The sequence below is a fragment of the Molossus molossus genome, unplaced genomic scaffold (assembly GCF_014108415.1).
Source record: "Molossus molossus isolate mMolMol1 unplaced genomic scaffold, mMolMol1.p scaffold_m16_p_22, whole genome shotgun sequence".
Classification (NCBI taxonomy): domain Eukaryota; kingdom Metazoa; phylum Chordata; class Mammalia; order Chiroptera; family Molossidae; genus Molossus; species Molossus molossus.
In genome coordinates this window covers 32,867,615-33,011,793 of record NW_023425358.1, presented here as the reverse complement: position 1 = coordinate 33,011,793, position 144,179 = coordinate 32,867,615, and the positions used below count along the sequence as shown (strand labels likewise).

The 144,179-nt window shown below is 40.8% G+C and overlaps 3 protein-coding genes, 1 non-coding gene and 2 pseudogenes across 5 annotated transcripts; 4 read left to right on the top strand and 2 right to left on the bottom strand.

Moving 5' to 3' along the window:
• Positions 1-9,780: 9,780 nt before the first annotated feature.
• LOC118640395 (disintegrin and metalloproteinase domain-containing protein 1a-like) lies at positions 9,781-12,229 on the top strand. The gene is given in 2 exon segments (XM_036277297.1): positions 9,781-10,308; positions 10,310-12,229. Coding segments are annotated over 2 exon segments (2,448 nt in total).
• Positions 12,230-46,678: 34,449 nt separating this feature from the next.
• LOC118640434 lies at positions 46,679-46,885 on the top strand (annotated as a pseudogene).
• Positions 46,751-135,557, bottom strand: TMEM116 (transmembrane protein 116). Of its 2 annotated transcripts, XM_036277070.1 has the most exons (11): positions 135,466-135,537; positions 125,351-125,397; positions 124,571-124,634; positions 111,294-111,425; positions 68,260-68,364; positions 52,590-52,639; positions 51,616-51,699; positions 51,139-51,277; positions 48,584-48,728; positions 47,938-48,011; positions 46,751-47,150 (listed from the first exon to the last, which is right to left on the bottom strand). In XM_036277070.1, exons 2-11 carry the CDS (start codon positions 125,362-125,364, stop codon positions 46,944-46,946), a joined length of 1,014 nt encoding a protein of 337 aa, XP_036132963.1. In that variant the 5' UTR covers positions 125,365-125,397; positions 135,466-135,537; the 3' UTR covers positions 46,751-46,943. The 2 variants fall into 2 exon arrangements, with proteins under 2 accessions (XP_036132963.1, XP_036132964.1); XM_036277071.1 differs by lacking the exon at positions 124,571-124,634 and having other exon boundaries at positions 135,466-135,557.
• On the top strand, positions 74,182-74,336 carry LOC118640473 (annotated as a pseudogene).
• On the bottom strand, positions 124,741-124,844 carry LOC118640456. Its single transcript, XR_004961376.1, has one exon. It is a non-coding gene; the product is annotated as a U6 spliceosomal RNA (small nuclear RNA).
• Positions 135,558-135,896: 339 nt separating the features above from the next.
• Positions 135,897-143,918, top strand: ERP29 (endoplasmic reticulum protein 29). The gene is made up of 3 exons (XM_036277072.1): positions 135,897-136,085; positions 140,665-140,803; positions 142,617-143,918. Exons 1-3 carry the CDS (start codon positions 135,942-135,944, stop codon positions 143,117-143,119), a joined length of 786 nt encoding a protein of 261 aa, XP_036132965.1. The 5' UTR covers positions 135,897-135,941; the 3' UTR covers positions 143,120-143,918.
• The last annotated feature ends 261 nt before the right edge of the window (positions 143,919-144,179 follow it).

Genomic DNA, 144,179 nt, shown 5'->3' with positions numbered 1-144,179 from the left:
TTTCATCCCAAAGCGGATGAATACACATCCTTCTCAAGTGCACGTGCATCATTCTCAAAGAGAGACCACATATTAGGACACAAAATAAGTCTTAACAAATTCAAGCAGACTGAAATCATATCAAGCATCTTCTCAGATCACAATGGCATGAAAGTAGGTATCAACTACAATTGAAAAACTAAAAAACATTCAAATACATGGGCACTAAATATCATTAATTTCTTCTTCTTATTATTATTATAGTTATTAAACAATAAATGAATTGCCAACGAGATTAAGGCAGAAATCCAATCCTCCTGGAAACAAACAAAAATGGTCACACTACAACCCAAAATCTACGGGACCCAGCGAAAGCAGTCCGGAGATGGAGGGCAAAATGGACCGATTCCTAGAAACATACAATCTGCCAAAACTCAATTTGGAAGAATCAGAAAACCTGAGCAGACCGATAACAACTAATGAAATTAAGTAGTAATTTATTTATTCCTCACCTGAGGATATTTTTCACTTATTATCAGATAGAGTGGGAGGGAGGGAGAGAGAGAGACAGAGAGAAACATTGATGCGATAGAGCCACATCAACTCGTTGCCTTCCGTACAACCTGATCAGGGCCGGGGACGAACTGCAACTGAGGTACATGCCCTTGACTGGAATCGAACCTGCGACTCACTGGTCCGCGGGCCGACGCTCTAACCACTGAGCCAAACTGGCCAGGGCTAAAGCAGTCATTTAAACACTCCCAGCCAACAAAAGCCCTGGACCAGATGGCTTCACAGGTGAGTTTTACCAAACATTCAAAGACGAATTTACACCTATCTTCCTCAAACTATTCCAAAAAATTCAAGAGGAGGGAAGACTGCCAAGCTCTTTTTACGAGGCCAGCATTATCCTAATTCCAAAACCAGATAAAGGCACTACAAAGAAGGAAACTACAGGCCAATATCTCTGATGAACATAGATGTTAAAATCCTCAACAAAATATCAGCAAAGCGGATCCAGCAATACATTAAAATGACCATACACCAAGACCAAGTGGGATGTATTATGAGGACAATAGGATGGTACAATATTTGCACGTCAATAAATGTGATACAGCACATAAACAAAATGAAGGATAAAAATCATATGATCATATCAATAGATGCAGAAAAAGCATTCAACAAAACCCAGCACCCATTTATGATAAAAACTCTCAGCAGTGTGGGAATAGAGGAATCCACACCTCAACATAACAAAGGCTGACACACCTACAGCAAACATCATACTCAATGGGCAACAACTAAAAGCATTTCCCTTAATGCATCAGGAACAAGATGGGGATGTCTGCTTTAACCACTTTTATTCGACGCAGTACTGAAAGTCCTGGCCACAGCAATCACACAACAAGAAAAAATAAAAGACATCCAAATTGGACGAAAGGAAGTAAAACTGTCATTATTTGCAGATGACATGATATTGTACATAGAACACCCTAAAGACTCCACCAAAACACTGCCAGATTGAATAAATAAATTTGGGAAAGTAGCAGGATACAAAAGTAACATCTGGAAATCACTTGCATTTTTATACAGCAATAATGAACTCTCAGAAATAGAAACTAAAAAAATCCCAGTTACCATAGCAACAAAAAAATGAAATGCCTGGAAATAAACATAACCAAGGAGGTAAAAGACCTGTACTTAGAAAACTGTGGGACATTGAAAAATGAAATGAAGGAAGATAGAAACATGTGGAAGCATATATCGTGTTCATGGATTGGAAGAATTAACATCATTAAAATGTCCACACTACCCAAAGTTATCTATAGAGTCAACACAATCCCTATTAAAATACCAATGGCATATTTCACAGATCTAGAACAGAAATACCAGAAATTGATATGGAACCAAAAATGACTCTGAACAGCTACAGCAAACTTGAGAAAGAAGACCAAGATTGGAGGGAATCACAAAATCGAATATCAAACTACACTACAAAGCCACTGTAATCAAAACAGCCTGGTACTGGCATAAGAACAGGCAAGTAAGACCAATGAAACAGAACAGATACCCCAGAAATCGACCCAGGCCAATATGGTCAATCAATATTTGACAAAGGAGGTAAGAGCATACAATGGAGTAAAAATAATTTCTTCAGTAGATGGAGTTGGGAAAATTGGACAGGTACATGCAAAACAATGAAACTAGACCATCGACTTACATCATACACAAGAATAAACTCAAAATGGATAAAACATTTAAACGTAAGTTGTGAAACCATAAAAGTTGTATAAGAAAATATAGGCAGGCCCTGGCCAGTTTGGCTCAGCGGGTAGAGCATTGGCCTGCGGTCCAGAGTGATCCGGGTTCGGTTCCCACTAAGGGCATGTACCTTGGTTGCAGTTTGTCCCCGGCCTTGGTTGGGTTCTGCGGGTGGCAGCCACTCGATGTGTACCTTCCACGTCAATGTTTCTTTCTCTGTCTCTCTCTTCCTCTCTCCCCCTCCTGCTCTATCTGAACAAAAAATGAAAAAATGTCCTTGGGTGAGGATAAAAAAAAAAAAAGAAAGAAAAACAAAATGTAGGCAGACCTGGCTGGTGTGGATCATTGACTCATGCATCAAGAGGTCATCGGTTCATTTCCCAATCAGGGCACATGCCCAATCCCCAGGGGGTGAGGGGCCTGCAGGCGGTGGCCAATCGATGCTCTCTCTCATTGATGTTTCTATGTCACTCTCCCTCTCCCTTCTTCTCTCTCTAAAAATCAATCAAAGGAAGGAAGGAAGGAAGGAAGGAAGGAAGGAAGGAAGGAAGGAAGGAAGGAAGGAAGGAAGGAAAGCAAGCATAGGCAGTAAAATCTGTGTCATCTCATGTAGCAGTATTTTCACAGATACATCGCCTATCCATTATCTTTTCAATGTTGCTGCTAGGTCCACAAGGGGAGGACTGAGTATTGATCATTTGATTTCACAGTAGAGAGTTTTCCATTGGTTATCTGGAGTGGTGCAGGTTAGATGGATGGGGGGGGATGAGAGCTCATTCTAGCAGAGTCAAAATATAAAAGATGAGTCAAAACACATTTCTGAAGGCGTTCAACCACATGAGTAATCAGAGAAATGAAGATTACATAGCCACAAAGAGCTATCACTGCACACCCACAAGATGGGCTATAGAAGACTGAAACGTCCAAGTATTACTGTGGATCAGTGGGCACTCTCATAATGCAAACTGGTATGCCACTCTGAAATAGCACTTTTTATTTCCTAGTTAAACTGAAGTTTCAAGAACCTTATCACTTAGCTATTTTACTCTTAGGCAACCCCACTGGAAATCTCTGCTCACTGGCATCATGTTACTGGAAGGTAATGATCACAGAAGCCTTCTTCAGAGTATCGCAAAAGAATACAGCCCTGTGTTCACGATAAAGGGTGAGAAATCGGATAAATCCACACAAAGAAATACAAGTGTAGAGCAATGGGAAGAAATGAACTACAGCAGCACACAAAAACCGTAAGTACATTTCAATACTGTGTGGAATAAAGAGGCTATATAAACACTGTGTTCATATGGATTCAGATAAAGTTAAGACAGAAGATGAAAAGCACTTCCAAATGTTAAAATACGCTCCTCCAAAAATTGCCTGCTCCATAAAAGCTGTTATAACACTGGCAAATATAGTCAATATCAACTTTTTCGGAAGTATGGAAAGTAATCACATCACAGAACCATCAAGATTGTTCATTTAAAAGCCTAACAAAAACAATAAAACAGCTGACTCTTGGTAAGAGCAGCAGAAAAGTTTGGAGCTCCCTCAAAAGCCCTATGGCCATAGGGTTGCTACTAATTCACATGTTTGGCAGGTCCCAGGAAAATCCTCATTCACAGGACTTGTCTTGCTATAAAACAACAGGCCCAAGTTTCACGGCACTGGATGTGGCAAAGGTTTCTCACATATGACACTAAAGGCACAGGCAACAAAAGACAAAATAGACAAAATGGAGTTCATGAAAATAAAAACAGTTTGTTCATCAAGACCCACTACGAACAGAGTAAAAAGGCAACAAACAGAATGAGAGGAGATATTTGCAAATCACGTATGTGAAAAGAGATTAATGACCAGAATATACAGAGAACTCCTCAGCCTGAACAACAGAAAAACCAACAAACAGCCTGATCCAAAAAATGGACAAAGGACTCAAATCAATGTCTCTTCCAAAAAAGATATACAGCCCCGGCCAGTGTGGCTCAGCGGTTAGGGAATCAGCCTGCGGTCAGGGCATCGGCCTGCGGTCCAGAGAGACCTGGGTTCGGTTCCCGCTAAGGGCATGTTCCTCGGTTGCAGTTTGTCCCCGGCCCTGGTTGGTCGTGGGGGTGGCAGCCACTCGATGTGTCCCTTTCACATCGATGTTTCTCTCGCTCTCCCTTCCTCTCTCTCCTTCCCACACTACCTGAACAAAAAATGGAAAAATGTCCTCAGTTGAGGATAAAACGAAACAAAACAAAACAAAAAGATATACAAATGGCCGATAAGCATACAGAAAGATACTGAACATCACTAAATGTTGGAGAAATGCAAATCAAATCTACAATAAGATACCATCTCACATACACTGAGGTGGCAACTACATATATAAAAAACAAACAAACAGAAAATAACAAATGTTGGAGAGGATACGAAGAATATCAAAACCCATGAACACTGTTGGTGGAAACATAAAATGGTACCCCTGCTGTGAAATACGCAATATGATGGTTCCTCAAAAAATTACAACTAGAATTACCACATGGTCCAGCTATACCACTTCTGGGTATACACTCCAAAAAATCTAAAGCTGGGTTTTGAAGTGATATTTACTGTTTGTTTGCTTGTTTACCGTGAGTTTTAGGCCCAACTGGTGTGGCTCAGTAGATTGAGCATCGTCCCATGGACTGAGACATCTGGGTTAAATTCCCTGTCAGGGCACATGCTCAGGTTATGGCTCGATCACCAGTAGGGGGCGTGCAGAAGCCAGCCGATGGACGTTTCTCTCTCACATAGATGGTTCTATCTCACTCTCCCTTCCTCTCTCTCTAAAAATATCAATGAAAACATATTTTAGAAAACTTAATTTTGAGAGAGAGAGAAAGGGAGAGAGAGATGGAAACATTGATGAGAGAGGAATATCAATCAGCTGCCTCCTACACCCCTCATACTGGGGATCAAGCCCTCAACCCAGGCATGTGCCTGGGAATTAAACAGGAAACCTCTTGGTGCATGAGTGGACACTCAACCACTGAGCCTCATAAGCCGGGCTTAAAGTGGTATTTGTATGTCCATGTTGATAGCAGCATTATTTACAACAGTTAAAACATAAAGCAGGCCTGGCTGGTTCGACCCAGCGGTTAGAGCGTCGGCCCACGGACCAATGACTCGATGGTTCCATTCTGGTCAAGGGCACATATCTCTGTTGCGGTTTGTCCCTGGCCCTCGTCAGGTCGTGCGGGAGGCTACCAGTCGATGTGGCTCTATCACATTGATGTTTCTCTCTCCCTCCCTCCTACTCTATCTGATAATAAGTAGAAAAATATCCTCAGGTGAGGAATAAAACAAAACAAAACAAAACATAAAGCAACTTAAGTATCCACTGACAAAAGAATGGATGAGCAAAGTATAGTATGCAGATACAATGGAATATATTCACCATTGCAAAGAAAGGACATTCTGCAATACACAACAACATGGATGAACCTTGAGGACATTATGCTAAGTGAGATGAACCAGTCACAAACACACGAATACTGTGTGATTCCACCATATGAGGTACTCAAGGTAGGTACAATCATAGAGACAGAAAGTTGAATGGTGGCTGCTAGGGCAGGGGGAAGGAGGTAATGTGGATTCACAGATGAATGAGTACATTGTTTTTACAAGATGAAGAGTCTGAGGATGGATAGCAGTGATGGTAGAACAACATTATGACTGTATTTATTACCACTGAGTGTACTTAAAAATGGATATGAACTTTTTTTTTTATCCTCACCCGAGGACATTCTTCTATTTTTTGTTCAGATAGAGCAGGAGGGAGAGAGAGGAAGAGAGAGAGAGAGAGAGAGAGAGAGAGAGAGAGAGAGAGCAAGATCAATGTGAAAGGAACACATTGAGTGGCTGCCACCTGCATGACCCAACCAGGGCCGGGGACAAACTGCATCCGAGGTACATGCCCTTAACAGGAACCGAACCCGGGTATCTCTGGACCCCAGGCCGACGCTCTAACCACTGAGCCAAACCGGCCAGGGCAGGACATATTTCTTTGTCTCCTCATTTTGGCTGCTTCCCTGTGATTGTTTTATGTATTAGTAGAGTTGCTATGTCTCCTAGGCATTGTAGGGTGGCCTATTGTGGTAGGTGTCCTGTAAGATCCAGTGGCACAGCCTCCCTAGTCATGCCAGCTGGGACCTCATGGTGCATGCCTAGTGTGGACACACACCCCTTCTGTTGTAATTGAGTCTTGATTGCTGTGTACACGTGAATGGGACAGATTTACTCAGGCTGATCAGCTGCAAGGACTGGCTGTGCCCACTGCCCACTGTCCTCTGACTACCTTGGAAGATCAGCTGTGTAGGGACCAACCACACACAGCAAGACTTACTTCATCAGGGCTCTGATACCCACTGAGTCCGCTCTTTGAGTGTGTCGCTTGTGGAGGTGGTTGGGTGGTGGTGTCTGGATGTGGTCTGAAGCCCTCCACTGGGTGTGCTGGCTCTGGGGCAAGGTCGGCCACTGCCTGTGTTCTATCCGGGGCCACCCAGCATAAGCTACAAAGTGATCTGCAGATGGCTCTTTCTTGTGCTGGGCTTGGAATTGCTCAGGAAAAGCCTAGTTGTGAACCAAGGCTGGTTGCTTCTAGTGCCAGGCCTGTGGCCACTTAATGAGAGTTATGGGGCTCACTGAGATCAGATGCTCCTTGTATGAGAGATCATAGGAAACTCTGAAGCAGGATCCAAGAGGGGCCAATCCTATGTAAAGCCTTTGGAAACAGCTTGGGTGGGGGCAGGGCCTCAGGGAATCACCGGGGTGGGGCAAACAGTGTGAGCCCCTGCCAGCTTGTCTGTACAGGAGAAAGCCCCCTCTCTAACCCTTGTCCCAGTGCCAAACTGCTCAGTTCTTCCCTGTATGTCTCTGGAGCCCCTCAAGCTGCCTTCTCTCCGAGCTTAGAGGGAGCAAGTCTCAGTAACGCCATGCGGGCCCTTTAAGAGGAACTGGTTGGGGCTCTTGCAGCGGCAGCCTCCCTCAGCCTCAGTTCAGGCTGGTTTTTCCAGCCAGAAATTATGGGGACTTCTCCTCCTGGCACTGGATCCCTGAGCTGGGCACCTGGTGTGGGACGGGGACCGCTCACTCCTCAGAGAGGACCTTCCCAGCCAAGGTTTCCCTCCTGAATTTTATCTGCCACACTTGAGTGTGGGACCAGCCCATCTGTGCCTCTGCCCCTCCTACCAGTCTCGGTGTGGTGGCTGCTTTAATTTCATAGTTGTAGGACTTCCATTCAGCTCGATTTCAGGTGGTTCTGAATGATGGTTTTGTTGTAGTTTAGTTGTAACTTTGATGTGGTTGTGGGAGGAGGTGATACCATGTTTACCTATGCTGCCACTTGACCGGAAGTCACATATACATGTACTCTTGATTGCTTTTCTTTTTCCCAGTGAAATATGAACTAAGAGACATTAGAAAAGTAAACTGACCAGCAAAATGTAGGAAGAAGGAGGTACATTAAAAAACAAAACAAGCCCTGGCCATTTTGGCCCCGTGGTAGAGCATAGACCCATGGACAGATGAGTTGCGGGTTCAGTTCCGGCCAAGGGCGCGTACCTCTGTTGCCATTCCTCCCCAGACCTAGTCTGAGTCATGCGAGAGGTAACCAGTCGATGTGTCCCTCTCGCAGTGATGTTCTTCTCTCTCCCTTTCTCTCCCTCTCCCCCCCTTCCACTTTGTCTGAAGATAGATGGAAAAAAATATGCTCAGATGAGAATTGAAACAAAAGTAAACACTTTTAATTTTTTACGATTGTTTATTTGGATGTGTGTGTGTGTATGATGTTTTTATGATTTTAGGGAGAGAAAAGGAGAAGGAGAGAAAATGATAAATACCGATGTGAGAGAGAAACATTGATCAGATGCCTCCTGCACTCACCCCGACGTGGGAATTGAACCCTCAACCTGGATATCTGCCCTGACCTGGAATCGAACCAGCAACCTGTTGGTGCACAAGATGACACTCAACCAACTGAGCCATGCCAGCCAGAACCATTTTTATTGATTTTTAGAGAGAGATTAAGGGTGAGGGAGAGAGAAAGTGAAACATCGATGTGAGAGTGGGACACAGATTGGGTGCCTCCTTCCAGAGTGGGGTGGAGTGGGGATCAAACCCGTAACCTGGGCATGTGCCCTGACCAGGAACAAACCAGGAACCTTTTGGTTCATGGGACAACCCCTACCCAAATGAGCCCCACTAGCCAGAGTGAGGGAGGCTCATTTTGAGATCATGAAAGTGCCACCTGTCAGCATAGCTGTGGGTTTTTCTAGACACTTTCAGCCTTTCAGGGCAGGAATGAAGCAAGCACAAACAAGTAACATACAACAGATGAGACATCCCAGCACCCTTACCTGGGAGTATTTATTCATTCGATAAGTATTTCTAGTCCATCTACTCTTGAACCTGGATGTATAAGGATGAACATACAGAAGTGGGCACTGGACACAGAAGGCCATTTTCTAACACAGGGGAGACTTTGAGGATACCCAGTCTTCAACTGGCATACTTTAGGATACCGATATGGTAGGGCCATCCAGAGAAGGGTGTGGGCCTGGAGTTACCAGCCAATGTGTCCATGAAAATCATACATAAGAGAAGTCAGCTCTGCTGGTACCTCCCATACACATTTTTGGAAAGTGTTATAAACAGAACTTGGGAGACTGAATTTTGATAATGTTAAAACACAGGAGTATTGTCTCTTGTCCCATGCTCACAAGCCCATCTGGGTCTCTCTCGGAGCACAAGGCAATCACCTCCTTGCCTTATCTAACAATCTGGCCTGTAAAGTGTGCATATCACTATAAAGCAGTGGTTCTCACCATGTGGGTCGCAACCCCTTTGGGCGTCGAAGGACACTTTTGCAGGTGTCGCTTCAGACATAACAGTAGCAAAATTACAGTTATGAAGTAGCAACAAAAATAATTTTACGGTTGGGGGGTCACTACACTACACTAGAAAGCCTCACTGAGGCATCAAGAATACCCTGAATTGTGATGCCCACGTATTACAAAGCAAGAGTTTTAGAAGAGGGGATGGTCACTGGAGTGTGCCCACTAATTATCTCTAAGCCCCCTGGTCAGGAACACTAGGAGTTAGCCGAGCAACCGACACAGGATGGGTGGGGGTCGGGGTGTTCCGTGTGGCACAGTTGAGGAAGGTATGGAGGTTTTGTTTCCTCTCTCAAGGTACAATCTTGCATTTTAGAGTCCGAAGTCCTTCTTCGTGATTACATCACCGTAATACCCAGATGACTTTAGCCAGGAATCAATAAAGCTAATGCTACGGAAGGAAGCCACAGAAAAAACTATCTGAAGGATAACAGAGAGATCAGACAGACTAGAAAGGACAAAGCCATAGGTAGGCAGTTGCTCTTGGAAGTACGCAGTAGGTACCTTTATGCACCCAGCATACATCTGGAGCTAATACCTGTGACTAAGGGTCTGGGTGTCAAGGATCACTGCTGCTGATGGACATAGGTCATAGGCCCTGCATCAGCCACTGATCAACTAGGGGATGTCAGTGGCCACCTCTGTGAGGGACTCTGCCTCCTCCTTGTCTTCTCTACAGAAGAACCACATGGGTATGTATAAGACTAGTGGAGTGCTTCAGACTTGGGCTCCCCAGATGAAGGGCTTGAGGCTGGCACTGGTGCCAGGATCTTCATGTGTCAGGTTGGGGATCACACTGATGCTGGTACTGAGTTTACTGCCAAGCTTGTACTGTGACCTGGGTTCAGCACATTACTCTTCCTTTGAAATAGTCATCCCCAAGGCTCTGACAGTTGAGGGAAGGGAAGAGCCAGTGGAAAAGGCATCTTACGTGATATTTATGCAGGGCCAGAAACAGCTGATCCACCTGAAGGTGAAGAGAGACTATTTTATCAATAACTTTCCAGTCTTCAGCTACCACGATGGCATCCTGGGACAAGAAATACCCTTAATCTCACATGACTGTCACTATGAAGGCTACATAGAAGGAGTCCCGGGTTCTTTTGTTTCTGTCAACACCTGTTCAGGCCTCAGGGGCATCCTGATCAAGGACTGGAATCTCCTACGGCATCAAACCCATAGACTCTTCAGAACGGTTTGAACATGTGTTGTACACCATGGCACATCAAGCTCAAGTCTCCTGCAATGTCACTTCCAAAGACAGCCAAGTGGTGTCCACCAGTCGGCTACAAGGGAGCAGGAAGCCTCGCGGTCTACAGGTGCTGTCCTACTTGCAGTCACACACCAAGTACGTGGAGATGTTTGTCGTGGTCAACAAGCAGCGGTTCCAAATGTGGGGCAGTAACGTCAATGAGACGGTCCACGGAGTAATGGACATCATTGCCCTGGCCAACAGCTTCACTAGGGAAATCAACACAGAGGTGGTGCTGGCTGGAATGGAGATTTGGACCGAGGGGGACCTCATAGAAGTCCCAGGGGACCTGCAAGTTACACTCAGGAATTTCAATAGCTGGAGACAAGAGAAGCTCCTCCATCGTGTGAAGCATGATGTTGCCCACATGATTGTTGGACAGCATCCTGAACGGGGTATGGGGCAGGCATTTCTCAATGGTGCCTGTTCAAGTGGTTTTGCAGCAGCTGTCGAATCCTTCCATCATGAAGATGTCCTCCTGTTTGCAGCGCTCATGGTCCACGAGCTTGGCCACAACTTGGGTATTCCGCACGACCACTCGGCCTGTATTTGTAAAGGTAAACACCTCTGCCTCATGTATGAAAACATCACTAAAGAAAGTGGCTTCAGCAACTGCAGTTCTGACTACTACTATCAGTTCCTCCAGGAGCACAGAGGGGCCTGCCTGTTTAACAACCCTCAGCTCATCGGCCGCTTGCGTAGGGCTGACAAATGTGGTGATGGTGTTGTTGATGATAATGAGCAGTGTGACTGTGGTGCTATTTGTGATAGTACCCCATGCTGTAATGAAAACTGTACTTTCAAGGATAATGCAAAGTGTAGTCACGGACTTTGTTGTACCGATACCTGCCAATTTGAACCAGGTGGTATCAAATGTCGTCAGGCTAAGGGAGAATGTGACCTCCCAGAGTATTGTACTGGTACCTCTGCAGAATGTCCCCAAAATAGACACAAGCAAGATGGTACGCCATGTAACTTATTTTACTGTACAAACGGTGTGTGCAGGAATCCTAATGATCAGTGCAGTGAAACTTTTGGGGAACTTTCACAGTCTGCTCCAAATGTTTGTTACGAGCTGATTAACAGCAAAGGAAACCCGTTTGGAAACTGTGGCCATTCCAATAAAGGTGGCTCACAATATACTAAGTGTGATTCTGAGAATGTGATGTGTGGAAAAATTATATGTACAAATATTAAATTAGTACCAAAGCTCAAAAGCAATTATTCAGTGATCCAGATTCCTTATCAAGATGGGTTCTGCTGGAGCATGAATTCCCTAAACACTGGTGCTACCTCTTCTTCTGAAGATGTGCAGTATGGCACAGCTTGTGCCCCAAACAAAGTCTGTAAGGAGAACTCCTGCACTGATTATGCAGTTTTGAATTATGATTGCAATCCACAGAATATGTGTAATTCGAAAGGAATTTGTAATGATTTAAAGCACTGCCATTGTGAGGCTGGCTATGCACCCCCAGACTGCAAAACCGATGGTCTGGGTGGTAGCGTGGACAGTGGTACCCCTGGTGAGCCAGATGAAGGCACAAGTGGAAGTTCCGCCAGTGGCAAGCCTAACAAAAAAGAAAGTTTTGACAGAATAATCTTAGCATCCTTACTGCTTTTATTCATAATATTAGCAGTTATCACTATTATGTACCTCGTTTTTAAAAGTGTAGAAGAGGTTGAAAAACCATCAGCGAAAAAAGAGGAAGAAGAAGAGGAAGAAGAAGAGGAAGAGGAAGAAGAGGAAGAGGAAGAAGAGGAAGAGGAAGAAGAGGAAGAGGAAGAAGAGGAAGAAGAAGAAGAAGAAGAACCAGAGGAATAAAAGAAGTAGTGGGAGAAAGTCAAATATATGAAACACCTCACGCACTGAACAGAAAGTAGAGGTTCAGTGACACAAAGGTGAAGTGGGAATCGATAGCTCCATGGCTCTGACTAGGATTATCCAGTCTACAAAAATACACTAACTGGGGAAGAGGGATACTCTCACTTTCATTATTCATTTTAGTAATTAAGGTTTTATTTATTTAAAATAGTAAATATTTTACTACCCTTGTTTTTACACATTTCATTTGAATTCTTCACATGCATCTTCTAACATCAATGTCTTCTTGTCTCAGGCCAGTTTTTGCAATCACCACACACTTTTTCAAGACAGGCCATCTTTCATCCAAGCTGTTTGATATATACTATTTTATGTGCCTGCATTTATTACTGTCACCTGGGTTTTTATTTCAAGTAGCAACTACCTATTACGTGAGGGCAGTTGTTTATGTGACCGATTGTTCTAATTTGCCCTATAAATGTATGTTAAGAAATGAGTTTTTAAATACAAAAATAAAACCCTATTGTGATTAAACATCTCTTCAGATTCCATGTGGTGTAGTTACTGAGTCCGTTTTGTTCTGGACTCTGTGGGAGGGATTATAACTGATAAAGTGGAAGACCCTGACTGCCCCAGGGTCGAGAGGCCAGTGTTGAAGTCATTCACTTTTCAAAGCTGGCAGACGTGTAACGTGATTTATGCATATTCAAGTTATTACTTCCAGTATTTCTAGGCCCCTCCTATAGCCATACTCCCTTTTTACCTAAAAGATTTTTATTTTAGAGAAGCTTTCATAGTCCTTCCTCTTTACTAGTCTTCCTGGGATGAATTCCAGTCATCCAGCTATCTCATGTTTCATTAGTATCAGCCAAGGTTAGAAAACTAAATTTATACTAATTTTATAACAGTACAGAGGCCCTATCACAGTGCTTAGTACATATATGAAACTAAAATTTTGTCTTTTCTATTTTTCTTTTATTTATTTATTGAAATTACGAACTTGTTGACTGATATCAGAAGGAACCTCTCCAGATATAGGTAGCAGAGCTTTGGAGGCTGTAGATACTTCTCTGTTAAGAGAGCACAAAGCAGGTATAATAGTAACATTATTCATTATGTGCCAGGAACTTTGTTTAAACACTTTACATTCATTCTCTTAATTTAATCCTCCCAACTGATTTATGAAACCTCCATTGTGTACACGAGGAAACAGACCAAAGAAAATTCTAGTAAGTTGTAGAACCTACACATCTCCAGAGGCATGACTCAATCTACAGTCTCCTCTACCTTATGAGTCTTTTCCTTTAGTAAAAAGTGATGAGGAAGACAATGTGCCCTTAATTGACCACCATTACGAATCTTCAACTTGTGTAGTTATTACTGTTAAGAATGTCTTTTCTCCTATTACATGCTGATAGCATGGAGTGGCTGGTTGCTATCTAATTCAGTATAGTGGGCCCAACACATTGTAGATGTTTAATAAATGTTTACCAAGTGAAGGATTTAACTAGAGCTAGCCTTAAAATACAGTGCCAGATCATTTCCCTGGGCTGGATGCTTCTCGCCACTCTCTAGCACAATCAAAATCTTGCTCAGATGCAATAATGCTAAATATTTATAAAAAGTCAAGTAAGTAATAAAAAGGTTATAAGACCTCAAACTCTAGCAATTGAAGGGTGAACCTCGTTAACATAGACTGTGGTAAGGGAGGGGCCAGTTTTAATGTGGGCAGGAGTGACCAGATGTAACTCACTCTGTTAAATCTCCCTGTTCAATGGTCAGCACTTCCCTAAAAAGCTCAAGTGACAATAGTTCATTCTGCCTTGTGTATGACTATCTCTAGGAAGTATATCATTTCACCTGATTCCTCCATTATATTTGGGGAATTCTTAAAAATGCTGACACATTCTAATAATCTGTTGGTAGTCATTTGTGACCAGTCAGCTGCACCCCCTAAAACTCTGATGGTGATTTATTGTTACCCTTTACCTGTCTTCCCTGGGTTTTAGTTACTGAAAACCCAGATCACATTATCATAACCTCACCTGGATGTAATCATGCCCACAATGAAGATGAAGCATTATATTAATTTGATAAAAATTTATGTTTGGTATGTCCAAAGTTCATTTTTTTAAGCTTGCTGTTTGTTTTATTTTTATTGAGATAAAATGGACATATAACATATTAGTTTTAGGTATATAACATAATGATTCATATTTGTATATACTGTGAATGATCACAATATGTCTAGTTAACACCCATCACCGCACAGTTACAAATTTCTTTTTTTTACAATTTTTTTCTTATGAGAACTTTTAAGATCTATTCTCTTAGCAACTTACAAACACATAATATAACTAACTACGGTTGCTATAATGTACATTATATCGCAGGATTTATTTATTTTATAACTGAAGGTTGGTACCTTCTGACTACATTCACCCATTTCCCCCACCTCTAGCAACCACTAATTTGTTGTCTGAGTTCATTCTTTTGTTTGTTTTAGATTCTACATACGAGTGAGATTATATGGTATTTGTCTTTCTCCATGTAACTTATTTTACTTAGTACAATGCCCTCAAGGTCCATTCACATTGTGGCAAATGGCAAGACGTCCTTCTTTTCTATGCCTAAATATAGTCCATTGTATATATAGATGTATAGACATGTGTGTGTGTATATATAATCCATTGAGTGTGTGTATCATTTTCTTTATCTATTTATGTATTGATGAACACCTACGTTACTTCCATGTCTTGGCTATTATAAATAACGCTGCAATGAACATCGAGTGCAGGTATCTTTTTTTTTTTTATCCTCATCTGAGGACATTTTTGCATTTATCTTCACATAGAGTGGGAGGGAGGGAGAGAGAAACATTGATGTGAGAGACACACATTGAGTGGATGCCACCCACACGACCCCAACCGGGGCCAGGGAAAAACTGTAACTGAGGTACGTGCCCTTAGGGGAACCAAACCCAGGACTCTCTGGTCCGCGGGCTGACATTCTAACCACTGAGCCAAAATGGCCAGGGCAGGTGCAGGTATCTTTTTGAGTTACTGTTTTTTTTAAATAAGTTCATTTATTTATTATTTTTTTAAGCCTCACCCGAGGATATTTTTCTACATATCTTTAGGTAGTGAGAGAGGGAGAGTAAGGGAGAGAGAGAAACATCATTGTGAGGAGGGACACATCCACTGGTTGCCTCCCGCATGACCCCGACCAGGGCTGGGGACAAACTGCAATCAAGGTACGTGTGCCCTTGGCCAAAATTGAACCCGGAACACACTGGTCCACAGGCCGATGCTCTACCGCTGTGCCAAACTGGCCAGGGCTTGAGTTACTGTTCTTGTTTCCTTTGGATAAATACCCAGGAGTAGAAATGCTGGATCATTTGGTAGTTCTATTTTTAATTTTTTGAGAAACCTCCATACTGTTTTCCCATAACGCCTATACCAATTTACATTCCTAACAACAGTGCATAAGGGTTTCCTTTTCTCCACATCCTCACCAACACTTATTTTTGGTCCTTCTGATAACAGCCATTGTAACAGGTGTGAGGTTTTGATTTGCACTTCCCTGATGATTAGTGACGTTGAGCACCTTTTCATGTACCTCTTGGCCATCTATATATCTTCTCTGGGATATATCTATTCAGGTCCTCTGCTCATTTTTTAATTTGACTTTTTCTTGTTTTCGAGTTGTATGAGGTTTTTTGTTGTTGTTAATCCTCACATGAGGATATTTTCCCGTCGATTTTTAGAGAGTTGAAGACAAGGAGAGAGTGAGGGAGGGAGGTGAGAAGAGGAGGGGGGAGGGGAGAGAGGGAGAGGGAGAGAGGAAGAGGAAAAGGGAGAAACATCAATATGATAAAGACGCATTGATTGGTTGCTTCCCATATGACCCTGACCAGGGCCAGGGATCTAACCCACAACCCAGGTACATGCTCTTGACCAGAATTGAACCTGCAACTTTTTGGTCTATGAGACAACACTCTAATTGCTGAGCCAAACTAGGCAGGTTTGTATGAGTCCTTTACACATTCTGGATATTAATCTCTTATCAGATATATAATTGACAAATATTTTTTCCTATTCAGTAGGGTGTCTTTTCATTTTGTTGATGGTTTCCTTTGCTGTACAGAAGATTTCTAGTTTGACATAGTTCCATATATTTATTTTTTATTTTGTTGACTTTGGTGTCAAATCCAAAGAACTGCCAAGACTTATGTCAAGGAGCTTACCACCTACATTTTCCTCTAAAAGTTTTATGGTTTCTGGTTGTATGTTCAAGTCTTTAATTCATTTTGAGTTAATTTTTGTGTATTGTGTAAGACAGTGGTCCAGATTTTTTTCCATGAGGCTGTCCAGTTTTCTCTTCCCCATTGTATATTCTTGGCTCTTTTGTTGTAAATTAATTGTCTGTATATGTGTGGGTTTATTTCTGGACTTTCTATTCTGTTTCATTGAGCTATGTATCTGCTTACATGCCAATACCACATTATTTTTAAAAATTATTTATTTATTTGATTGATTGTGAGAGGAAGGGAGAGAGAGAAAAACATCGACTTGTTATTCCACTTATTTATGCATTTACTGGTTCATTCTTCTATGTACCAATAAAGGATCAAATCTACACCCTTAGAGTATCAGGATCATACTCTAACAATTGAGCTACCAGGCCAGGGCCCATACTGTTTTGATTATATAGCTCTGGAAATCAGGAAGTGTGATGCTTCCAGCTTTGCTTTCTCAAGATTGCTTTGACTACTTGGTGTCTTTTGTGGTTCCACACATATTTCAGGATTGTTTGTAGTTTTCTGTGAAAATATCATTAGAATTTTTATAGGGTTCATTTTGAATCTGTAGATTTCTTAGGGTAGCATGAACATTTTAACAGTATTAATTCTTCCAACCCATGAGCATGAAATATGTTTTAATTTACTTGTGTCTTCTTCAGTTTATTTCTATAATATTAGTCTTACAGTTTTCAGTGTACAAGTCTTTCACCTCCTTGGTTAAATTTATTCCTAGGTATTTTATTCTTTCTGATGAAATTATAAATGGGATTGTTTTCTTAATTTCTCTTTCTGATAGTTTGTTATTAGTGTATTGAAATGCAACACTTTTTTTTTTATCCTCACCCGAGGACATTCTTCCACTTTTGTTCAGAATAGAGTGGGAGGAAGAGAGAGAGAGGAAGAAACATCAACGTGAAAGGGACACATCGAGTAGTTGCCTCCCACATGATCCCAGCCAGGGCCGGGGATGAACTGCAACCAAGGTACATGCCCTTGACTGGAATCGAACCTGTGATTCATTGATCCATGGGCCGACACTAACTGCTAAGCCAAAATAGCCAGGGCAACATTTTTTTTTTTAATCCTCACTGGAGGATATTTTTTCAAATATCTTCAGACAGAGTGGGAGGGGGAGAGAAAGAGAAACATCGATGTGAGAGACACATTGACTGGTTGCCTCCCTCACGGCCCCAACCACGGCTAGGGACGAACCACAACTGGGGTATGTGCCCCTGACCGGAATCGAACCCACAACTCTTTGGTCTGCAGGCCGATGCTCTAATCACTGAGCAAAACCATCCAGGGCTGAAGCACAACATTTTTATATTAAATTTGTATCTTGCAAATTAACTGAATTTGTTTATTAGTTTTAGTTTATTCATTTTCAACAGTTTTTTTCTGGAGTCTTTAGGATTTTCTATATATGATATCACATCATCTGAAGTAGTGACAGTTTTACTTCTTCCTTTCCAATTTGAATGCCTTTTATTTATTTTTCTTGCCTAACTGCTCTGGCTAGGACTTCCAAAACTATGTTGAATAAAAGTGGTGACAGTAAGCATCCTTGTCTTGTTCCTGATCTTACAGAAAAAAACCCTCAGTTTTTCAGCAATGAATATGATGTTAGTTGTGAGCTCAAACTTCATTCTTGAGTAGAATTTTGTCATTTTGGGTGGGGTGTGGATGAAAAGTCTCACTGAAGTATTGTTTTTTTTCCTTAATTTTCACCTGCAATTATGTTTTTACTGATTTTAGAAAGAGGGGGGAGGGAGAAGGAGAAGAAAAAGGAAAGAGAGAGCAGGAGTATAGCTAATAAACATTAAAACTTTTGTTCTTTGAGGGAAGTTGCAAAGCAAGGATACTCCTAAAGAAAGAACACAACAGGAATAAGAAGAAACACAGCCAAAAGGCAGGTGTCATCATAAAATACTCAGGGATGGGAGCAACTGTTCTTCTGGCATGCAGCATAACTTTAAGCTTTGGGCAAATGACCGTGTCACAGACAAATATTTGAGTCCCAGGAAGGCAAATGAGAGACAGAGGTCTGGGATCACTAGCTATTTCACTTGGGTCATGACAGGACAATCCCAATTAGTTACTTTACCCTACCCCCAACTCTTTCTTCTATGAAATGGTTCATAAATAAAATATGAAGTGATTTTTATTCCAGAAATCCCCAGATGGGATGCTTGAGAATGGCCCTTTCCATATTAAGTTATATGTCATCTTATTGCTGGTATTAACTATACTTCACAGGATACACCTTTATTAGGAGATAGTCATCCCTAGGAACCTAGTGGTATTCAGAGAACGAAAAGAAATAGCAGAGACTTCCAGTCAAGATGGCGGGTAGGTAAACGCGGTATCGCGACCTTCCACAACCACATCACAGTTACAACTAAACTACAGAACAACCGTCATTCAAAACCACCTGAAATCAAGCTGAATGGAAGGCCTACAACTACGGAATTAAAGCAGCAGCCACATCCAGACTGGTAGGAGGGGCGGAGGCGGATGGGCTGGTCCCACACCCACGTGTGGCGGATAAAAAGCAGGAGGATACCTCGGCTGGGAAGGTCCTTCCTGAGGACTGAGGGGGACCCCGTCCCATACCAGGTGCCCCGCTCAGGGTTCCAGTGCCAGGAAGAGAATCCCCATTACTTCTGGCTGGAAAAACTAGCAGGAACTGAGGCTCAGGGAGGCTGAAGCGGCTGGAGCCACAGGCAGCTCCTTAAAGGGCCCGCGCATGGACTTATCGGACTCTCTCCCTCTAAGCTTGGAGGGGAGGCAGCTCGAGGGGCACCAGAGACATACAGGGAAGAACTGATCTGTTTGGCACTGGAGCGAGGGCTGGAGAGGGGGCTTTCTCCGGGACAAATGTGCTGTCAGAGGCCTTTGTTCCTTTGGTGAGCATTTCCCTGGGGCGGCAGACAGCCCCCATATCTGAAACTCCAGCACCTGGCTCACACAGGTAGCCCCACCCTGGTGACTCCCTGAGGCCCCGCCCCACCCCGCCCCACCCAACTTTCAGGCCCACCCAAGCTGTTGCCACTTGCTTAAGCATAGGATTGGCCTGTCCTGGATCCTGCTTCAGGTTTTTCCTAAACTCTTTCAAACGAGCAGCACCTGGTCTCAGCTAGCCCCATACTGCTCCTTAAGTAATACACAGAAACAAACACAGGGAGGCAGCCAAAATGAGGAGACAAATAAACAGGTCCCAAATGAAAGAACAGAACAAAACCCCAAGAAAAGAACTAAGCGAAATGGAGATAAGCAACCTAACAGATGCTGAGTTCAAAATACTGCTTATAAGGATACTCAATGAACTCAGTGAGAACCTCAGTGAACTTAGTGAGAACTTCAAGAGCATAAAAAAGGACCAGTCAGAAATTATGGATGCACAGTCAGAATTGAAGAAGGCATTAACTGAAATAAAGAATAATTTACACAGGACCGAAAAATGGCGGCGGAGTGAACGGAGCTACACAGACCGTCTCCCAGAACCAAACTGGAATTACAACTATAACACAGACAAATCGACAGGAAAAAGCAACAGAAAAGCAGCTTGCGAGGACCATACAACGAGGGACACTGACTCCATCCCGGTAGGCTTGCGAAGGCGCGAGACGGGGCTGGGAGTGCACGGTCGGCAGCTTGGCAGCTCCGGCAGCTCGGCAGCGGCCTTAGCTGTAAGCGGCGCCCGCAGGTTACACTCCCAGGTGGCCCCGCAGCGCAGAGTCGGGACAGAGGCTGAAACAGCCACAGCCACCCACCTTGGACTCCGGCGGAGGGAGGGCGGACTAGACTGGAACTGTGTCGGGACACTCGGGGTTTGGAGGGCGCTCAGAGCTTTGGCTGAGTGCAGCCACACAGGACGGTGGCCACATTGCTCCTTCCCAGGGCTCTGGGGAGAGGCAGCAGCCCCTCCCTCAGAGATCCAACCCCACCCTGTGGGCCATTGAAGTGCTAATTGAGGCTCACTAACAACCAGCATCTGCCCCACCCTCCTGAAAGCCCCTTGGCTGAGCACCAGAGGGAGTTTTTCAATCAACTGACAACCCAAAACTGATCAATTAACCTAGACTGCTAGCCTCCAGGCAAAAGCTAGAGGATAACAGTACGTTTCCTGGGCTGGCAACTTTAACCAGGAAAGTAAGACTTGACAGTGGTGTTCAACGCGGGTCCTCCCTCACTCATCTAAACACAGGAGAGGGAGCCACAAACAGCAGAACACCAACACCCACAGGGAGAACTTGACAGGCTCCAAAGCCCACAGTGATAGCTAAAATGGTGAAACACAGAAACAGAAGCCAAATGAAAGAGCAAGACACCTCCACCGAAGATGAGATCAATGTGGAGCAATTAGGCATGTTAACAGAGCTAGAATTCAGAGCCATGATCTTGAGGAAGCTGAACAGCATGAGTAAGGACATAGAGACACTGAAAATAAGCCAAATGGAAATTAAAAACCAACAAGAAGAGATAAAAAATGACATATCCGAAATGAAAAACACATTGGAAGGTTTAAAAAGCAGAGTAGGGGAAGCTGAGGACCGGATCAGTGAATTAGAAGACAGGGTAGAAAAAATCAACCAATCAGAAAAACAAAAGGAAAAAAACTATTAAAAAACAGGTAGACAGCTTAAGAGAACTATGGGACAACTGGAAACGTAATAATATTCGCATCATAGGAGTCCCCGAAGAAGAAGAAAAGGAGCAAGGGATAGAGAATATATTCAGAAAAATAGTGAGAGAAAACTTCCCTAATTTGGTGAAGGAAGAAGGCATTCAAGTTCAAGAAGCACAGAGAGTCCCAAGTAAGAAGAACCCAAACAGGCCCACACCAAGACACATAGTAATTAAAATGCCACAAATTAAAGACAAAGAGAGAATCCTAAAAGCAGCAAGAGATAAGCAACAGGTTACCTACAAAGGGAACCCCATAAGGCTCTCAGCTGACTTCTCACAAGAAACACTACAGGCCAGAAGAGAATGGCATGAAGTAATCAAAGTCATGAAAAACAAGAATCTGAATCCAAGACTACTCTACCCAGCAAGGCTATCATTCAAAATAGAAGATCAAATAAAGAGCTTCCCAGACAAAAAAAAGCTAAGGGAATACATTAGCACCAAACCAGCACTGCAAGAAATGTTAAAAGGACTGCTGTAATTAGCAGTAGAAATGGGAAGAAAAATAGAACCAAAAAAAATGGCAATGAATAAGTACATATCAATAATCACCTTAAACGTAAATGGATTGAATGCTCCCATAAAGAGACACAGAGTAGCTGATTGGATAAGAAAGCATGACTCATCTATATGTTGTTTACAAGAGACCCACCTCTCAACAAAAGACTCACATCGGTTGAAAGTGAAGGGATGGAAAAAAATTTTCCAAGCAAATGGAAAGCAAAAAAAAGCTGGGGTAGCAATTCTCATATCTGATAAAATAGATTTCAAAATGAAGACCATAACTAGAGACAAAGACGGCCACTACATAATATTGAAAGGATATATCCAACAGGAAGATATGACCTTGATAAACATATATGCACCCAATATAGGAGCACCAAAATATATTAAAAATCTTCTGGAGGACTTCCAAGGAGAAATCGACAACAATACAATCATAGCAGGGGACTTCAACACCCCGTTGACAGCACTGGATAGATCCTCTAGGCAAAAAATTAGCAAGGAAACAGAGAATCTAAATGAAGCACTAGACCAAATGGATTTAATAGATATCTACAGAGAATTACACCCCAAAACTACAGAATACACATTCTTCTCAAGTGCACATGGAACATTCTCAAAGATAGACCACATGATAGGACACAAACTAAATCTCTACAAGTTCAAGAAGATTGAAATCATATCAAGCATCTTCTCAGATCACAATGGCATGAAACTAGAAATCAATTGCAACAAGAACATGCAAAGACATTTCAACACATGGAGGCTAAATAGCATGTTATTAAACAATGAATGGGTCACCGAGGAGATCAAGGAAGAAATTAAAAACTTCCTGGAAACCAATGAAAATGAACACACAACAACACAAAATCTATGGGATGCAGCGAAAGCAGTTCTGAGAGGGAAGTTCATAGCACTACAGGCCTACCTCAAAAAACAAGAAAAATTTCTAATTGACTGTCTAACCTCACAGCTTAAAGAATTAGAAAGCAAACAAAAAGAAAACCCCAGAGCAAGTAGAAGGAAGGAAATAGTAAAGATCAGAGCAGAAATAAATGACATAGAGACCAAAAAAACAATTCAAAGGATCAATGAAACAAAGAGCTGGTTTTTCGAAAAGATAAACAAGATAGATGGACCCTTAGCTAGACTCACCAAGAAACAAAGAGAGAGAACCCAAATACACAAAATCAGAAATGAAAGAGGAGAAGTAACAACCAACACCACGGAAATACAAAAGATCGTTAACAACTACTATGAACAACTATATGGCAACAAATTCGACAATCTCAGCGAAATGGACAAATTTCTAGAAACACACAGTCTCCCAAAACTATTCCCGGAAGAGATAGAAAACTTGAACAGACCAATAACAACTAAGGAAATTGAAGAGGTAATCAAGACTCTCCCAGCAAACAAAAGCCCAGGCCCAGATGGTTTCACAGGGGAGTTTTACCGAACATTCAAAAAAGAACTAACACCCATTCTCCTCAAACTATTTCAAAAAATTCAAGAAGAAGGAAGACTTCCAACCACATTCTATGAGGCCAGCATAATTCTAATTCCAAAACCAGAAAAAGACACTACGAAGAAAGAAAACTACAGGCCAATATCCCTGATGAACATAGACGCCAAAATCCTGAACAAAATACTAGCAAATCGGATCCAGAAATACATCAAAAAAATTATTCACCACGACCAAGTGGGATTCATTCCAGGGATGCAAGGCTGGTACAATATTTGCAAATCAATAAACGTGATACACCACATAAACAAAATGAAGAATAAAAACCACATGATCATATCAATAGATGCTGAAAAAGCATTCGACAAAATCCAGCATCCATTTCTGATAAAAACGCTCAGCAATGTAGGAATAGAGGGATCATATCTCAACATAATAAAGGCCATATATGAAAGACCTACAGCCAACATCATACTCAATGGACAGAAACTAAAAACATTTCCATTAAGAACAGGAACAAGACAGGGATGTCCACTTTCGCCACTCTTATTTAACATTGTACTGGAAGTCTTAGCCACAGCAATCAGACATGAAGAAAAAATAAAAGGGATCCAAATTGGAAAGGAGGAAGTGAAACTGTCATTATTTGCAGATGACATGATATTGTACATAGAAAACCCTAAAGACTCCATCAAAAATCTATTAGACTTAATAAATGAATTTGGCAAAGTAGCAGGATACAAAATTAACGTCAAGAAATCGACAGCATTCTTGTACATCAATGATGAACTCACAGAAAGAGAAACTGAAAAAACAATCCCATTTACCATCGCTCCAAAAAAATTACGATACCTAGGAATAAACTTAACCAATGAAGTAAAGGACCTATTTGCAGAAAACTACAGGTCATTGAAAAAAGAAATAGAGGAAGATATAAAGAAGTGGAAGCACATACCCTGTTCATGGATTGGAAGAATTAACATAATTAAAATGTCCATACTACCCAAAGCAATCTATAGATTCAATGCAATCCCCATCAAAATACCAACGACATATTTCATAGAACTAGAACAAATACTTCAAAAGTTCATATGGAACCAAAAAAGACCCCGAATAGCCACAGCAATCTTGAAAAAGAAGAACAAAGTTGGAGGGATCACAATACCAGATATCAGGTTATACTACAAAGCGACTGTAACCAAAACAGCCTGGTACTGGCACAAGAACAGGCATATAGACCAGTGGAACAGAACTGAAAACCCAGAAATAGACCCAAGGCAATACGCTCAATTAATATTTGACAAAGGTGGCAAGAGCATACAGTGGAGTAAAGACAGCCTCTTTAATAAATGGTGTTGGGAAAATTGGACAGCTACATGCAAAAAAATGAAACTAGACCATCAACTTACACCATACACAAAAATAAACTCAAAATGGATAAAAGACTTAAATGTGACCCGTGAATCCATAAAATTCTAGAAGAAAATGTAGGCAACAAAATTTCGGACATCATACGGAGCAGAATTTTCACTGATACATCACCTAAGGCAACAGAAATAAAGGAGAAAATGAACACATGGGACTACATCAAACTAAAAAGCTTCTGCACAGCAAAAGAAACAATCATCAAAATGGAAAGGCAACCCACTGTATGGGAGAACATCATTGCCAATGATGTATCAGATAAGGGGTTAATTTCCAATATATACAGAGTGCTCATACAACTCCACAAAAGGAAGACAAAGAACCCAATTAAAAAATGGGCAGAGGAGCTGAATAGACACCTCTCCAAACAGGACATACAAATGGCCAAGAGACATATGAAGAAATGCTCAACATCACTAATCATCAGAGAGATGCAAATTAAAACAACAATGAGGTATCACCTCACACCTGTCAGAATGGCCGCCATCAACAAATCATCAAACGACAAGTGTTGGCGAGGGTGTGGAGAAAAGGGGACTCTAATACACTGCTGGTGGGAATGCAGACTGGTGCAGCCGCTATGGAAAACAATATGGTGCTACCTCAAAAAATTAAAAATTGAACTTCCATTTGACCCAGTGATCCCACTGCTGGGAATATACCCTAAGAAGCCTGAAACACCAATCAGGAAGAATATATGTACCCCCATGTTCATAGCAGCACTATTTACAATAGCTAAGATCTGGAAACAGCCCAAGTGTCCACCAGTAGACGAATGGATCAAAAAGCTGTGGTACATATACACAATGGAATACTATGCAGCGGTAAGAAAGAAAGATCTCTTATCCTTTGAGACGACATGGAGGGACCTGGAAAGTATTATCCTAAGTGAAAGAAGCCAAGCAGAGAAGGACAAATACCACATGATCTCACTTATATATGGAATATAATGAACATAACAGTCTGAGGAATACAGTAGACCCAGACACATGGAAGTGGGGTACAGACTGACATCCCTCAGAAGAGGGGATGGGGGGTGGGGGGGGTGGGAAGAGATAAACCACAGAACTTATATGCATGTATGCATGACCAATGGACATGGACAACTAAGCCGGGGACAGGGTTGAGGGGGTGGGGGTGGGGGGTGCCAATGGGGTAAAAAGGTAAAATATCTGTAACAAAAAAATAAATAAATAAATAAAATTTCAAAAAAAAAAAAAAGAATAATTTACACAGATTCAATAGTAGAGTAGGTAAAGCCAAGAAGCAAACCATCGATTTGGAATATAAGGAAGTAAAAAACACCCAATCAAAACAGCAAAAAGAAAAAAGAATCCAAAAAAATGAGGATAGTGTAAGGAGCCTCTGGGACAACTTCAAGCGTGCCAACATTTGCATCTTGGGGGTGCCAGAAGGAGAAGAGAAAGAACAAGAAATCGAAAACCTGTTTGAAACAATAATGGCAGAAAACTTTCCTAAATTGGTGAAGGAAACAGACATACAAGTCCAGGAAGCACAAAGAGTCCCAAACAAGATGAACCCCAAGTGGCCCAAACCAAGACACATCATCATCAAAATGCAAAAGGTTCAAGACAAAGAGAGAATCTTTAAAGCAGCAAGAGAAAGGCAGCTAGTCACCTACAAGGGAGTTCCCATAAGGCTGTCAGCTGATTTCTCAAAATAAATTTTGCAGGCCAGAAGGGAGTGGCAAGAAATATTCAGAGTGATGTAAAGCAAGAACCTACAACCAAGATTACTCTATCCTGCAAAGCTGTCATTTAGAATCGATGGCCATACAGAGTTTCCCAGACAAGGAAAAGTTAAAGGAGTTCATCACCACCAAACCGTTATTATATGAAATGATGAAGGGTCTTTTTGAAGAAAAAGATAAAATATATGAACAAACAAAATGGCAATGAATACATATCTATCAACAATGGAATCTACAAACAAAATGAACAGGTAGAACAGAAACATTCTCATAGATACAGAGAACATTTTGTTGGTTGCCAGATGGGAGGGGGTTGGGCGAATGGGTGAAAAAGGTGAAGGGATTAAGAAGGACAAATTCATTGCTAGACTGACTAACCTCAAAGGGACACAGACAATAGTGTGGGAAAAGGCGGGAGGGGGGTGGGAGTGGGGAGGAGGGGGTCAATGGGGGAAAAATGTGGAACATCTGTAATACATTCTACATTCAACAATAAAGATTAAAAAAATAAGCAGAGCCCTAGCCAGTTGCTCAGTGGTTAGAGCATCGGCCTGCAGTCCGGAGAGACCTGGGTTCGGTTCCCGCTAAGGGCATGTATCTCGGTTGCAGTTTGTCCCCGGCCCTGGTTGGGCTGTGTGGGTGGCAACCACTTGATGTGTCCCTTTCACGTGAATGTTTCTCTTTCTCTCTCCCTCCCGCTCTATCTGAACAAAGAATGGAAAAATGTCCTTTGGTGAGGAAAAGAAAGAAAGAAAGAAAGAAAGAAGGAAGGAAGGAAGGAAGGAAGGAAGGAAGGAAGGAAGGAAGGAAGGAAGGAAGGAAGGAAGGAAGGAAGGAAGGGAGGAAGGAAGGAAGGAAATGTGGCCTATGACATGCTCATACAAGGAAAATGGTATATTATTAATTTGAAGCAAAAGAAAGGATTATTTGAACTTCTGGTCAAGATGGTGGCATAGGTAAACAGGGCACTCACCTCCTCCCACAACCACATAAAAAATTACAACTAGAAAAAAGATGGCGGTGGGCAGGACCAGAGCAAGGGTGAGTGTGTAAGACTGTGAGTGAGTGTGAGAGAGAGTGTGAGTGGACATGAGTATGGATGAGCAACCTTGAGCAGTGCAGAAACATGGGGCAGAGGGTTCCTGTGCTGTGGAAGGGGAGCAGCTGGCTGTTGCAGTAAGCATCTTGTCAGGATACTTCTCCTTGCGCAGCCAGGAGGCACCACCATTTTGGAAGATCCCTGGTCTTATCTGGGAGGAGGCAGCAGGAGCAGCTAGGGCTAAGTGACCTGAGTCCACCAGTGCGCCTTGCACCATTGGACCAGTGGATCCCACTGTATCAATGCAGACCAGCGCAGAGTAGTAGCACTGTCAAGGTGCCAGCTGCAGAAGCCACAACCAGCCGGGAGCCGAGCACCATCACCCATGACAGCAGCCTCATCAGAACCAAGCACCACCCCCAGCAGCAGTAGCACCAGCTTGGGAGTCCAGTACGTTCCCCCACAGCAACAGAGACTGGGCAGGAGTGGATCACCACCCTCAACAGCAGCTGACACTCAGGAGCCGAGACACACCTGCAGCAGCATCAGCAGAGGCTGATCAGGAGCAGTGTCCCAGCCCAAGCAGCAGCAAGGCTTGGGCAGCCGAGACCCACTCCCAACAACTGCAGCAGCAGATTTGGAGTGGAGTCCTTCCCTCATCAGCAGCAAAGTCCTGGGAGCTGAGCATCCTCAGCTCCAACAGCAGCAGTGGATTGGGAGCTGAGAGCACCCCCTGGCAAAAGCAGCAGCAGCAGCAGTGCAAACTGGAAGCTGACACTCACCTCCAGCAGTATCAGCAGTAGCTGATCAGGAGCTGAGCCCCACCAGGCAGTAGGGTGCCCCAGCACTGCACGAGTAGGACTTACGCATCCCAGGAGTGCACTGGCTGGACCCACATGCCCCAGCAAAGCACTGGCTGGACGTGTGTACCCCAGCAGTGCCTACCATAAAGACCCATACCAGCCACCAGTTGTCAATCTGCCAGGACCCACTGCAGCCAAGAGGTGCCATACCCTAAAATAGTCTGGGAGGCACAGCAGCCTTATTTGATACACACTGACCTGTCCACACATCCCAATATCCCTCAGCAGGCCTAGGACTACCAGATTGCTAAAATGGGTAGACAAAGAAACAACACCCAAATAAAAGTAAAGGAGGAATCACCAGAAAAGGAAGTACATGAAATGGAAGAAAGAAATTTGACAGATAAAGAATTCAAAGCAGCCCTGGCCAATTTGGCTCAGCGGTTTGAGCGTCAGTCTGTGGACAAGAGAGTCCCGGGTTCAGTTCCCACTAAGGGCACGTACCTTGGTTGCAGTTTGTCCCTGGCCCAGGTTGGTGTGAATAGCAACCACTCAATGTGTCTCTCCCACATCAATTTCTCTCTCTCTCTCTCTCTCTCTTCCTCCCTCTCTCCCTCCCACTCTGTCTGAAGATAAATGTAAAAATGTCCTTGGGTGAGGATAAAAAATAAATAAATAAAAAATAAATAAATAAAATGTCTATACTACCCAAAGCAATCTATAGATTCAATGCAATCCCCCATCAAAATACCAACGCCATATTTCACAGAACTAGAACAAATACTCCAAAACTTTATATGGAACCAAAAAGGACACCGAATAGCCACAGCAGTCTTGAAAAAGAAGAACAAAGTAGGAGGGATCACAATACCAGATATGTTATACTATAAAGCCATCATAATCAAAACAGCCTGGTACTGGCACAAGAACAAGTATATGGATCAATGGATCAGAACAGAGAACCCAGAAATTGACCCAAGTCATTATGCTCAATCAATATTTGACAAAGGTGGCAAGAGCATACAGTGGAGTAAAGACAGCTTCTTCAATAGATGGTGCTGGGAAAATTGGATAACTGCATGTAAAAAAATGAAGCTAGACCACCAACTTACACCATACATAAGAATAAACTCAAAATGGATAAAAGACTTAAATGTGACTTGTGAATCCATAAAAATTCTAGAAGAAAATGCAGGCAACAAAATTTCAGACATCACAAGCAGCAGAATTTTTACTGATACAACGCCTAAGGCAAAAATGGAAAAAAATGAACATGTGGGACTACATCAAACTCAAAAGCTTCTCCACAGCAAAAGAAACAACCATCAGAATGGAAATGGAACCCACTATATGGGAGAGCATAATTGCCAATGATACATCAGATAAGAGGTTAATTTCCAAAATATATAGAGTGCTCATACAACTCAAGAAAAGGAAAACAAATAACTCAAGTAAATAATGGGCATAGGACCTAAACAGACACTTCTCCAAAAAGGACTTACAAATGGCCAAGAGACATATGAAAAAAGTCCAACATCACAATTCATCAGAGAGATGTAAATCAAAATGACAATCACCTCACACCTGCCAGAATGGCTGCCATCAACAAATCATCAAACAACAAGTGTTGGCGAGGGTGTGGAGAAAAGGGGACTCTAGAACACTGCTGGTGGGAATGCAGACTGGTGCAGCCACTATGGAAAACCATATGGTGTTACCTCAAAAAATTAAAAATTGAACTGCCATTTGACCCAGTGATCCCACTTCTAGGAATATACCCTAAGAAGTCTGAAACACCAATCAGAAAGAATATAGGTACCCCCATGTTCATAACAGCAGTATTTACAATAGCTAAGATCTAGAAACAGCCCAAATGTCCATCAGTAGATGAGTGGATACAAAAACTGTGGTGCATATACACAATGGAATACTATGCAGCTGTAAGAAAGATCTCTTATCCTTTGAGATGACATTAAGGGACCTGGAGAGTATTATCCTAAGCGAAACAAGCCAATCAGAGAAAGAAATTATGATCTTACTTATTTGTGGAATATAATGAACTAAACAAGCTGATAAACAAAATACACCCAGAGACATAGAAGTAGGGTACAGACTGACAACCCTCAGAAAAGGGGGATGGGGCAAGGAGGGAAGAGGTAAACCACAGAACTTATATGTATGCATGCATGCATAACCATGGACACAGACAACAATGCTTGGGGATGGGGAGGTTCAGAGGAGGGTGTCAATGGGGGAAAAAGGTGAATCATCTGTAACAAAAATAATAAATATGTGAAATACAACTGAACTACAGAAAAAACATCCTTCAGAACCTCCTAAAATTGAGCTGAATAAAAGTCCTACACCTACAAAATTAAAGAAGCCACATCAAAACTAGCAGGAGGACCCTGGCCAGTTTGGCTCAGCGGTTAGAGCGTCAGCCTGTGGTCCAGAGACCCAGGTTCGGTTCCCGCTAAGGGCACGTACCTTGGCTGCAGTTTGTCCCGGCCCTAGTTGGGTCGCGCGGGTGGCGGCCACTTGATGTGTCCCTTTCACGTCGATGTTTCTCTCTTTCTCTTCTCCTCTCCCCCTCCCTCTCTATCTGAATAAAAAATGGAAAAATGTCCCTCGGGTAAAGATAAAAAAAAAAAAAAGACTGGCAGGAAGGGCAGAGGAACGAACAGGCTGGAACGAACAGGCTTGTCCCACACCCAACTGTGGCGGATAAAAATCAGAAGAGATATCTCAACTGTGAAGGTCTTCCCTGTGGAGTAAGGCATCCCTGTTCCACATCAGTCTCCCAGCTCAGGGTTCCAGTGCCAGGAAGAGAAGTACCCATAACTGGCTGTAAAAATCAGTGGGAACTAAGGCAGAGGAAGGCAGAGGGTGCTGGAGTCCCAGGCAGTTTTTCTTAGAGGGCCTGTGCATAGTCTTACTATGACTCGCACCAGTATTAGGAAGGCAGCTTGAAAGGCACCAAAGAACTGAGTTGTTTGACATTGGGGTGAGGGCAGGAGAGGCAGCTATCTTCCAGACAGATGTGCTGACAGAGGCTCTTGTTCCTTTGCTGAGCCCTTCTCCCATGGAGCCAGCAGACAGGTGCCATATCCGGGACTCCAGCAACCTGGCTCACAGTGTTGGCCCCACCCTGGTGATTCCCTGAAGCCCTGCCCCACCCAACTTTTGGGCCCACCCAAGCTGTTTCCAGTGGCTTTACCATAGGATTGACTTGTTTAGGCTCTTGCTTCAGATTTTTCTAAATTCTTTCAAACAAGCAGCATCTGGCCATAGCGAGCCCCATACCTCTTGCTAAGTAGCCCTGGGCCTGGCACTAGAAGCAGCCAGCTTTGGTTCACAGGTTGGCTTTGCCTGGGCACCTGCAAGCCAAGCACAAGAAGCAGCCATCAGCAGATCACTTTGTAGCGTATGCTGGGTGGCCCTGGATAGAACACAGGCAGTGGCTGACCTTGCCCCAGAGCCAGCACACGCAGTGGACAGCTTCAGACCACATCAAAGTACCACCACCCAACCACCTCCACAAGCAACACACTCAAGGGATGGACTCAGGGAGTACCAGAGCCCTGCTGAAGTAAGTCTTGTTCTGTGTAGTGGGCCCTTGCACAGCTGATCATCCAAGGTAGTCAGAGGTTGGTGGTTAGTGGGCATAGCCAGTCTTTGCAGCTGATCAGCCTGAGTAAAACCCTCCCATTGATGTGCCAACAGCAATGAAGATTCAATTACAACAGAAGGGTGTAAAGTCCACATGAGAGGTGCACCTCAAAGGCCCAGCTAGGTGACTAGGGAGGCTGTGCCACTGGACTCTACAGGACACCTACTACAATTGGCCACCCAGGAAGCCTAGGAGACATAGAAATTCTACCTAATACATAGAAACAAACATAGGGAAGCAGCCAAACTGAGGAGTCAAAGAAACATGTCCCAAATGAAAGAACAGAAGAAAACTCCAGAAAAAGAACTAAACAATATTGAGATAAGCAACCTAACAGATGCAGAGTTCAAAACACTGTTATTATAAGGATGCTCAATGAACTCTGTGAGAATATCAAGGAACTTCATGAGAATGTCAAGGAACTTAGTGAGGACCTCAAGAGCATAATAAAGAACCAGTCAGAAATGAAGGATGTACTAACTGAAATAAAGAATAATTTACAGGGAATCAATAATAGAGTAGGTGAAGCCAAGAAGTAAACTATTGATTTGGAATATAAAAGAGTAAAAAACACCCAATCAGAACAGCAAAAAGAAAAAATAATAATAAAAAAAAAATGAGGATAGTATAAAAAGTCTCTGGTACAACTTCAAGTGTACCAACATTTACATCATGAGAGTACCAGAGGGAGAAGAGAGAGGGCAAGAAATCGAAAACCTATTTGGAAAAATAATAACAGAAAACTTCCCTAACTTGGTGAAGGAAACAGACATACAAGTCCAGGAAGCACAGAAGGTCCCAAAAAAGATGAACCCAAAAAGGTCCACACCAAGACACATAATCAAAATGCAAAAGATTAAAGACAAGAAGGGAGTGGCAAGAAATATTTAAAGTGATGAAAAGAAAGGACCTACAGCCAAGATTTCTCTATCCTGCAAAGATATCATTTAGAATTGATGGCCAAGAAAGAGGTTCCCAAATTTAAAAAGTTAAAGGAGTTCATCACCACAAAACCATTATTATATGAAATATTGATGGGTCTTCTTGAAGAAGAAGAAGATTAAAAGATATGAACAATAAAATGGTAATAAATATATATATCTATCAACAATTGAATCTACAGAGAAAATGAGAAAGCAGATCAGAAACAAACTCATAGATACACAAAACGTTTTATTGGTTGCCAGATGCGAGGGGAGTTGGATGAAAAAGGTGAAGGGATTAAGAAGAACAAATTAGGGAAAACTAGAAAAATGGTAGCGGAGTGAATGGAAGCTACACAGATAATCTCCCAGGACCAAATGGGAATTACAATTAAAATAAAGACAAATCGTCAGGTAAAAGCAACAGATAAGCAGCAGGAAAGGACCATATAACCAAGGACAATGGTAGGATTGCAGAGGCACGAGGGAGTGGCAGGTGGGGAGCCCAAGGACAGCAGTGGTCTTAGCTGTGATCAGTGCCCTCAAGTTTAAATTCCCAAGTTGGCTCCACGGCAGAGGGCTGGAACAGAGCACTTAATTGGCTACAGCCACTCACCTTGAGCTCTGGCAGAGAAGGGCAGACTGGACTGGGACTCTGTGGGGACACCCAGGATTTGGAGGGTGTTCAGAGTTTTTGCTGAGTCATGACCACAAAGGACAGTGGCCAGCTTGCTCCTTCCTGGAGCTATGGGGAAAACCAGCAGCCCCTCAGAAATTCAGCCCCTTCCAGGTGAGCCAAACAAATGCAAATTGAGGCTTATTAACAACCAGCATCTGTCCCACCCTCTGCAAATCCTCTTATGCAGAATACCAGAGGGCTATATTCTAAGGCCCTGAGTAACTAAGACTAATAGTTTCCAGGCAAAAAGCTAGAGGATAACTGAACCTTTCCTGGGCTTGCAAATCTACCCAGGAAAGTAAGACTTGACAGTGGTGTTTAATGTAGGCCCTCCCAGCTCATCCAAACCCAGTAGAGGGAACCACAAGCAGCAGAACACCAACACCCATAGGAAAAAGTTGGCAGGCTCCAAAACCCACTGAGATAGCCAAAATGGTGAAACAAAGAAACAAATCCCAAATGAAAGAAGAGAAAACTCTATTGAAGATGAGATAAATGAAATGCAGTTAAGTAAATTCTCGGAGGTAGAGTTCAAAGCCATGATCTTAAGGAAGCTTAACAACATGAGAAAGGACATCAACACCATGAGTAAAGATACAGAAACATTGAAAATCAACCAATTGGAAATGAAAATCCACCAAGAAGAAATGAAGAATGACATAGCAGAAAAAAGAACACACTGGAAGGAATAACCAGCAGAGAAGAGAAAGCTAGATACAGAAACATTGAAAATCAACCAATTGGAAATGAAAAACCACCAAGAAGAAATGAAGAATGACGTAGCAGAAAAAAGAACACATTGGAAGGAATAACCAGCAGAGAAGAGAAAGCTGAGGACCAGATCAGTGAATTAGAAGACAGGTTAGAAAAATCAACCAATCAGAAAACCAAAAAGAAAAAACAATTAAAAAACAGGAAGACAGCTTAAGAGAACTGTGGGACAACTGGAAATGTAATAACATTTGCATCATAGGAGTCCCAGAAGAAAATGAGCATGGGTTAGAGAATATATGTGAAGAAATAGTGACAGAAAACTTTCCTAACTTAGTGAAGAAAGAAGGCATTCAAGTTCAAGAATCACAGAGAGCTCCAAGTAAGAAGAACCCAAACAGGCCCACAACAAAACACATAGTAATTAAAATGCCAAAAATTAAAGACAAAGAGAATCCTAAAGGCAGCCAGAAATAAGCAACAGGTTACCTACAAAGAACCCCCATAAGGCTATTATCTGACTTCTCAACAGAAAACATTACAGGCCAGAAGGGAATGAAGTAATCAAGGTCATGAAAAACAAGGGTCTGGATCCAAGACTACTCTATCCAGCAAGGCTATCATTCAAAATAGAAAGTCAAATAAAGAACTTTACAGACCAAAAAAAAAGGGGGGGGCGGGGCTAAGGGAATATATTAGCACCAAACTAGCAATGCAAGAAATGTGAAAAGGACTGCTGTACCCTTGATGGTTTGGCTCAGCGGTTGGAACACTGGCCTGTGGACCAGAGAGTCCCAGGTTTGGTTCCTGCTAAGGGCATGTACCAAAAAAAACCCCCAAAACAAACAAACAAACAAACAAACAAAAAAAACCAAACAAACAAAAAACAGAGAGCTGCTGCAATTAGTAAAAGAAATAAGAAGAAAAATATAACTACACTAAATAAAAATTCAATAAATAAGTTCATATTAATAATCACCTTAAATGTAAATGGTTTGAATGCTCTGATAAAAAGACACAGAGTAGCTGATTGGATAAGAATGCATGACTCATATATATGTTGTTTACAAGAGACCCATCTCGCAACAAAAGACTCACATAGGTTGAAAGTGAAGGGATGGAAAAAAATCTTCCAAGCAAACAGAAAGAGAGAAAAGCTGGGGTAGGAATACTCATATCTGATAAATTAGATTTCAAAATGAAGGCCATAACTAGAGACAAAGAAGGCCACTACATAATATTGAAAGGATATATCCAACAGGAAGATATGACCTTGATAAACATATATGCACCCAATATAGGAGCACCAAAATATATTAAAAATCTTCTGGAGGACTTCAAAGGAGAAATCGACAGCAATACAATCATAGCAGGGGACTTCACCACCCCGCTGACATCACTGGATAGATCCTCTAGACAAAAAATTAGCAAGAAAACAGAGACTCTAAATTAAGCACTACACCAAATGGATTTAATAGATATCTACAGAGAATTAGACCACAAAACTGCAGAATTCACATTCTTCTCAAGTGCATGTGGGACATTCTCAAAGACAGACCACATGATAGGGCACAAACTAAGTCTCTACAAGTTCAAGAAGACTGAAATCATATCAAGCATCTTCTCAGATCACAATGGCATGAAACTAGAAATCAACTGCAACAAGAACATACAAAGCCATTTGAAAACATGGAGGCTAAATAGCATGTTATTGAACAATGAATGGGTTACCAAAGAAATCAAGGAAGAAATTAAAAACTGGAGGTTTGAAAAATGGTGGCGGAGTGAATGGAAGCTACACAGACCATCGCCCAGGACCAAACTGAAATTACAACAAAAATAAAGACAAATCGTCAGGAGCCCTGGCCAGTTTGGCTCAGCGGTTAGAGCGTTGGCCTTCAGTCTGGAGAGACCTGGGTTTGGTTCCCGCTAGAGGCACATACCTCAGCTGCAGTTTGTCCCCGACCCTGGTTGGGTCGTGTGGGTGGCAACCACTTGATGTGTTTCTTTCACATTGATGTTTCTCTCTCCCACTCTATCTGAACAAAATATCAAAAAATGTCCTTGGGTGAGGATTAAAAAAAAAAAGACAAATAGCAAAAAGCAACAGAAAAGCAGCTTGGAGAATCATATAACCAGGGAAACTGACTCAATCCTGGTAGGATTGTGGAGGCACGAGAGGGGGGCTGGGAGCCCATGGACAGCAGTGGCCATTGCTGTGAGCAGTGCCCTCCGGGTTACACTCCCAAGTGGCTCCATAGTTCAGAGCCGGGACAACACTAAAATAGCCACAGCCACTCACCTTGGGCTCCAGCAGAAGGAGGGCAGACTGGACTGGAACTGTGTGGGGACACTCGAGATTTGGAGAGCACTCAGAGCTTTTGCTGAGTTTCGGCCATGCAGGACAGTGGTCATCTTACTCTTTCCCAGGGTTCTGGGGAGAGGTGGTGGCCCCTCCCTTGGAGATTCAACCCCACCTGGTGGCCATTGAAATGCAAATTGAGGCTCACTAACAACCAGCATCTGCCCCACCCTCGGGAAATCCCCTTATTTGGAGCACCTGAGGGAGTTTTTCATTCAACTGAGAAGCCAAGGCTCTTCAAGTTACTTCGACTTATAGCCTCCAGGCAAAAAGCTAGAGAATAACTGAACTATTCCTGGGCTTGTAACTCTGCCCAGGAAGGTAAGACTTGACAGTGGTGTTTAACGTGGGTCCTCCCATGCTCATCCAAACCCAGTAGAGGGTGCCACAAACAGCAGAACGCCAATACCCACAGGGAAAATCTGGCAGGCTCAAAAGACCACTGAGATAGACAAAATGGTGAAACAAATAAACAAATGCCAAATGAAAGAACAAGAGACCTTGACCGAAGATGAGTTAAATGAGGTGCAGTTAAGCAAGTTAACAGAACTAGAATTCAGAGCCATGATCTTGAGGAAGCTCAACAGCATGTGTAAGGACATGAGCACCATGAGTAAAGACATAGAAATGTTGAAAATCAACCAGTTGGAAATGAAAAACCACCAAGAAGAAATGAAGAATGACATAGCAGACATAAAGAACACATTGTAAGGTCTAAAAAGCAGAGCAGAGAAAGTGGAGGACCGGATCAATGAATTAAAGGACAGGGTAGAAAAAAATCAATCAATCAGAAAACGAAAAGAAAAAAACAATTAAAAAACAGGAAGACTGCTTAAGAGAACTGTGGGACAACTGGAAATGTAATAATATTCGCATCATAGGAGTCCCTGAAGAAGAAAATAAGCAAGGGTTAGAGATATATTCGAAGAAATAGTGACAGAAAACTTCCCTAATTTGGTGAAGGAAGAAGGCCTTCAAGTTCAAGAAGCACCGAGAGCTCCAAGTAAGAAGAACTCAAACAGGCCCACACCAAGACACATAGTAATCAAAATGCCAAAAATTAAAGACAAAGAGAGAATCCTAAGGGCAGGAAGAGATAAGCAACAGGTTACCTACAAAGGAACCCCCATAAGGCTCTCAGCTGACTTCTCAACAGAAACACTGCAGGCCAGAAGGGAATGGCATCAGGTAATAAAGGTCATGAAAAACAAGGATCTGAATCAAAGACTACTCTACCCAGCAAGGCTATCATTCAAAATAGAAGGTCAAATAAAGAGCTTCCCAGACAAAAAAAAAAAAAAAAGGCTAAGGGAATATATTAGCACCAAATCAGCACTGCAAGAAATGTTAAAAGGATTGCTGTGATTAGCAGGAGAAATAGGAAGAAAAATGGAACCACATTAAACAAAAATGGCAAAAAACAAGTACATATCAATAATCACCTTAAATGTAAATGGATTGAATGCTCCAATAAAAAGACACAGAGTAGCCCTGGCTGGTTTGGCTCAGTGGTTAGAGCATCGGCCTGTGGTCCAGAGAGACTCAGGTTCGGTTCCCACTAAGGGCATATACCTCGATTGCAGTTTGTCCTGGCTCTGGTTGGTCATGTGGGTGGTAGCCACTCGATGTGTCCCTTTCACATAGATGTTTCTCTTTCTCTGTGTTCCTCTCTCTCCCTCCCACTCTACCTGAACAAATAATGGAAAAATGTCCTCGAGTGAGGATAAAAAAAAAAAAACACAGAGTAGCTGACTGGATAATAAAGCATGACTCATATATATGTTGTTTAAAAGAGACCCACCTCACAACAAAAGACTCACATAGGTTGAAAGTGAAGGGGTGGAAAAAAATCTTCCAAGCAAAAGGAAAGAAAAAAAAAAAGCTGGGGAAGCAATACTCATATCTGATAGACTAGATTTCAAAATTAAGGCCATAACTAGAGACAAAGAAGGCCACGACATAATATTGAAAGGATATATCCAACAGGAAGATATAACCTTGATAAACATATATGTACCCAATATAGGACCACCAAAATATATTAAAAATCTTCTGAAAGACTTCAAAGGGGAAATTGATAGAAATACAATTATAGCAAGCAACTTCAACACCCTGCTGACATCACTGGATAGATCCTCTAGACAAAAAATTAGCAAGGAAACAGAGACTCTAAATTAAGCACTAGACCAAATGGATTTAATAGATATCTACAGAGAATTACACCCCAAAACTGCAGAATTCACATTCTTCTCAAGTGCACATGGGACATTCTCAAAGATAGACCACATGTTAGGACACAAACTAAGTCTACAAGTTCAAGAAGACTGAAATCATATCAAGCATCTTCTCAGATCACAATGGCATGAAACTAGAAATCAACTGCAACAAGAACATGCAAAGATATTTGAACACATGGAGGCTAAATAGCATGTTATTAAACAATGAATGGGTTACCAAGGAGATCAAGGAAGAAATTAAAAATTTCCTGGAAACCAATGAATATGAACACACAACAACACAAATTCTATCGGATGCAGCAAAAGCAGTTCTGAGAGGGAAGTTCATAGCACTACAGGCCTATCTCAAGAAACAAGAAAAGTCTCTATTAGACTATCTAACGCACAACTTAAATAACTAGAAAGCAAACAAAAAGAAAACCCCAGAGCAAGTAGAAGAAAGGAAATAGTAAAGATCAGAGCAGAAAGAAATGACATAGAGACCAAAAAAACAATTCAAAGGATCAATGAAACAAAGAGCTGGTTTTTCGAAAAGATAAATAAGATTGATGGACCCTTAGCTAGACTCACCAAGAAACAAAGAGAGAGAACCCAAAAACACAAAATCAGAAATGAAAGAGAAGTAAAAACTGACACCACAGAAATACAAAGGGTTGTTAACAAATATTATGAACAATTATATGGCAACAAATTTGACAATCTAAGCAAAATGGACAAATTTCTGAAACACAGAGTCTCCCAAAACTGAACTGGGAAGAGATAGAAAACTTGAACAGACCAATAACAATGAATAAAATTGAAGATGTAAACAAGATTCTTCCAGCAACAAAAGCCCAGGCCCTGACGGCTTCACAGGGGAGTTTCACCAAGCATTCAAAAAAGAACTAACACCCATTCTCCTCAAACTATTCCTAAAAATTCAAGAAGAAGGAAGACTTCCAAACTTGTTTTATGAGGCCAGCAAAATTCTAATTCCAAAACCCAAAAAAGACACTACGAAGAAAGAAAACTACAGGCCAATATCCCTGATGAACATAGATGCCAAAATCCTGAACGAAATACTAGCAAATCAGATGCAGCATGGTGAAAAATATTATTCACCATAACCAAGTGGGATTCATCCCAGGGATGCAAAGCTGGTACAATATTTGCAAATCAATAAATGTGATACATCACATAAATAAAATGAAGAATAAAAACCACATGATCAGCCCTGGCTGGTTTGGCTCAGCGGTTAGAGCGTCGGCCTGCGGTACAGAGAGACCCAGGTTCGGTTCCTGCTAAGGGCGCATACCTCAGTTGCGGTTTGTCCCCGGCCCTGGTTGGTCGTGCGGGTGGCAGCCACTCGATGTGTCCCTTTCACATCGATGTTTCTCTCTCTCTCTCTCTTCTCTTCTCTCTCCCCCTCCCACTCTATCTGAACAAAAAGTGGAAAAATGTCCTCGGGTGAGGATAAAAAAAAACAAAAAAACCACATGATCATATCAATAGATGCCGAAAAAACCTTCGACAAAATCCAGCATCCATTTCTGATAAAAACGCTCAGCAATGTGGGAATAAAGGTATCATATCTAAACATAATAAAGGCCATGTATGGAAGACCTACAGCCAACATCATACTCAATGGGCAAAAATGAAAAGCATTTCCCTTAAGAACAGGAATAAGACAAGGATGCCCACTTTCGCCACTCTTTTTTTTTTTATTAGTTTTTTTCTTTCTTTCTTTCTTTTTATCCTCACCCGAGGATATTTTTCCACTTTTTGTACAGATAGAGTGGGAGGGAGAGAGAGGAAGGGAGAGAGAGAGAGAAACATCGACGTGAAGGGACTCATCGAGTGGCTGCCACCCACACGACCAACCAGGGCCGGGGACAAACTGCAACCGAAGTACGTGCCCTTAGCGGGAACCGAACCCGGGTCTCTCCAGACCGCAGGCCAACGCTCTAACCGCTGAGCCAAACTGGCCAGGACTCGTCACTCTTATTTAACATAGTACTAGAAGTCTTAGCCACAGCAATCAGACAGGAAGAAAAAATAAAAAAGATTCAAATTGGAAAGGAGGAAGTGAAACTGTCACTATTCGCAGATGATATGATATTATACATAGAAAACCCTAAAGGCTTTGGTAAAAAATCAACTAGACTTAATAAATGAATTTGGTAAAGTAGCAGGATACAAAATTAACGTCAAGAAATCGACAGCATTCTTATACACCAATGATGAACTCACAGAAAGATAAACTAAAAAAACAATCCCATTTACCATAGCAGCAGAAAAATTAAGATACCTAGGAATAAACTTAACCAAAGAAATGAAGGACCTATTCACTGAAAACTACAGGACATTGAACAAAGAAACAAAGGAAGATATAAACAAGTGGAAGCACGTATCTTGTTCATGAATTGGAAGAATTAACATCATTAAAATGTCCATATTACCCAAAGCAATCTATAGATTCAATGCAATCCCCATCAAAATACCAATAACATACTTCACAGTACTAGAACAAATACTTCAAAAGTTCATATGGAACCAAAAAAGACCTCGAATAGCCACAGCAATCTTGAGAAAGAAGAACAAAGTAGGAGGGATCACATTACCAGATTTCAGTTTATACTACAAACCCACTGTAATCAAAACAGCCTGGTACTGGGACAAGAAGAGGCATATAGACCAGTGGAACAGAACAGAGAACCCAGATATCAACCCAAGGCAATATGCTCAATTAATATTTGACAAAGGTGGCAAGAGCATACAGTGGAGTAAAGACAGCCAGCCTCTTTAATAAATGGTATTGGGAAAATTGGACAGCTACAGGCAAAAAATAAAACTAGACCATCAACTTACACTATACACAAAAATGAACTCAAAATGAGTAAAAGACTTAAATGTGACTCATGAATCCATAAAAATCCTAGAAGAAAATGTAGGCAACAAAATTTCAGACATCATATGCAGCAGAATTTTCACTGATACATCCCCTAAGGCAACAGAAACAAAGGAAAAAATGAACACATGGGACTACATCAAACTCAAAAGCTTCTGCACAGCAAAAGAAACAACCATCAAAATGGAAAGGCAACCCACTATTTGGGAGAGCATAACTACCAATGATATATCAGATTAGGGGTTAATTTCCAATATATATAGAGTGCTCATACAACTCAACAAAAGGAAGACAAAGAACCCAATTAAAAAATGGGCAGAGGAACTAAACAGACACCTCTCCAAACAGGACATACAAATGGCTAAAACACATATGAAGAAATGCTCAACATCACTAATCATCAGAGAGATGCAAATTAAAACAACTATGAGGTATCACCTCACAACTGTCAGAATGGCCACCATCAACAAATCATCAAACAACAAGTGTTGGCGAGGGTGTGGAGAAAAGGGGACTCTAGTGCACTGCTGGTGGGAAAGCAGACTGGTGCAGCCACTATGGAAAACCATACAGTGTTACCTCAACAAATTAAAAATTGAACTGCCATTTGACCCAGTGATCCCACTTCTAGGAATATACCCTAAGAAGCCTGAAACACCAATCAGAAAGTATATATGTACCCCCATGTTCATAGCAGCACTATTTATAATAGCTAAGATATGAAAACAGCCCAAATGTCCATCAGTAGACAAATGGATAAAAAAGCTGTGGACATATACACAATGGAGTACTATGCAGCTGTAAGAAAGAAAGATCTCTTATGCTTTGAGATGACAAGGAGAAATCTGGAAAGTATTATCCTAAGCAAAACAAGCCAAGCAAAGAAAGACAAATACCATATGATCTCACTTATTTGTGGAAATAATGAACATAACAGTCTGAAGAACAGGGTAGTCCCAGAGATGTGGAAGTAGAGTACAGACTGTCAACCCCCAGAAGAGTGTGTGTGGGGGAGATAAACCACAGAACTTATATGCATGTACGCATAACCAATGGACATGGACAACAAAGCTGGGAACAGGGCAGGGAGAGAGGGGGAGGCGTGTGTCAATAGGGAAAAAAGGAGAAACATCTGTAACAGGAAGGAAGGAAGGAAGGAAGGAAGGAAGGAAGGAAGGAAGGAAGGAAGGAAGGAAGGAAGGAAGGAAGGAAGGAAGGAAGGAAGGAAGGAGTACAAATTGGGTGTCAGACTGATGAACCTCAATGGGAAGCAGGCAGAGGGACGGGAAGAGAGAAAGCAAAAAACTTATATGCATAACCAACAGACACAGACAATAGTGTGGGAAAAGCAGGAGGGGAGTGAGATTTGGGGGGAGGGGATTAAAGGGGGAAAAAAGGAGGGGCATCTGTAATACATTCAACAATAAAGATAATTTTAAAAAGAAAAAAAATGGATAATTTGTCAAGAATTTCTCTGTTTATACACTTCAAAATAGGAAACTGGGATTGGACATGCCTTTTATTCAAGATAACTGAGGATTCAGAGGGTAATCTGGATTCTCTTGTGACTATCAGCACTTTCCCAGGGCTAAAGAGAGTCCTGACCTTACATGGCACTCTTCCACATCAAGCCTATAGTTGAAAGAATTTTGAGCATATGATTTCTAGCCTATACTTAAAATCAAGTGAGGCTTGTGCAGTCAGTGGAGATAAAAAGAATGAGTTCTTAACACTTCACAATTTCAGAACAGAAGAGAACCCTCCTCAGTTACTATGCTCTATATGTGGACACTTTCCAAGTATGTAAAAATCTTTATTATTGCTGACAATAAGTGATTCCAAATAATAGTGTTACCAAGACAATACAGATTATAATGGATGCTCATGCCATGGTCAATAGGTACATGAAGAAGCTAAATGTGAAAGCAGTATTTACTGAATTAGACATATGGACATAGAGAAACCTAGTGAAAATCTGACTGTGCAGGAAATACCTCAAAATTTTGACTGCTGGAGAGACTGGCATATTTTGAGAAAGGTGAAGCATGATAATGCTCATATGATTATTGGCTAAAGTCTTTAGTACCAGGGTTATGCATTTCTCAGTGATACCTGCACTGCTAAGAATGAAACCAGTTTTGAATATTTCTCTCATGAAGATATGCCACATTATGCAGTTCTCATGGCTCATGAGTTTGGCCACAATGTGAGAATGATGTATGACCATGTGGTATGCAAATGCCATGGCCAGACCTCTGTACTATATATGAACTTAATACTGTAAATATTAATGTATAATATGTAATACCTCCATTACAGACAAATACCTACAAGCAAGATGGCACCCCTTGCAAGTAACAAGTTTACTGTTACCAGGGCTGGTGGCAAAGCCTAGACAATCAGTGTTTTAAAATCTTTGGAAAAGGGCACAGAGGTTGCTTGGGAAAGTTGTTGTTACACGAATACCAAGAGGGACAGAACAGGTCTGGAAACTGTGGCAGTGAATCCAAAGGGATTTTTAAGGTCTTCAGCAAGTGTAAGGCCAAAGATGTAAAATGTGGGAGGCTGCTATGTGAAAACATCCAAAGGTTCTTACACATTGAAAAACATCAAACATCCAGTAGTTCTCCAATAATTTTAAGAACTGCCACTGTCTATGTCTATGCTCTCTGACATATGAATTCAGGGGTTATGAGGTGCAGTTTAAATAGTCCAGCTTCATGCGTCCCCTCTGATTCTCAGTATGACAAAACACTGATCATTCTAATCTGGGTCTTTATAAGCTTTTTATTATTTCTCATTCCTACTATCTTTTCATTTGCCTACATCCATAGAAGATCCAAGACCAGTGTCATTGCAAAAGATTCATCAGAAAAGCAAGATGAACAAACTTGACAAATATTTGGTAATTACCTTCTTTCTGGTAATGAAACCAAATGTGAAGTAATACTAAAAGCACGTTTTAAGAATTGGACTCCTTAGTTCTGGTGTTCCTCAAGGTCTATGGAGACCAGAATTCTTTCTCGCTTCCATCTGTCTTTCTATATGCCAAATGCTTGTTAGTTTTTTTTTTTTATCCTCACCCGAGGACATTTTTTCATTTTTTTTGTTCAGATAGAGTGGGAGGGAGAGAGAGGAAGAGAGGGAGAGAGAGAAACATCGACGTGAAAGGGACACATCGAGTAGCTGCCACCCGCACAACCCAACCAGGGCCGGGGACAAACTGCAACTGAGGTACATGCCCTTAGCGGGAACCGAACCTGGGTCTCTCTGGACCACAGGCCAACGCTCTAACTGTTGAGCCAAACCAGCCAGGGCTTTTTTTTTTTTGGTACATGCCCCTAGCAGGAACCGAACCTGGGAGTCTCTGGTCCACAGGCTGATGCTCTAACCGCTGAGCCAAACCAGCCAGGGCTTGCTTGTTAGTTTTTAAATTTAAAAAAGTTGAAGCAGGCCTGGCCAGTTTGGCTCAGCAGTTAGAGCACTGGCCCTCAGACGAAAGAGTTGTGGGTTTAATTTTCGCCAAGAGCATGTACCTCGGTTGCAGTTCATCCCTGGCCCTGGTTGGGACCGTGTGGGAGGCAACCAATCGATGTGTCTCTCTCATGTCCATGTTTCTCTCTCTCTCTCCCTCCCTCCCTCCCTCCCTTCCTCTCCATCTTTTCCACTCTATCTGAAGGTAAATGGAAAAATATCCTCAGGAGAGGATTTAAAAAAAAAAAAGGTTAAAGCAGCTCCCTAAGTGAGGCAATCATTCTTGTTTTCTGCTACCTCGAAATCAGGTTTCCAGAGCTTTGGGGCAATAAGAGGACTCAAGATGTGATGTTGACAGAACAAGGCCATGATACCATCCATAGTAAGACTGAAGCTCATGGCCTAAAATCCAAAGAGTTATTATCAAACTCCCTAAAACTCCTATGGAGAGCTCCTTTGAAAAACTCTGGAACTTACTTTTCAGAGTATCCTATCAAATCTCCCATTGTAATCTAATCTGTGGATTTTCTTTAATCTTAAGGATTTTGCACTGGACAGACCAAGGGAATTTATCAGGTGAGAAGCATTTGATTATGAGTTTTGTTAATAATCATTCCAGTCACTTTGTCCATCTGACTTTCCCTTTGTTTTGGCATCATGGTATCTGATGTCCTGGCCTCAAATTGGACTTGTTCATAACTTAACTGGAGAGACCAAACATTACTTGTAATGTGATTAAAGAGGAAGAAACAGATTACATTCCAACCCATAAATGAGGCTCTAGTCTATGAACCTGTTCTTTCCCAAAAGGTTCAAATTGTACTTATCATTCATTCATTCGTTCATTCATTTATCCTGTAAATAATATTTAGCACTGTTAGGTTGAAGCATATAAAAATGATATTAGACCATTTTCACCTACAAAAATGGCAAGTTCATATGGTTCAACCTAATTCAATGTTTGACACTTAAACCTACTTAATACTTCTGCTTGTAAATGACAGCTCAGAGTTTTTGATTCCTAGATTTTCCTTTAGTCACGAAGTCTCCTGACTCTCATTATCCCCTGTAATTTCAAAAGACTGGCTTTAATTTTCTAGAGTGTGTGTGTGTGTGGGGGGGGGGGGTCCCTATTGTCAAGATCTAGAATGGCACTGATCAAATGAGACTAGAATGTGCTGTATCTGAGGATCCCACTGTCACTTTTTTGATAGTTGTTGTTCTTGCTTATTCTGAGTTTCCAAACCTCTTCAAAGAACAGAAACTCAGAACTTTCTTTGTCTAACCTCAGGATCAGATTGAATAATGTTTATGAAAGAGGTTGGTAAACTCTAAAATGCTAAAAAGTGTATCTTTTAGATGAGAGCTGAGCAAACTGTTGCATGCCACCCTACTTCACCTGCAACCATGGAGTAGAGAGCCTGGAAGTGGCATGTATAAATAATAAACTGGAATTAACTATTTTCTAGAAAAGACTTAGATCTAATATTCATTGGAGTAATGAGTCCATCTCTTAGGTGAAAAGTGGCTATATCTTCTTGAACAAAGACTTTAAGAATCACTACTGAGCTTTGTGTAGTGGCAATATTGTGGCCAATGAGGTTTATCCGAGGTGCAATTATTGCTAATGGGGGGGGGGGGATCACTACTGAATCTGAGTATAATGAAAAGATGTTGCCCAATTTACCTAGAATGGCTACTAACAATGGCACTATATTCCCTTTCACTTTCATAATTTAAGGTATGGTTAGAAAAGACTTAATGTTCCCCAACACTCTTCCCAATCTGTTAGTGTGGAATAACTCCAATTCCTGTATTCCAGTATTCCAGTTTCAAAGAGTGGTAGAGGTGCTGGTAGCAAAAGCAAGGGTAGATTCCAATGGATCTGGGCCTCTGCTATAGAATCTTTTCTGTGAACATAATAATGGTGTCTGGGTGTCTGCATCACGTCGAGTCTCTTGCTTTAGTTGAAAAAACTTGTGCTGTGTCCATCCATATACTCCACAGTTGAACAGACCCTGGGATGATGCTGTTAGAGCCTGGAGGAGATGAAGAGGTGATGGAGCCCATCCTTTAGGTTTTCAGAGATCCAGGGAATAGTTCCCATGCCCCTTATTTATAAAGCATTATTATATTTCCTCTATCTCATACATTAAGATCTGGCATCAGTTTTTAATATTTTTCTAGCTCTTCTGAACTCACTCTTCATACTGTACCTTGTCGTGGATGATTGAGAGAGAGTTGGTCATATTTCCTAGTGTTTACATAAGGACAATGAAGTAGTTTCAATTCCCCTCCTTATTGCCCCATTTCTCAGGTCAGGTTTGAGAAAATTGCCCTATCAGCATAGTCAGCCCCAAAAGCCTTCCTGAATCTGATAAAGAAGGAAAACAGAGAATCATTCTATTTATTTACTACTTCTTCCCTATTCACCTAGAATGGGTTATTTACCCCATTCAATTCACTCTGGATGTGATAGAATCATGTTGCTATTATCAGGTGAGATATTAGTGATTCATAAGAATTAGTGACTCATAAGAGTATTTGCTGGTAGATCTTGTTTTTGTTACTTATCCCTTAAAAACACATTAATAAATTAAAGTTGACCAGACATACATATGCTCTGAAATCCATGGAAGCACTTTCACAAAAGCATCTACCACATCTGTGAAGAAAATTTCACATTCTTCATAACTAAATATAAAATTTTCTCTTTTTCATTGTAGAAATAAATACCTGAAGGAAAAAAATTGTGCTTACAGAATGATGGCAGTATAAGAGGAAAAGGGGTGTGAGAACAGAGATGCTGGATGTTGAAGGTATTACCTGAAGAACATAGAGGGCTATGTGAAGCTTGGTGTCCTGTGGCTTTATCAGCTTTATGATCATCAAAATGACAGCTATGAAAACATAAAGTATAAATCTGGTTGTCAACCCTGGCTTCCTGAGCATAGAATTCTTTAGTATACATGCCTAAGCATTGTTAGAATGAAAGTTATAGGCATAATGAAGATCAGCAATGAGATCAAGCAGTTATATAAACCACTGGGCCTTGGATCTCCAACTTTTACTCCTCACTGATTAAACTTTGCAGATTATTAGTGTAGTAATGGTGGCAAGACGTACTACAGGAAGATAGTAAGTTACACTTTCTAGCATTTTAGAGTTTACTAACCTCTTTCATAAACTTTATCCAATCTGATCCTCATTACAATTTTATGTAGCAGGAAGGACAGGTATTAATATTTCTGAGTTCTGTCAGGGCATTTTTTCTCATATTAGGTTGCACCTCATGTCTAATTAACTTAACTTCTAAAACATAAGAAGAAGTTAAGAAGATTGGGAAAAACCTGGAAATACCAGTGGGAACAACTTAAATTTTACAAGATGGACAGGAATTTGCAATTATCTTTCTTGGTGAGACCCAATAGTGCCCTCTTCATTGCCCAGCTCTTTCCATTAAGATACCCACCTGGGCCCCAGCAGCAAAAGAAGGCCACTGGGTAGAAGCGCACTCGCTGCTCCATGATGTGAATCATTGCCCACTGTTCACTTCCCAGAAAACCAGTCGATTTCACAAACTTCTTATACACTGTCTGGGCTTGGATGAGTAAGGCCTAGACAAGAGTAGAGCAGTGAGTAGTTTGCCTAAGGTTTGGCAACTTCCCAGGTCTATCCTCCAATAATTTTAGAGGATCATTCTCTTAGGATCTGACAGCAGGAAAGGTCCATTCTTCCCTCTGTCTATACTATGTGAGACCAGGCTTTTTCTGAAAGAAAATTATCTTAAGAATGAACTTTTACTTGGTAGGAAAATGGACAGATATTAGCCAACTTGCGGTTACCATGTTCAAAACATGAACCTTACATCAACCCTCAGGAATTCTCACTGAGGTTGATCACACTATGCACGAGAGGTTAAAATTAAGATCTATCCAGATCCTCTTTTAAAACACTTTATTAGAGCCTGGCCCTGTGTGGCTCGGTGGTTGAGTGTCAACCCATACATCAAAGGTCACCAGTTCGCCCTGGCCGGTTTGGCTCAGCGGTTAGAGCGTCCGCCTGCGGTCCAGAGAGACCCGGGTTCGGTTCCCACTAAGGGCATGTACCTCGGTTGCAGTTTGTCCCCGGCCGTGGTTGGTCGTGCGGGTGGCAGCCACTCGATGTGTCCCTTTCGCATCGATGTTTCTCTCTCTCTCCCTCCCTCGCTCTCCCTTCCACTCTATCTGTGCAAAAAATGGAAAAATGTCCTCGGGTGAGGATAAAAAATAAAAAAAAAGGTCACCAGTTCGATTCCTCATCAAGATACATGCCCAGGTTGTGAGCCCGATCCCCAGTGGGGGGCATGCAGGAGGTGGCCAATCAATGTTCTCTCTCATTGATGTTTCTATTTCTCTCTCCCTCTCCCTTCCTCTCTCTCTAAACATCGATAAAAAAATAAAATAAAACACTTTATTAGAGATTGTGTTAAAAAGTGTCCTATGCTTGCTCTGACTGGTTTGGCTCAGTGGTTAGAGCATCGACCCTCAGATCAAAGAGTCTTGGGTTCGATTCCGGTCAAGGGCACATACCTCAGTTGCAGTTTGGTCCCTGGCCCTTGTCAGGATCGTGTGGGAGGCAATCAATTGATGTGTTTCTCTGACATCCGTGTTTCTCTCCCTCTCTTTCTCTATCTCTACCTCTCCCTCCCACTCTATCTGAAAATAAATAGAAAAATATCCTCTGGTGAGGATTGAAAAAAGAAAGAACCAGGCCCAGCCGGTGTGGCTCAGTGGATTGAGCATTGTCCCATGGACTAAAAGGTCCTAGTTTGATTCCGGTCAGGGCTCATTCCTGGGTTGCAGCTTCATCCCCAGTGTGAAGCATGCAGGTGGTAGCTGATCAATGTTTCTCTCTCACATTGATGTTTCTCTCTCTCTAAAAAAAAATATCAATAAAAACATTTTAAGAAAAAGAATCAGAATGGCCCTGGCAGGTGCGGCTCAGTTGGTCCAGTGTCATCTTGTGCACCAGGAAGTTGTTGGTTCAATTCCTGGTCAAGGGCACATGCTGGGGTTATAGGCTCGATTTCCAGTAGAGGGAGAGCAGGAGGCAGCCATTTGATGTTGCGCTCTCACACTGATATTTCTCTCTCTCCCTCTCCTTTCCTCTCTCTCTCTAAAAATCAATAAACTATATATTTTTTTTTATCAGAATGATAATTCTGAATGCCCATTAAAGCCTGGGTATTCCAAAGAAGCAGACAGGAATCCCCAGGGTGCGAGGCTACTGTCTTTCTTGTCAATCAGTTCTAAATATAAATTGTCAAAGGAAATTCTCCACAATTATTGGTTCGTGTGTACTAGCTGTACTAGGAAACAACTACATTTGGTCTACAGGTAGATAGTTTGTAATCCCTGAACTAACATGAAGAGAGGAGAAAATGATACTGAAAAATAGATATGGCAAATTAGAAGGCATATTGCTTGCTTACTGATTTTGTACTAGGCAGTTATATATAAATATGTATTGTCCTATAGCTGATTATTTTAATTATACATCATTCTTATGATGTCAGATGAGTATTTAATAACTGCCCGCGCCACTTAGCACCTCAATCCCAGTTAGATATAATATAAACGCAAATTTATAGCTAGTAAGAAATTGAGAAAACTCTTTCATTATTTGGAAAATTAAACCACAGCTCATATCCTAAGTTCCAGAATATCATTCTATATAAAGAATATACTTGATACATATTAGTTTTCTGCTCTGATTCTCCAGGAGGATCCACAAGAACATATCTTAGTTCTAGAATGAGGAAAATTCTCACAGAATGAATGCAGGCTTTTCCCACTCATTATTTGATCTTGGAAAGTCCAAAAGACTGAGATAGTAATTAAATTGTCCATATCTTCTAGTCACTTTATTAATTCTAGGACTATAGAAAGTGACTCTCCACCTCATTTTTCCCAGGCCTTGGGAGTATTACCCCATTCCTCCCTATCCCTGCTTTTTCCCATAAAGGCAGATAAGGTGACACCATACCACAATGGTGAAGAGGCTGAGTAGAAAGCTGGCCAGGAAAATGGTGAGCTCATAAAAATAAAGTGCGCTACAGACTGATGTGTTGGCAGAAGGCAGGAGTTCAGCCATGGCTGATGGTGGTGAGTGCATCAGGATACACCTAAGAAGAGAATCAATGGACAAGACTACTGCTATAGATACAAAACTAGAGAGATACCTATCAGTGCAACAAAAGTTCATGAGCATACAATTTTACTTATTATTTTGCGAATCCTTGTCCATAACACTTTGTTTCATCTCACAGACACATTATCTTCTAGTCACTTTGTGTTATATTTCTACTTACATATTTTCAGCCTTGACTACACATTATTCCATAGTCTGTTCGAATACAAGCACCTTGGCCAGAACATATGTAGAAAGTCTTCTTCTGTCTCCATTTATAGAAGAGAATAAGTGCAGACTACCATGAAAATGAAAGATTTGGTCTTCACTCACCTATGGCTCTGGCTAAAGTTGCGGAAACATTCACTGGCATTGCCCAGACAGAATACAGGTATCATCAATAGTAGAGGTATTAGACTGGGAGGAAAAAAAAATCACCCTAATATTCAGACTGTTTCATGCCCTTTTCCATTTGCAAAATAGTCTCCTATTCTTCTCCCATTTCCATCATCCCACCACTCTCCCCTAATATATACACATTTAATTTCTCTAAGAAAACTCCCTCAAAAACCTTAAGTATACCTTCTTTTTAATTCCTGGGGAATTAAAGTGAGGAATGCTTTTTATATTTAGGATAATAAACCCTAAAAGAGTTTCATAGAGAGTCTCTGGGAGTTGTGTGGTCAGATAACAATCCAAGTGGGTCAAAATGGAAGGAAAAATTTACCAAAGAGCTCTGTTCTTGCTCAGTCTGTTTCACTTTCCATGGTGACCAGAAATACTTTATTCTCATAAGCTCCTTCCTGGGAGCTTTTCCAAAGTATACCTTTAAATAACCAATTGTTATCTATAGAAAAAGAACCAGGGGTAAAAATTACAAAAATCTAAAACCAACTCTGTAGTAAACACTTAAATGAGACCCAGACCCTTTTTGGGCTTAATAATTTTAAGAGTCTCATCTAATGTTATGAAGGTAGATGAGATCTTAAAAGCCAACTATCACAACTTTTTATAATATGGAATTAGGAGTCCAAAGACTTAAAGGAAAATATTTGAAGGTCACATGGAGATGATGGCAGAATTGAGGCTAAAACCCAAATCTGTACTTCAAACTGTTTGCTTCTCCTATCTGAGAAAATGGAATCAAAGGTCACATATTTGTTGCTTCCTATTCAGTAAGGTTTCATGAGGACCGAGGCATGACAGACTCAGTAGAAATAAAGGACATTGTTCTCCTATTTGTTCCCACCCAGATCCCAGAATAATGAGAGTCCACACCTTGCTAGTAAAGAAAGGAAAAATCTTACCTTGACAAGATGATGGCTATCTGACCAACTCTACAAGTATTATCTATAACCTATGAAAAGAATAAATGTGAGCAATGTCTTAGGATACTGCCAATCACATTATAATAACTACCAAGTCATCATTTACCACTTGACAGAACAAAAATTCCCAAGAGCCAGCTTGCTTCATTCAGTTAAGCAATATTTGCTATAAAATTCAATGAAATTGTTCCTTAGCATTAGAGATAAGATAATTTTATCTGTATTACTATATTAAAAAATGTACAAGTCACAAATAGAGCCTGCAGGAAGTATCTTAACATAAGATTTGCATACGAGAATAAATTCTCTTAAAAAGAAAGGCAAATGTAAAATCACACAATGTTCCATCTTCTAATAACAGTTCAATCCTCTTCTCTTTTATATCCAGGGAGCTGTGGGTTTTTCGCTCCTTATGGGTGGAGTAAAAGTTTGTATATAAGATGACCAGCAGAAAGCATAATGGGCTAGGGTTAGTATAATAAGGGCAAGGTCAAATAAACCCTTTGGATTATAAGCTCTTCAAGACCTATTAGATTCTAAAAGAGAACATTTCAAAAATCTCCAGTTATGTTAGATACTGTAAAACAAACTACAAAAGAATGGTCCCTACCCACTAGGAATTTGTGGTGAAAGATTTTGAACCAAGACTTAAAGAGATAACAGAATAGAAAACAAGTTTTTGTTTGTTTGTTTGTTTTCTATTTTAAGGTAGAGACCATATAGAATGGCATTGTTAGGGATCAATAAACTTTAAGTGAGCAATTAATCAATAATCAGAGATGGTAACTGACTTGCCTTAAGAACTCTGAATCAAGAATAAGCCCAGCTATCCTGGCTGGTTTGGCTCAGCGGTTAGAGTGTTGGCCCGTGGACCAAAGAATACAGGGTTCAATTCCGGCCAAGGGCATATACCTCAGTTGCAATTCATCCTCAGCCCCAGTTGGGGTCATGTGGGAGGCAACCAGATGATATGTCTCTCTCACATCAATGTTTCTCTCTCTCTCTTTGTCTACCTCCATCTTTCCCTCCTGCTCTATCTGAAGATAAACAGAAAAATATCCTCTGGTGAGAATTAAAAGAAAAGAAAAAAAAAGAATAAGCCCAGGTGGTGTGGCTCAGTGAATTGAGCATCCTCCTATGAACTGAGAGGTCCTGGTTCGATTCCCAGTCAGGGCGCATGCCTGGGTTTCAGGTTTAATTCCCAATAAGGGGCATGCAGGAGGCAGCCAATTGATGTTTCTCCTTCACATTGATGTTTCTCTCTCTCTCTAAAAAACCAATAAAAATATATTTTTTAGAAAAAGAATGGCAAATGATTTCAAGTTGGATAGACAGTGTTGACTTTAGGTAAAATGAGAAATAAGTAAAATTAGTCTGGTGACCTCTTCTATCCATGCCCTTTCTTCTCTTTTTATTCTGTCCTCTATCAGGTGGCTATCCTGTGTTTAATTCTTGTTCTTACTTGAATGTCAAAGAATCTCTGATAAAAAGCTTACGGATAAAAGTTTAGGGCAGAAGTCTTGCTAGGGTATTTAAAAGAGAACTCCAAATTGGAAAACAAACAAACAAAAAAAACCCCCAAAACAATAAAACTTCAAGGCTCCTGGAAAAAAGCTATAATGACAGAATAATGGGCAGTGGGGTTAAACTTGTTGGCTAGTTTATCTTGGTATTAGTGTTGTAGCATGTGTTACAGCATGTGCATTTGTATGACTATAAAGCAGTAGAATACCATATATGAGTTAATCTATGTCTCTCCTTCCTTCTTCCCTTCCTCCCTTCCTTCCCTTCCCTTCCCTTCCCTTCCTTCCCTTCCCTTCCTTCCCTTCCCTTCCCTTCCTTCCCTTCCCTTCCTTCCCTTCCCTTCCCTTCCTTCCCTTCCCTTCCCTTCCCTTCCCTTCCCTTCCTTCCCTCCCTTCCCTTCCCTTCCCTTCCCTTCCTTCCCTTCCCTTCCCTTCCCTTCCCTTCCCTTCCCTCTCTCTCTTTCTCTTAAATCCTCATTGGAGAATATTTTTCTACTGACTTTTAGAGAAAGTGGAAGGGAGGGAAAGGAGGGTGGTAAAGAGAGAGAGAGAGAGAGAGCGAGCGAGAGAGAGAGAAACATCCATGTGAGAGAGACACATCAATTGGTTGCCTCCTGCATGTGCCCTGACTGGGGCTGGGGATCGAACCTGCAACCCAGGCATGTGCCCTTGACCAGAATCAAACCCATGACCCTTCAGTGCACAGGTTGATGCTCTAACCACTAAGAAGCACCAACCAGGGCTCTCCCTCCCTTTCCTTCAAAAATTAATTTGTTCTACCCTATGTTGTCCTCATCCTTGGCTTCTGCCCTCATGGTAGCAGCTTCTTTAGGGAATGGCTCTGTGGAAGAATAACCTATCCCAAATTTCAGTCAGTCTCTTAGCCTGTGAGTAAGTGAAGGAATAAAAACTTGAAATACTACCCCTATAAGACTATTGAACTGTTTAGACATTCATCTGCCTGAAGGGAGGGAAATGAGTTTCGTTGTAGCACCTTCCAGGTCTAGGATCCTAGAATTAAGTAGACAAACATGTAAAAAGAATACATAGCCATAGGCATGGGTCATTTCTAAATCACAGGAAGCTGAGAAATTATACAAATTTAAAATACAGAAGGGTGCTCTGATGGGTTTGGCTCAGCAGTTAGAGCATTGGCCTGCAGACCAGAGAGTCCCAGGTTCAGTTCCCTTGGTTGCAATTTGTCCCCTGGTTGAGGTCGTGTGGGTGGCAACCACTCGATGGGTCTCTCTCATGTCGATGTTTCTCTCTCTCCCTCCCACTCTGTCTGAAGATAAATGCAAAAAAAAGTCCTTGGGTGAGGATAAAATATATATATATATATACACACACACACACACACACACACACACACACACACACACAAATATATATATATATATATATATAGAGAGAGAGAGAGAGAGAGAAGTATAATTATAAATGTTGAATCCCCAGAGGTAAACAAGAGAAAAGGGTGCCAGAATATAGTCCTGTGCTACCGAATACAATGTAGAATTAAGAGTAAATAAAATTTAAAATTCAGTTCCACAATCACATCAGCCTTATTTATTTATTTATTTATATTTATTACAGATGTTTCTCCTTTTCCCCCTCTAGATTCCGGATTCCCTCCTCCCCATCCCACCCCCCTAGCATTGGTGTCTATGTCCATTGGTTATGCATACATGCATATAAGTTCTTTGGTTCATCTCATCCATCCTCCACACCACCCTACTCTGAGGTTTGTCAGTCTGAACCGTACTCTGTCTCTGGCTCCATTTCATTCATCTTGTTCATTATATTCCACAAAAAAGTGAGATCATGTGGTATTTATCTTTCTCTAATTGGCTTATTTCACTTAGCATAATACTTTCGAGGTCCTTCCATGTTGTCTTGAAGGATAAGAGATCGTTCTTTCTTACAGCTGCATAGTACTCCATTGTATATATATATGGACACAGCTTTATAATCCACTAATCTATTGATGGACACTTGGACTGTTTCCAGATCTTAGCTATTGTAAATAGTGCTGCTATGAACATAGGGGTACATATATTCTTTCTGATTGGTGTTCCAGGCTTCTTAGGGTATATTCCTAGAAGTGAAATCACTGGGTCAAATGGCAACTCAATTTTTAATTTTAAATCCTCAATTTTTTTTTAATCCTCACCTGAGGACATTTTTCCATTTTTTTATTCAGATAGAGCAGGAGGGAGAGAGGAAGAGAGAGAGAGAAACATCGACGTGAAAGAAACATATCGAGTGGCTGCCACCCGCACAATCAACCAGGGCCAGGGACAAACTGCAGCCAAGGTACATGCCCTTAGCAGGAACCGAACCCGGGTCTCTTTGGACCGCAGGCTGATGCTCTAACCGCTGAGCCAAACCAGCCAGGGCTCAATTTATAATTTTTTGAGGAAAGACCATAGTGTTTTCCATAGTGGCTGCACCAGTCTGCACTCCCACCAGCAGTGTACTAGAGTCCCCTTTTCTCCACACCCTTGCCAGCGCTTGTTGTTTGATGATTTGTTGATGGCAGCCATTCTGGCAGGTGTGAGGTGATACCTCATAATTGTTTAATTTGCATCTCTCTATCAGTAATGTTGAGCATTTCTTTACATGTCTCTTGGCCATTTCTATGTCCTGTTTGGAGGTGTCACTTTAGTTCCTCTGCCCATTTTTTAATTGGGTTCTTTGTCTTCCTTTTGTTGAGTTGTATGAGCACTCTATATATTTTGGAAATTAACCCCTTATCTGATGTATCATTGGCAATTATGCTCCCCCAAATAGTGGGTTGTCTTTCCATTTTGCTGTGCAGCTTTTTAGTTTGATGTAGTCCCACGGGTTTATTTTTTCCTTTGTTTCTCTTGCCTTAGGTGTTGTATCAGTGAAAATTCTGCTGCTTGTGATGTCTCAAATTTTGTTGCCTACATATTCTTCTAGGATTTTTATGGATTCACGAGTCACATTTAAGTCTTTTATCCATTTTGAGTTTATTCTTATGTACGGTGTAAGTTGATGGTCTAGTTTCATTTTTTTTTTTTTTTCATTTAGCTGTCCAATTTTCCCAACAGCATTTATTAAAGAGGCTGTCTTTAATCCATTGTATGCTCTTGCCACCTTTATCAAATATTAATTGAGCATAATGACTTGGGTCAATTTCTGGGTTCTCTGTTCTATTCCATTGATCTATATGCCTGTTCTTGTGCCAGTACCAGGCTGTTTTTTGTTTGTTTTTGGGTACGTGTCCCTAGTGGAACCAAACCTGAGACTGTCTGGCCTGCAGGCCGATGCTCCAACTGCTGAGCCAAACCGGCCAGGGCCAGGCTGTTTTGGTAACAGTAGCTTGGTACTATAACATGATATCCCGTACTGTGATCCCACGTACTTTGTCCTTCTTTTTCAAGATTGCGGTGGCTATTTGGGGTCTTTTTTGGTTGCATATAAAGTTTTGGAATATTCGTTCTAGTTCTGAGAAATATAGCATTGGTATTTTGATGGGGATTGCATTAAACCTATAGATTGCTTTGGGTAGTATGAACATTTTAATGATGCTAATTCTTCCAATCTATGAACAAAGTATGTGCTTCCATTTTTTTATATCTTCCTCTATTCCTTTTTTCAATGTCCTTTAGTTTTCTTCCAATAGGTCCTTTACTTGTTTGGTTAAGTTTATTCCTAGGTATCTTATTTTTGCCACAATGGTAAATGGGATTGGTTTATTAGTCTCTATTTCTGTGAGTTCATCATCAGTGTATAAGAATGCTGTAGATTTCTTGATGTTAATTTTGTATCCTGCTACTTTGCCAAATTCATTTATTAAGTCTAGTTGATTTTTTACAAAGTCTTTAGGGTTTTCTATGTATAATATCATATCATCTGCGAATAGTGACAGTTTCACTTCCTCCTTTCCAATCTGGATCTCTTTCATTTTTTTCTTCATGTCTGAGTGCTGTGGCTAAGACTTTCAGTACTATGTTAAATAAGAGTGGTGAAAGTGGGCATCACTGTCTTGTTCCTGTTCTTAAGAGAAATGCTTTTAGTTTTTGCCCATTGAGTATGATGTTGCCCTGGCCGGTTTGGCTCAGCGGTTAGAGCGTTGGCCTGCGGTACAGAGAGACCCGGGTTCGGTTCCCGCTAAGGGCATGTACCTCGGTTGCAGTTTGTCCCCGGCCCTGGTTGGTTGTGCGGGTGGCAGCCACTCGATGTGTCCCTTCACATCGATGTTTCTCTCTCTCTCTCTCTCTCTTCCTCTCTCTCCCTCCCGCTCTATCTGAACAAAAAAAAAAAAAATGAGTATGATGTTGGCTGTAGGTCTTTCATATATGTCCTTTATTATGTCAAGATATGATCCCTCTATTTCCAAATTGCTGAGCGTTTTTTATTAGAAATGGGTGCTGGATTTTGTCAAATGCTTTTTCAGCATCTATGATCATATGGTTTTTATCTTTCATTTTGTTTATGTAAGATATCATATTTATTGATATATATCCCTGGGATGAATCCCACTTGGTCACAGTGAATAATTTTTTTAATGTATTGTTGATCCAATTTGCTAGTATTTTGTTCAGGATTTTGGCATCTATGCTCATCAGGGATATTGGCCTGTAGTTTTCTTTCTTTGTAGTGTCTTTTTCTAGTTTTGGAATTCAAATTATGCTGGCCTCATAAAATGAGCTTGGAAGTCTTCCTTCTTCTTGAATTTTTAGGAATAGTTTGAGGAGTACGGGTGTTAGTTCTTCTTTGAATGTTTGGTAAAACCCCATGAAGCTGTCCGGACCTGGGCTTTTATTTGCTGGAAGAGTCTTAATTACATCTTCAATTTCCTTAGTTGTCATGGGTCTGTTCAAGTTTTCTATCTCTTCCTGGACCATTTATGGGAGAGTATGCATTTCTAGAAATTTGTTCATTTTGCTTAGATTGTCTTATTTGATGCCATATAATTGTTCATAGTATTTATTAATGATCCTTTGTATTTCTGTGGTGTCAGTTTTTACTTCTCCTCTTTCATTTCTGATTTTGTGTATTTGGGTTCTCTCTCTTTGTTTCTTGGTGAGTCTAGCTAAGGGTCCTTCAATCTTATTTATCTTTTCAAAAAACAAGGTCTTTATTTCATTGATCCTTTAAATTGTTTTTTTTTTGTGTGTGTGTTTGTTTTTTTTTTGTCTCTATGTCGTTTATTTCTGCTCTGATCTTTACTATTTCCTTCCTTCTACTTGCTCTGGGGTTTTCTTTTTGTTTGCTTTCTAGTTCTTTAAGTTGTGAGGTTACATAGTCAATTAGAAATTTTTCTTGTTTCTTGAGGTAGGCCTGTAGTGTTATGAACTTCCCTCTCAGAACTGCTTTTGCTGCATCCCATAGATTGTTGTATGTTCATTTTCATTGGTTTCCAGGAAATTTTTAATTTCTTCCTTGATCTCCTTGGTAACCCATTCATTGTTTAATAACATGCTATTTAGCCTCTATGTGTTCAAATGTCTTTGCATGTTCTTGTTGCAATTTCTAGTTTCAAGCCATTGTGATCTGAGAAGATGCTTGATATGATTTCAATCTTCTTGAACTTGTAGAGACTTAGTTTGCGTCCTAACATGTGGTCTATCTTTGAGAATGTCCCATGTGCACTTGAGAAGAATGTGAATTCTGCAGTTTTGGGGTGTAATTCTCTGTAGATATCTATTACATCCATTTGGTCTACTGCTTAATTTAGAGTCTCTGTTTCCTTGCTAATTTTTTGTCTAGAGGATCTATCCAGTGATGTCAGCAGGGTGTTGAAGTCGCTTGCTATAATTGTATTGCTATCGATTTCCCCTTTGAAGTCTTTCAGAAGATTTTTAATATATTTTGGTGCTCCTATATTGGGTACATATATGTTTATCAAGGTTATATCTTCCTGTTGGATAGATCCTTTCAATATTATGTAGTGGCTTTCTTTGTTTCTAGTGATGGCCTTCATTTTGAAATCTAATTTATCAGATATGAGTATTGCTACCCCAACTTTTTTTCCTTCTGTTTGCTTGGAAGATTTTTTTCCACCCCTTTACTTTCAACCTATGTGAGTCTTTTGTTGTGAGGTGGGTCTCTTTTAAACAACATGTATATGAGTCATGCTTTCTTATCCAATCAGCTACTCTGTGTGTTTTGATCTGAGTGTTCAGTTCATGTACATTTAAGATGATTATTGATATGTACTTATTTATTGCCATTTTTGTCTAGTGTGGTTATATTTATCTTCCTATTTCTTCTACCAATTACCGCTGTCCTTTGAACATTTCCTGCAGTGCTGGTTTGGTACTTATATATTCTCTTAGCCCATTTTTTTTGGTCTAGGAAGCTATTTATTTCACCTTCTATGTTGAATGATAGCCTTGCTGGATAGAGCAGTCTTGGATTCAGATCCTTGTTTTTCATGACCTTGATTATTTCATGCCATTCCCTTCTAGCCTGTAGTGTTTCTGTTGAGAAGTCAGCTGAGAGCCTTATGGGTGTTCCTTTGTAGGTAACCTGTTGCTTATCTCTTGTTGCCTTAAGGATTCTCTTGTTGCCTTTAGGATTCCTTGTCTTTAATTTTTGGCATTTTGATTACTATGTGTCTTGGTGTGGGCCTGTTTGGGTTCTTCTTACTTGGGGCTCTCTGTGCTTCTTGAACTTGAATGCCTTCTTCCTTCATCAAATTAGGGAAGTTTTCTGTCACTGTTTCTTCAAATATATTCTCCAACCCTTGCTCATTTTCTTCTTCTTCTGGAACCCCTATGATGCAGATGTTATTATGCTTCCAGTTGTCCCACAGTCTCTTAAACTGTCTTCCCGCTTTTTTATTGTTGTTGTTATTGTTGTTGTTCTGTATCTCCTTTTTTATATTTATTAATTTGTTTTTGTTACAGATGTTTCTCATTTTCCCCTCACTGACACCCTCCTCCCCTTCCCCTCTACCCCATCCCCAGTTTTTTTGTCTATGTTCATTGATCATGCATACATGCACGTTAAGTTCTGTGGTTTATCTCTTTCCCTCCAATCCCCCTTCCTCTGAGGCTTGTCAGTCTGTAGTCTGTACCCCATCTCTATGTCTCTGGGTTAATTTTGTTCATCAGCTTGTTTAGTTCATTATATTCCACAAATAAGTGAAATCATGTGATATTTGTCTTTCTCTTGGCTTGTTTTGGTTAGAATAATACTCTCCAGGTCTATCCATGTTGTTTCAAAGGATAAGAGATCTTTCTTTCTTACAGCTGCACAGTATTCCATTGTGTACATGTACCACAGCTTTTTTATCCACTCAATTTACTAATGGACACTTGGGTTGTTTCCAGATGTTAGCTATTGTAAATAGTGCTGCTATGAACACAGAGGTACATATATTCTTTCTGATTAGTGTTTCAGGTTTCTTAGGTTATATTCCTAAAAGTGAGATCACTGAGTAAAATGGCAGTTCAATTTTTAACTTTCTGAGGTAACGCCATGGTTTTCCACAGTGGCTGTGCCCAGTTTGCATTCCCATCAGCAGTGCACTAGAGTCCCCTTTTCTCCACATCCTTGACACTTGTTGTTTGATGATTTGTTGATGGCATCCATTCTGACAGGTGTGAGGTGATAACTCATAGTTGTTTTAATTTGCATCTGTCTGATGATTAGTGACATTGAGCATTTCTTCATATGTCTCTTAGTCATGTATCCCATTTGGAGAGGTGTCTCTTTAGGTCCTCTGCCCATTTTTTAATTGGGTTCTTTGTCTTCCTTTTGTTGAGTTGTATGAGCACTCTATATATTTTGGAAATTAACCCCTTATCTGATGCATCATTGAGGATTATGGTCTCCCATATAGTGGAATCCCTTTCCATTTTGATGGTTGTTTCTTTTGCTGTGCAGAAGTTTTTTATTTTGATGCAGTCCCATGTGTTCATTTTTTCCTTTGTTTCTCTTGCCTTAGGTGTTGTATCGGTGAAAATTCTGCTGCATATGATGTCTGAGATTTTTTTGCCTGCATTTTCTTCTAGAATTTTTATGGATTCACGAGTTACATTTAAGTCTTTTGTCCATCTTGAGTTTATTCTTGTATGGTGTAAGTTGGTGGTTTAGCTTCATTTTTTTTTTTTGCAAGTAGCTGTCCAATTTTCCCAACACCATTTATTGAAGAGACTGTCTTGACTCCACTCTATGCTCTTGTCTTCTTGTTTTTTAATTGTTTTTTTTTTCCTTTTTGTTTCTGATTGGTTCATTTTTTTCTAACCTGTCTTCTAATTCACTGATCTGGTCCTCAGCTTGCTCTACTCTGCTGGTTATTCCTTCCAATATGTTCTTTATTTCTGCTATGTCATTCTTCATTTCCACTTGGTTGGTTTACAATGTTTCTATATCTTTTTTTTTTTTTTTTTGGTACATGCCCATAGCGGAAACTGAACCCAGGACTCTCTGGTCCACAGGCTGATGCTCCAACTGCCGAGCCAAACCAGCCAATGTTTCTATATCTTTACTCATGCTGTTGAGCTCTTTACTCATGCTGTTGTGCTTCCTCATTATCATGGCTCTGAACTCTACCTCTGATAACTTGCTTAACTGCATTTCATTTATCTCATCTTCAGTAGAGTTCTCTAGTTCTTTCATTTAGGATTTGTTTCTTTGTTTCAACATTTTGGCTATCTCAGTGGGTTTTGGAGCATGCCAAATTTTTTCTGTGGGTGTTGGTGTTCTGCTGTTTGTGGCTTCCTCTACTGGGTTTGGATGAATGTGGGAGGGCCCACATTAAACGCCACTGTCAAGTTTTATTTTTCTGGGTAGATTTCCATGCCCAGGAAAGGTTCAGTTATTTTCTAGCTTTTTGCCTGGAGGCTATTAGTCTCAATTACTCGATAAACCTTGGGTTGTAGCCCCCCTCAGTTGAATGAAAAACTCCCTCAGGTGTTCAGAGTAAAAGGATTTCCAGAGGGTGGGGCAGATGCTGGCTGTTAATTTGCATTTCTCTGGCTCAGCTGGGTGGGGTTAAATTTTTGTGAGAGGGGCTGCTCCTTCTCCCCAGAGCTCCAGGAAGGAGCAAGATGGCCACTGTCCTGTGAAGCCACGACTCAGCAAAAACTCTGAGCGCCCTCCAAATCCTGGTCCACACAGAGTTCCAGTCCAGTCTGCCCTCTCTCTGCTGGAGCCCAAGGTGAGTGGCTGTAGCTAATTTAATGCTGTGTCCTGGCCCTCTGTGCTGTGGAACCGGCTTGGGATTTTAACTCCAAGAGAGCTGCTCACAGCTACAATGCTGCTGTCCATGGGCTTCCAGCCTTCCCTCTCACGCCTCCACAGTAACTACCAGGCTAGATTCAGTGTCCTTTTTTCCTGTCCCTGGTTATATGGTCCTCTCCAACTGCCTTTCTGTTGCTTTCTCATGACGATTTGTCTTATTTTAGTTGTAATTCCAGTTTGGTCCTGGGAGGTGGTCTGTGTAGCTTCCATTCACTCTGCTGCCATTTTGGAATCTTCACATCAGCCACATTTAAAGTGCTCAATAGCTGCATATGGCTAGTGGCTACTGAACTGGACAACACATAAAATATTAGCTTACTACAAAAATTTCTATTGATTGCTTGTACAGACCACAATATCTTGTCCAGGATGCAGCATGAGGGTTCTCTCCAGGTTATTTTTTCCCCCAATGATTTCCCTATTGCTTTTTCTCCTTATGGCAAAATAGAAAAAAAGTTTTAAAAGCATTCTATGCCTCTGCCCTCTCCAGCAGTGTGTATCTAGAACAAGGCTAGGAAAGCAATTCTCTTAAGAAAAGAGTATCTTTTGAAGTCAATCAGATTAGGATTTAAGAGTATCATAGCATTTTAGATCTGAAAGAGACATTAAAGATCACAAAGACCAACATATCATTTTATGATGGAAAACAGAGACTCATGAAAGGGAGATGATGTGCCCAAGGTCACAGAGGAGATCAATAACAGAACTGGGTCTAAAAGACATCTCCTGATTCACCTTCAAATACTCTTTTCATGATGCTATAGTACCATTTATTCATTCAAGAAATATTTATTAAGTTTCATCATGTGCATGACAGGGTACCACTTTCACTTATCCTAGAACTGATCTGTAGGCTCTAGAGAAAGGTATATTGGGAGGATTTCCAGATTTATTTACACCACAGTGCCCTTAAGAAAAAAATCCCCTTCAGCCCAAGCCAGTGAAGCTCAGTTAGTTGGGCATCATCCAGTACACCAAAAGGTCACAAGTTCAATTCCCAGTCAGAACACCTGCTGTGTTGTGGGCTCAATCGTTGGTAGGGGGCATGCAGGAGGCAGCTGATTGATGTTACACTCTTACACTGATGTTTCTCTTTCCCTCTCCATCTCCCTCTCTCTCTAAAAATCAATTTTATATATACATAAATCCCCTTCAAAAATACACAACAATGGATTCTGCAGAAATAAGAAGACTGGAATATTTAGTAAAATATGTATAGTAATATTAAAACATATGAAGACATTTAAATAAATGAAAATTGTAACATAAAAATGTCTTTTGCCATAATCACTGAGTGATATACCGAAAGAGTCAGAAATAAGAAACAAAGTGTACTATACAATGGAATACTATTCAGCAACAAAAAGAAATTATACAATGCTATAATGGATAACTTCAAAAGCACTATGCTAAGTGAAATAAATTGCACAAGAAATTATATATTATATGACTCCATCTATATAAAATGTCCAGAAAAGGAAAATCTATAGCAACAGAAAGTAGATTAGTGGTTACCTAGTGAAAAGGTAGAGAAAGGGATTAACAGTAAATAAGCATGAAAGATTTTCTTGGGGGGCGAGGGGAGAAAACATTCTGAAACTGTTTTATAATGATGATGACTGTACAACCTGATAAGTTCTTTCTTTCTTTCTTTCTCTTTCTTTCTTTCTTTCTTTCTTTCTTTCTTTCTTTCTTTCTTTTCTTTCTTTCTTTCTTTCTATCTTCTATCTATCTATCTATCTATCTATCTTTATTGTTGAATGTATTACAGATGTTCCTCATTTTTCCCCCATTGATCTCCTCCTACCCACTCCTGCCCTCCTCCTGCCTTTTCCCACACTGTTGTCTGTGTCCATTGGTTATGCATATATGCATATAAGTTCTTTGGTTTATTTCTTCCCACCCCCCAAACCCCTTCCCTTTGAGGTTTGTCAGACTAGCAACCAATTTGTTCTTTTTAATCCCTTAACCTTTTTCACCCATTCCCCCAACCCCCCTTTCATCTGGCAACTAACAACATGTTCTCTGTATCTATGAGAATGTTTCTGTTCTGCCTGTTCATTCCGTTTGTAGATTCCATGATCGATAGCTATGTGTTCATTGCCATTTTGTTTGTTCATATATTTTATCTTTTTCTTCAAAAAGACCCTTCATCATTTCACATAATAACGGTTTGGTGGTGATGAATTCCTTTAGCTTTTTCTTGTCTGGGAAACTCTTTATATGGCCATCGATTCTAAATGACAGCTTTGCAGGATAAAGTAACCTTGGTTGTAGGTTCTTCTTTTCATCATTGTGAATATTTCTTGCAACTCCCTTCAGGCCTGCAAAGTTTCTTGTGAGAAATCAGCTGACAGTCTTATGGGAACTCCCTTGTAGGTAACTAACTGCTTTTCTCTTGCTGCTTTTAAGATTCTCTCTTTGTCTTGAACCTTTTGCATTTTGATGATGATGTGTCTTGGTTTGGGCCTCTTGGGGTTCATCTTGTTTGGGACTCTTTGTGCTTCCTGGACTTGTATGTCTGTTTCCTTCACCAAGTTAGGGACGTTTTCTGCCATTATTGTTTCAAATAGGTTTTCGATTTCTTGTTCTTTCTCTTCTCCTTCTGGCACGCCCAAGATGCGAAGTTGGCACACTTGAAGTTGTCCCAGAGGCTCCTTACACTATCCTCATTTTTTTTGGATTCTTTTTTTGTTTTGCTGTTCTGATTGGGTGTTTTTTGCTTCCTTATATTCCAAATCGATGGTTTGCTTCTTGGCTTTACCTACTCTACTATTGAATCTGTGTATATTATTCTTTATTTCAGTTAGTGCCTCCTTCACTTCTGACTGGTCCTTTTTTATGCTCTTGAGGCCCTCACTAAGTTCATTGAGCATCTTTATAAGCAGTATTTTGAACTCAGCATCTGTTAGGTTGCTTATCTCCATTTCGCTTCGTTCTTTTCCTGGAGATTTTTTTCTGTTCTTTCATTTGGAACCTGTTTCTTTGTCTCCTCATTTTGGCTTCCTCCCTGTGTTTATTTCTATGTATTACTTAACGGGAGGTATGGGGCTAGCTGAGACCAGATGCTGCTTGTTTGAAAGAATTTAGGACAACCTGAAGCAGGATCCAAGACAGGCCAATCCTATGGTTAAGCAACTGGCAACAGCTTGGGTGGGCCTGAAAGCTGGGTGGGGCAGGGCCTCAGGGAATCACCAGGGCGGGGCAACCAGTGTGAGCCAGGTTGCTGGAGTCTCAGATATGGCAGCTGTCTGCTGCCCCAGGGAAGGTCTCACCAAGGGAACAAAGGCCTCTGACAGCATGTTTGTCCTGGATAAAGCCTCCTCTCCAGCCCTCGCTCCAATGCCAAACAGCTCAGTTCTCCCCTGTATGTCTCTGGCGCCCCTTGAGCTGCCTCCCCTCCAAGCTAAGAGGGAGTCAATCTGATAAGTCCATGCACGGGCCCTTTAAGAGGAGCTGCCTGGGGTTCCAGCCGCCTCAGCCTCCCTGAGCCTCAGTTCCTGCTGGTTTTTCCAGCCAGAAGTTATGGGGACTTCTCCTCCTGGCACTGGAACCCTGAGCGGGGCACCTGGTGTGGGACGGGGACCACTTCAACCTCAGGGAGGACCTTCCCAGCCAAGGTATCCTCCTGATTTTTATCCATGTGGGACCAGCCCGTCTGCCTCCGCCCCTCCTACCAGTCTTGATGTGGCTGCTTCTTTAATTCCGTAGTTGTAGGACTTCCATTCAGCTTGATTTCAAGCAGTTTAGAGTGATGGTTGTTCTGTAGTTTAGTTGATGTGGTTGTGGTTGTGGTTGTGGTTGTGGGAGGACACGATACTGTGTTTAACTACGCTGCCATCTTGACCGGAAGTTGATAAGTTTACTTTAAAAACCACTGAACTGTATACTTAAAATAGGTGAATTATATGATATATAAAATACGCATGTACACACACAAAGAATTCAGATGTACTGACTTAGTATTCTCTTTTCTTGCATAATTATAATGCTAGACAGTGCTCAAAACTCTGAACCAAAGAAGGAAAAACAACTGCTCCCTGGGGTAATGTTTTCTAATTACTAAACATTAATTCTTCTGCCCTCCTGCAAACCAGTATCTGTTACCCACACAGACTGAAGAAATATAACACAGCAGAACACTTTCCTTTTCTAATACCCAGTTTACCAGACAGCATTTTCCCTGACTCTTCACCAAGGTCTTTTTCTTTTTTTTTTTTAAGAGTTGTAACACCTTTATTTCAGAATGACTGCAGGATCTAATTTCGTAGGTAAACATCTAATTTATAGCTCCACTCACAACACTACTGAATCAAAAACACTTCATCCTTCACAAGAACTTGGACTGAGAAATGTTCATTTGAATTTTAGTCTACTTAAGTTTCACATTATGGAACTGTACACATAAAAATACTAATACAATTGGGGGAGACAACCAATTAAAAGTCGAGAGAAACCACTTGTAGTGACCTCTCCCTTATTGTGAGGTCACAGGTCTGACGATGGCAGATGAGAATAAAGAAGTAAGAAGAAGGTAGTGACATCACTGAAATAATGTCACCAAGTCAACACAGTGACGTTCATTCAACTGCAAGGTCTTTTTCTTTAGCAACGATAGATTGGCATAGAGCCAAGAAAGATTATTTCTCTTACTGAATAGAACCAGGCAGGAATGGCAGTACTGTACATAATGTTTCTTCTAAACAAATCTTTTTTTCCCTTTGGTAGTATGAGATAAGTGGAAATCATGTCAGCAGAATAGAAACTTAGTGAGAACATGGTTTTTCTTTTACTGACCTCCATGAATTCACCTAGCCAGTGCTGAGTGCTTACACTGTTTATCAAGGATATATGGGTTTGTTTTAGCATACTATTCTTAACTATTAACTCTGAATAAAACTTACCAGGGAAAATGTGCTCTGTCCACTCTGGGTGTGTTTCATCCTTAGCTCTTTGTACAGATACCAGATGTAATTGACGGTGTAGAAAAATGAGGAAATGTAGCATATCTAGGTAAAAATTAAAATGACCCATCATAACTGTCCAACTCTGACTTTCTTCTATTTATTCCATTATTTTCTACATAGGAATCCTATATACTGTTCTATTAGTAACTTACCATCTAGCTTCCATACCATATAAAAACATGGGAAATCTACCCAGGCCTACTTAAAACACGTCCCAGTTTCCTTATTTTATCCTTTTGACTATTCAGAGAAACAACAATATTATCCAACTCCTCTCACCTAACTGTTCCACTTTTATGAACAAATAGGTCCAGAGGCATGGAACCAAATGACAGATTTCAGAGGGGAGGGGTATGGAGGAAACGGAGATTAACCGAAGAACATATATGCAAATATGCATAGCCCATGGACACAAATAATAGTGTGAGGAAGGCCTGGGGTGAAGCGGGGGCTGGATGGATGTGGGCAAAGTAGGGGAAAATGGGGGACATCTGTAATACTGACAATTAAAAGAAAAGGTATCCATCTTTTTCTATTTTATTTTTTAATTAAAAATTCCATAAGAATTTCAACTTTTTATTACATTTATTGGGGTGACATTGATTAATAAGATTATATAGGTTTCAAGAGGACATCTCTATGATACACGATCCGTATACTGCATTGTGTACCCACCACCCAAAGTCAGGTCATCTTTTGTCACCACATATTTGACCCATTTTACCATTTACTACCCCCAGCCCCCTTCCCTCTGGTAATCACCATACTGTTGTCTGTGTCTATGAGTTTTTGTTTGCTTGTTCTTCTTTGTTCATTTGTTGCTTTCAGTTTTAAATGGGCAGAAGACCTGAAGAGACACTTCTTGCAAGGAGACATTCAAATGGCCAACAGATATATGAAAAGATACTCAACTTCACTAGTTATTAGGGAACTGCAAATCAAAACTACAACGAGATACCACCTCACACCTGTTATTTTATCAACAAGATAAGTAATAACAAGTGTTGGAGAGGTTGTGGAGAAAAAGAAACCTTCATTCACTGCTGGTGGGAAAAGAACTAGTACAATCACTATGGAAAACAGTAGGAGGTTCCTCAAAAAAATTAAGAACAGAGTTACCACATGACCCAGTAACCCCTCTTCTAGGTATCTTACCCGAAAAATTTTAGAACATTTATTCACAAAGACACATGCACCCCTATGTTCAATGCAGCAATAGTCACAGTGGCCAAGACATAGAAGGATTTCCAGTTCTAATAATGATAGCCTAAGCTATTTAAACCAACTTTTCCATTCAAAAGAACTAAATATGCTAGATGCTATTTATTGGTGCTTTCTTTCTGTTTATCACTGGGTTTTAGTAATTAGCTTATGATGTGCCTCGGTGTGTTTTCTGCTTGTTTCTTTTTTTGACTTATAATAAAATGTAATTGTTTTTATTTTTACTTTTAAATTTATTTTAGTTTTTCAACTATAGTTGATATTCAATATTATATTAGTATCAGATGTACAGCACAGTGGTTTTCTGCATGCTTCTTATGCTTTGTTTTGTTAAGCTTCTTGTATATGATGGTGTATATTTTCATCAAATTTGAAGAAATTTTGGTTATTATTTCTTCAAACATTTTTTGTTTTGTTGACTTTCTATGCTCTTTAGTTGAAAGCATCAAAGAACTGACAAGACAGCAAGAAACCAGTAAGACAAAATCCAAGGGAAGAAATTTCTACTTCCGTCTTAGATGAAATAACAATAGATTTGCTCTTCAGCCTTAAAAACTAAAACTTGGCCCTGGCTGGTTTGGCTCAGCGGTTGGAGCGTCGGCCTGCGGTCCGGAGAGACCCGGGTTCGGTTCCCGCTAAGGGCGCGTACCTCGGTTGCGGTTTGTCCCCGGCCCTGGTCGGTTGTGCAGGTGGCAGCCACTCGATGTGTTCCTTTCACATCGATGTTTCTCTCTCTCTCTCTGTTCCTCTCTCTTCCTCCCACTCTACCTGAACAAAAAATGGAAAAATGCCCTTGGGTGAGGATACAAAAAAAAAAAAACAATTACAAAAACTAAAACTTGGACAAAATATACAAAAATATCCAGTTTCCAAGCATTGGAAAACAATTAGTGTAGAAAAGCCTCAAAAAATAAAAACAAATTGAGCCCATCAAGTGCCCTAGCCAACTAGCTAAAAAAGTGAATGCTGTGAAAGAGAATCCAAACAGAGACAGGCTGCCCTGGCAAGTTGGGAAGACAGTTCAAAGTTTGGGGAGGCCAAGGCAGCTAAACTTTGTGAAGCAGATTATCAGAGAAGAGGGAGCCACAAAGAAATATAGTGCTCTGAAGATTTGCAGAGGTAACCCTCAAGTCTTTAAGTATTGATCTATGCATGTGGAAGAGAAAACCAGAAAAATCAGAAAAAGAACCACCAGAAAGAAGTAGATAGAACAATCTCCATGGAATCCCCAAAGAACAGTGTGTTCCCATTGGCTAGAGTGGGAAAACTTCCTAATACATATGCAGGAATGACAGTTCTGTCAAACAGCAATTTCAACTGGTGTGCTACAAGAATTTTCAAAACATGCAATACCTAACTATTTAGTCAGAGGCACTAACCGGTTTCCCTTAGATTGTCAAATAAAAAAATGACAACAGCCAACACAATAGTTGTTGGATGTGAATGCTCTGTCTTAAACCATAAACATATAATTATTATTAATAGAGTTGCATATTATTGGTCATATCACATAATAAAGTTGCATCCAACTGGTTAATTCTTGGTACCAGATATGCTTATATACAAGTATAGGCACTTGATATTTTTAAAATGTCACTTTGGAGCAAAGAGGGTAGATAATTACTATTATTTTTTTTTGTAAATCGATAAAAATTATACCTATTTTTGTCATATCAGGAAAAAAATATATTTTTTGGTGTGCCACAAAATTTTAGTAGTTAATGTGTGCCATGAGATGAAAGTTTGAAAATCACTGCTGTAGAATAATAAGAGTATTGCCTCACTAATGGGACCAAGTTAGTTGTATATGAAAGACTGTCTTAATCAACGCTTAAAAGCAAGGCTTTGAAAAATAAGCAATCAAACAGATTGAGTTAACTACACCCAAAACAAAACCCTCACATTAAAATACACACACACACACACACATACATATATATAGAGAGAAATATAGCCCTGGCCAGTTTGGCTCAGCGGTTGAGCGTCGACCTGCAGACCAGAGAATCCTGGGTTTGGTTCCCGCTAGGGACACATACCACTAAAACAAAAAAACAAAGCACACTAAAAAAGAAATCTAATACCCAAAAATGTAAAATCTACAATGTCTGGCATCTAATAAAACATTACATCATGCAAAAAAACCCTAGAAAAATATGACCCATAACCAAGAGAAAAATTGTTTTTTTTAATCCTCACCTGGGGATATTTTTCTATTTATCTTCAGATAGAGTGGGAGGGAGGGAGGGAGAAACAATCAATAAAAGAGACATATTGTGCCTCCTGCACGACCCTGACCAGGGCTGGAACAAACTGCAACCAAGGTACGTGCCTGTGACGGGAATCGACTCCATGACTCATTGGTCCGCGGGCCGATGCTATAACTGCTGAGCCAATCCGATCAGGGCTTTTTTTTTTTTTTTTAAAGCCTTTTATTAAAAATAAATAAAAATATTTCCCATTGGAAGCTATTATTTTATTTTATTTTATTACATATATATCTCCCGTTCCCATGTGTCAGAGGAAAGATGTCTTTGCCCAAGAGAAAAATTAATCAGTAGAAATGAAATCAGAGATTATAAAAATTGGTAGGGAGACTTCAGGTCAAGATGGCAGCATAGGTAAACGCAGTATTGCGTCTTCCCACAACCACAAAAAATTGCAGCTGAACTACAGAACAACCATCACTCAAAACTGCTTGAAATCAAGCTGAATGGAAGTTCTACAACTATGGAATTAAGGAAGCAGCCACATCAAGACTGGTAGGAGGGGCGGAGGCAGACGGGCTGGTCCCACATGGATAAAAATCAGGAGGATACCTTGGCTGGGAAGGTCCTCCCTGAGGTTGAAGTGGTCCCCGTCCCACACCAGGTGCCCCGCTCAGGGTTCCAGTGCCAGGAGGAGAAGTCCCCATAACTTCTGGCTGGAAAAACCAGCAGGAACTGAGGCTCAGGGAGGCTGAGGCGGCTGGAACCCCAGGCAGCTCCTCTTAAAGGGCCCGCGCATGGACTTATCAGACTGACTCCCTCTTAGCTTGGAGGGGAGGCAGCTCAAGGGGCGCCAGAGACATACAGGGGAGAACTGAGCTGTTTGGCATTGGAGCGAGGGCTGGAGAGGAGGCTTTATCCAGGACAAACATGCTGTCAGAGGCCTTTGTTCCCTTGGTGAGACCTTCCCTGGGGCAGCAGACAGCTGCCATATCTGAGACTCCAGCAACCTGGCTCACACTGGTTGCCCCGCCCTGGTGATTCCCTGAGGCCCTGCCCCACCCAGCTTTCAGGCCCACCCAAGCTGTTGCCAGTTGCTTAACCATAGGATTGGCCTGTCTTGGATCCTGCTTCAGGTTGTCCTAAATTCTTTCAAACAAGCAGCATCTGGTCTCAGCTAGCCCCATACCTCCCGTTAAGTAATACATAGAAATAAACACAGGGAGGTAGCCAAAATGAGGAGACAAAGAAACTGGTTCCAAATGAAAAAACAGAAAAAATCTCCAGGAAAAGAACGAAGCGAAATGGAGATAAGCAACCTAACAGATGCTGAGTTCAAAATACTGCTTATAAAGATGCTCAATGAACTTAGTGAGGGCCTCAAGAGCATAAAAAAGGACCAGTCAGAAGTGAAGGAGGCACTAACTGAAATAAAGAATAATTTACACAGATTCAATAGTAGAGTAGGTAAAGCCAAGAAGCAAACCATCGATTTGGAATATAAGGAAGCAAAAAACACCCAATCAGAACAGCAAAACAAAAAAGAATCCAAAAAAAATGAGGATAGTGTAAGGAGCCTCTGGGACAACTTCAAGTGTGCCAACTTCGCATCTTGGGCGTGCCAGAAGGAGAAGAGAAAGAACAAGAAATCGAAAACCTATTTGAAACAATAATGGCAGAAAACGTCCCTAACTTGGTGAAGGAAACAGACATACAAGTCCAGGAAGCACAAAGAGTCCCAAACAAGATGAACCCCAAGAGGCCCAAACCAAGACACATCATCATCAAAATGCAAAAGGTTCAAGACAAAGAGAGAATCTTAAAAGCAGCAAGAGAAAAGCAGTTAGTTACCTACAAGGGAGTTCCCATAAGACTGTCAGCTGATTTCTCACAAGAAACCTTGCAGGCCAGAAGGGAGTTGCAAGAAATATTCACAATGATGAAAAGAAGAACCTACAACCAAGGTTACTTTATCCTGCAAAGCTGTCATTTAGAATCGATGGCCATATAAAGAGTTTCCCAGACAAGAAAAAGCTAAAGGAATTCATCACCACCAAACCGTTATTATGTGAAATGATGAAGGGTCTTTTTGAAGAAAAAGATAAAATATATGAACAAACAAAATGGCAATGAACAACCAATGCACACAGTTAACAGTGGGGGAAAAAACAGGAGGAGGGCGGGAGTGAGTAGGAGGGGGTCATTGGGGGAAAAATGAGGAACATCTGTAATACATTCAACAATAAAAATAAAAAATAAAATAAATAAAAATTGGTAGGCAAAGATATTAAAGGAACTATTACAAATATACTCCATATGTCCAAGAAGGTAGAGGAAAGCATGAGCATGACAGGTAGAGAAATGGAAGATATAAAAAAGACCCAAATAAAAATTGTAAAAATAAAAAATATAATATATAAATAAAAATATATGAAAAATGAGTAACTGCAAAAGATTGGTAAACTTGAAGACATAAAAATAGAAACAAAAGCAGCTTGATTGTTTTAGGTGTGGAATCGACATCAAGAGATTTCCGAAGCATAATTTTTGGTACGTGGGCAGCTGGTGATCACTGGTCCTGGCGCCCACCAAGAAAAGAGAGAGAGAGAGAGAGAAAGAGAGAGAGAGAGGATGGATCTAAAATGAAACACTTAGAGAAAAAGGACTTTTAAAAATGGACAAACCAAAACTACAGAACAATCATCCTTCAGAACTGCCTGAAATCGAGCTGAATGGAAGTCCCACAACTATGAAATTAAAGAAGCAGCCATACAGACTACTAGGAGGGGCGGAGGCCTGTACAGGCTGGTCCCATACCCATGTGTGGTGGATAAAAATCAAGAGGCCTACCTTGGCTATGATATTCCTTCTTCGTGAGGAGTGAGGGGTCCCCATCTCACACCAGGCACCTAGCTTAGGGTTCCAGTGCCAGGAAGAGAAGTCCCCATAACTTCTGGCTGAAGTGGCTGGAGCCCCAGGCCATTCCTTTTAAAGGGCCCGCACAGACTTCCTAGGACTCATACCCTCTAGGCTCCAGTGCAGAGGGGAGGCAGCTTGAAAGGCACCAAAGACATAGTGGAAAGAACTGAATTTTTTGGCACTGGGGCAAGGGCTGAAGAGGCAGCTTTCTCGCAGACAGACGTGCTGGCAGAGGCCTTTGTTCCTTTGGTGAGCCCTTCCCCCAAGAGGCTGGGAGACGGCCACCATATCTGGGACTCCAACAACCTGGCTCACACTGTTTTCCCCACCCTGGTGATTCCTTGAGGCCCTGCCCCATCCAACTTTCAGACCCACCCAAGCTGTTCCCAGTGACTTTACCACAGAATTGGCCTGTTTTGGCTCCTGCTTCAGATTTTCCTAAATTCTCTCAAACCAGCAGCACCTGGCACAGCAAGCCACATACCTCTTGCTAAGTGGCCCCAGACCTGTCACTAGAAGCGGCCAGATTTGGTTCACAACTTGGCTTTGCCTGGACACCTCCAAGCCAAGCAAAAGAAGCAGCCATCAGCATATCGCTTTGTAGGTTATGCCCGGTGACCCTGGGTAGAACACAGGCAGTGGCTGACCTTGCCCCAGAGCCAGCACACGCAGTGGACAGCTTCAGACCATGTCAAAGCACCACCACCCAATCACCTCCACAAGTGACACTCTCAAGGGATGGACTCAGTGGGTACCAGAGCCCTGCTGAAGTAAGTCTTGCTCTGTGTGGTGGGCCCCTGCATAGGTGATCATCCAAGGTAGTCAGAAGTTGGTGGTTAGTGGGCACAGCCAGTCCTTGCAGCTGATCAGCCTCCCATTGATGTGCCAACAGCAATCAAGATTCAAAATTACAACAGAAGGGTGTAAAGTCCACATGAGAGGTGCACCTCGAGGGCCCAGCTGGGTGACCGGGGAGGCTGTACCATTGGATCCTACGGGACACCTACTGCTCACCCTAGGAAGCCTAGGAGACATAGTGTTATAATGTGTCAGCAAGAAAATCATAGATGCACAGACAAATTGTAAAGGAGCACTTTATTATCGTCGGCAGACTGCAGAGGGCATAGTGTCCCCTCTGATCAGCAGCCCCAATTCTTCTTGCTCATCTGATTTTAAAGACAGAAGCCTCAAAACGCTGCTTATAAGGAGGCTCAATAAACTTCATGAGAATTTCAAGGAACTTAGTGAGGACCTCAAGAGCATAATAAAGGACCAGTCAGAAATAAAGGATGCACTAACTGAAATAAAAAATAGTTTACAGGGAATCAATAGTAGAGTAGGTAAAGCCAAGAAGCAAACCATTGATTTGGAATATTAGGAAGCAAAAAATATCCAATAAGAACACCAAAAAGAAAAAAGAATACAAAAAAATTAGGATAGTATAAGGAGCATCTGGAACAACTTCAAGTATACCAACATTCGCATCATGAGAGTGCCAGAAGAAGAGAAAGCAAAAAATTGAAAACCTATTTGAAAAGATAATGACAGAAAACTTCCCTAAGTTGGTGAAGGAAACAGAAATACAAGTCCAGGAAGCACAGAGAGTTCCAAACAAGATGAACCCAAATAAGTCCACACCAAGACACATCATGATCAAAATGCAAGAGGTTAAAGACAAAGAGAAATCTTTTTTTTTTATTAATTTATTTTTATTACAGATGTTTCTCCTTTTCCCCCATTGACACCCTCCTCCCCATCCCCCTACCCATCCCATCCCCAGCTTTGTTGTTCATGTCCATCGGTTATGCGTACATGCATATAACTTCTGTGATTTATCTCTTTCCTCGCCCCGCCCCCCCACATTCCCTCTTCTGAGGGTTGTCAGTCTGTACCCTACTTCCATGTCTCTGGGTCTACCCTGTTCCTCTAACTGCTATGTTTATTATATTCCATAAATAAGTGAGATCATGTGATATTTGTCTTTCTCTGCTTGGCTTGTTTTGCTTAGGATAATACTCTCCAGGTCCCTCCATGTCATCTCAAAGGATAAGAGATTTTTCTTTCTTACACCTGCATAGTACTTCATTGTGTATATGTACCATAGCTTTTTTACCCACTCATCTACTGATGGACACGGGCTGTTTCCAGAACTTAGCTATTGTAAATAGTGCTGCTATGAACATAGGGGTACATATATTCTTTCTGATTGGTGTTTCAGGCTTTTTAGGTTTTATTCCCAGAAGTGGGATCACTGGGTCAATGGCAATTCAATTTTTCATTTTTTGAGGTAACACCATATGGTTTTCCATAGTGGCTGCACCAGTCTGCATTCCTACCAGCAGTGTACTAGAGTCCCCTTTTCTCCACACCCTCGCCAACCCTTGTTGTCTGATGCTTTGTTGATAGCAGCCATTCTGACAGGTGTGAGGTGATACCACATTGTTGTTTTAATTTCCAGCTCTCTGATGATTAGTGATGTTGAGCATTTCTTCATATGTCTCTTGGCTATTTGTATGTCCTTTTTGGAGAGGTGTCTATTTAGGTCCTGTGCCCATTTTTTTTTTTTTTTATCCTCACCTGAGGACATTTTTCCATTTTTTGTTCAGACAGAGTGGGAGGGAGAAAGAGGAAGAGAGAGAGAGAGAGAAACATCGACATAAAAGGGACACATCCAGTGGCTGCCACCTGCACAACCCAACCAGGGCCGGGGACAAACTGCAACTGAAGTACTTTCCCTTAGCGGGAACTGAATCTGGGTCTCTCTGGACCGCAGGCCAATGCCCTAACCGCTGAGCCAAACTGGCCAGGGCCCTGTGCCCATATTTTAATTGGGTTCCTTGTCTTCCTTTTCTTGAGTTGTATGAGCACTCTATATATTTTGGAAATTAACCCCATACAGTGGGTTCCCTTTCCATTTTGATGGTTGTTTCTTTTGCCGTGCAGAAGCTTTTGAGTATGATGCAGTCCCACATGTTCATTTTTTCCTTTGTTTCTCTTGCCTTAGGTGATGTATCAGTGAAAATTCGGCTCAATGTCCTGATGTCTCAGATTTTGTTGCTTACATTTTCTTCTAGGATTTTTATGGATTCACGAGTCCCATTTAAGTCTTTTATCCATTTTGAGTTTATTCTTATGTATGATGTAAGTTGATGGTCTAGTTTCATTTTTTTGCATGTAGCCGTCCAATTTTCCCAACAGCATTTATTAAAGAGGCTGTTTTTACTCCATTGTATGCTCTTGCCACCTTTGTCAAATATTAATTGAGCATAATATCTTGGATCAATTTCCAGGTTCTCTGTTCTGTCCCACTGGTCTATATGCCTGTTCTTGTGCCAGTACCAGGCTGTTTTGATTACAGTAGCTTTGTAGTATAACCTGATATCAGTACTGATATATAACCTATAGCCAGTACTGTGATCCCACCTACTTTGTACTTCTTTTTCAAGATTGTTGTGGCTATTTGGGGTCTTTTTTTCTTCCATATGAACTTTTAAAGTATCTGTTCTAGTTCTGTGAAATATGCCATTGGTATTTTGATGGGGATTGCATTGAATCTATAGATTGCTTTGGGTAATATGGACATTTTAATGATGTTAATCCTTCCAATCCATGAACAAGGTATGTGCTTCCACTTTATATCTTCCTGTTATTTCTTTTTTCAAGTCCTGTAGTTTTCTGCAAATAGGTCCTTTATTTATTTATTTATTTAATCCTCACCCAAGAATATCAATTTTGCTCAGAGTGAGAGGGAAAGGGAGGAAGAGAGAGACAGAGAAACATCGACATAAAAGAACACATCGAGTGGACAAACTGCAACCAAAGTATGTGCTTTTAGCGGGAACCGAACCTGGGTCTCTCTGGACCGCAGGCTGACACTTTAACCACTGAGCCAAACTGGCCAGGGTGGTCCTTTACTTCTTTAGTTAAGTTTACTCCTAGATATCTTAATTTTTTTGCCACGATGGTAAATGGAATTGTTTTTTTAGTTTCTCTTTCTGTGAGTTCATCATTGTTATATAAGAATGCCATTGATTTCTTGATGTTAATTTTGTATCCTGCTACTTTGCCAAATGCATTTATTAAGTCTAGTAGATTTTTGATGGAGTCTTAGGATTTTCTATGTATAATACCATGTCATCTGCGAATAGTGACAGTTTCACTTCCTCCTTTCCAATTTTGATCCCTTTTACTTTTTTCTTCATGTCTAATTGCTGTGACTAAGACTTCCAGTACTATGTTAAACAAGAGTGGTGAAAGTGGGCATCCCTGTCTTGTCCCTGTTGTTAAGAGAAATGCTTTTAGTTTTTGCTCATTGAGTATGATGTTGGTACATATACACAATGGAGTACTATGCTGCTGTAGGAAAGAAAGATCTCTTATTCTTTGAGATGACATAGAGGGCCCTGGAAAGTATTATCCTAAGAGAAACAAGCCAAGCAGAGAAAGACAAATATCACATGATCTTACTTATTTGTGGGATATAATGAACAGAACAGTCTGAGGAACAGGGTAGACCCAGAGACGTGGAAGTAGGGTACAGACTGACAACCCTTCAGAAGAGGGGATGGTGGGGGAGGGAAGAGATAAACCACAGAACTTACGTACACATAACCAATGAACACGGACAACAAAGCTGGGGACTGGGTGGAGGGATGGGGAGTAGGGTGTCAACTGGGAAAAAAAGGAGAAACATCTGTGACAAAAATAAATTAATGAAAATTTAAAAAAAAAAAAGAAGTGCAGCCCTGGCCAGATTGGCTCAGCGGTTGGAGCATCGGCCTGCGGACCAGAGAGTCTCAGGTTCGGTTCCCCTAGGGGCACCCACCAAAAAAAAAAGTACAAATTGGTTGTTAGACTGAGGAACCTCAGAGGGAATGGGGGAGGGGAAATGGAAAGAGATAAACCAAAGGACTTATATGCATATATGCATAACCAATGGACACAGACAATAGTGTGGAGAAGGCAGGATGGGAACGGGAGTGGGGAGAAGGGGGAAAATGAGGGAGAAGGGGGAGACATCTATAATACATTCAACAATAAAGATAAGTTTAAAAAAGAAAAAAAAAAGAACTAATCTCGAGTCCTTACATTAAAGAAACTGATTATATATCAGTTTATATATATATAAAGGAAACAGAGGAAGATATAAAAAAGTGGAAGCACATACCTTGTTCATGGACTGGAAGGATTAACATCATTAAAATGTCCATACTACCCAAAGCAGTCTATAGATTCAATGCAATCCCCATCAAAATACCAACGACATATTTCACAGAACTAGAACAAATACGCCAAAACTTTATATGGAACCATAAAAGACCCCAAATAGCCACAGCAATCATGAAAAAATAAGGACGAAGTAGATGGGATCACAATACCAGATATCAGGTTATACTACATAGCCATTGTAATCAAAACAGCTTGGTAGTGGCACAAGAAAGGCATATAGATCAATGGAACAGAACAGAAAACTCAGAAATTGACCCAAGACATTATGCTCAATTAATATTTGACAAAGGTGGCAAAAGTATACAATGGAGTAAAAACAGCCTCTTTAAGAAATGGTGTTGGGCCCTGGCTGGTTTGGCTCAGAGGTTGGAGCTTCGGCCTGTGGTCCAGAGAGGCCCGGGTTTGGTTCCCGCTAAAGGCATGGGCCTTGGTTGCAGTTTGTTCCCAGCCCTGGTTGGTCGTGTGGGTGGCAGCCACTCGATGTGTCCCTTTCCATCGATGTTTCTCTCTCTCTCTTCCCCTCTCTCCCTCCCACTCTACCTGAACAAAAAAATGGAAGAATGTCTTTGGGTGAGGATCAAAAAAAAAAAAAAGAAATGGTGCTGGGAAAATTGAACAGCTACATGCAAAAAAATGAAACTAAACCATCAAGTTACACCATACACAAGAATAAATTCATCATGGATAAAGACTTAAATGTGACTTGTATAAAAAAACCTAGAAGAAAATGTAGGCAACAAAATTTCAGACATCATATGTGGCAGAATTTTCCCTGATACAGTGCCTAAAGCAAGAGAAACAAAGAAAAAAATTAATACATGGGACTACATCAAAATAAAAAACTTCTGAACAGCAAAAGAAACTACTATCAAAATGGAAAGGGAACCCAAGTATGGGAGAGCATAATTAATTCCCAATGATACATCAGATAAGGGGTTAATTTCCAAAATACATAGAGTATCATACAACAAAAGGAAGACAAAGAACCCAATTTAAAAATGGTCAGACGCCCTGGCCGGTTTGGCTTAGTGGTTAGAACGTCAGCCTGCGGTCCGGAGAGACCAGGGTTCCTTTCCAGCTAAGGGCACGTACCTCAGTTGCAGTTTGTCCTCGGCCCTGGTTGGGCCGTGCGGGTGACAACTACTCAATGTGTCCTTTCACGTCAATGTTTCTCTCTCTCTCTTCCTCTCTCCCGCCAACTCTATCTGAACAAAAAATGGAAAAAATGTCCTCGGGTGAGGATAAAAAAAATAAAATAAAATAAGAATGGTCAGAGGACCTAAACAGACACCTCTCCAAAAAGGACATACAAATGTCCAAGAGACATATGAAAAAAAGCTCACCGTGCCCTCACCGGTTTGGCTCAGGTGTTAGAGCGTGGCCTGCAGACCAGAGTCCTGAGTTTGGTTGCTGCTAGGGGCATGTACCTCAGGTGCAGTTTGTCCCCAGCCCTGGCTGTGGTCATGTGGCTGGCAACTACTCAATGTATGTCTATCTCTCTCCCGCCTGCTCTATCTGAAGATAAATGCAAAAATGTCCTCTGGTGAGGATAAAAAAAGAAGAAAAAAAAAGCGCTCAACATCACTAATCACCAGAGAGATGCAAATTAAAATGACTCTGAGATATCACCTCACACCTGCCAGAATCGCTGCCATCAACAAATCATCAACCCAGCCAGTGTGGCTCAGTGGTTGAGCATCAACCCATGCACCAAGAGGTTGCTGGTTTGATTCCCAGTCAGGGCAAATGTGGGCCTGATCCCCAGTGGGGGCATGCAGGAGGCAGCCAATCGATGTTCTCTCTCATCGATGTTTCTTTCTCTCTCTCCCTCTCCCTTTCTCTCTAATATCAATAAATTTTAAAAAATCATCAAACAAGTGCTGGCGAGGGTGTGGAGAAAAGGGGACTCTAGTACACAGCTGGTGGGAATGTAGACTGGTGCAGCCACTATGGAAAACAATATGGTGTTTCCTCAAAAAATTAAAAATTGATCTGCCATTTGACCCAGTGATCCCACTTCTAGGAATATATCCTAAGAAGCCTGACACACCAATCAGAAAGAATATATGTACCCCTATGTTCATAGCAGCACTAGTTACAATTGCTAAGATCTGAAAACAGCCCAAGTGTCCATCAACAGATAAGTAGATAAAAAAAGGTGTGGTACAGTCCATCTGGTGTGTCTCAGTAGTTGAGCATCAACCCATGCACCAAGGGGTTGCCAGTTATATTCCCGGCCAGGACACATACCCAGGTTGTGGGCCCGATCCCTAGTGGGGTCATGTGGGAAGTAGCCAATCAACGTTCTCTCTCATTGATGTTTCTGTCTCTCTGTTTCACTTCCTTTCTCTCTAAAATTAATAAAGGAAAAAAAAATTTAATAAAATTTTTGTATCACTATATGTGGTTCATATAGTCAATGAAACACTATACAGCTGTAAGAAAGAGAGATCTCTTATCCTTTGAGATGACATGGAGGAACCTGGAGAGTATAAGACAAATACCACATAATCTCACTTATTTGTGGAATATAATGAACTAAAATAAGCTCATGAACAAAACAGACCCAGAGACATAGAAAGGAATACAATTCAGACTGACAAATCTCAGAGGAGGGGGGCAGGAGGGATGGATGAGATAAACCAAAGAACTTAGATGCATGCATAACCAATGGACATAGAAACAATGTTGGGGGGTGGGGAGGCAGGATGGGAAGGAGGGTATCTAGGGGGGAAAAAGAAGAAACATTTTTAATAAAAATTAAAAACAAAACAAAACAAACAACTGTGGTACATTTACACAATGGAATACTACTGGGCCATAAAAAAGAAATCTTATTTTGTGTGACAGTATAGATGGAACTAGAGAGTATTATGCATATTGAAATAAGCCAGTCAGAAAAAGATAAGTACCATATGATTTCACATATATGTAGAATCTAATAAACAAAATAAACTAACAAACAAAATAGAAACAGACTCACAGATACATAGAACAGACTGACAGCTGTCAGAGGAGACGGGGGTTGGGGAGACTGAGTGAAAACGGTAAAAGGGTTAAACAAATAAAAAAAGCCTCATAAACACAGACAACACTATGGTGATCACATACCCGGGTTATGGGCTTGATCCCCAATAGAGGATGTGCAGGAGGCAGCCAATTGATGTTTCTCTCTCACATTGATATTTCTATCTCTCCCTTCCTCTTTCTCTAAAAAATCAATAAAAACATTTAAAAAAATAAAAGGAATAAAAATTTAACAGGGAAGTTGTTTTTAAAAATAATGAAGAAGACAATGGATGTCAGTAAGTCACAAAAGTATTGTGTATAATCTCAGTATTAAGAAAGCAGATTAGTGGCAAGGATTTGAGTGAACTACAATAGTTCATGTAAAAAGATCCTGAACAGGCCCTGGCCAGTTTGGCTCAGCAGTTAAGAGTGTCGGCCCAAAAGCTGAAGGATCTTGGGTTCGATTTCTGGTCAAGGGCATGTACCTGGGTTGCAGGTTCCATCTTCGGCCCCCATCAGGGTCGTGCGGGAGGCAACCAATCGATGTGTCTCTCTCACATCAATGTTTCTTTCTCTCTCTCTCCCTCCCTCTCTTTCACTCTATTGAAAAATCAATAGAAAAAGATCCTTGGGTGAGGATTAACAACAACAACAAAAACATCGTGAATAGGGTCATTATGTAAAATGCCAGGTTTCCATTTTTTCAGTGGGTAACCACAATAACATGTATTATCCAGATCTGCACTGCCCAATACAGTAGTTACTAGACATATGCGACTATTAAAATTTAAACTAATAAAAATTAAATACAATTTAAAATACAGTTCTTCAGTCACACCAGCCATATTTCAAGAACTCAATACCTAAATATGATTTACTGATTAATACACTGAATAGCACAGATAGAGAATATTTCCATCCCTACTGATTTTGAGAACTGACTTTACCTCCCTCAATACACTGTCTGACTTTAGACCATTTTACTGCTCAAGTTTATCAGGAAAAAATAAAAGAAAGGAACCTCAGATAAATACATTTTGCTCCTAAGAGATATAATAAGGAGAGGCTGAAACTTTTGGTTAGGTGAAATTTTGGTTTGGTTACCCATTCTGTGATACTTTTTTGAATCTCCTCACTTCTTTTATATTCCTAGTTAGTTTATACATTTATTTATTTATTTATTTATTTATTTATTTATTTATTTATTTTTTTATCCTCACCCGAGGACATTTTTCCAATTTTTGTACAGATAGAGTGGGAGGGAGAGAGAGAGGGAGAGAGAGAGAAACATCGACGTGAAAGGGACACATTGAGTGGCTGCCACCCGCACGACCAACCAGGGCCGGGGACAAACTGCAACCGAAGTACATGCCCTTAGCGGGAACCGAACCCGGGTCTCTTCTGACCGCAGGCCGACACTCTAACCGCTGAGCCAAACCGGCCAGGGCTAGTTTATACATTTATTAAAGAATATAATTTGTTGCCCTGGCCGGTTTGGCTCAGCGGTTAGAGCATCGGCCTGCGGTCCGGAGAGACCCGGGTTCGGTTCCCGCTAAGGGCACGTATCTCGGTTGCAGTTTGTCCCCGGCCCTGGTTGGTTGTGCGGGTGGCAGCCACTCGATGTGTCCCTTCACATCGATGTTTCTCTCCTTCTCTCTGTTCCTCTCTCTCCCTCCCACTCTACCTGAACAAAAAATGGAAAAATGTCCTCGGGTGAGGATAAAAAAAAAAAAAAAAAAAAAAAAAAGAATATAATTTGTTGTGTACTTTAATGATTTATATAAAGTACATATGTCTAGCCTCCCATTAGACTGTAATCTCTGAGGTAAGGAATCATATTTGTTTCTATATTTATCCTATAATACACATAACAAACCTCACTTTCTAGCAGCTCAGCACAGAGCTTTATATACAGCAGGCACTCAACAACTTGAAGTGAATTAGCACTAGAATTGCAAACTCCTATCTTGTTCATTGATATGTGCTCCAGAGTGTAGTATAATGAGTAGAACATTGTAAACACTCAGTAAATATTTATCTAATAACTTTGAGTTCTTTATCTTGAGGCCACCAGGCAAATGCAAGTTTAGTTTCTTGAGAAAATCTATAGCAAAAGATTCCTAAAACTTTTCCATTATTACTAAGGTGAATATTTGAAAGAAGTGATGGTTTATAGTAGGAAGCAATGTCCTCTAAATTATATGTCACTACAACACTGGCAGTAAAATTTGATACGCGATTCCCTTGTCTTTCCCTCTCCTCTCGACACTTAAAGAGAATGGCCATTCTATGATGAGGAAACAGAAGTCTTTTTTTTTTAATCCTTACCCGAGGATATTTTTCCATTTATCTTCAGACAGAGTGGGACAGAGGAGGGGAGAGAGACGAATGTGAAAGAGACACATCGATTTGTTGCCTCACACACAACCCCAACCAGGGCCTGGGGCCAGGGACCAAACCATAACCAAGGTATATGGCCTTGACCAAAATCAAACTTGAGACTCTTTGGTCAGTGGGCCTACGCTCCAACCACTGTGCCAAACCAGTCAGGGCAGGAAACATAAGTCTTAAAAAGCAATAGCTGAGTGGAGGTGGTCAGGGGACATCTGTAATATTGTCAACAATTAGAAGGGAAAAAAAGCAATATCATTTAAGCCCAGTAGAGGGAACCAGAATGACACTATAGCTGCTAGATTCCTCCACCCTCACACTAGACACAGAAACACTAAATTTGGCCTTTCTTGCAGTTTTATCAGTAAAAAAATCTGCTCAAGCCTAAGAGATATTATTATTATTAACCTTGAGTAGTATGATTAATGTTAACATTCTTCAATATCAAACAGAAGTGACTAATTATAAATTTATCACCTTAACTACTTTGTATTCTTTTGAGAAACTCAAGACTCATCAACTCTATCATTTTTATTTTTCTAAAATACCAGTGAGGCAAATAGTTACTGAATGACTACCATGTGTAAAGAATCTATAACAGGAAAGACAAACAAGAACCTTTTACTCAAGCTTATATTTGTATAATGCTTTATAATTTAAAAGTACTTTTACATATAGGCTGACATTTCTTCCTATTTTTGTCATAAGAAAACCAAGCTGATAAGTGAATTTGTTTTTAAAGTGACTTATTTAAGGTCTAATACATGGCAGAAACTATTTCGCTTCTACTATTATTAAATTAAGGAAAAACTAATGTAAGAAGTTATTTGCCCCAAATCTCCCCTATACCAGCCTAAAGCAGATCCAACAAGGTAACCCAAGAATCCTGATTTTCAATCAAATTTCTTTTTAAAAATGGAATCCTGAGACTAAATAAAACCTCAAGCCCTGGCCGGTTTGGCTCAGCGGTTGGAGCATTGGCCTGTAAACCAGAGAGTCCCGGGTTCAGTTCCTGCTAGGGGCACGTACCAAAAATAAATAAATAAATAAATAATAAAATAAAATACCACCAATGTCCCCTCCAGCTAAATTTTAAAAAATAAATAAATAATAAAATAAAAAATAAAACCTCAATAACTACTTTACTCTTTTACAAGATGAACATAACTAAAATTATCTCAAACATGTGGCTTTCTACTTCTTTGTGAAATTGTCTTCAAAAGCCCTAGCTGGTTTGGCTCGGCGGTTAGAGCATCAGCCCGCAGAACAAAGAGTCATGGGTTCAATACTGTTCAAGGGCGTGTGCCTTGGTTGCAGTTCGGTTCTGGGCCCTGGTCAGGGTCGTGTGGGAGGCAACCAATTGATGTGTCTCTCTCACATCAATGTCTCTCTCTCTCTCTCCCACCCTATCTGAAGATAAATGGAAAAATATCCTCGGGTGAGGATTAAAAACAACAACAACAACAACAACAACAAAATTATCTTCAAAAGATGGCAGCTCAAGCTTATCACAGAAAATCAGATAGAGTACAATCAAGTATAAAAACACTCACAGATGAGATTTTTTTTAAAACAAATTCCTGCCTCTATGTCAACAGAACCTATTTTCTAAGCGACAGAAAATAATACAAGAAAGTTTCACTCCAGACTCTAGATGTCCCAAAACACTTAGGATGACAGGTAAAGCTATTTCTACTACATGGGCCTAGGGTACAAGAAATTTTCGTTGCTGTTAAAAGTATACTTACTCCCAACAAAAGGGATTGATCATGATACAAATCTGTTCTGTCACAGATCAGACACAGTGCCATGACATTAATCAGATGTTTGTTAGTATATCATAGCTAAAAGAGTTGTAAAAGCTAGTCCAAGGTGGCAAGAATAAGAAATCTACCCACATAGAAGGGCCTAGTGCCTCTAAGCATGGGATTAAGTCCAGAGAAGTCAGCTATCAATTAGCAAAATTTCTTTGAACTCTTATTATATTTAAACCATTAGGAGACCCTAAAAAAAATCACAATACTAATTTTCTTTTTTAATCCTTACCCGAGGATATTTTTCCATTTATCTTCAGATAGAGTGGGAAGGGGAGAGAGACAGAGAGAAAGAGAAACATCGATGTAAGAGAGACACATCGATTACTTGCCTCCTGCACGACCCCGACCAGGGCTGGGAACGAACCGCAACCGAGGTACATGCCCTTGACTAAAATCGAACCTGTGACTCTTTGGTCCATGGAACAACACTCTAACCACTGAGCAAACGCAGCCAGGGCCACAATAATAATTTTATAGAAACCCCTAGCCACTGTAAAATTTAGGCCTTGGAGTTAGACAGGCTAAGTCTAAGAGGTCAGAGAGGCAGTGAGAATACATTAACAAGCAAAGATAGTGAAATCCAATTCTAGGTGAGGAAATATTTTTAATAAAGCCCCCTTTTCACTGCCAGGCATATTCAGAAATCAATGAATCAGTATGTGGAGGAAATGAAAGGCCTGCAGGTGAATTCTGTTCTTAAGGAAATAGACAGATCTTATTTTACTTTAAAAAATAATGATGATAAGAATAACAACATCCCCCTGGCCGGTTTGGCTCAGCGGTTAGTGTTGGCCTGTGGACTGAAGGGTCTCGGGTTCGATTCCATTTGAGGAAGGGCACATATATGGGGGTTTGCAGGTTTGATCCTCAGCCCCAGTTGGGGTCCTGCAGGAAGCAACCAATCAATGTATCTCTGTTACATCAATGTATCTCTCTCTCTCTTTCCCTCCCTTCCTCCCTTCTACTCTCTCTAAAAAAAATCAATGGAAAAATATCCTCCGGTGAGGATCATGTTCCTATTTTACATGGGGAAACTAAGACAGAGAAGTTAAGTCATTAAAAAAAAAAGTCACACAGGTAATAGGTGCCAGAGCTGGGATTTGAACCCAGGTATGTTTGACTCTAAATTCTATGGTTTAACCCCAAGCACAGGCTTCATGCCATTTGATATTCAAATTGGTATCTCTAAAGTAACTGACTAGCATATCTTCCAGGAAATGAAACTGGGTTCATTCACTAAGAAAAGATGACTGCTGACACTTCAACCTGTTTCACAATAAACACTAGTATAGGGGAGTATCTAGTACTGTCATTATCTTGTTTCTTCATAGCAATTATCTCTGATAAAGAGAAATATTAGCACAACAATACTCCTAGACCCTTTTGGAAAAAGCATTGAATTCATTTCTGATCCCAAAATTTATATGGGGGACAATCATATACAACGAAATCAATTCTTTCAGTGCAGAGCTAGTGATCTAATAGAATTAAAAATATCAGCATCGCCCTGGCCAGTTTGGCTCAGCGGTTAGAGGGTCGGCCTGCGGTCCAGAGAGACCCGGGTTTGGTTCCTGCTAAGGGCACATACCTCGGTTGCAGTTTGTCCCCGGCCCTGGTTGGGTTGTATGGGAGGCAGTCACTCGATGTGTCCCTTTCACGTTGATGTTTCTCCCTCTCTCTCTCTCTCTCTCTCCCCCTCCCACTCTATCTGAACAAAAAATGGAAAAATGTCCTCGGGTGAGGATAAAAAAATAATAATAATAATAAATAAATAAATAAAAATATCAGCATCTTAGACTAACTATGGGTCAGATTCCATCTTTCAGAGCCAGATGCTCTAGACAAAGCCTTCTGAGCCAAATATTATTCTGTCACTTTAACATTTGTTTACTGGTTGACTTGAGTTCACAAAAGACATAGCACTTGGAAAATGTCACATCTCAACTTACTAATCAAATACTGAAATTACTTCTGATGGCTTGGTTTTCAAACTCTGCTTCTCTGGTAAGTTCCAGAACAAAAGACTAGCTCTTGGTAAATGATTAATTTTTTCTGCTTCAGTTCAGTGAAGTGGTACACGGGTGCCCCAGCTGTATGGAGCCAGTTCTACCCAAACCCCCACTAGCTCTGGGTTTCCCGTAAAATTATTTTCATCTAAATCAGATAGGAACTCAGTAACTACAAGCACATAATGAAGATATAATATAATAGGTGAATAAACCTGGTTCTAATTTGCATTTCACATCCACTCCAGTAGAGGAGGAAAAGCCCAAAAGAAAAAAATATTCATGTGTCCTGAAGCTTTTAATATCCTAAACCTGAAAAGGACTTTGAAAGGCCATTTAGTGGAATAATTTCCAAATGCTGGTTAAGAAATTAGTGCTTACTCCTGACAAAATAGTCACTGGTCTAAGAAATATTTAGAAAAATATAGGCAATGTAATGTTTTTCAGATAGCTATATTTACCACTCTAAAGAAACCATCCTTTATTCTAAGATTATATTTTGCCTAGTTTTTTAGTATCAATTATTATTCCTTTTATGAATTCAGTAGTGGTTGTTTTTTAAGTGTTCTTAATTTAGCAGAATACAAAATTAGCAACACTATGAAAACTCTCATTTCAAAAAAGTTTTACTCATTATAAAATCCTAAAGTCTAAGGAGCACTGAACCACTTATCCAGTGATCACTTGGCTTTCATGTAAAAATAGCAAATCCATTTCACACAGATGAAATGTATAGACACATTTGATAGGGAAATACCAAAGTGACCCTGATAATTTATTCTTAGCAATCCTCAAGGTTCCTACCCAAGCTAAATTTTTTCCCACTACTGTTTAAGCCTGTTTTCTTTCATTCTGCTCCAGTAGAAATTATTAATAGCTGCTAACTATTTTCTAACAATCTCAGCACCAGTTCTCAAAAAGATTTTTTCTAAAAGGGTCTTCCTGCTCAAAGAATGGAACTGGAAATCTAAATTCAGAAACTTGCATATCTTGTTTGTTTAGATCAGGTGACTGGTTCTCTTTACTATAATGCTTAGAAAATCTGGGACCTTTGCATCTGCTTGTGCAAACAAGGAATGCCCTACTTCTCCCACTCTCAACTTTTTTCTCAAGAACCAGTTAGAGGAGTATTTTGAAAAGTGGAGGCATTTAACCTAAATTGATCAAATTATGAAAGCCAGAGGCAAAAAAGGGAGGGGAACTTTTACTTTTCACTGGTATAACCCTCTTTACTTTTTACCTTTCTATTAAGAACATATATCAGTTTTATAATTATACCTATCAAATTTTTTAATATAAAAAAATTAAAAATGAAAATCTTCCATTTTAAAGGAAAGTATGTATTTCTGTCATGATCTCCAGATATCACAAGAGTATTAAACTAGATACCAGGATGCTCCAGTAACATGGACAGAGAGAAAGAGTCAAGTTTGTGTTTGTTTTTGTGACATGAGAAATATATTTTTGGTCTCTGCCTCTGGTTCCTGACATGGAGCTCCTTAAACTCTTAGAATTTCCTAAGTGAGAGGAGCATCTTACACAGATCTCCCAAATCCTCTGGAGTTTCCTGGGTGATCAAAGCATTTTTGTTCTAATGAGGTGATTCTTAGTGGTACTCTGGATAGCTTCAGGATGGGGGCTAGTCACCAGAAAGATCAAGCCATGATTAGAGGCTTGAAACTTTCAGCCTTATCCCAAGGGAGGGACAGGTATTGGAGACTGAATTACTAACTGACCATGCACACATGATGTAGCCTCCATAAAACCCTATAAATTATAGTATTCAGAGAGCTTCTGGGTTGGCAAACACACCTACATGCCAAGAGGATGGCATACTCAAATTCCATGGGGACAGAGAAGCTCCTATGCTCAGGACCCTTTCGGATCTTGCCCTACATATGTCTTCATCTGTCTATGCATCTATATCCTTAATTATATCCCTTATAATAAGCTAGTAAATGTAAGTATTTCCCTGAGTTCTATGAACCATTATAGCAGATTATCAAATCTGAGAAGGGAGTCATGGGAACCATCGATTTGTAGCTAAGTCAGACAGAAGTGTGGGTAACCTGGGTACCCACTACTTGCAAATGGTATCTGAAACAGAGGGCAGTCTTGTGGGACTGAGCTCTAAATTTGTGGGATTTGTGCTAACTCTCAGGTTGTTATAGAGTCAGAATGGAATTGTAGGATTCCAAGTTGGTGTCTGGAGAGCTGAGAAACTGGTTCGTATGAGAACAGCACATTTGGTATCAGAAGTGTTACAAGTAGAGAAACAGTTTTTCTTCAGCTTTTTAATGGAATAACAGAATAATCAATTATAACATCTAATTCTCAGCTCTAACGTGGAAGAAAATGGGAAGCATTCTTAAATAATTCTTACTAACTAAATTGGAATTAATGTGAAGGCTAGGCCTTAAAGATTTACTTTAAATATTCTCATCGTAATTTTTCTAAGGAGACATTTAGAAGGTGATCTCTTCAGGGATGTAAAAACTAACTCTAGGAAACTTGTATTCTGTAAAACTGATGCCTGGGTGTGCTGTCAAGTTAAATAGTTCAGTAGCAATGGATTATCAGATCTATACAGGCTCTGCATATTTACTTAGGGCTGGTGGAAAACGATATTTAACCCAGACATAGAAAGTTTCAGGCTTTGCTACTATTCATTTTTTACAAAAAATTCAGAGACAAGAAGGGTTTTGCTGGGTATTTGGTGCCTTAACTCTTAAAAGAGGCATTGAACTACATAAAATATAGCTCTGGTTTGGTATTGAGTAAATCTCATACTCTTTGGTTCAGGGCACTGCTATTTCTCTTCTGCTGGCTTATATAGTTAGAGCATATTTTCTCTTCTCATAGCTTATCTTGGACTTGTGAGCTTTTTTGGTAAATGATTTATTTCTTCTGTTCCAGTTCAGTGAAGTGGCATAAAGGTGCTGTGGCTATACTGAAACAATTGTTCTCCCTGAACTATTCTGGGTTTCTTAAATCTAGCCAAAACATCTAGAACATCTTGGCCATTTCCAAACCAATTTTGGGAGGAGGCTCTAATGCATTAACAGATCCGCACAAACTATCTTGTCAGACTAAAGTTTCTGTCTTACCAAGCATATCTCTCAATAGATAACTATACAAAATGAGTGTTAGAAATGTTTCCAAACTATGTAATAAACTGAATCCACTTTCAGGACTGGGAAGAAGCAACCACTCTTGTTATTGGAATAAGTTTAATAATCTTGCTTTACTTGCTCAAACAGAGAAATCTATAGAAACATCATATATTCATATATAAACTTTAATTTTATAAAACATGTGAACATACATTCTATTTAATATTTCAAAAAATTCTATGAAGCAGTTTAGAGTAGCAATAATAATTTTTCACTTTACAGGGAAAAAAGGGATACAAATCAAATTAATTCCTCAAAGTCCTATATATTTTTCACAGGAAAACTAAGAATCCAGATCTCTTAATTCTAGGTGTGTTTCATTCTCTAAATTATTACATCATAAAGTTGAATAAATGGACCAGCTGAGCTAATTCATCTGAACTGCGGGCCTCAATTTAAAGAAGATATTCAAGTTAAATAGCATTTTCCTTCCAAACTGGCATAATTTATCACGAGAAAAGACAATGGAGAATATTGAAACTTTTACCTTAACCTGGAAGCATCTAGATATTTATTTTCTTTATTTTTTTTTTTTATCCTCACCCGAGGACATTTTTCCATTTTTTGTTCAGGTAGAGTGGGAGGGAGAGAGAGGAAGAGAGAGAGAGAGAAACATCGATGTGAAAGGGACACATCGAGTGGCTGCCACCCGCACAACCGACCAGGGCCGGGGACAAACTGCAACTGAGGTACGCGCCCTTAGCGGGAACCGAACCCGGGTCTCTCAGGACCGCAGGCCGACGCTCTAACCGCTGAGCCAAACAGCCACCAGTGTGGCTCAGTGGTTGAGCGTTGACCCAGGCACCAAGAGGTCACTGGTTTGATTCCTGGTCAGGGCACATGCCCAGGTTGTGGGCCAAATCCCCAGTGGGGGACATGCAGGAGGTGGCCCAATTGATGTTCTCTCTCATCGATGTTTCTATCTCTCTCTCCCTTCCTCTCTCTCTAAAATCAGTAAAGAAAAAAAAATTTTTTTAAGAATAATTTAGGTATTTATTTAAACAATATATTCTCCTGATACCTCCAAATTAGCCCTGAAATATCTAAAGGCTGAAGTATTTTTAGTATATTTTCAGTCCCTGAACTTTAATTATGAAATCTGTACCAAACAGCTATGATAAAAACACTTAATATCACAATAATGACACAAAGATACCTGGCCTAATGATTATCACGTGGGTGGCTAAAAAATGTACACTTTACAACTTTACAAAAAAACTGGGACTTCCACTTCTGGTCATGATGGAGTGAAAAGAACTGAATTTACCTTCTTGGGGAAAAAAACAGACAGACAAAACATTTGAAACAGTGGTTTTCAAAACACTACACATCAGACAAAAAAGGACAGTGATCTGTGAAACATGCGAAAGAGAAGACAAGCTATATGACTCCCTCAGCTTACTTCCTAGAGAGTTTCCATGTTGCAGTACAGGAAGGGGAAACTGAAGCAGTACCTAGAAGATTCTGAGTTGAGGAGACAGAACTAAGAATCCAAGAAGGCATCTAGAGATCACAAAACAAAATGCCAGCGAGGAAAAGAGCTGCTCAGAGAACCACAGAGACTTATAGAGGGTTCTCCTAGAGTATTCAGACAAGTACTGGTTGGTGCACTTGTGTAAGAAAACTACCCAAAGCTGAGGAAAGAACAATAACAGGATTAGAAAGAACAATAACATAGGCCAAGAATAGTGCCTCTTTCCAGCACCAAGAATTGAATAACTGGTAATTCAACAGGGTACAGAGTACAGTACTCAGGAAGGCCTTGCCTCAATAATGAAACATAGTTAGTCTGAGACTGAGCACTGCTCTAGACCTATCTTTAAAAAATTATATAAACAAGACTTTTTCTGAGAAATTTAATTGCATCCAAGAATAAAATTCAATGCCCTGGCCAGTTTGGCTCAGTAGTTAGAGCGATGGCCTGAGGGCCAAAGAGTCGCGGGTTTGATTCTGGTCAAGGGCACGTACTTCGGTTGCAGTTTGGTCCCTGGCTCTGGTCAGGGTCATGCAGGAGGCAACCAGTCGATGTGTCTCTCTCACATCAATGTTCGTTCTCTCTCTCCCCCCCCCCTCACTCTATCTGAAGATAAATGGAAAAGTATAAAAATAATAATAATAATAAAATAAAATTCAAGAATGGTTATAGGAATACAGGTATATCCAGTACCCAAAAGGATAAAATTCACAATGTCTTGCATTCAATAAAAGATTGTCTCAAATAGGGAGGAAAACTTGTCCCACACTAAGAAAAAAAAAATCAATATTAGAATTAGAAGTAACACACAATAAAATAGTTATAACTGTATTTTATAATTTTAGTAAGTAGAGACAAGGAAGATATTTCTAATGTTTTTAAATTGATTTTAGAGAGAGAAGAAGAGAAAGGGAGAGAGAAAGAAACATCAATGAGAGGAAACATTGATCAGTGGCCTCCTACACACCTCCTACTGGGGATCGAGCACACAATCTGGGCATGTGCTCTGACCAGGAATCAAGCCAGTAACCTCTTGGTGCATGAGCAATGCTCAACCAACTGAGCCACAACAGCCAGTTGATGTGTTGCCTCCAGCACAACCCCAACCAGGGCCGGGGATGAACCACAACCAATACGTGCCCTCGGCCAGAATCAAACCCGTGACTCATTGGTCCATGGGCCGATGCTCTACCGCTGAGCCAAACTGGCCAGGCTGGAAGATATTTTTTAGAGCTAAATTGAATTGCTAGAGATAAAAACTACAATGGATTGTATTTAAAAATACACACATGCACAAAGATTAGACATAGCAGAAGAAAAGATTAGTGAACTTGAATGTACAGCAATAAAAATATATATAAAATAAAAAACAGAACCAAAGAGTCTAAAAACTATTAAAAAGTATCAGTGGTGTGTGGGAAAACTTCAAGCAGCCCAGTATACAAGTAATAAAAGCACTGACAGTAATGTAAATGGTGAGGGAGAGGGGACAAAAAAAATATTTGAAGAAATAATAGACAAAAACTTTTCAAATTTGATGAGGACTATAAACTCAAAGGCTCAAAAGCGTAATTGATCCCCAAAACAAGAAATATAAAAAAAATAATATCAAGTCATATCATAATCAAATTGTTTCTTTTTAAGAGAAAAATTTTAAAGTAGCCAGAAGAAAAGTATATACAGAATCATATAAAATGCTCAATTAAAACCCAAGAAAGGGAGATTCCAAAATGGTGGCAGAGGGCAGAGTAAATGGAAGCTACACAGGCCATCTCCCAAGACCAAAATGGAATTACAACTAAAATAAAGACAAATCATCAGGAAAAAGCAGCAGAAAAGCCCACATAACCAGAGACAGGAAGAAAGGACACTGAATCGAGCCTAGTAGGTTTGCCAAGATGTGAGAGGGTGGGCTGGGAGCCCATGGACAGCAGCTGTTTTAGCTGTGAGAAGCTCCTCCAGGGTTAAAATCCCAAGCTGGCTCCACAGTGCAGAGGGCCAGGACAGAGCACTAAATTAGGTGCATATACTCACCCACCTTGGGTTCAGCAGAGGGAGGGAGGACTAGACTGGAACTGTGTGGGGACACCTGGGATTTGGAGGGTGCTCAGAGTTTTTGCTGAGTCAACGGCCACACAGGACAGTGGCCAACTTGCTCCGGGAACACCTTCCTGGAACTCTGGGAAGAAGCAGCAGCCTCTCCCTCAGAGACTTAACCCCACCCAGCTGGGCCAGAGAAATGCAAATAGAACCCATTAACAGCCAGCAACTGCCCCACCCTCTGGAAATCCTCTTATGCTGAACACCTGAAGGAGTTTTTCATTCAACTGAGCACTACAACTCAAGGTTCATTAAGTAACTGAGACTAATAGACTCCAAGCAAAGAGCTACAAAATAACTGAACCTTTCCTGGGCTTGCAAATCTACCCAGGAAAATATGAATTGACAGTGGTGTTTAATAAGGGTCCTCTTATACTCATTCAAACCCAGTAGAGGGAGCTACAACAAGTGGAATACCAATACCCACAAAGAAAATTTGGCAGGCTCCAAAATCCACTGAGATAGCCAACATGGTGAAACAAAGAAACAAATCCCAAATGAAAGAACAAGAGAACTCTACTAAAGATGAGATATATAAAATGCAGTTAAGCAAGTTATCAGAGGTAGAGTTCAGAGCCGTGATAATGAGGAAGCTCAACAGCATGAGTAAGGAGCTCAATAGGATGAGTAAAGATATAGAAACATTGAAAACCAACCAGGTGGAAATGAAGAATGGCACAGCAGAAAAAAAGGACACATTGGAAGGAATAGCCAGCAGGATATAAGAAGCTGAGAACTGATCAGTGAATTAGAACACAGGGTAGAAAAAAATCAACCAATCAGTAAACCAAAAGGAAAAAACAATAAAAAAAAACAGGTAGACAGCTTAAGAGAACTGTGGGACACTGGAAACATTACAATATTTGCATGCTAGGAGCTCCAGAAGAAGAAGAAGAAAATGAGCAAGGGTTAGAGAATATATTTGAAGAAATAGTGACAGAAAACTTCCCTAACTTGGTGAAGGAAGAAGGCATTCAAGTTTGAGAAGCACAGAAAGCCCCAGTAACAAGAACTTAAACAGGCCCACATTAAGACACATAATTATTAAAATGCCAAAAATTAAAGACAAAGAGAGAATCCCTACAGGCAGCAAGAGACAAGCAACAGGTTACCTACAAAGGAACATCCATAAGGCTATCAGTTGACTTCTCAACAGAAACACTACAGGCCAGAAGGGAATGGCATGAAGTAATCAAGGTCATAAAAAACAAGGATCTGAACCCAAGACTACTCTATCCAGCAAGGCTATCATTCAAAATAGAAGGTCAAATAAAGAGCTTCCCAGACAAAAAAAAGGCTAAGGGAATATATTGACACCAAACCAGCACTGCAAGACATGTTAAAAGGACTGCTGTAATTAGTAGAAGAAAAAGGAATAAAATAGAACCACAATAAACAAAAATGGCAATAAATAATTACATATCAATAATCACCTTAAATGTAAATGGATTAAATGCTCCAATCAAAAGACACAGAGTAGAGACTTCTGATCAAGATGGCGGCGTAGGTAAACGCGGTATCGCGTCCTCCCACAACCACATCAAAGTTACAACTAAACTACAGAACAACCATCATTCAAAACTGCCTGAAATCAAGCTGAATGTAAGTCCTACAACTATGGAATTTAAAAAAGCCACTACATCCAGACTGGTAGGAGGGGCGGTGGCGTGAGGGGCGGCGGCGGCACGGCTGCGCGACGGGCTGGTCCCACACCCACGTGTGGCGGATAAAAATCAGGAGGCTCCCGAGGCTGGGAAGGTCCTTCCTGAGGACTGAGGGGTCCCCATCCCACACCAGGTGCCCCGCTCAGGGTTCCAGTGCCAGGAAGAGAAGTCCCCATAACTTCTGGCTGGAAAAAACAGCGGAAACTGAGGCTCAGGGAAGCTGAAGTGGCTGGAGCCCCAGGAAGCTCCCTAAAGAGCCCGCGCACGGACTTATCGGACTCTTTCCCTCTAAGTTTGGAGGGGAGGCAGCTCAAGGGGCACCAGAGACATACAGGGAAGAACTGAGCTGTCTGGCACTGGAGCGAGGGCTGGAGAGGGGGCTTCCTCGGGGACAAACGTGCTGTAAGAGGCCTTTGTTCCTTTGGTGAGCCCTTCCCAGGGGCAGCAGACAGCTACCATATCTGGGACTCCAGCAATGTGGCTCACACTGGTAGCCCCGCCCTGCTGAGGCCCCGCCCCACCCCACCCAACTTTCAAGCCCACCCAAGCTGTTACCACTTGCTTAACCATAGGATTGGCTGGTCTTGGAACTGCTTCAGGTTTTTCCTAAATTCTTTCAAACGAGCCCCATACCTCTCATTAACTAATACACTGAAACAAACACAGGGAGGCAGCCAAAATGAGGAGACAAAGAAACAGGTCCCAAATGAAAGAACAGAACAAAACCCTAAGAAAAGAACTAAGCGAAATGGAGATAAGCAACCTAACAGATACTGAGTTCAAAATACTGCTTATAAGGATGCTCAATGAACTTAGTGAGAACCTCAGTGAACTTAGTGAGGGCCTCAAGAGCATAAAAAAGGACCAGTTAGAAATCATGGATACACAGTTAGAATTGAAGGAGGCATTAACTAAAATAAAGAATAATTTACACAGCTTCAATAATAGAGTATGTAAATCCAAGGAGTAAACCATCAATTTGAAATATAAGGAAGCAAAAAATCCCCAATCAGAACAGCAAAAAGAAAAAAGAATCCAAAAAAATGAGGATAGTGTAAGGAGCCTCTGGGACAACTTCAAGTGTGCCAACATTCGCATATTGCCGGAAGGAGAAGAGAGAGAACAAGAAATCGAAAACCTGTTTGAAACAATAATGGCAGAAAACTTTCCTAACTTGGTGAAGGAAACAGACATACAAGTCCAGGAAGCACAGAGAGTCCCAAACAAGATGAACCCCAAGAGGCCCACACCAAGACACATCATCATCAAAATGCAAAAGGTTCAAGACAAAGAGAGAATCTTAAAAGCAGCAAGAGAAAGGCAGCTAGTTACCTACAAGGGAGTTCCCATTAGGCTGTCAGCTGATTTCTCACAAGAAACTTTGCAGGCCAGAAGGGAGTGGCAAGAAATATTCAGAGTGATGAAAACCAAGAACCTACAACCAAAATTACTCTATCCTGCAAAGCTGTCATTTAGAATCGATGGACATATAAAAACTTTCCCAGACAAGAAAAAGTTAAAGGAGTTCATCACTACCAAACTGTTATTATATGAAATGATGAAGGGTCTTTTTGAAGAAAAAGATAAAATGTGTAAACAAACAAAATGGCAATGCATACATATCTATCAACAATGGAATCTACAAACAAAATGAACAGGAAGAACAGAAATATTCTCATAGATACAGAGAACATTTTGTTGGTTGCCAGTTGGGAAGGGGGTTGGGGGAATGGGTGAAAAAGGTGAAGGGATTAAGAAGCACAAATTCATTGCTAGACTGACAAACCTCAAAGGGAAAGGTGTTAGGGGGGTGGGAAGAAATAAACCAAAGAACTTATATGCATAACCAATGGACACAGACAATAGTGTGGGAAAAGGCGGGAGGGGGGCGGGAGGGGGGAGGAGGGGGTCAATGGGGGAAAATGTGGAACATCTGTAATACATTTTACATCCAACAATAAAGATTTGGAAAAAAAAAAAAGACACAGAGTAGCTGATTGGATAAGAAAGCATGACTCATATATGTTGTTTACAAGAGACCCACCTCACAACAAAAGACTCACATAGGTTGAAAGTGAAGAGATGGAAAAAAATCTTCCAAGCAAATGGAAAGGAAAAAAAAGCTGGGGTAGCAATACTCATATCTGATAAAATAGATTTCAAAAGGAAGGCCATCACTAGAAACAAAGAAGGCCACAACATAATATTGAAAGGATATATCCAACAGGAAGATATAACCTTGGTAAACATATATGCACCCAATACAGGAACATCAAAATATATTAAACATCATCTGGAGGACTTCAAAGGAGAAATCAACAGCAATACAATCATAGCAGGGGTCTTCAGCACTCACTGACATCATTGGATAGATCCTCTAGACAAAAAATTAGCAAGGAAACAGAGACTCTAAATAATGCACTAGATCAAATGGATTTAATAGATATCTACAGAGAATAACACCCCAGAACTGCAGAATTTACATTCTTCTCAAGTGCACATGGGACATTCTCAAAGATAGACCACATGTTAGGGCACAAATTAAGTCTCTACGAGTTTAAGAAGATTGAAATCATATATATCAAGCATCTTCTGAGATCACAATGGCATGAAACTAGCAATCAACTTCAACAAGAACATACAAAGACATCTAAACACATGAAAGCTAAAGAGCATGTTATTAAACAATGAATGGGATTCCAAGGAGATCAAGGAAGAAATTAAAAACTTCCTGGAAACCAATGAAAATGAACACACAACAACACAAAATCTATGGGATGCATCGAAAGCAGTTCTGAGAGGGAAGTTCATAGCACTACAGGGCTACCTCAAGAAACAAGAAATATTTCTAATTGACTATCTAACCTCACAACTCAAAGAACAAGAAAGAAGCCCTGGCCGGTTTGGCTCAGCAGTTACAGCATCTTTCTCCCTCTCTCCCTCCCACTCTGTCTGAAGATAGATGCAAAAATGTCCTTGGGTGAGGATTTAAAAACAAAAACAAAAACAAAAAGAACTAGAAAGCAAGCCAACAAACAAAAAAGCCCAGAGCAAGTAGAAGGAAGGAAATAGTAAAGATCAGAAAAGAAATAAATGACGTAGAAACCAAAAAAACTGATTCAAAGGATCAATGAAACAAAGTGTTGGTTCTTCGAAAAGATAAACAAGATTGATGGATCCTTAGCTAGACTCACCAAGAAACAAAGAGAGAACCCAAATACACAAAATCAAAAACGAAAGAGGAGAAGTAACAACTGACACCACAGAAATACAAAGGAATGTTAACAGATACTATGAACAATTCTATGGCAACAAGTTGGACAATCTAAGAGAAATGGACAAATTTCTAGAAACATATAATCTCCCAAAACTAAACTGGGAAGAGATAGAAAACTTAAACCGACCAATAACAACTAAGGAAATTGAAGATGTAATCAAGACTCTCCCAGCAAACAAAAGCCCAGGCCCAGATGGCTTCAGGGGGGAGTTTTACCGAGCATTAAAAAAAAAAACTAACACCCATTCTCCTCAAACTATTCCTAAAAATTCAAGAAGAAGGAAGACTTCCAAACTTGTTTTATGAGGCCAGCATAATTCTAATTTCAAAACCAGATAAAGACACTACGAAGAAAGAAAACTACAGGCCAATATCCCTGATGAACATAGATGCCAAAATCCTGAACAAAATATTAGCAAATCAGATCCAGCAATACATAAAAATATATATATATATATATTCACCATAACCAAGTGGGATTCATCTGCTATGTTTATTATGTTCCATAAATAAGTGAGATCATGTGTTATTTGTCTTTCTCTGCTTGGCTTGTTTCACTTAGGATAATACTTTCCAGGGCCCTCTATGTCATCTCAAAGGATAAGAGATCTTTCTTTCTTACAGCTGCATAGTACTCCATTGTGTATATGTACCAACATCATACTCAATGAGCAAAAACTAAAAGCATTTCTCTTAAGAACAGAAAAAAGACAGGGATGCCCACTTTTGTCACTCTTATTTAACATAGTACTGGAAGTCTTAGCCACAGCAATCAGACATGAAGAAAACATAAAAGGGTTCCAAATTGAAAAGGAGGAAGTGAAACTGTCATTATTTGCAAATGACATAATAATATACATAGAAGACCCTAAGAACCCCACCAAAAAACTGCTAGATTTAATAAATGAATTTGGCAAGATAGCATGACACAAAATTAACATCAAGAAATCAATGGCATTTTTATATACCAATAATGAACTCACAGAAAGAGAAACTAAAAAAACAATCCCATTTACCACTGCAGCAAAAAAAAAAAAAAAAATTAAGATATCTAGGAATAAACTTAACCAAAGAAGTAAAGGACCTATTGGAAGAAAACTACAGCACATTGAAAAAAATACATAAGAGAAAGATATAAAAAAGTGGAAGCACATACCTTGTTCATGGAATGGAAGGATTAACGTCATTAAAATGTCCATACTACCCAAAGCAATCTATAGATTCAATGCAATCCCCATGAAAATACCAACGCCATATTTCACAGAACTAAAACAAATACTTCGAAAGTTCATATGGAACCAAAAAAGACCCCGAATAGCCACAGCAATCTTGAAAAAGAAAGACAAATAGGTGGGATCATAATACCGGATATCAGGTTATACTAGAAAGCTACTGTAATCAAAACAGCCTCGTATGGCACAAGAACAGGCATATAGATCAATGGAAGAGAATAGAGAACCCAGAAATTGATCCAAGATATTATGCTCAATTAATATTTGAAAAAGGTGGCAAAAGCATCCAATGGAGTAAAGACAGCCTCTTTAAGAAATGGTGTTGAGAAAACTGGACGGTTACATGCAAAAAAATGAAACTAGACCATCAACTTACACCATACATAGAATAAACTCAAAATGGATAAAAGACTTAAATGTGACCCGTGAATCCATAAAAATCCTAGAAGAAAATGTAGGCAACAAAATCTGAGACATCAGGACATTGAGCTGAATTTTCACTGATACATCACCTAAGGCAAGAGAAACAAAGGAAAAAATGAACATGTGGGACTACATCAAACTCAAAAGTTTCTGCACAGCAAAAGAAACAACCATCAAAAAGGAATGGGAAACCACTGTATGGGAGAGCATAACTGCCAATGATACATCAGATAAGGGGTTAATTTCCAAAATATATAGAGTGCTCATATAACTCAACAAAAGGAGGACCAAGAACCAAATTAAAAAATGGGCAGAGGACCTAAATAGACACCTCTCCAAAAAAGACATACAAATGTCCAAGAGATATATGAAGAAATGTTCAACGTTACTAATCATCAGAGAGATGCAAATTAAAACAACAATGAGGTATCACCTCACACCTGCCAGAATGGCTGCCATCAACAAATCATCAAACAACAGGTGTTAGTGAGGGTGTGGAGAAAAGGGGACTCTAGAACACTGCTGGTGGGAATGCAGACTGGTGCAGCCACTATGGAAAACAATATGGTGTTTCCTCAAAAAATTAAAAATTGATCTGTCATTTGACCCCGTGATCCCACTTCTAGAAATATATCCTAAGAAGCATGAAACACCAATCAGAAAGGATATATGTATCCCTATGTTCATAGCAGCACTATTTACAATTGCTAAGATCTGGAAACAGCCCAAGTGTTCATCAACAGATGAGTGGATAAAAAAGCAGTGGTACATCTATAAAATGGAATACTATGCAGGTGTAAGAATAAAAGATCTCTTATTCTTTGAGACAACATGGAGGGACCTCAAGAGTATTATGCTAAGCAAAATAAGTCAATCAGAGAAAGACAAATACCATATGATCTCACTTATTTGTGGAATATAATGAACAAGGTGAGCTGATGAACAAAATAGACCCAGAGACATAGGAAGGAGTATGGTTCAGATTGATAAACCACAGAAGAGGGGGGGCGGGAGGGATGGATGAGATGAACCAAAGAACTTATATGCATATATGAATAACTAATGGACATAGACAACAATTATGGGGGGGGGGGGCAGGATGGGAAGGAGGGTGTCTGGGGGGGAAAGGAGAAACAGCTGTAACAAAAATAAATTAATAAAAATTGGAAGAAAAAAAGGGAGGGAAGACAAAGAAAGAAATAAAAAACAGGTGCAACAGCCTGGCTGGTGTGACTCAATAGTTGAACATCAACCCATACATCAAGAGGTCACCGGTTAGATTCCCAGTCAGGGAACATGCCTGGGTTGTGGGCAAAGTCCCCAGTGGGAGAAATGCAGGAGGCAGCCAGTTGATGTTCTCTCTCATCGATGTTTCCACCTCTCTCCTTCTCCCTTCCTCTTTAAAAATCAATAAAGAAAAAAATTAAAAAACAAAACAAAACAGAAGCAACGAATAGAAAACAGTTATAAACATGGTAGATGTTAATCCTACCACATCAATAATTGCTTTAAATATGAATGGTCTAAATACAATTAAAAGACAGTGACAGTGAATGGGTGAAAGAAGAAATATTTAAAAATACCTTGAGACAAACAAAAATGAAAATACAAAATACTGTCCTACCGGTGTGGCTCAGTGATTGAGCATCGACCCATGCACCAAGAGGACACATGTCCAGGTTGTGGGTCAGACCCCTGGTAGGGAGCATGCAGGAGGCGGCCGGTCAATGTTCTCTCTCATCAATGTTTCTATCTCTCTCTCCCTCTCACTTTCTCTCTCTCTAAAATCAATAAAAAGAAAAAAAAATTTTTTAAAGATATACAAAATACCAAAATGTATGGGATGTAGCAAAAACAGTTTTAAAAAGGAAGTTCATAGAGATAAATGCCTACATCAAGAAAGAAAAAACTCAAATAACCTAACATTAAACCTCTAGGAACTAGTAAAACAACAACAACAAACGAAGCCCAAAATAAGTAGAGGCAGAAAATAACAAAGATCAGAGCAGAAGTAAATGAAATAGAGACTTAAAAGACAATAGATGCCCTAGCCAGTTCTGCTCAGCGGTTAGAGCATCTGCGGGTTCGATTCTGGTCAAGGGAACGTACTTCAGTACACACAGATCAATGGAACAGAATAAAGAACCCACAAATAAACCCATTCATATATGGTCAATTAATTTATGACAAATAAGTCAAGAATATACAATGGGAAAAGGACAGTCTCTTTGATAAATGGTTTGGGGAACTGGACAGCCACATACAAAAAATAAATAAACTGGATCACTATCTTACACTATACACAAAAATTAACCCAAATGAAATAAATATTTTAATGTAAGACTTGAAACTAAAATTTTCATAGAAGAAAACATAGGTGGGAAGCTCCTTGACATCAGTCACGGTGATGCTTTTTAAAATCTGACACCAAAAGCAAAGGCAACAAAAATAAAAATAAACAAGTGGGATTATATCAAACTAAAAAGCTTCTGCACAGCAAGAAAACCATCAATGGAATGAAAAGGCAACTTACCAAATGGGAGAAAATATCTGCAAATCATATATCTGGTAAGGGGTTAATATGCAATAATATATAAAGAACTCATACAACTCAATAACCAAAGAACAATTCAATTTAAATGTGGGCAGAAGATCTGAATAGACATTTTTCCAAAGAAAACATACAAATGACCTACAGGTACATGAAAGGATGCTCAACATCACTAATCATCATGGAACTGCAAAACCACAATGAGATATCAATTAGAATAGCTATTATAAAAACAACAAGAAATAACAAGTATTGGCAAGGACGTGGAGAAAAGAAAATCTTGTGCCTTGTTGGTGGGAATGTAAAGTGGTGCAGCCAATATAAAATACAGTATGGAGTTTCTCAAAAAATTAAAACTAGAACTACTATATGATCCAGCAACTCACTTCTGGATATTTTCTGGATATTTATCTGAAAGAAACAAAAACACTACCTTGAAAAGATATATGCAACCCCATGTTCACTACATTATTTACAATAGCCCACATATGGAAAAAACCTAAATGTCCATCATTGCATGAATGAAGAAAATTGGTATATATACATACAATGGACTATTATTCAGCCATAAAAAAAAGTAAAAGTTTGCCATTTTCAACAATATAGATGAACCTAGAGCATTATGCTTAAAATAAATCACACAGCCCTGGCCGGTTTGGCCCAGCGGTTAGAGCGTCGGCCTGCGGTCCAGAGAGACCCAGGTTCGGTTCCCGCTAAGGGCACGTACTTTGGTTGCAGTTTGTCCCTGGCCCTGGTTGGGTCGTGTGGGTGGCAGCCACTCGATGTGTTCCTTTCAGGTCGATGTTTCTCTCTCTCTCTCTCTCTCCCACTCTATCTGAACAAAAATTGGAAAAATGTCCTTGGGTGAGGATAAAAAAATAAAATAAATCACACAGAAAAAGACAAATACTGCATGATCTCACATATGGAATCTTAAAAAAAAAAAAAGAGTTTATAAATATGTATAGAGAACAGATTAGTGTTTTCCAGAGGTAGGAGTGGGGAATGTGAAAAATATGTGAAGGGGGTCAAGAGGTACAAACTTCCAATTATAAAATAAATAAGTCATGGGAATGTAATGTACAGCATGGTGACTGTAGTTCAAAATACTGTATTGTATATTTGAAAGTTGCTGAGAGTAAATCTTAAAAGTTCTCATCATAAGAAAAAAATTTTTGTAACTATGTATGGCGATGGATGCTAACTAGATGTACTGTGGTGATCATTTTACAGTATATGCAAATACTGAATCGTTGTATATTGAATTAATATATTATGTCAAATATATCTCAATAAAAACTTTTTTAAAAGACAGAGAACTATCAAAGTAGATTTTAAAAAACAAGATCTGCTCTGGCTAGTTTGGTTCAGCAGTTAGAGCATCAGTCCACAAACCAAAGGGTCTCAGGTTTGATTGCTAAAGGCAAGTACCTGGGTTGCAAATTCAATCGCTGGTCCCAGTCGGGGTCGTATTGGAGGCAACCAATCAATATCTCTCTCTCTCACTGATGTCTCTCTCTCTCTCTCCCTCCCTCCCTTCCACTCGGTCTAAAAATAAATGGAAAAATATTGAATGAGAATTAACCTCTCCCCAAAATAAAAACAAGACCAAACTATATGTTATCTACAAAAAAACCCACTTTAAATATAAAGTCACAGATTAAAAATAAATGGATGAAGACATAGTATGCTAACAGTGATATAGTCAACTAATCTGAGAAAGGAGCAAAGCCAATTCAGTGGAGAAAGGATAGTCTTTTCAACAAATGGTACTGAAACTAATGAACATTCATATGCAAAAATATAAAGACAAAGACTTACACATTTCATAAAAAATAACTCAAAATTAGTCATAGACCCAAATGTAAAATACAAAACTATAAAACAAGAGAAAATCTAGAAGACCTTGGGTCTGGTGATCAGTTTTCAGATAACTGTAAAAGCATGACCCGTTAAAGAAAAAATTGGTAAGTTGGACTTTATTAGAAAATAAGCATCCAAAGAAATACATGTACACAAATGTTCATAGCAGCACTATTCACACTAAGCAAAAGATAGCAGTGACCCAAGTGTCCATCAATGAATGAAGGGATAAATAAAATGTGGTATAGCCATGCAATGGTATATTATTTAGCCTTATAAAGCATTGAAATTCTGACACATGCTATAATATAGATCAGTGGGTCTCAACCTTCCTAATGGCACGACCCTTTAATACAGTTCCTCATGTTGTGGTGACCCCGAGCCATAAAATTACTTTTGTTGCTACTTCATAACTGTAATTTTGCTACTGTTATGTCTCAGGCGACCCCTGTGAAAGGGTTGGTCAACCCCAAAAGGGGTCGTGACCCACAGGTTGAGAACCGCTGATGTAGATGAACCTTGAAGACATTAAGCTGAATGAAATAAGCTAGACACTTAAGGACAAGAGAGACTGTTCCATGACCTGTGAGCTGGACCTGGGCCATAAGGGAGATTGCTTACCACAATCCCCCATCAGAGACTGTCTAACCATAATAAATGTTCATTCTGACATAAATTAGCACCCCTTCCCTGCCTCCCACTACATGCTGGTTCCTGAAATAGGCCATTGTCCTGACCTGGTCAAACATGTAAAGTAATTTCCCAAACCTGGTAGCATTCTCCTACTAGTACTCATGACTATTTCCCCCTTTACCCAACATAGTTCTTTGGTACTTGCCAAGAAGTGTAGAAAATATCCATTTTGTTTTGGAGGCACCCAAGGTGTGGCTCATATGTAAGTTTCTCCTTTAAAAAAAAAATTTTTTTTTCTTTATTGATTTTTTTAGAGAGAGAGGAAGGGAGAGGAAGAGAGAGGGAGAAACACTGATGAGAGAGAACATCAACTGACCGCCTCCTGCATGCCCCCCACTGGGGATCTGGCCCACAACCTGGGCATGTGCCCTGACCGGGAATCGAACCAGTGACCTCTTGGTGCATGGATCGATGCTCAACCACTGAACCACACCAGCCAGGCTAAGTTTCTCTTAATAAACTCTGTTAATGTCCAGACTGGAGTGGCCAGCTTCTTTCTTTGATCTTTCCCTGACCTCTGCTTACAGAGATTTTCAGTCTCAGGGATTTTCTCTGGGTCTGCATGTTCTAATACACAAATCCACTGACATGAGGTACCCAGAGTGGTCAAATTCATAGAGATACAAAGTACAACAGTGGTTACCGGAGGCTGGGGGTGAGAGAAATGGAGTATTACTGTTTAATGAATACAGAGTTTTAGTCTGGTATGATGAAAATTTCTAGAGCTATACAGTGATGGCAGTTCATATTCACATCACTGTGAATGTACTTAATGCCATGGGGCTATACACTTAAAAATAGTTAAGATGGTAAATTTTGGCACTGGCCAGGTAGCTCAGTTGGTTAGAGCATCATCCCGATACACCAAGGTTACAGGTTAGATTCCCATTTGGGGCACATACAAGAATCAACCAATAAATGCATAAATAAGTAAAACAACAAACTGGTGTTTCTCTCTGCCGCCCCCCCCCCCCTCATACACACACTTCTCTCTTTGTAAAATCAATAAATAAAATTTTTTAAATGATGGTAAATTTTATTATGTGTATTTTACCACCATTAAAAAAATAGAACTAACTAAATATGCTAGTGTGCTTAAACCCTCTACAGCCCATCTCTCACACTAATTATAAACAAAAACTCAGAAAAATATAAAAATCAACTTGAGGACTCTGAAAAGCAAACAAGAACATGTGGATTGTGGAAGGGAGTCAAACATAGAAAGGTGAACTGCACAGAAGTAAGTTTCTCTTTCTCTCTCACAACTTTGCCTCAAGTTTGTACACCAATCTGCTGCTCAGTTAAGGCACCTAAAAGTCTAATAGAAACCTATCTTTTAGGCCACAGAAACCAAACAAGGGCAACCTTCAGGAAGGAAAGTGTGGAAGGAAATCCCAGAAGTGACAAAGCAAAAAAGAGGATGTTCTAATTCTGTGTGATTCCATACAAATCTCAACCTAACCCACCGCACCATGATGTACATTACAGTCCCAAAGTAGGATAGGCAAGGCTTAGAAAACTAGACTAAGGTTTGAAGCACTGCCTAAAGATGATTAAACAAACACACATTCTAAACCTAATTTGGTTGACTGCCTGCTAAACAAAAACATTAGCATTCTCCAGAGAATTATAAAAAGATCGAGAGTCTATGCACCATAGCACTGACAGTGTCTAAGATGAAATCTTAAATTACTTGACATACAAAGAACAAAAAAGCATGTCACCAATTCACATGGGAGAAGACAAACAATGAACACCAACTTAGAAATGAGCCAGATATTGAAAACATACAACAAATATTTTTAAAAGCAGCTATTAAAATTCATATGCTCCATGAGGTAAAGGAAATTATTTTGGAGGGTGATGAAAATAGAAATATTATTATCTCGATCGTGGTGATGACTTCATGGGGGTATACATATGTAAAAATGATCAAATTGTACACTTTAAATATATGTACTTTATAGTATGTATAGCTCAATAAAGTTGTAAAAAAAAGGTAACGTTAATCACACCTATGCCAAGCATAAGGTAAGTGTTTGTAATGACTATTTTATAGATTAGGAGACTGAAGATCAGAAAGATTAGCACTTGCCTAACATTACAAAATGAATCAGGTCCAGGATTTTTTTACTTTCAAGACTATAATATTACTTCCTTATTTGAGAAAACAATATAGGCTTAACTTTATTTAATTTATGAGGTTATCAGCAGGACTGAATAAAGTATCTCTAAGATATGAGAGTTCATATGAGATAGGTAACATATTAGTACATGGATTTCATACCACCAATTACATACTATTATTTTCCTATTAAATTGAAAGAAATTTCCCCTCTAGTAATAAATTCCAGAGGAAACATCTAGCAGTGAGTACATACTGTATTTTAACCTCTCCTTTTTCACACTGGAAGTTTCAGAAATATAAAAGAAACTTTATAAATTGATAGCACTGTGTAGGTTAATCTACTACAGCACAGATAAAATGCACAAAGGTTATATATAACCCATATGTAATCATCTGCAGTATTTCCAAAATCCAATGATTATTATATTCCTAGAATAAAAAAACAAGCAGTAATCTCAAAAGATGTTATAGAAGACTATTTCATTACATGTAAATATGGTCACAATATGTTGAATAATAAAAGCAGATTGCAAAAAGTATTAATGTAGCCTGGCTGGTGTGGCTCAGTGGTTGAGTGTCAACCCATGCACTAAGAGGTCGCCAGTTCAATTCCCAGTCAGGACACATGCCCAGGTTGTGGGCCAAATCTCCAGTGGGGGGCATGCAGGAGGTGGCCAATAGATGTTCTCTCTCATCGATGTTTCTATCTCTCCCTCTCCCCTCCTCTCTCTTTAAAATCAATAAAGAAAAAAAGAATTAATGTATTATTTTATTTTAAAATGCACATACTTATAGGGAAGAAGATTGGAAAGATATATATATAATATTAAATGAGTATATCTTGCCCTGGCAAGTATTGCTCAGTAGTTAGAGAATCAGCTCAAGCACCAAAGGTCTTGGGTTAGAACTCAGCCCCGGTCGAGGCACATGTGAGAGGCAACCAACTGATGTGTTTCTCTCACATCAATGTTTCTCTCTCTCTCTCTTACCCTCCCTTCCACTCTCTCTAAAAATCAATGGAAAAAATATCCTTGGGTGAGGATTAACAAAAACAAATAAAAAGAGTGAGTATATCTGGATGATTTTTTAAATAATTCTTTTTATTATTATTTTTTTAATCTTCACCCAAGTATATTTCTCCATTGATTTTTTTTTTTTTAGATAGAGTGGGAGGAAGGGAGGGAGGAGGGGTGAGTGGGGGGTGGGTGGACAGAGAGACAGAAACATTGATGTGAGAAAGAAACATCAATTGGTTGCCTTCCACAGGCTCCCCAACTGGGGATCAAACCTACAACCCAGGAATATGCTCTGAGGGGAAACTGAACAAGCAACCTCTCAGTGCATGGAATGGTGCTCAACACAAGCCACTCTAGCCGGGCTGTCTGGGTGATTTTAATTATCTTTCTGCTTCTCTGAATTTTCAAATTTTCTATAACAAACAAGTAATAATTTTTAATATGAAAAAGCAATAAAAGCTATTGTTTCAAAGTGTAACAATAAACAAAAGGGTCCCACTTCCCAAGATGTATTATTTTTTGCTTCCTATTTATCTGAGTGTACCTTTTTTGCAATGTAGTCACAATCTAGTAGTATTTACCCGTCCAACTGCTTGCAGGTTATAGCAGACGATGTCCTTATTGGCTACTGAAGTTCCATAGAGAAGTGCTTCAATGAGCCAGCATATCCCCAGGAGGAGGTCAGAGAAGCTCAGATAAAATAGTGGCCTTATCTGTCAAAGCAACAAAAGCCTCATTTCATAAATGATGTTAACAATGAAATATTTTTATGTTTTACTTTTTCAGTAGAAAACTGGGCATCATTTTCTGGAGCCATTCCCACTGGCTGACTATGAGGAATGTAAACAATATACCAAGTAGGAAGGAATCTATAATTACAACTATCCTAACTGTCCTGGGATTAGCACTGGACCTTCCTCTCCATGGAGACACTCCTTCCTCAGACATAAAGTCAAAGGAAAGAATGAATAGATGAGAAATTTTGTGACGAAGATATACCACAAATGAAAAATTCGAAGTGCTCTAGCTGCAAAGCCAACATCTTCTAACAACAGAAAATCAGTTCAGCATTCAGGGATAAGGTTGAGGACCCAAAGAAAAGAAAACAGGTGTTTTTTTTCAATCTTAATGTCATTAATGTGTATTTTTCTTTGTTGAAGTATAACTGACAAATAAAACTGTAAGATAATTAAAGAGTACAACATGATGATTTGATATATGTATACATTGTAAAAGAATTTCCCCTAAGTTAATTAATACATCCATCTCCTCACATGTTTACATTTATTGGGATGGCACGGTGAAAATATGTAAGTTCTGTTCTCTTAGCAAATTTTAGATCCTTAGACCTTATCCATCTTATATGTTTCCACGTCAATGAATATATCAATATCAATATCAATTTGTATATGTTGACTTTGAGTTTCTGACCACATTGGTGAAGTATGCATTTTGCACTTCCTAGTATCCTTCTCTTTTTGGCCTCCTCATTCATACTTTTCTAAAAATAGTTTTGGTCCTTCTAGAGAGAAAATTATAAAATATTATTGAGAGACACCAAAGGAGGATCTGCAGTGAAGAAATACACTGTACTCATGGATTGTAACACCCAATGTTATGAAAATGTCAGTTCTCCCTAAATTGAAATATAGGTTAAATGTAATCTCAATTACATCTCAACATATTTTCTTGTGGAATTTGGCAAGCTGCCTCTAAATCTAACACGGAAATACAAAATATCAAGATAACTTTTTTTTTTTAAATCCTCACCCGAGGACATTCCTCCATTCCTTATTCAGATGGAGCGGAGGGAGAGAGAGGAAGAGAGAGAGAGAGAGAAACATCGACGTGAAAGGGACACATCAAGTGGCTGCCACCCGCACAACCCAACTGGAACCGGGGACAAACTGCAACCGAGGTACATGCCCTTAGTGGGAATCGAACCCAGGTCTCTCTGGACCACAGGCCGACGCTCTAACCGCTGAGCCAAACCAGCTAGGGCAAGATAACCTCTTGAAGAAATATTAAGAAAGACACTCTTGAAGAAAAAGGAGAAGGATTTGTCCTATACCTATCAAAACTTAATATAAAGCTAGAGTGCAGATACTGTGGTAGTAAGCATAGGTACTAACCAATGGGACAGAATAGAGACCTCCAAACAAACCCAAGTGTATAGATAAGGCTTTTGATATATGCTAGAGGTAGCTTTTTAAATTTTATTTTATTTTTTAGACAGAGAGAGGAAGGGAGAGAGAGATAGAAACATCAATGAGAGAGAGAAAAATCAATCGCTGCCTCCTGCACACCCTGCACTGGAGATCGAGCCTGCAACCGGGCATGTGCCTTGACTGGGAATCAAACCAGGACCTCTCAGTCCATGGGACGATGCTTAATACACTAAGCCACACCAGCAGGGCAGAGGTAGCTGTTTAGATAAATGGAAAAAAGATAGTCTTCTCAAAATATGATGATGTAGCCCTGGCCGGTTTGGCTCAGCGGTTAGAGCGTCCACCTGCAGTCTGGAGAGACCCGGGTTCGGTTCCCGCTAAGGGCATGTACCTCGGTTGCAGTTTGTCCCCGGCCCTGGTTGGTCATGTGGGTGGCAGCCACTCGATGTGTCCCTCTCACATCGATGTTTCCCTCTCTCTCTCTTCCTCTCTCTCTCTCCCACTCTGTCTGTACAAAAAATGGAAAAATGTCCTTGGATGAGGATTAAAAAAAAAAAAAAAAAAATGATGATGTAACAATTGGGTATCTATATGGATAAAACTAAAATGGAACCTTACTTTATACCTCACACTCAAAAATCAGTTCCAACTAGTGTAAAGACCAAAATTGTCTCTGACTTCTGATTAGGGAAAGGTTTCCTAAAAACACAAAAAGTTCTAAAAGAAGTAACTGAAAAATTTGACCATATTAAAATGAAAAATGCATGTGTCAAAATACACCATAGCCCAGCCGGTGTGGCTCAGTGGATTGAGCATCATCCCATGGACTGAGAGGTCCCAGTTCGATTCCCAGCCAGGGTACATGCCAGAGTTGCCAGCTCGATCCCCAGTAGGGGCATGCAAGAGGCAGCTGATTGATGTTTTTCTCTTACTTTGATGTTTCTACTTCTCTCTCTCCCTTTCTCTAAGAAAATCAATAAAGACAAATTTTTTTAAATGCACCATGAGATGCTTCTGCCATTGCCCAGGGCTGCCGTATGTCTTTCTCCGGAATCTCCTGGACCCCCAAGAAGGAGGTGGCCACCCCGTGCTGGAGTGGAGCCTGAGGACTGCAACCCCCGCCCCCCGGGATCCTCGCCCAGAGAGAAAAATGAACTCTTGAGATGGCGGCAGGCAGGACTGAAGTGAGGGTGAGTATGAGAGTGTGAGCAAATGTGAGCGAACGTGAGTGTGGATGACCGACCAACCTTGAGCAGTGCAGAAATGTGGGGCAGAAGGTTCCTGTGCTGTGGACGCAAAACAGCTGGCTACCACGGTAACCAGCTCGTCAGTGAGCTTCTCCCTGCACGACTGGAGGCCCTGCCATTTTGGAAGATCCTGGTCTTCTCTGAGAGGAGGAAGCAGGGAACAACTAGGGCCGAGTGACCTGAGACCACCAGAGCACCCTGCACCATTGGACCAGTGGACCCCACTGTGTCAAGGAGGACAGTGCTGCAGTAGCCGAAACTGGCTGGGAGCTGAGCACCATCCCCCACAGCAGAAGCCTTATTGGAACCCAGAACCTTCCCCCACAGCAGTAATGACTGGGCAGGAGTGGAGCACCACCCGCAACAGCAGCTGAGGCTCAGGAGCCAAGACACACCCCCAGCAGCAGAGGCTTGGGAGTGGGTATCCATCCCCAGGCAGTGGGCATCCATCCCCAGGCAGCAGCAGCACAGATCAGCAGCTGAGCCCCAACCCCAACAGCATCAGCAGAGGCTGATCAGGAGTGGTGGTCCAGACCAAGAAGCAACAAGACTCAAGGAGCCGAGACCTGCACAACAGAACAATACCAGCCACCAGTTGTCAATCTGCCAGGACCCACAGCAGGCAAGAGGCACCATACACCAAAACAGTCTGGGAGGCACAGCAGCCTTATTTGATACACACCAACCTGACTACACATTCCAACATCCCTCACCGGGCCTGGAACTACCAGATAGCTAAAATGGTGAGACAAACAACACCCAAATGAAAGAAAAGGAGGACTCACCAGAAAAGAAACTACAGAAAATGGAAGAAAGCAATTTGTCAGATAAAGAATTCAAGCAATGGTTTTAAGGGTGCTCAAATAATTTAGTGAGAACTACAAGCAACTTAATAAGAATTATGAAGAACTCAGTGGGAACTATATAAGCTTAAAAAAAGAGGTAGAAGCTATAAATAAAAATCAAGAGGAAATAAAGAATGATATAGCTGTTACGAAAAATACCTTAGAAGAATTAAATAGTAGATTAGAAGAAGCTGAAGACTGAATCAATGAGTTAGAAGACAAAATAGGAAAAAAACACACCCAAATAGAGCAGAAGAAGAGTTTAAGGGAGATTTGGGACAATACAAAATGTATCAACATTCACATTATAGGGGTACCAGAAGGAGAAGAATCAGAGAAAGGAATAGAGAAACTGTTTGAAAAAATAATGACAGAAAGCTTCCCTAAACTGGTGAAGGGAAAAGTCACACAAGTCCAGGAAACACAGAGTCCCAAGCAAGATGACCCCCAAAACACCCACAGCTAGACACATCATAATAAAATGGCAAACATTAAAGACAAAGAAAAAATCTTAAAAGACACAAGAGAGAGACAGAAAGTTACCTATAAGGGAGCTCGCATTAGACTGTCAGCTGATTTCTCAACAGAAACACTGCAGGCCAGAAGGGAGTGGCATGAAGTGTACAAAGTAATGCAAAGCACAGGTCTGAATCCAAGACTACTCTATCCGGCAAGGCTATCATTCAAAATTGAAGGAGAAGTAAAGAGGTTCACAGACAAAAAAAAGTTAAAGGAATTTACCACCACCAAACCAGCAATGCAAGAAATGCTGAAGGGATTCTTGTAAGAAGAAGAAGAAGAAAGAGAAGGGGTGGGGGGGAAACACAGGTATAACACAAAAATGGCAACTAATAAGTATCTATCAATAATAACCTTAAATGTAAATAGCTAAATACTCCAATCAAAAGGCAAAAAGCTGATTGGATAAGAAAACATGACCCATGCCTGGGCCGGTTTGGCTCCGCAGTTAGAGCGTCGGCCCGCGGACCACAGAGTCCCGGTTTGGTTCCCGCTGAGGGCATGTACCTCGGTTGCAGTTTGTCCCCTGTCCTGTTGGGGTCGTGTGGGTGGCAACCACTTGATGTGTCTCTCTCACATAGATGTTTCTCTCTCTCTCTTCCTCCCTCTCCCCATCCCACTTTATCTGAAGATAAATGCAAAAAAAAAAGGATGAAAGACTTAAATGTAATCACGAGTCCATAAAAATCCTAGAAGAAAATGTAGGCAAAAAAATTTCAGACAGCCCTGGCCAGTTTGGCTCAGCAGTTGAGCGTTGGCCTGTGGACCAGAGAGTCCCGGGTTCGGTTCCTGCTAGGGGCATGTACCACACACACAAAAAAAATTTCAGACATCACATGCAGCAGAATTTTCACTGATACAATGCCTAAGGCAAGAAAAACAAAGGAAAAAATGAATACGTGGGACTACATCAAACTCAAAAGCTTCTGCACAGTAAAAGAAACAACCATCAAAATGGAAAGGGAACCCACTGTATGGGAAAGCATAATTGTCAATGATACATCAGATAAGGGGTTAATTTCCAAAATATATAGAGTACTCGTACAACTCAATAAAAGAAAGACAAAAAACCTATTTAAAAAATGGGCAGAGGACCTAAATAAACACCTCTCCAAACAGGACATACAAACGGCCAAGAGACATATGAAAAAATACTTAACGTCACTAATCATCAAAGAGATGCAAATTAAAGAACAATGAGGCGCCCTGGCCGGTTTGGCTCAGCAGTTAGAGCATCGGCCTGTAGTCTAGAGAGACCCAGGTTTGGTTCCCGCTAAGGGCTTGTACCTCGGTTGCAGTTTGTCCCCAACCCTGGTTGAGTCATGCTGGTGGCAACCACTCGATGTGTCCCTTTCACGTCAATGTTTCTCTCTCTCTCTCTCACTCTCTCTCTACCTCTCTCTCCCTCCCACTCTATCTGAACAAAAAATGTCCTCAGGTGAGGATTAAAAAAAAAAATGAGGTATCACCTCACACCTGTCAGAATGGCTGCCATCAACAAATCATCAAACAACAGGTGCTAGTGAGGGTTTGGAGAAAAGGGAACTCTAGTACACTGCTGGTGGGAATGCAGACTGGTGCAGCCACTATGGAAAACAGTATGGTGTTTTCTTAAAAAGCTAAAAATTGAACTGCCATTTGGTCCAGTTATCCCACTTCTAGGAATATACCCTAAGAAGCCTGAAACATCAATCGGAAAGAATATATGTACCCCTATGTTCATAGCAGCACTATTTACAATAGCTAAGATCTGGAAACAGCCCAAGTGTCCATCAATAGATATGTGGACAAAAAAGCTGTGGTACATATACACAATGGAATACTATGCAGGTGTAAGAAAGAAAGATCTCTTATCCTTTGAGATGACATGGAGGGAGGGACCTGGAGAGTATTATCCTAAGCGAAACAAGCCAATCAGAGAAAGACAAATATCACATGATCTCACTTATTTGTGGAACAAATGATGAACAAAATAGACCCAGAGACACAGAAGTAAGATATAGACTGACAAATCTCAGAAGAGGGCGTGGGGGTGGAGGGAAGAGATAAACCACAGAACTTATGTGCATGTATATGTAACCAATGGAAATAAACAACAATGCTGGCACCACAGCCTGGGTGGGGAGGATCAGGAGGAGAGTATCAATGGGGGATGGAGGGAAAAGGAAAAACATCTGTAACAAAAATAAATTAATTTTAAAAATGTTTTAAAAATATACCATATGCTTTTTCCCCCTTTGTGTATTTGAGTTCCACATTCAGGCAGCTATAACATTCCAATATGTGAACTGTCACTGATTCTTGCACCCTAGAACCAGGTGCGTGTCTCGCTCTCCGACGCCCCCACATTCCCTCTGCAGCCCCATCTCTGCATGAGCATTTGGTGGTTGGAATGTTTTCTGTTTCCTGGGGCAGTTAATCACCTTACCATCCTCAGTGTGGAGTAATGAGGAGGGAGAATAGACTCTTCATCAGAAACTGGGTTTGTGTAGTAAACTTTCATTTGTGTTTTGTTTTTTTTGTTTTGGTCTTCTGTGCAAGACCTGCAGCTGCTGAAATCGGCTTTGCCTTTAATTAAACCATGTTCTCTCCAACGAGAAAAAGAAGACCATAAAGTGAAAAGACATGCCATAAAGTGGGAGAAGATATTTGCAACACATATAACAAAGGACCAATATCAAAACAATACTAAAAACAAAAACAAAACAAAAAAAAACTTACAAAGCAATAAGAAAACCCAATAGAAAAAAATGGACAAGATTTAAACAGGTACTTCAGAAAAGAGGAACTCCACCCTAGACAGTCTTGCTCAGTGGTTAGAGAGTCGGCCCGTGAACTGGAGAATCCAGGGTTCAGTTCCCACTAAGGGCATGTACCTCGGTTGCAGTTTGTCCCCGGCACTGGTTGGGGTCATGTGGATGGCAACCACTAGATGTGTCTCTCTCACATCGATGTTTCTCTCTCTTTCTTCCTCCTTCTCTCCCTCCTGCTCTATCTGAAGATAAATGCAAAAATGTCCTCAGGTGAGGATAAAAAAAAAAGAGGAAATCCAAATGGTCATAAACACGTGAAAATATACCTGACTTTCATCAAGAATCAAGGAAATGAAAATTAAAACCACAATGAGAAAATAATTACTCAACCGTGGCAAAAGATTTTAAAGTCTGACAATATCAAGTATGAATGGGAACATAACGCAATGGGATCTTTCATACACTGCTGGTACAAACATTTGGAAAAGTTTGGTATTATCAAGGAGTTTGCATCTCCTATAACAATTCTGTTATTAGGAAAATACACTAGAGAAATTTTGCATATGTGTACCAGAAGACAAGTACAGGATTGTTAATAGCAGCACAGATTGATAAATTGTGGAATAGCCCTGGCTGGTTTGGCTCAGCAGTTAAGAGCATCAGCCCAAGGACCAAAGGGTCTCGTCAATGGCAAGTACCTGGGTTGCAGGTTCGATCCCCAGCCCTGGTCAGGGTTGTGTGGGAGGCAATCAGTTGATGTGTCTCTCTCACAATGATGTTTCTCTTTCTCTCTCTCTATCTCTCTTTCCCTCCATTCCACTCTATCTAAAAATCAATGGAAAAATATTCTCAAGTGAGGATTAACAACAAAAAACTGTGGTATATTCATAATACAGAATGCTAATCAATGAAAATAAAATTAACCAGAGATATACACAACAACATGGATAACTCTCACAAATATTATTGAGAAAAAAAAGCAAATCACAGAACAATACCTACAAAAAATATTTATGTCAAGTTCAAAAACAAGCAAAACTAAATTGTTCAGCGATATATAGATTACTGGTAAAACTGTACATTAAAAAGAAAGAAATAGTTATCACAAAAATCTGGATAGTGGTCACCTTTAGAGGTGAGGGGAAGAGTTGTGATTGGGAAAGAGCACAAATAGGTATGCTTACTGACAATTTCTATTTCTTGTCCCTAGTGTATTTCTTATCCCTAGTGTTTGTTTATAATCATTCTTTAAGTAGTACATATATGGTGTATGTATTCTAATCCATGTCTGATATATCTCACAAGAAAAAATAAATTAAAAAAATTTTAAGTTATCATCAGAGACTACCTACTATAAAAACTAATAGGAAAATTTTCTCATACCTTTCTTCCAAAAGCGAGAAAAGTTAAGATGCTAATACTCTGGGACTTCTGGTCATGATGGCGGCATAGGTAAACCAGTATCACGTCCTCCCACAACCACATCAAAGTTACAACTAAACTACAGAACAACCATCACTCTAAACTGCTTGAAATCAAGCTGAATGGAAGTCCTACAACTACGGAATTAAAGAAGCAGCCACATCAAGACTGGTAGGAGGGGCGGAGGCAGACGGGCTGGTCCCACATGGATAAAAATCAGGAGGATACCTTGGCTGGGAAGGTCCTCCCTGAGGTTGAAGTGGTCCCCGTCCCACACCAGGTGCCCCGCTCAGGGTTCCAGTGCCAGGAGGAGAAGTTCTCATAACTTCTGGCTGGAAAAACCAGCAGGAACTGAGGCTCAGGGAGGCTGAGGCGGCTGGAACCCCAGGCAGCTCCTCTTAAAGGGCCCGCGCATGGACTTATCAGACTGACTCCCTCTTAGCTTGGAGGGGAGGCAGCTCAAGGGGCGCCAGAGACATACAGGGGAGAACTGAGCTGTTTGGCATTGGAGCGAGGGCTGGAGAGGGGGCTTTATCCAGGACAAACATGCTGTCAGAGGCCTTTGTTCCCTTGGTGAGACCTTCCCTGGGGCAGCAGACAGCTGCCATATCTGGGACTCCAGCAACCTGGCTCACACTGGTTGCCCCACCCTGGTGATTCCCTGAGGCCCCGCCCCACCCAACTTTCAGGCCCACCCAAGCTGTTGCACTTGCTTAAGCATAGGATTGGCCTGTCTTGGATCCTGCTTCAGGTTGTCCTAAATTCTTTCAAACAAGCAGCATCTGGTCTCAGCTAGCCCATACCTCTTGTTTAGTAATACACAGAAACAAACACAGAGAGGCAGCCAAAATGAGGAGACAAAGAAACAGGTCCCAAATGAAAGAATAGAACAAAACCCCAGGAAAAGAACTAAGCGAAATGGAGATAAGCAACCTAACAGATACTGAGTTCAAAATACTGCTTATAAGGATGCTCAATGAACTTAGTAAGAACCTCAGTGAACTTAGTGAGGGCCTCAAGAGCATAAAAAAGGACCAGTCAGAAATGAAGGAGGCACTAACTGAAATAAAGAATAATTTACACAGATTCAATAGTAGAGTAGGTAAAGCCAAGAAGCAAACCATCGATTTGGACTCTAAGGAAGCAAAAAACACCCAATCAGAACAGAAAAAAAAGAATCCAAAAAAATGAGGATAGTGTAAGGAGCCTCTGGGACAACCTCAAGCGTGCCAACATTCGCATCTTGAGGGTGCCAGAAGGAGAGAGAACAAGGAATCAAAAACCTATTTGAAACAATAATGGCAGAAAACTTCCCTAACTTGGTGAAGGAAACAGACATACAAGTTCAGGAAGCACAAAGAGTCCCAAACAAGATGAACCCCAAGAGGCCCAAGACACATCATCATCAAAATGCAAAAGGTTCAAGACAAAGAGAGAATCTTAAAAGCAGCAAGAGAAAAGCAGTTAGTTACCTACAAGGGAGTTCCCATAAGACTGTCAGCTGATTTCTCACAAGAAACTTTGCAGGCCAGAAGGTAGTGGCAAGAAATATTCAGAGTGATGAAAAGCAAGAACCTACAACCAAAATTACTCTACTCTATCCTGCAAAGCTGTCATTTAGAATTGATGGCCATATAAAGAGTTTCCCAGACAAGAAAAAGCTAAAGGAGTTCATCACCACCAAACCGTTATTATATAAAATGTTGAAGGGTCTTTTTGAAGAAAAAGATAAAATATATAAACAAACAAAATGGCAATGAATATATATCTATCGACAATTGAATCTACAAACAAAATGAACAGGCAGAACAGAAACATTCTCATAGATACAGAGAACATTTTGTTGGTTGCCAGATGGGAGGGGTGTTGGGGGAATGGGTGAAAAATGTGAAGGGATTAAGAAGAACAAACTGGTTGTAGACTGACAAACCACAAAGAGAAGGAGGTTGGGGGGTGGGAGGAAATAAACCAAAGAACTTATATGCATAACCAATGAACACAGACAACAGTGTGGGAAAAGGCAGGAGGGGTCAATGGAGGGGAAATGAGGAACATCTGTAATACATTCAACAATAAAGATTAAAAAAAAATTTGATAGAGCCACATCGACTGGTTACCTCCGGCACGACCCAACCAGGGCGGAGGATGGACTGCAACCGAGGTATGTGCCTTGGCTGGATTTGAACCCTCGACTCATTGGTCTGCGGACCGACACTCTAACCACTGAGCCATGCCAGCCAGGGCGAATTAATAAAATTTTAAACTGTACTTAATGAACATCAGATAGTACTATTTTCACCACATACAATGTCTGCTCCAAAGCTTGCTAAAATTATAACCAGATGGTACATTCATAGATTAAATTGGCCTATGACCTACCACAAGTTTATAACTGCTAATGGGTAAAAAATCAAAACAATAAACTCTGGAGGAGAAAGGCAGCCAAGTGGCTTTTGTAAGCAAGTACATGACAATGGTCATTGATTCAAGAAATAGCCTTATTTTCAGGGAGCTGCTAGCCACTAAAGCATACCTAATGTCTTTGTCAGGGAAAAGAAGGAGGTTTATATATTTTCACGCATGGTTGGAAAACTATGAGTTCTAGTAATAGAAGATAAAATCAATCAATTAAACAACAAAAATTAACTGAGTACCTATTATTGAAATCAAGAAAGATTTCACCCCTCCTATCTATGTGTAGGAAGATACTATGTTGAAGGTAATACAAAGGAATGTATGATACAGCTCCATGCTTTATGGAAAATACAATCAACACAGTGATTGATAAAAAGGAAGACACAAAAAGGCATAAGACATGGTCTTAAATATGAAAGCAAAAACTCTTTTATTTATTTTTTTATTTTTGTTCAGATAGAGTGGGAGAGGGAGACAGGAAGAGAGAGAGAGAGAGAGAAACATAGACGTGAAAGGAACACATCAAGTGGCTGCCACCCGCACGACCCAACCAGGGCCGGGGACAAACTGCAACCGAGGTACATGCCCTTAGCGGAAATCGAACCCGGGTCCCTCAGGACCGCAGACTGATGCTCTAACCGCTGAGCCAAACTGGCCACGGCGCAAAAAGTCTTTTTAAAACACACGTTAACACACACACATTTGCAAAAGCAATTAGACAGAGAAAAAGGGATAGAGATAGAAATATCGATGTGAGAGAAAAACATTGACTGGTTGCCTCCCGCACACCTCCTACTGGGGATCACACCTGCAACCCAGGCAGGTGCCCTGACCGGGAATGAAACCAGGACCTCTCAGTCCATGGGACAATGCTCAATCCACTAAGCCACACCAGCCAGGCATGTCTCATGTATTTTTTTTAACATTTACTGGCCTGGGTCACTTTCTTCTTGCTTCAGGTTGCCTCTGAGTCACTGTCTAGTCAGCTAGTTCTCTCAAAGATTTCCCATGGGCCCAGCCAGTGTGGCTCAGTGGATTGAGCATCATCCCATGGACTGAGAGGTTCTGGTTTGATTTCCGGTCAGGGTGCATATCTGGGTTTTGAGCTCAATCTCCAGTGTGGGTTATGCAGGAGGCAGCTGACGGATGTTTTTCATTCATCGATATTTCTATCTCTCTCCCCCTCTCCCTCTCTCTCTAAAAAAATCAATGAAAAATATATATTTAAAAATTATCTTTTCATTAGGCAGCATATTTCACTGGTTTAAAAAGTGTATGGGGAGAGGTTTTAAACAAGACAAGTGTGCACTCAAATTCTAGCTCTAACGCTTACTAGCTGTAAGACTTTAGGAAAATCCCTCAACCTTACTAGGATTCTATTTCCTCATCTATAATATCAGATTCATAATATCTACCTCACAGAATTGTTTTAAGGATTATATGCAAAATATATTTAAAACACTGAGCAGATGTGTCTCAAATATAATAAATACTAAATATTGTGTTTAATTTGAAGGAAGATTGTAGTTAAGATTTAACTTTTGAAAATCCCTGCTCTGTCACTTACCATATAACTTGAACAAGTTAATCTTATAACTTTGAGCCTCTATTTCCTCATCTGTGAAATAGGGTTACCACCATCCTTCTCATAGAAGAGTGATGAGGATCAATGATATAAAGTACATAAAGCACTCAGCATAGTTGAAATACAGTAAGTGTTCCACATATAAAACTATTTCTGTTATTAAAGTGGGCCTAAAGAAACCCAATGACATTTTATACATACAAAAGTTCTCCTATATATGTTCTAAACTACATTTTGCCAAATTTTGTGCCATTTGGCCTCATTAGAGAAACAGTTGTTACATTCCTTTTAAAATATTTTCTGAGCTAGCAAATTCATCACTCTTCCTAGCCCTCTCTGAATCAGGAAGGTTTTTTGTTTTTGTTTTTATACATCTTAAATATATACAATTTTTATTTGTCAACTATATCTCAATAAAAGGTTTTTTACTTGATCTTTTTGGTATGAATAGTTTTACATAGGATGTATTTTTGCTCTGTTTTCACCATTAAATTGTAATTGCCTTGAAAGCAAGAACAGCAAAACAAATACCTTTTGTATAGCAAAATCACTGAACTATTTTCTAGCCCCACTAGCAACTTAACCAACTTAACACTGGAAAACTCACCTCCAAACAGGACCCTACCATACTTAGAGTGAATATAGGCTCCAAACACTGTTTCTTTAATCTTAATAATTAATACATACCCCTGGTCAATCTCTCAGTATTCTAAGTTATAGTTAAAATAATTACCTAGAAGAAAAGGGAAACCTACTGACATTGTCTAAAATATCTCAATGTATCATGACAAATTTATAAGTAATTCATATAATTATTCCACCATTTCTAGGTGACACATCTCTTAATTATATCAAAGGCTAAGTCACTAAAATTTCAAATCCAACACAAAAAGAGATTGCTCACCTCTTGAGATTTCTCTATATTCTGGAATACAGCATAGGCAATAAGTGAACTTGAACCTATAACACTGACAGAGATAAAAGATCAATAAAACAGGACAATTGGGGTTCCTTCATTTTTTGCTATTGGTTTTTACAGCTTTTTTTGACATATAATGAACTGCACATATTTTTTAAAATATAGACTGCTCCATGAATTTGTGTGTCATCCTTGTGCAAGGCCCATGCTAATCTTCTCTGTTTCATTCCAGTTTTTAGTATATGTGCTACCGAAACAATTGATTTTGCAAGTCAATCCTGTTGACCAAGTTAGTTTTTGATTTTCAAAGATTAATCTTCGACCTGTTTGTTTTGTTTTTTTTGGTCTTATTGTTGTTGATATGGGTACATTTTATTAATTAGAAAATATCAATATGGTAAAGAACAACATTTCTCTCTCAGTAAAGAATAAAAGCAAATCCCTGGCAGGGGGCAGAGGGGCACAGAGAATGTAGAAACCTTCAGAATTCTCTAATTTTGCTTAAACTCGTTTTTTATTTTATTTTATTATCCTCACCAGGAGGGAAAGAGAAACATTGATGTGAGAGAGATGGATCCAGTGGCTGCCACCCACAAGACCCCAACCAGGGCCAGGGACAAACTGCAACCAAGGTACTGTCCCTAGTGGGAACCGAACCCGGGACTCTCTGGTCCAAAGGCCGACACTCTAATCGCTGAGCCAAACTGACCAGGGCTGCTTAAACTAGATTAAACAGTCATATTACTTGAGATTCAGTAACCTTACCTCAGAGTAGCCATGACAAATTGTATCCACTGTATTGCCGAATAAATCTATAAACAAAATGAGAAAATAATGAAATTAAGCCTTTTATATTTACTATTCAACCTTACTCCAGTTTCACTGTTTATTAACTATCTGTGCAGAGCACAACCTCTTCTTCAGTGCCTAATCAAAACACACTATAAATCTGAGAATGAGTAGAAAGACTGAATAGAGCCCTGGAAAGGAAAGGTGGCTTCTTTCTTTCTCCCTTATTGCTACATCTCTGGGAAACAGTAAGATAAAAATAGAGAGATGGATATAAAGTGACCAAGTGATTTAAAAAAAACAAAACAGCTAAATGAGAAAATAAAGGGAAGAATAAAATGGAGAAGAGGTAGAAAAAACTAAATTTTTAGACAGGACAGAATGGAAAGAATGGATAACAGGAAAGGCAAACAAATACAAATTGAGTCGAATGACAGACAGAGGAAAACAGAATAAGCAACAGGAAAAAGAAAACAGTATGGAGAGAGACACGGTGTGTGAAAAATATAGAACAGGGAGGAAGAAAAGGGGAGCAAAAAAGGAGAAAGGGAAACTTCTAATCTCACCAAGTCCGGATTGTGCGTCAGAATTCGAGCCTCCAGTAGGAAGGCCATAGGGACTTCAGCCCCAGCTATGCTCAAGCAGCCGGATCCTTCTTGGTCAGGTTCTGAATCCCCAAGTGGTGAACAGGCTCCACCCCTACCCCAACTGAGCTCCTCCCTGCCCAATCCTGCCCTGTATCTTGAGGGCAAGGAGAGAAGGCAGCAGCAAGTGGAGGAGAAAGCCCAACAAAAATAGAAAAAGCAGGTGACAAGGAAACAAAGTTCTGAAAAGCATTAGAATTGTTAGAAGGGGTAAGGCAGGAATAATAAAAAGTAGAAAGAATGAGTCATAGTGAAAAGGTAAATAGAGCTGCAAGAAATCAATGGAACAGAAAAAAGGGAGAGAAAAATGGGGAAGGGAGGTCTGCTTAAAACTCGCCCCCTTTCAAAAACAAAAACAAAAACAAAAAAACTTGCCCCTTTTTTAGAGACAGAAGCCTGTGATAATAAAGATGGACAGCATATTCACTCAATCAATAAAGTTTTAGTAATACCAAGAAAAGCTGTGAAGAGAAGGGGTTATTAGTATCTCATATTTGGCCCAGGTGGTTTTGCTCAGTGGTTAGAGTGTCGGCCGGCGGACCAGAGTCTCAGGTTTGATTCCAGTCAAGGGCATGTATCTCGGTTGCAGTTTGTCCCTGGCCCTGGTCAGGTCATGCTAGAGGCAACCAATCAATGTGTCTCCCTCACATCAATGTTTCTCTCTTTCTCTCTCCCTCTCTCCCACTCTATCTGAAGAGAAATAGAAAAATATCCTTGGGTGAGGATTAAAAATAATTTTTTAATATCATATTTGTTTAATACTAACAGCTTCAATATTCTATACCAAAAATTCCCACCAGAAATATAACTATGTAGTTAAATGACATGATTCATCTAATACAATTTATATATAAACTTTGTACAAAGCATTGTGTTATGGAAAATATAAAGACAAATAAGATATAGACCCATACTTCCAGGAGCTTATAATATAGTAGGAAAAATAGCTTGAATACCAAAATCTTAAAACCCGCATACAAAAATAATACATACTGATTGGCATTTTAACAGTATTTGTAAGAACTGGTAACATTTGGACAAAAATTGGAGGAAGAAGAAAGCAGAAGGAAGAACATTTTATTTATGTAACCATTCATTTCTTCTAACCACACTTTCATATATTCTACAAATATTGACAATATAAATTAGATCATTTGCATGGCCTGAGTAATTTAAATATATGACTCATTTATTCCTATGAGGTTAAGAATATAGTGTTGAGTATAAGACAGGACATTGTTAAGTGCAGGTAGGCTGTAATCACTTTGCTTAAACTATTAGATGAATAAATAAATGAAAATACCAGTAAATTTCTGGATCAGAAATCCCTATTATCAGTCTTAGAGAGTGTTTTGAAGTCTCTAATCATATATCTATGTAATAAGGGTGAGGGGACTAATGACAGTCTCACCAAATGATAAGGGAATGCTTCTGAACAAAGGACTCTTGTCTCAGTCAAGAACAAATCTCAGATTGTTCAGAAAACAGCCATGCCAGATTAGTCTGCTGCTCTGGATAGAACTTTTCTTTTCTGGCATCTTTTCTAAGATGTCTTATGCCACCAGCCAACACATGGGAATTTACTTTTCCATTTTCCTCTCTAAATTAGTCCCGTCTTCTATATATTCAGCACCGTCCTCCTTTGAAATGTCCTTGGAAACATAATCTTCCCATCTTCCTTTTCTATAAGGGTTAACCCAAACCCAAATGATAAAGTGGGTGATAGTTATTTTCAGTATTCTTTTCTCCTCATTTTTATTATTTATTTATTTTAAATCCTCACCCAAGGCTATTTCTCCGTTCATCTTCAGATAGAGTGGGAAGGGGGGGGGGGGGAAGAGAGAGAGAGAGAGAGCGCGCGAGCATCAATGTGAGAGAGACATATTGATTGGTTGCCTCCTGCATGACCCCAACCAGGCCCAGGGACCGAACCATAACCAAGGTACATGCCCTTGGCCAGAATCAAACCCATCACTCTTTGGTCTATGGGCCGATGATCTAACCGCTGAGCCAAACAGGCAAGGGTTTTTCTCCTCCTTTTTTTTTTTTTTCTAAAAAAATGTATTCGAGAGCGGGAGGGAAGAAGAGAAATATCAATGTGAGAGAGAAACATCAATTGGTTGCCTCCTGTATACACTCCAACTGGAGATAAACCCACAAAACCTGGGTATGTGCCCTGACCGAGAATTAAACCTGCTACCTCTTTGTATACGGATGAAGCTCCAGCCAACTGAGCCACACTGGCCATCTCCTCTTTTTACTTACCTCCTTAGGAAGCTCAAACACACCCCAGCTCTCACTTAATGTAATGGCCTACTCTATATTACATATCAATTTAAGTTAACAGATACTGATTAAACTTCTACCATGAACAAGTTAATGCAGTGGACAGAACGTCAAGAAAAACACCTACCTAGTAAAATATTTTTATTTAAGCAAAATTTCTCAACTCAAAAGATTTTTAGTAATAATAGCTACAAATTATTAAGTGCTTTTTATGTGTATAGCTCTATGCTAAGCATTTTAATCCTCAACACAACCTTTTTTTTTTTTTATCCTCACCTGAGCACATTTTTCCATTTTTTGTACAGGTAGAGTGGGAGGGAGAGAGAGGAACAGAGAGAGAGAGAGAGAAACATCGATGTGAAAGGAACATATCGAGTGGCTGCCACCCGCACGACCAACCAGGGCCGGGGACAAACTGCAACCGAGGTATGCGCCCTTAGCGGGAACCGAACCCCGGTCTCTCAGGACCGCAGGCCGACACTCTAACTGCTGAGCCAAACCGGCCAGGGCTCAACACAACCTTTAAGGTAAGAAGTATTATGCCCATTTTACAGATTAAAAAAACAAAACAAAAAAACTAAGGCCCGGCCAGTGTGGCTCAGTGGTGAACATTAACCCATGCACCCATGCACCCATGTACCAAGAGGTCGCCTGTTCAATTCCCGGTCAGGGCACATGCCCAGGTTGTGAGCCTGATCCCCAGTGGTGGGCATGGAGGAGGCAGCCAATCAATGTTCTCTCTCATCAATGTTTCTATCTCTCTCTCCTTCTTCATTCCTCTCTCTCTCTAATATCAATAAAGAAAAATTAAATAAAAAACTAAGACTTAAAGAAATTAAGTCCCTTTCCTATGGTTACAGAGTTGCTAAGTAATAATGCCAACATTCAACCCTGGCCGGTTTGGCTCAGCGGTTAGAGCGTCGGCCTGCGGTCCTGAGAGACCTGGGTTCGGTTCCCGCTAAGGGCACGTACCTCGGTTGCAGTTTGTCCCCGGCCCAGGTCGGTTGTGCGGGTGGCAACCACTCGATGTGTCCTTTCACATCGATGTTTCTCTCTCTCTCTCTGTTCCTCTCTCTCCCTCCAACTCTACCTGAACAAAAAATGGAAAAATGTCCTCGGGTGAGGATAAAAATAAAATAAAATAAAATAAAATAAAATAAAATAAAATAAAATAAAATAAGCCAACATTCAAACTCAGTCAGTCTGACATCTCCCTCTTAACATCTACAGTATTCTTACAGGGAACTGCATTATGGGAGAAAAAGGAAAGATAATTTTAAAAAGTAACATAACATCAAGAGAGTTCTTTTATTAAGCAATTGCTTCTTAGATATGACAACAAAAGCACAAGCAACAAAAGAAAAAAATAGATATATTTGTCTTCAAAATTAGAACTTTTGTGCTTCAAAGGATACCCTCAAAAAAGTGAAAAGGCAACCTACAGAATGAGAGAAAATATTTGTAAACCATGTATTTGATAAGACTTGTATACAGAATATATAAGGAATTCCAACAACTCAATAATAAAAATACAACCTAATTTAAAAATAGCCAAAAGTTTTAAATAGAGATTTCTCCCCAAAAATACACAAATCACTAATAAGCCCTTGAAAAAATGATCAACATCATAAGCCATCAGGGAAATACAAATTAAAATCACAATGAAGTGCCATTTCACAAGTACCAGGATGGCTATGAATAAAAAAAAAAAAAAAAGATAGACAATACTAAGTGTTGATGAAGATGTGGAGAGAAAGGAAACCTCAGACATTGCTAGTGGGAATGTCAAATATTGGAGCCACTTTGTCAGTTTCTCAAACATATACTATATGACTCAGCTTCTAGATATAAAACAGGTTCTACTCTTAGGTATACTTGGACATAAATGTTTGTAACAGTTTTACTCATAATAGACAAAAAGTAGAAACAACATAAATGTCCATCAACTGGCGAAGGGATAAATAAAATGTGGTCTATCCATACAATGGAATACTATTCAGCAATTAAAAGGAAAGAAGTACTGCCCTAACCAGTTTGGCTCCGCGGTTAGAGCACTGGCCCTCAGACCAAAGGGTCTCGGGTTTGATTCCTGGTCAAGGGCATGCACCTAGATTGAAGATTCCACCCCCAGCCCTGGTCAGGGTCATGCAGGAGGCAACTAGCTGATGCTCACATCAATGTCTCCCTCCTCCCACTCTATCTAAAAATCAATGGAAAAATGTCCTCAGGTGAGGATAAAAAAATAAAAAATTTTAAAAAGGAGCCCATCCAGTGTGGCTCAGTGGTTGAGCGTCGACCCATGCACTAAGAGGTTGCAGATTTGATTCCTGGTCAGGGCACGTGCCCAGGTTGTGGGCCTGATCCCCAGTGGGGGGCATACAGGAGGCGGCCAATTGATGTTCTCTCATTGATGTTTCTCTCTCTCTCTCCCTTCCTCTCTCTCTAAAAATCAATAAAAAGAAAAAAACTTTTTTAATGGAAAGAAGTACTGATACATGCTACAACATGGGTGAACCTTAAAAACATTACGCTAAGTGAAAGAAACCAGTCACAAAATACCACATATTATATGAGTCCATTCACATGAAATATCTAAAATAGGCAAATTTATACAGACACAAAGTAGATTAGTGGTTGCCTAGGGCTAGGAAGGTAATTTGGGAAGGAATAGGGGAGTGATTGCTAATGAGCACAGGGTTTCTCTTTTAAGGTTAACCCAATAAACCACTGAATGAAATCTGAGGGTTTGTGTAAGAATGGGAAAACTGCTAGAAATTACAAAAAACTAGTTATCACTGAAAATTTTTTTTAAATTTTATAAGGTGATAAAATCTGCAAACCATAAGTGAAAGATCTTAGCATTGATCTAGACAAGAGTCTAGAATGAACTATCCAAAAGATGTTTTTAAACAGAATAATATAATCATTAAGTCAGTATGGATTTATAAATAATTATGCCTGATTAACCACATTATCTTTTTGGATAGAACTACTACACACAGTATATATGGTATTTTGATAGAGCATCTGATAAGAAATTTTGTGATATGGCTCTGGCCAGTTTGGCTTAGTGATTAGAGCATCGGCCCACAGACCAAAGGGTCTTGGAATCAATTCTGGTCAAGGGCACGTGCCTGGTTGCGGTTTGGTCCCTGGCCCTGGTTGGGGTTGTGCAGAAGGAAGTCAATCGATGTGTTTCTCTCACGTCGATGTTTGTCTTTTCTCTCTCTCTCTCTCCCATTCTATCTGAAGATAAATGGGAAAAAAAGTATACTCGGGTGAGGATTTAGAAAAAGGAAATAAATTTTGTGATATAAAATTAAATACAGACCAAGTGGAAACACAATTAAGGACATTTCTTGAATAAACTTAAGGGAGTGTTAACTCATTGATCAATATCAACTTGACTTCTAGTGGAGTGAACCAGCATTCTGACTTGGCACTGCTCTGTAAAACACTTTCATCAATGACTTGAACAAAAATATAGTAAGTGTATTTATAAAATTGTGGGTGTCATTTATCTACTGCCACATAACAAATTTCCACATATTTAGAGTCTTAAAACACAGTTATAATTTCATGTATTCTATGGTCAGGAGTCCAAAGTTAGCTTAGTTGGGTCTTCTGCTTCAGTGTCTCTGACAAGGCTATAATCAAGATGTTGACTAGGGCTGATTCTCATCTGAATACTCAAATAGGGAATCTGCTTCCAAGTTCACATAGTTGTGGTGTACTTCAGTTCCTTCATATTGGTCTGAGGGCCTCAGTTTCCAATTAACTGTTGGCCTAATGCTACTCAGTTCTTTGCTTTTTTAAGATGTCTTCCTAGCAAGATAAAAATCATAATCTTATGTAAACAAATCACTGGAGTGACATTCCATCACCTCTTCTGTATTCCATTGCTCAAAGATCTTGCCAACACTCAAAGGGAGAGGATTATAAGAGTGTAAATATCAAGAGACAGAGATCATTGGGGGCCATTTTAGTGTCTGCCCACCACATGTAATACAACATGTTAAGTACTTTCCAAATCACATCATTTGTAATAGTTGTTCCCTCTCACTGGAATGCTCTTCTCCCAGATAATCACATTACTGGCTCCTCATCCTTCAAGTATCAGCTTAAATATCCACCCAAGGATATTTTTCCTATGACTTTTTTTTTTTTTTTAGATGGAGTGGAAAGGAAGGTGGATGGGAGGGAGGGGGAAAGAAGGAGAGAGAGACAGACAGACATCAATGTGAGAGACAGCCCTGGCCGGTTTGGCTCAGCGGTTAGAGCGTCAGCCTGCGGTCCAGAGAGAAGAGACCTGGGTTCAGTTCCCACTAAGGGCATGTACCTTGGTTGCAGCTTGTCCCCGGCCCTGGCTGGGTCGTGCGGGTGGCAACACTCGATGTGTCCCTTTCACGTCAATGTTTCTTTCTCTCTCTCTCTTCCTCTCTCTCCCTCCCACTCTATCTGAACAAAAGACAAAAAAGTCCTTGAGTAAGGATAAAAATAAATAAACAAATAAATAAATAAATAAATGTGAGAGACAAATTAATCCTCCCATCATATTCTTTCATAGGCCCTCAACTTTTCTTTCTTAGGAATTTTCACAATTTGTAATTATATGTTTATTTATATAATTATTTAATATTAGTGTTCCAGCCCTAGCTGGTTTGGCTCAGCGGTTAGAGCGTCGGCCTGCGGTCCAGAGAGACCAGGGTTTGGTTCCTGCTAAGGACACATACCTTGGTTGCAGTTTGTCCCCGTCCCTGGTTGGGTGGTGTGGGTGGCAATCACTCGATGTGTGTCCCTTTCACGTCAACGTTTCTCTCTCTCTATTCCTCTCTCTCCCTCCCACTCTACCTGAACAAAAAGTGGAAAAAGTGTCCTCAGATGTGGATTAAAAAAAAAACAAAAAAAAACTTGAGGGAAATGAAGGAGCCAGCCATATGAATATCTTGGGGGGTGGGGTGGGGGAAGTGTTCTAGAGGCGGGGAACCAGTGCACAGATCCTGAGGCAGGCACATGCCTTGTGTATATAAGGAATAGTAAAGCGGTCAGTGAGACTGGGATCTCATTGGCTTGATAATGTTAGAAAAAAGATGGGAGAGCCCTGGCCAGTTTGGCTCAGCGGTTAGAGCGTCGGCCTGCGGTCCGGAGAGACCCGGGTTCAGTTCCCGCTAAGGGCACGTACTTCGGTTGCAGTTTGTCCCCGGCCCTGGTTGGTCGTGCGGGTGGCAGCCACTCGATGTGTCCCTTCACGTCGATGTTTCTCTCTCTCTCTCCTTCCTCTCTCTCCCTCCCACTCTATCTGTACAAAAAATGGAAAATATCCTCGGGTGAGGATTAAAAAAAATAATAAATAAAAAAAAAAAATAAACCATTTCCTTGGGTGAAGATTAAAAAAAAAAAAAAAAAAAGATGGGAGAGAGTTTATATGTTACCTTAGCAGACCATGACACTTTTCTTCCTCCTTACTCCAGCCGCTACAGAGAGTCATGTGCACAGTCATGTAACATGCCCTGCCTCCTACTCCTACTCCTAACCAGTGTGAGCTTTTTTATTTTCCATATCCATGTCAACAGTGAGACTTCCTAAACATGAGGTATTATACCTGGCTTATTTGTGTAGACTGTCAGGGTCCTGAAGTCAAAAATCTAATCATATCATGAGATAACTGACTGAGACCAGGGTGCTATTAACAGGAAGCAGAGACAATTACTGTATTTTTGCAATTCATAGAAAAAGTACCAATATTAACCTTCCCTCTCCAACCAGTCCACTTCCGTCACTTTTTTCAAAACCTACTTCTAAACTAACCATGACTACAAAGTCATTCCTGATCAATCATATTAACTAGGTGTACCCAAAGAATTTATATATACATGTGAATAACTTAAAACAGTCTAAATGTCATATAAAGGGTTCTAAAAACTCTTAATAGCTCCTTATTGACTACAAGACAAAACAGGAAATTCTTAGTTTCATGTTCAACATTCTCCCCTACCTGAGCTTAAAACTGTCTTAACTACTGTTTTGAGAATTCCTTCCAGCCAAGCCAGTCATTCCCCAAAGCGTCACGTTCACCCCCACTTTCTGCTCCTTCTTCACTTGTTCTCAACCTAAAACATCCTTTCTTCCAAGGCTTAATTCCATCTCCACATCCTACATGAAGCCTTCTGAACCACCTGAGCTCACAGTAATTTTCCCCTCCTCTAACTTCTGTCATGTCCTCCAACTTTCGTCATTTGTCTCTGTAGTTCATTTTACTGAATTAGGGCAAAAATCAAAATCAAAGTGTCCACTTTGCACGCGCACACTTCATTGGACACACACACACACTGGTTAGAAACCCCCTCGTTCCGTGTTATGTAATTTATTCTTACTCTCTCATCCATTTGCTCATCAAGTCTCCCGAAGCCCACCCTACGAAAGTGACTCGATTCCATCCTTACCGCTTCACCCTTACTATGATGTCCCATTGCAGGAGGACGTTAACTTCTCCGACCTAGACTATTGCAACAGACCCGGTAACTGGCCGGGCGTCAGCCTTCTTCCCCCCCGATGCACTCGGCTCACTCGGGAAGGGCAGCACGTCTGCAGTCTCTCCTGGGGAAGACCCTGGATGGGGCCGCTCCTCTTAGCTTCACGAGACCGTCCACAACGTGCCCCGGGTGCCCTGCCCAGATTGACCCTGTTCCCCCGGCTGGGCTGGTAAATGCCTCCTCTTCTTCCACGAGCCGTCTTGACAAGCCACCGCCGTCCTATGTTCACCTGGGGCTTCCGGCGCGGCTGGCACGCGGGGCCCACGCGCGTTTGGCAAACCCGCGGAAGAGGGTGCACCGCGACGGCGTTGGTGTTTTCACGACGCTGTCTGACCATCTCCCATCTGCCCTTTGTACCGTGAGCCTCAGACTGCGATCGGTGTAAACAATCCATGCCCCGAACAAACATCTGCGGGATGTAATGTTCTGTTTAATCTTCCCGGAGCCCGGGGCCCAGCGGGGAGGCGTACTCAGCTTTCCGTCAAGCCTGGCGTCCCCCGCGAGGCCGGACTATCCGGGAGGCCCCGACGCCACACTGCCCACCTCGGGGCCTGGCTTAGGGAGTATGGCTGCCTGAGGGCCACACCGGGCCAACTGACTACGGGGAACACCTGTCAGGCTGACTGACCGAAAGTAGTAGTGGATCCCAACCGACTGCCTGACGGACCGAAGGCAGGAAGAAATAATGGCTGGCTTCTTCCTCTTCAGAGACGAGGCAAGAGCGAACCCAGCGCTGCAGAGGCGCCCAGCCAGCGCCTCGCGCCTCTCCTCACGCGGAGGAGCACCTGAGATCGGCTGGGCGGTTGCGCGCCTCAGCACGTGCGCGCGCGCATGCGCGTGCGGTCGCAGCCTCCCTCTTTCCCTCTCTCTCTGCCTTCGCCGCCTCCCGCCTTCCCCCTCCCCCACGGTTCTCCACACGCCGTCGCTCCTCCCTCACCCTGGGACCTCGCGAGCTTCTCTGAAGCCCTATTTCCCCGCCCCCCACGTGACCCCTCCCTCTCAGCCGAGGCGGGCGTGAGCCTCCCGGGCTGGCTCTGGGTCACGTGACCGGCGCCGCGTTCTCCACTACAGCCTCACTCGCTGCCACCGCCAGAACCCGGCGTGATGGCTGCCGCCGTGCCCCGCGCCGCTGCTCTCGCCCCCCTGTTTCCCTTTTTCTTGTTCCTCCTCCTCCTCTCCGCTCCGCAGGGCAGCAGCGGCCTGCACACTAAGGGTGCCCTTCCCCTGGATACAGTCACTTTCTACAAGGTAACGGGGGCGGGAGACCTCGCGCCCCGGTGCAGCCCGAGCCCCCAGGGGAGCGCGCACGGTGCGGGATGCAGGGAACTGAGGTTCTGGCTAGAGGTGGTCAGTAACGATGATCCCGGGCTCCCCACCCTCCTGTCGGGCTGGCGGACGCAGGGCCGAGGCCGGAGCCTGACCCTCGGGTCTAAATGCTCCCTTGGCTTTGCAATATTTGTACTTGCTTACTCTTCTCCAAAAGGTGCAGCCCGGGGAACTGGGTGCCCCTTCCCTTCACTCCTGGGGAGGGGGCGGTGCCAGGCGAGATCCAATCCTCGAGTCCCAAGTGGGAGACCCGGAGGGCGGTGGGAGGTGGACGTCACTGCTCCGGCTGCGGTTGGGCGGCGGGGTAGAAACCCGTCGTGTGAGCCCGGCTTCTGCGCCCTTCTTCCCCCGGCGTGGATTACAGCCTGCTTTGCCGTATGCAGATAATGGCCGGAGAGCCTGCGTCTCGTGGAGAAGTATGAGCGTTAAGAATAAGCTTCAGTCCGGCTGGTATGGTTCAGTGGATTGAGCGTCCTCTCATGGACTGAGAGGTCCTGGTTGACTCCTGGTCAAGGCACATGCCCGGATTGGGGGCTCGCATGCGGGAGGGCGGCCCTCCCGGTGTTTCTTCCATCTCTCTCCCCCTTTCTCTAAAAAGTCAATAAAAACATACTTAAAAAAAAAAAAAAGAATAAGCTGAGGTTCAGGTTCAGCCATCCTGTAGGGACCATCTTGGGCCTGGGGACAAAACGAGTGATATATGTTCAAAGCATGGAAGGATTTGCCACTACCCCTATCCCCAAATTCACAGTTTTGGGTCCTGGCCCTGGCAAATGACTTGGAAATGTGGAAGGCTAAACGCAGTCCCAATCTTCAGCTCTTGCACCTGTTTTCGCCCAATGGCAACTCTTAAATTTGCTTACAAGATGGGCAAGCAAAAGGTTTGAGAGAGCGCGCCGTCGTTTTATTTTCTTAATGGGTACCCATTGCTGGGAAGTGAAACCTGCAAGTGGAGTTCTAAATCTGCCTCAAGTGGTTGAACTCTTCCTATTTTCAAAAGGGCCTCTTGCCCTGCGTTTGGCATATGTGGCCCATTCAAGGCAAAGTTTCAAGAATTTAAAAGTGTAAGTTTGGCTGGCTGGTTGTCAGGCACATCCCACAAGTACCCTATGCGTTGGGGGCCTTTATTGTCAAAGTGACACCTCTACCCTCAAACATGGGACTGGGATAACATCACAGACCAAGTGTGACTTAGAGGGAGACTTTGCCTGTAAAGTTAATAGTATTTCCTAATCAGTTGGTGCCTCTCCATCTTTACTGCTACCACCCTGGTCAAGACTATGCTTACAGGAGCCACTTCTCAGTCCATTCTCCATATCGTAATCTAAGTCCTACGTGAACTGACCCTCGCTTCCCTCTCCTTTCATCTAACCATTCTCCTTTTTGTCCACTCTGCTTCAGCCACACATTGTCTGCCCTTTAAATATTTCTAGCTCATTACTGCCTTAGGTCCTTTACACTTGTGAGAAGAACATTCTTTGCCCTTTATTTGAAAGCTGGTTGCCTCTTGTTCAGGCTTAGGTTAAATGTTACCTTCTCAGAGCCCTTCCTTGATTTCCCATCCCTCAGCCTAAAGTGCCAGTCACATTACCCAGTTTGATTTCTCTGTAGAGCACTCATCTCTGATTTTTTTTCTTGTCTGTTTTGTCATATCCCACACTAGAATATTATATGCGTGGGAAGAACTACCTTGCCTATTTTGTTCCCTGATCATCTGCACAACCTAGCGGGTTATATGTGACATAGAAGATGCTCAATAATAATTTGTTGAATGAATGAACAAATGTTTTCTCCAGTCCCTTTCTAAATCTCACTTTCTTTATTATTGAACAAAAGGGGAGCTTCCTAGTGTTATCATGTACAGGGGCCTCAGCCCATGTTCTGCCCTTTAGTGATTTCCAAGGTATTTTTGTTTCTCGCCCTTTGCCATCACTAGAGATAATAGACCCTGCCCTTTTTCTTTACTGTCCATTTTCTTGTTTACTTAGCTGATAGGCTCTCAGTACCTTTTTATTAAATGAATGAATGAATAATGAATTCATTTGTTCATTGAAGAAGCAAATTGCCTAAATACAGGTTATGATAGAGCCAATTCTTCAAGGATGAGGAAAGGAGAGAGAGTCCTAAAGCAATTAAGAGGTACAGACTGAGTAAAAATATATATATAAGAAAAAATTCATTGTGCACATGCTTGCCGTTTAAAACCATTCTGCCAGTGGTAAGAAGGGTGAAAGTAAAAGTTGGAGGTCTCTCAATTGTATTTCAGTGTTAGAGCACTGTGTTAAATTATTCCATATTAATAATAAAAACAATTTAGCTTTCCCACTGAATATGTAGCATCTGCTACCAAAGTCTGTCCTAGTTTTGTTCATTTAGCAAATATTTTCAGAGCATCTGCTACATACAGGTACTGTTGGGCACTAGGGATACAGCAGAAAACAGGTCAGACAAGGTCCTTATTCTCATAAACATACATTCTAGTGGAGAGGACAGATAACAGACAAGCAAATAAGGATTTCAGAGTGATTAAATGCAGCAAAAAAAAAGTAGAGCAGGGTAAGAGATAGAATGTGATGGGAATGAAGCAGTATTAGATGGTATGAATGGAGGAGGCCTCCATTAGGAGGGGATATTTAAACTGAGCTTTGAATGATAGACAACCCTGGAAACAACTGGGGAAAGGGCTCCAGTCAGCAGAGACAGCAAATGAAAGTGGGAATGAGTTTGATGTATTGAACTGAAATAAGGGTAGTTGGGCCAGAGGGATGTGATCTGATTTATATTTTAAATCTTTGCTTTTAGGTCTCCAGAGCTCAGAATTTGGGGTTTCAGTGACCACCTCAAGATAACCTGTTCTGGTGGCTTCCTATTCCCTTGGGCCCCTACGCAGTGTGAAATATTTTTTAAAAACTAAATGGACACCAACACAATAAGAAACAAGGACTAACACAAACAAATGATGTTAGCTTGACTTAATTAGGACAGTGATTGCCTGTGATGAAATGCTGACTGGCAATGATCACTTTGATTAGAAAAAAAATAATTGGAGGATGAGAAGGCAGTATTACTGACCAAAGGCAGTTTGTTAGATCAAATCTGTGCTTTGGAAGAAACCATCAAAAGAAGTCGTTGGGATCCCTCCATACATTAAACACAGCATTACCACATGACCCCTCAGTTCCACTCTGAAGACAGGTGTAAAAACAAAAATTCGTACGCAGAATGTTCATAACATCTGTTTACAAATAGCCAAAAGGTTGAAACATCCCAAATGTCCATCAACTAATGAATGGCTAAGCAAACTAGTCTGTTTGAACAATGGAATAGTTATTCAGCCACAGAAAGAAATGAAGTACTGATGCATGCTACAACATGGATGAGCCTTGAAAACATCCTAAGAGAAAGAAGGCAATCACAAAAGGCCACATATTTTTTTTTTTTAATCCTCACCCGAGGATATTTTTCCATTTTTTTGTACAGATAGAGTGGGAGGGAGAGAGAGGAAGAGAGAGAGAGAGAGAAACATCGATGTGAAGGGACACAGCGAGTGGCTGCCACCCACACGACCAACCAGGGCTGGGGACAAACTGCAACCAAAGTACATGCCCTTAGCGGGAACCGAACCCGGGTCTCTCTGGACCGCAGGCCGACGCTCTAACCGCTGAGCCAAACTGGCCAGGGCCAAAAGGCCACATATTGTATGATTCCATCAGAGTAGACAAATCCATAGAGCAAAAAGCAGATTAGTGATTGCTGGGGATTGGAGGGAAGGAGGACTGGGCAATGGCTGCTTAATGGGTACGTGGTTCCTTTTCAGGTGGTAAAAATGTTCTGGAACTAGAGAGTAGTGATGTTATACAACATTGTTAATGTACTAAATCGCAGTGAATTGTACACTTTTAAATGGCTACAGTGGTGAAGTGAATTTTAAAATTAAAAGTCTTGGTCCTGATAGTTTAGTACCTAGAGATCTAGCCAGAGGGAACTGTGGTCTAGGGAGGGGACATTGTCCCAAGCCTGGCCTCTCAGCAGCTTCCCTTGAGCCCTGAAATTACAGAGTTCGAACTGAGGACTCCCTAGCGAAAGCTTCCTCCATGGTGCCAACTCCTTTATAGATGGTTAGTTGGTTGTGTTTTGTCAGATTTCTGGTTCAGTGTTTCCTGAGAAAGGGCCCCTGGGATGATGGGCATGACAGGGGCCAATGTATTGTGTACTAAGGGTCTCCTTGGCCTTACCAAAAGGCCACTGTAGGAGAAGGCCTTAGTACATCTATAGCTTTATTTATTCTAGACAGGGTTATATGTCTTTGATGAGTGAACAAGCACCTAATGAGGTACTCACCACTAAATTGTTAAATTAATCAGTGAGTGAATGAAAGACTATTCGTATATGAGAGCTTCTCTCTCTTGTGGGCTTAACCAGGGGTCTGTTGGGAAAGGCAATTCGCCTCAAAGTTTCCTAGAAACCCCACCACTACCTACTCAACTCTATCCACCCTCAGGTCATTCCCAAAAGCAAGTTCGTCTTGGTGAAGTTCGACACCCAGTACCCTTACGGTGAGAAGCAGGATGAGTTCAAGCGTCTGGCTGAAAACGCAGCCTCCAGTGATGATCTCTTGGTGGCAGAGGTGGGGATCTCAGGTATGGCCAAGTCCAAATAACTGGGAAGGGCAGAGAGGGAGGAAGCTAGGAATTATTTCTCTACGTGTAGGGAGAATACCCAGCACCTTTCTGTCTGAGACACACACAAAGAGTCAAAACGGGGTCATGGCCTCTCAAAAAATCTGGTACCCACTGCAAGCTTAGCTTGAGCAGATTCTGTGACCACGGGACCTCAGCTCAGCCTTGCAGGTGCCTGAGGGAAGGGGATCCACCGTCCTTCACCCTTTACCCTCCACTGACATTAAACCGTGAGAACTTGGAGCTCTCCTTGCAGGAGATGATGGTCGGAGGGAATGTCATGTCTCCTAAGAGACGGTATAGTCCGATCTTACATCCTCATTTCAGATCTTTCGTACTAAAACTACTGGATTTTGGCTTTAGCTCAAATCCACCAGAGTTGCCATTAAACCAAGGGCAGCTCTCAACTACAGTGACAGCTTAATAATAATAGTGGCCAACATTTAGTGGTTTACAGTCTGTAAAGATGTATGCAGACATTCATTGCATTTTTAATCTTCACTTGAACCCCACCCGAGAAATGAGATGGATTATCTATCTCTGTGTTGTGCTAAAGGAGAACTAAAGCTCAAGGCTGTGGGGGAGGAAGTGGCCCATGCAGAACGCAACCGAAGTATTTATTCCCAAGTGTAGTGGGTTCTTCCCTCTCTCCGTTTCCGCCTAGCTGGAATGCTTGAGCCTCTAGTAAGCTCAAGAATTTGGTCCTGGGTAGAGGTAGCTGGCACACTTCTCCAGGGCTGTTGGTCAATTCTGTAAATTCACCTGTAAATTCACTCTCTTCGGGCTTTGAGAATAATAATAGCTGACATTTATCAAATGTTTACTGTGTGCCAGGCCACTGTACTGAGTATTTTACATGTATCTTATTCTTGTGACTATGAAGTATTATGACCCCCATTTTTCAAATGAAGAAACAGTGCTTAGAGTAACTTGCTCAAGATAGGAGAGTTTAAAGAGGCAGAACTGGGTTGGAACCCCACTTGCTATTCTGTTGCCTTGAGATAGGTGGTCTTGGCTATTTTGGGAGACGGTGTAAGAAACCAGTTGTCACAGCATCAGCCCTGGGACAGCTATTCCTTTTCAGTAGGACACAGCAAATACTAAACAGCTACCATTATTGAACACTTAATTCTGCCAAGTTAAATGCATATATCCCTCATTGGGTCCTCCCAACAGCCCACTTGTGGTAAGAACTATATTACCTACTACACGCTCCCCTTTCTCACTAAGTTCCAGCCAGACCGGCCTTTGTAATCCTTAAATAACATCTCATTCCTGCCTCAAAGAGTTTTTGCACTTCCAGTCCTTTCTACCATAGACACTCTTCCCAGATCCTCAGGTGTCTGGTTCCTTGATATTTAGGTCCCTCTGCTCATGTCAAAACCACAGACATGACTACCTGAAGTGGGCCTTCTTACCCACTGTCACATCACCCTATTTTATTTTCATCATGGCTCTAATCATTTATGTTCATGTTTGTGTTCTTTCTTCTCACCCTTAGAATATGAGCTCCTTGAGATCAGAGAGCTTGTACCTGGCACATAGTGGACATACAATAAACTAGCATTTCAGAAGAACTAGCATTTTTCAAAAAGATGAGGAAAATGAAGTTCAGAGAGGTTGAATGTGACTTGACTAATGCTGCTTGGCTAGGAAGTAGCAGAGGAGGAATTCAAACAGCCAAGATGCTTCTTCCTCTCAGCTTAGCCTCATAGCAATCTGCTGCCCCACTGTCTTCATGGTCTTGCTCCTCATACCTGGTTTCTGTTCACAGATTATGGGGACAAGCTGAATATGGAGCTGAGTGAGAAATACAAGCTGGACAAGGAGAACTACCCAATCTTCTACCTCTTCCGGGATGGGGACTTTGAGAACCCAATCCTATATAGTGGGGCGGTTAAGGTCGGAGCCATCCAGCGCTGGCTGAAGGGGCAAGGGGTCTACCTAGGTATGCCTGGTTGCCTGCCTACATATGACACCCTTGCTGGAGAGTTCATCAGGGCCTCTGGCGTGGAGGCCCGCCAGGCCCTCTTAAAGCGGGGGCAGGATAACCTTGCAAGTGTGAAGGAGACTGAGAAGAAGTGGGCTGAGCAGTACCTGAAGATCATGGGGAAGGTCTTAGACCAAGGTGAGGACTTCCCAGCCTCAGAGATGACCCGAATCACCAAGCTGATTGAGAAGAACAAGATGAGTGACGGGAAGAAGGAAGAGCTCCAAAAGAGTTTAAACATCTTGACTGCCTTCCAGAAGAAGGGGGCGGAGAAGGAGGAGCTATAAAAAGGAACTCGAGGGTTTTCCAGAGTTTGGTGGGAGTGGGAAGGGAGAATTACCTGCTGGCTGTGAGACCCTCTTGGGATATAAGAAATCTGAGCGTGCCCAGACATTAATGGTGATATATGTTTGGGACATCTCTGTTGGTACTCATGTACAGCTAGAACACTTATTCAGATGGCCTGTGAATTTCCCTCTCAGAAGGAATTGGTGCTATAAAGAATGTACTGCCCACATCGTTGAAAGGTGTAATTCTGATCCAATTAAAGTTTCCATGTTTTGGTTAAGTGGACCTGAAGCCATTCAGTTTTCTTTTAACAATTATACTTTGGACTATGACCTGCTTTCTCCTTTGACTTTTTTAATCCAAGCTGGTATGGATTCCACTCTACCAAGGTAACAGACTCTCCTGGTAACACTGGAAGCTGGTCCTAATTCAAAGCCTACCTTAATTCCTTTACACTGGTGTTCAGACTCAAGTGGACTGGTTGTGGGTGGTAAATTGCATTGTTCACATTTTCTTGCCCTTAAAACTGAATGGCAATGTTAATGAACCTCAGTGTAATTATTTCCCATACTTCATGAGATATGTACATGAAATTCTTAGTTTTGCTGATATAATCTGATAGGTTTTTTCCAAGTTCAATTTTAGACAGCTAAATGATACACTTCAGCCCAATGTGGACGTTTAAAAGAAAAAGGGATTGTTTGTCATCTGTTACTTCGTCACTGTCAGTTAAAAGCAGAGGGAGCCCTGGCCAGGTAGCTCAGTTAGTGGGTTTGATCTCCAGTGAGGGCACATACAAGAATCAACCAACGAATGCATAAGTAAGTGGAACAACAAATTGATCTTTCTCTCCCTCTCTCTAAAATCAAAAAAAATTTTTAAAGCAGGAGGAGGAGCATTAATTATACTGACTTTGAAATCTGTTTTGTGGAGTGATGAGTAGTATCTGCAATGGTAAACTTCATAGCATTCCCACTTTCATATTTAACAATATCAAATACAGCTCCTGAAATAATGTCTAATTGTATCTGTGTGGCTGGCGTGGCTCAGTGGAATGAG

What these genes read in the sequence shown, in the direction of transcription:
- TMEM116 (XM_036277070.1), bottom strand. An exon ending in ATAGCCATCATCTTGTCAAG is followed by an intron (nt 51,700 to 52,589) that starts GTAAGATTTTTC and finishes TTTTCCTCCCAG; the next exon opens with TCTAATACCTCTACTATTGA. An exon ending in TCAGCCTCTTCACCATTGTG is followed by an intron (nt 48,729 to 51,138) that starts GTATGGTGTCAC and finishes ACTCTTGTCTAG; the next exon opens with GCCTTACTCATCCAAGCCCA.
- ERP29 (XM_036277072.1), top strand. Translation starts at nt 135,942, where the DNA reads ATGGCTGCCGCCGTGCCCCGCGCCGCTGCTCTCGCCCCCCTGTTTCCC. An exon ending in ATACAGTCACTTTCTACAAG is followed by an intron (nt 136,086 to 140,664) that starts GTAACGGGGGCG and finishes ATCCACCCTCAG; the next exon opens with GTCATTCCCAAAAGCAAGTT. An exon ending in GGCAGAGGTGGGGATCTCAG is followed by an intron (nt 140,804 to 142,616) that starts GTATGGCCAAGT and finishes TTCTGTTCACAG; the next exon opens with ATTATGGGGACAAGCTGAAT.